Source organism: Mustela putorius, unplaced genomic scaffold (genome assembly GCF_011764305.1).
Source record: "Mustela putorius furo isolate JIRA1106 unplaced genomic scaffold, ASM1176430v1.1 tig00000873_pilon_pilon_pilon, whole genome shotgun sequence".
NCBI lineage: Eukaryota > Metazoa > Chordata > Mammalia > Carnivora > Mustelidae > Mustela > Mustela putorius.
The window spans coordinates 985663-1114331 of NW_025421504.1; the positions used below are offsets into that span (position 1 = coordinate 985663).

General features: G+C 63.9%; 15 protein-coding genes across 35 annotated transcripts; 11 read left to right on the forward strand and 4 right to left on the reverse strand.

The window, feature by feature from the left end:
- Positions 1-6457: 6457 nt before the first annotated feature.
- Positions 6458-13715, forward strand: NOTUM (notum, palmitoleoyl-protein carboxylesterase). The gene is made up of 12 exons (XM_045085662.1): positions 6458-6758; positions 7573-7931; positions 8908-8960; positions 9040-9135; positions 9544-9604; positions 9875-9933; positions 10302-10404; positions 10983-11174; positions 11301-11401; positions 11953-12100; positions 12973-13020; positions 13232-13715. The coding sequence occupies exons 2-12, from the start codon at positions 7600-7602 to the stop codon at positions 13536-13538; spliced, it is 1500 nt and encodes a 499-aa protein (XP_044941597.1). The 5' UTR covers positions 6458-6758; positions 7573-7599; the 3' UTR covers positions 13539-13715.
- A 4484-nt stretch (positions 13716-18199) lies between these two features.
- On the forward strand, positions 18200-20514 carry MYADML2 (myeloid associated differentiation marker like 2). The gene has a single exon (XM_004748680.3). The coding sequence runs from the start codon at positions 18464-18466 to the stop codon at positions 19385-19387; it is 924 nt and encodes a 307-aa protein (XP_004748737.2). The 5' UTR covers positions 18200-18463; the 3' UTR covers positions 19388-20514.
- Positions 20515-22642: 2128 nt separating this feature from the next.
- Positions 22643-27287, forward strand: PYCR1 (pyrroline-5-carboxylate reductase 1). Of its 4 annotated transcripts, none has more exons than XM_045085666.1 (8): positions 22643-22795; positions 23189-23311; positions 23566-23636; positions 24382-24561; positions 24774-24995; positions 25191-25283; positions 25453-25616; positions 26456-27287. In XM_045085666.1, the coding sequence occupies exons 2-8, from the start codon at positions 23245-23247 to the stop codon at positions 26619-26621; spliced, it is 963 nt and encodes a 320-aa protein (XP_044941601.1). In that variant the 5' UTR covers positions 22643-22795; positions 23189-23244; the 3' UTR covers positions 26622-27287. The 4 variants fall into 4 exon arrangements, with proteins under 4 accessions (XP_044941601.1, XP_044941599.1, XP_044941598.1 ...); XM_045085663.1 differs by having other exon boundaries at positions 22726-22791; XM_045085664.1 differs by lacking the exon at positions 25453-25616 and having other exon boundaries at positions 22721-22791.
- Positions 27288-30418: 3131 nt separating this feature from the next.
- On the reverse strand, positions 30419-31664 carry LOC123393512 (collagen alpha-1(I) chain-like). 2 transcript variants are annotated; one of them, XM_045085671.1, is made up of 2 exons: positions 30868-31664; positions 30419-30458 (listed from the first exon to the last, which is right to left on the reverse strand). In XM_045085671.1, the coding sequence occupies exons 1-2, from the start codon at positions 31520-31522 to the stop codon at positions 30433-30435; spliced, it is 681 nt and encodes a 226-aa protein (XP_044941606.1). In that variant the 5' UTR covers positions 31523-31664; the 3' UTR covers positions 30419-30432. The 2 variants fall into 2 exon arrangements, with proteins under 2 accessions (XP_044941606.1, XP_044941605.1); XM_045085670.1 differs by having other exon boundaries at positions 30422-30471; positions 30815-31664.
- Positions 31665-31697: 33 nt separating this feature from the next.
- On the forward strand, positions 31698-40598 carry MAFG (MAF bZIP transcription factor G). Of its 5 annotated transcripts, none has more exons than XM_045085673.1 (3): positions 31698-31753; positions 35708-35770; positions 35864-40598. In XM_045085673.1, the coding sequence occupies exons 2-3, from the start codon at positions 35735-35737 to the stop codon at positions 36314-36316; spliced, it is 489 nt and encodes a 162-aa protein (XP_044941608.1). In that variant the 5' UTR covers positions 31698-31753; positions 35708-35734; the 3' UTR covers positions 36317-40598. The 5 variants fall into 5 exon arrangements, with proteins under 5 accessions (XP_044941608.1, XP_044941609.1, XP_004748744.1 ...); XM_045085674.1 differs by lacking the exon at positions 31698-31753 and adding an exon at positions 31878-31992; XM_004748687.3 differs by lacking the exon at positions 31698-31753 and adding an exon at positions 32076-32937.
- A 58-nt stretch (positions 40599-40656) lies between these two features.
- SIRT7 (sirtuin 7) lies at positions 40657-46854 on the forward strand. Of its 3 annotated transcripts, XR_006608291.1 has the most exons (11): positions 40657-40815; positions 40886-41023; positions 41147-41251; positions 43335-43405; positions 43512-43584; positions 44212-44310; positions 44387-44623; positions 44767-44847; positions 45015-45121; positions 45554-45639; positions 46232-46375. XR_006608291.1 is itself a non-coding variant. In XM_045085668.1 (10 exons), exons 1-10 carry the CDS (start codon positions 40723-40725, stop codon positions 46428-46430), a joined length of 1203 nt encoding a protein of 400 aa, XP_044941603.1. In that variant the 5' UTR covers positions 40657-40722; the 3' UTR covers positions 46431-46854. The 3 variants fall into 3 exon arrangements, 2 of the variants coding, with proteins under 2 accessions (XP_044941603.1, XP_044941604.1); XM_045085668.1 differs by lacking the exon at positions 45554-45639 and having other exon boundaries at positions 46232-46854; XM_045085669.1 differs by lacking the exons at positions 45554-45639; positions 46232-46375 and adding an exon at positions 45266-45496.
- Positions 46855-47213: 359 nt separating this feature from the next.
- PCYT2 (phosphate cytidylyltransferase 2, ethanolamine) lies at positions 47214-53912 on the forward strand. The gene is made up of 13 exons (XM_045085667.1): positions 47214-47382; positions 49175-49263; positions 49810-49971; positions 50179-50245; positions 50777-50861; positions 51022-51066; positions 51654-51792; positions 51980-52062; positions 52280-52357; positions 52565-52630; positions 52713-52778; positions 53063-53151; positions 53237-53912. Exons 1-13 carry the CDS (start codon positions 47294-47296, stop codon positions 53346-53348), a joined length of 1170 nt encoding a protein of 389 aa, XP_044941602.1. The 5' UTR covers positions 47214-47293; the 3' UTR covers positions 53349-53912.
- Positions 53913-55052: 1140 nt separating this feature from the next.
- Positions 55053-56246, reverse strand: NPB (neuropeptide B). Its single transcript, XM_045085675.1, has 2 exons — positions 55765-56246; positions 55053-55634 (listed from the first exon to the last, which is right to left on the reverse strand). The coding sequence occupies exons 1-2, from the start codon at positions 56005-56007 to the stop codon at positions 55506-55508; spliced, it is 372 nt and encodes a 123-aa protein (XP_044941610.1). The 5' UTR covers positions 56008-56246; the 3' UTR covers positions 55053-55505.
- A 2155-nt stretch (positions 56247-58401) lies between these two features.
- Positions 58402-63976, reverse strand: ANAPC11 (anaphase promoting complex subunit 11). 2 transcript variants are annotated; one of them, XM_045085676.1, is made up of 3 exons: positions 63838-63976; positions 62993-63112; positions 58402-58705 (listed from the first exon to the last, which is right to left on the reverse strand). In XM_045085676.1, the coding sequence occupies exons 2-3, from the start codon at positions 63099-63101 to the stop codon at positions 58560-58562; spliced, it is 255 nt and encodes an 84-aa protein (XP_044941611.1). In that variant the 5' UTR covers positions 63102-63112; positions 63838-63976; the 3' UTR covers positions 58402-58559. The 2 variants fall into 2 exon arrangements, with proteins under 2 accessions (XP_044941611.1, XP_004748751.1); XM_004748694.3 differs by lacking the exon at positions 63838-63976 and adding an exon at positions 63512-63668.
- A 69-nt stretch (positions 63977-64045) lies between these two features.
- On the forward strand, positions 64046-67848 carry ALYREF (Aly/REF export factor). The gene is made up of 6 exons (XM_045085672.1): positions 64046-64351; positions 64740-64871; positions 66337-66484; positions 67093-67156; positions 67235-67415; positions 67492-67848. The coding sequence occupies exons 1-6, from the start codon at positions 64115-64117 to the stop codon at positions 67504-67506; spliced, it is 777 nt and encodes a 258-aa protein (XP_044941607.1). The 5' UTR covers positions 64046-64114; the 3' UTR covers positions 67507-67848.
- Positions 67849-77286: 9438 nt separating this feature from the next.
- Positions 77287-81245, forward strand: ARHGDIA (Rho GDP dissociation inhibitor alpha). The gene is made up of 6 exons (XM_045085677.1): positions 77287-77398; positions 78862-79078; positions 79205-79288; positions 79529-79605; positions 79691-79754; positions 79880-81245. Exons 2-6 carry the CDS (start codon positions 78889-78891, stop codon positions 80077-80079), a joined length of 615 nt encoding a protein of 204 aa, XP_044941612.1. The 5' UTR covers positions 77287-77398; positions 78862-78888; the 3' UTR covers positions 80080-81245.
- A 5227-nt stretch (positions 81246-86472) lies between these two features.
- P4HB (prolyl 4-hydroxylase subunit beta) lies at positions 86473-96062 on the forward strand. The gene is made up of 11 exons (XM_045085678.1): positions 86473-86692; positions 87508-87714; positions 89021-89154; positions 89286-89423; positions 93132-93236; positions 93417-93542; positions 93620-93820; positions 93996-94116; positions 94229-94410; positions 94487-94573; positions 95119-96062. The coding sequence occupies exons 1-11, from the start codon at positions 86542-86544 to the stop codon at positions 95197-95199; spliced, it is 1533 nt and encodes a 510-aa protein (XP_044941613.1). The 5' UTR covers positions 86473-86541; the 3' UTR covers positions 95200-96062.
- A 4078-nt stretch (positions 96063-100140) lies between these two features.
- PPP1R27 (protein phosphatase 1 regulatory subunit 27) lies at positions 100141-101322 on the forward strand. The gene is made up of 3 exons (XM_004748698.3): positions 100141-100473; positions 100564-100714; positions 101000-101322. The coding sequence occupies exons 1-3, from the start codon at positions 100284-100286 to the stop codon at positions 101121-101123; spliced, it is 465 nt and encodes a 154-aa protein (XP_004748755.1). The 5' UTR covers positions 100141-100283; the 3' UTR covers positions 101124-101322.
- Positions 101323-101719: 397 nt separating this feature from the next.
- Positions 101720-109594, forward strand: MCRIP1 (MAPK regulated corepressor interacting protein 1). 7 transcript variants are annotated; one of them, XM_045085682.1, is made up of 6 exons: positions 102239-102318; positions 102980-103074; positions 107754-107808; positions 107903-108021; positions 108527-108628; positions 108754-109594. In XM_045085682.1, the coding sequence occupies exons 3-6, from the start codon at positions 107801-107803 to the stop codon at positions 108816-108818; spliced, it is 294 nt and encodes a 97-aa protein (XP_044941617.1). In that variant the 5' UTR covers positions 102239-102318; positions 102980-103074; positions 107754-107800; the 3' UTR covers positions 108819-109594. The 7 variants fall into 7 exon arrangements, with proteins under 7 accessions (XP_044941616.1, XP_044941614.1, XP_044941615.1 ...); XM_045085681.1 differs by lacking the exons at positions 102239-102318; positions 102980-103074 and adding an exon at positions 101720-101798 and having other exon boundaries at positions 107734-107808; XM_045085679.1 differs by lacking the exons at positions 102239-102318; positions 102980-103074 and adding an exon at positions 101727-101798.
- A 4346-nt stretch (positions 109595-113940) lies between these two features.
- Positions 113941-121637, reverse strand: GCGR (glucagon receptor). Of its 4 annotated transcripts, none has more exons than XM_045085684.1 (15): positions 121525-121637; positions 120849-120947; positions 117956-118112; positions 117774-117876; positions 116919-117026; positions 116717-116838; positions 116517-116623; positions 116278-116434; positions 116038-116197; positions 115909-115969; positions 115561-115630; positions 115195-115283; positions 114927-115065; positions 114806-114847; positions 113941-114464 (listed from the first exon to the last, which is right to left on the reverse strand). In XM_045085684.1, exons 3-15 carry the CDS (start codon positions 118016-118018, stop codon positions 114234-114236), a joined length of 1452 nt encoding a protein of 483 aa, XP_044941619.1. In that variant the 5' UTR covers positions 118019-118112; positions 120849-120947; positions 121525-121637; the 3' UTR covers positions 113941-114233. The 4 variants fall into 4 exon arrangements, with proteins under 4 accessions (XP_044941619.1, XP_044941620.1, XP_044941618.1 ...); XM_045085685.1 differs by having other exon boundaries at positions 120849-120986; XM_045085683.1 differs by lacking the exon at positions 120849-120947.
- Between the last annotated feature and the right edge of the window lie 7032 nt (positions 121638-128669).

Sequence of the window (128669 nt, forward strand, 5' to 3'; positions counted from 1 at the left end):
GTGGGCAGCCTGGGCTGTGGCCGGGGCATGAAGTCCTGGCTGCCTCGCTCTTGGGTCTCCACCAGTCCAAGAAGCAGCAGCACTCAGGAGACAGCGGCTCGATGCTGCCGAGCCAGAGAGAACATCATAGGCAGTGAGGGCCCCATGGCCGGCCCCCACGACCCTGAGCCGGGCCAGGAGACCAGGGTGGGGTCCCTGTTCCAGGCTGCACAGAATCTCCTCCGGCCGGCCCTGCCCAACCCAAATGCCAAGGAAGGAGGAGGTCAGCAGAGGTTATCTTCCCGGGCATCGTAAATGGGGCTAAGGTTGTGTTTTCCAAAAACATGCTGTCCTGAACTATGGTTCTCTTAGGACCTCAGGTGGTATGTTATAAGTAAAAATCTCCTGGCTGGCCTGGGAATCAAAGGTCAAGGAGGAAGTGGCCAGGGGAAGCATGGCCCCCCATACCATACAAAATGTGTTTCAAATATACGTACATATATATGTGCATTCACACGCATATACAATAGGATTATAATAACATGGCACTTTTAACCTAACCAGCCAAATCAACTTCCCAACATAGAACTTTCTGGAAGTTACCTGTATTATCATTAGACAGTGACTGCTCATTGCCAAAGAATGAAACCCAGGCACCCTCCCTCGGTGCACACGCCACCCTGTGGGCTGGTGCTGGTGCACTGGCTTGTTTTCCCTCCTCCTGACATCATGCCCTGGGGGTCCCCTCCTGCCCTAGGGGACAGCCCAGGCACAGGATCCAGGGCCGGGAGCTGGGGTTGGCGGCCCCCAGGCAGAGAAGAGCCTTCGCTCACACACGCATACACGGGCTCGATCAGATCACAGCACTGAGCTCATGAAACAAGTGGTGTTTCTCCGCTGTGGCCCAGGAAGCTGCAAATAACCAGCAATACCCCCCCCCACCAACTGCACCCTTCTCTGAGATGGGGGGTGGCAGCCAAGGGGGCTGCTGAGGGGGTCTCCCAGCACCCTCCCATGCCAGCCTTCAGCCAGCCCTACGGAGCAAGCAAGCGCAGCGGGGTCTGGGGAGGACAGGGACCGCCGCCTCCCCTGCTCCTTCCGGCCTACGACCTCCCTCCCTGCAGCCGCTGGACAGCTGTTCCCAGGCTCTGCTTTGAATTAAACGGTGGTGTGGCCCTTTAAGAGCAGTGTCTGCCGCCCCCGCCCCGCTGCCCCCTTTGATGTCGCTGGCTGGCTGGCTCCGAGAGGTTCCCAGCAAGCAGATCTGAGGGTTTGTTTCTCGCTCCCCAGAGGCCACGTGCAGATCACAGGGTGGGAGGGAGGCTGGCCGGAGGTCACGTGGCTGGCCTCCCTGGCCCGCAGCTGCCGGTGCAGGCCTGGGTCCCCCCGGGATGGGGACCAGCTGGCCCCGAGCTCATTAGGGTGCGAGGGAGCCCGCAGCTGGGACAGCTAAGGAGGGGCTGTGTCCGGCTCCGGCTCCCTTGCACAGGGCGAGGCCTGGGGCAGCCGGACCTCCCTGAGGCCCTTGCTCACCTGTACCCCCCCAGCAGGCGCACAGCCTGGCACCCTGGGGATGCTCCTGCGATGCCCCAGAAAGCCCCGCCTCGTCAGAGTTTCTGGAAGCACCTCCTCTCCCCACCCCCAGCTTTGGAATGTGGCTGTTCCCAGGTGGCCACTGATGCCCAGCCTTCAGCCAGGACCACCTGTCACCAGCTGAGGCTTCATGGGGAGGGCAGGACCGGATGGCGCGCGGAGAGGCAGGCAGGTCCTGCCAGGTGACCGGAGGGACCCACGCGGTTGACCTCGGGGCCGAAAACCCTACTCAGATCTGCTGTTCCCTGGTTGGGGGTGGGGAGGGAAGATCCCAGCAGGACCCAGCCTCTTCCTGCAGCCCAAGGCTCTAAGTCCCGGGCACTCTCAGTCCTGGGTAAGGAGTATAAATGGTCCCTTCTGCCAGGAGACCCCAAGGCTGCTCAGGCTGGGCTGCAAATGGCCACCTGATGCCCAGGAGAAGACGTCCCAGCATCAGACCTAGAAGTGTCCATAAGGAGCCTAGATATCCCCCCACACACACCTGCACCAAGCAAGGGCTTTCGCTGATCAAGGTCCCAGGATATGAGGCCAAGAGGGATTTCTGGCTAATGAGTGGGGGTGGGGGCTGTGGGGAAACCAAAAGGGGGTTCAAATTCCGTGATTGCAGGCTCTGGCCTTGAGGTCCCTTCCTGGCTCCCAGCTGGAGGTGGGTTCTTCTTGGCTGGCTGCAGAGCAGAGCCACCTCTCAGAGCAAGAGGCTGGGGGGTACCGGATTGTCTGCCCCACTTCCCTGCCCTCTGGGGTCTTGGAGGTCAGCAGCTGGAAGCAGAGCCACCCAGGTGGCCAGGCAAGGCAAGGCAGCCAAGGCGGGCAGGTGGTGGCTGGACCCCAGATGGCCAGCCACAGCTGGAGCTCAGAGCAGCCCTCCTGCAACCGAACCCCGTCTCAGGGCCCTCTGGGGGCCCCAGGAAGAAGCCAGCTATGTGATGTAGGGCAGTCCCACATCTGGGCAAGGGCCCTGGCTCTGTAGCTGCTAGATGGCCTGAGGTCCCGCGGGCCCAGCCCTCTGGCCAGATTGTGGGTCTGAGGGGGCCTCACGCAGGGTTTCAGGGGGCCCCCTGCAAAGCTCGCAGCCCTCCGCCGTGCCATCCTTCCTCCCCCACAGCACCTTCAGCCAGCCTGGGCCCTGAACCTGCCGCATCTTGAGCCCTCGCTGAAACGTTTCGTCTCTGCCTTTCCCGCTCACCACCAGAACTATGCACATGTCCACTCGTGGATCGTGGATCGCAACTCCCATTCCTTAACTGTGTGCCCGTCCAAGGTCGCTGGCTCCCTCCCCCATGTCCTCCTCCCCAAGGACAAGCCCCCACACCCCAAACCACGGTCCATTTCCGTTTCCCCAGCTCCCTTGCTGCTGGGCGTAGGCCAGATGGAAGTTCAGCCGGGAGTACTCACTGCCCACCTGGCCGGGGGCAGGAAGCCAAGGGGCAGGAGTAATGTGCCAGTGGGAGGAGGGGGCGGGCAGAGCAGGGCCAGCCCCACGCCCAGGATCCATGGTGTCCCCAGCCTCCGGGCCACCGCATCGAGGGATGTGGATCATTGCTCCTGCTCCTCGTCCCCAAACTAAAGTGTCCACCCTCCAGACATTCCTTTGTGCCCAGGACCTCAGCCTACCTGGGTCGCTGAGGGATGGCCCACATTCAGGCCAAAATAATAAGAATCTTATTTCACAAGCTCACTGGGCTCTGCAGGTCCTGCGGATTTTCATGTTCCCACCCCCCTGGGAGGAAGGTACTATTCCTGTCCCCACTTTATAGATAAGAAACCTAAGATCAGAGACCCAGCCACAAGCTAGGAAATCAGGCACTCAGTCCTGCTGCTAGATCCCCCAACGTGTGGGTCCCCAGACATCTGTCTAATGGGCAAATGGGGGTACGCACATGCTGTGTCCCAGGAGAATCTCCAGAGTAGGAGCTGCCCCCGCCGTTCCAATCCAGGCCCACGTCTCCAAGCCCCTAGAGTCCAGCATGGTGACCCCTGTGGGTCAGACTCATGGATGCTCTAGGGCTATTTTCCAGGTAAAATTCTCATGACATAAAACCAACTGCTTTGGAGCGTAGAATTGTTTAGTACACTTGATGTTGCGCAATCACCACCACAATCAAGTTTAGAACATTTTCATCACCGAAAAAGAACCTCGTCCCCACTAGCGCTTATTCCCCATTCCTCCCCGTCCTCTGGCAACCAGCAGTCTGCTCTCTGGCTCTGGGGATTTACCTACTCCAGACATCTCCTGCAAGCGGAATCATGCAGTATGTGGCCTTTGGAATCCGGCTTCTTTCACTCAGTGGGATGCTTTCAAGGTTCGCCCATTGTGGAGCCTGTCCCTGCTTCATTCTGTCTTGCGTCTGAGGACTATAGCATCACACGCAGAGACCACGTTCTGTTTATCCATTCATTTTGTGAAGGATATTGGGGTTTCCCTCCTTTAGACGCTGGTCCCATGTTGCCGTGGACGGTCACAGACGAGCTTGTGTGAGGACACCTCTTTTCAATCCTTTTGAGACTCTCCCCAGAAGTGGCGTCACTAGATCATATGATAATTGTGTTTCAGCTCCCAGGGAACCCCCAGACGGTGTCCTCCCACGGCTGCCCCCTTCCACATTCCCACCAGCAGCGCAGGACCAGGCTCTCCACACCCTCACCAACCCGTGTCCTTTTCCGTTTCTGACCATGGCCGTCCGACCAGCTGGGAGGTGGTGTCTGACCCATGGCTGCTCCGCAGAGGGCTGTCCCTCCTCCCACCAGCCAGGGCCACAGTGGCCGCTGGGCTGGGTGAGGGCAGCCTAGAAGCAGAGGCCCAGGGGCGGGTGGCTTGAAAGACCGGCTGTCCTGGGAGGGCCCAGCAGCTTTCAGGAGTTGAAAACCCTGAGCAGGGCGCCTGGGTGGCTCAGTGGGTTAAGCCACTGCCTTCGGCTCGGGTCATGATCTCAGGGTCCTGGGATCGAGTCCCGCATCGGGCTCTCTGCTCAGCAGGGAGCCTGCTTCTCTCTCTCTCTCTCTCTCTCTCTCTCTGCCTGCCTCTCCATCTGCTTGTGATTTCTCTCTGTCAAATAAATAAATAAAATCTTAAAAAAAAAAAAAAGAAAAAGAAAACCCTGAGCAGGGGGCATCTGAGCTGCAAAAGGTAGAGCTGGCCCCTGAGGGGCAGGAGCGCAAGGACAGGGCCAGTTCCGAGTCGGCAGAAAGACGAGGGCGAGCCGCCAGTTGTCGCAACAGCGTCGGAGCCCAGCTCTAAAGGAGCAGGTGTGGGGAAGGTGGACACAGACAGATGGCGAAGTTCTGGGGAAAGCTGTTCGCTTTTGCTCATGATGTTGAACAAACCAGAACAGGAACTCGTTTTGAACCAACGTGCCGGCTAAGACGCATCAGGGCAAACACTGGCGGCTATAACACGCGTGCTTTTCCCTTGTCCCGGCATTTCATCGACAACCCTGCCGGCCGCCCCTGCTGTGCCATGCTGGGCACTTACACGCATGGGCGCCCAGAATCCCACAAAGAACCTCTGATGGAGGAACGGTCATTACCCCACTTTAAAGAAGAGGAAACGGAGGCACAGAGAGAGGTCACAGGCCTTGCCCTGAATCTCCCAGCCAGGAAATGGCTCAGAGCCAGGTCCCTGTGAAGCACAAGCCCCCTGGGTCCTACCATCCAGCAGGAAGTAGCACTGCCCCGCCTGGGACTGGGGGTCACAGGCTTCTAGAGGGCGAGGGCTCCCTAAGCAGGTTCTCCCCAAAGCGAAGGTCAGCTGGGGTCAGGTGGGAAGTGGGACCACCTCTGGGTGGAACCAAACTTTGAAGCTACTGACTCTGGCTGGCCGGTCCCAAGCGCGGCCTTCAAGCTGACCTGACAGGGGTTAGCCAGGGGGACAGGGGGACGACAGGAGGTGTGGACTGCTGAATGAACAGAGCTCATCCTCAGCTCTTCCATTAGCTTCTCTGAGTCTCAGTCCCCATCATCCGGAAAATGGGCACACAGCCACACTGAAGGGGCCTTTGGGGAGGACACACACCTGTGACACCACATGCCCTCTCCGTGGTTGAATGACCCCAGCCCAGGCCAACCTCCGGGATACCTCTGGCTCATCTTAGGTTTCCGGGGCTCTGCCCCAGCATCTCACAACTCTCCAGTGCCCAAACAATGGCTGTTAAGGACCCTGTTTGGTCTTACCAGGAGACAGGCAGCTCAGTGCCTAGCCTCGGGCCCTATGAGGACAGAGGGCACTCACGGCCAGCAGCAGTCGGGGCTTGGGGGGACTGCTACCAGGGCCCTGGAGGCCTTGAATCTCCTGCCCTACGAGGGGCTGCAGGTGCTTTCCAGAGGACACAGCCTCCCTGTTGCCCTGAACCAGGAGAGGGGCTCCGGAAGGCCTGCCCTAGTTTGGGCTCCGGTCCCAAAAGGCAAGGCCCGTCTTTAAAATGGGTGTAACACATCCCCTGGACTGTAGAGGGGAGGGGGTGAGAGAAGGTCTGCTGGAGCTGTCCATGGCACTTTGTGGGTGTGGAGGATGAACAATGCCTTTTTCCCCCACCCACCCGCTAGAATCCTCCTAAGCAAACACCTGCCCCCCCCTTGCCCTTTTGATTTCTGAGAAAGAATCTCCTTCTGTCCTCAGTGAGGCCCGCGGGGAAGGTGAGCCCATGATGAACTTGGTTGGGTGGAGGTCACTCAGGGGAGACCAAGCCCGCGGCTTATAGATCCTGGCCCCTGACTTCCCAGTGGTAGCTGGGGCAGGGAGAGATTCTTGGGGGCCCTTGGGGTGGAGCGCTCAGCCAGGGCTCTGGCAGACAGGATCCAGGACCCCACCCCGAGGCCCACCGACCTCGGTAAGTGGCAGCGCCCCACGGCTTCCCAGCGCCGCCCAGAATCTGTCCATCCAGGCGGCGGGATCTGGCGACTCCCCCGTGGCGCCGTGCCGGGGCGCCCGCTGCCTCCCGCAGGTCACCGAGGGCGCCGGGTCCCGCGCCACACCTGTCCGCTCCTCCTGGAGGCCCCGGCGCCGCTGCTGCCGGCCCCTCAGCGCGGGGCCCTGTGTCCGCCGTCGCTTTGATCCCGGGGGCCCCGCTGGATAAAAGTCCCGGGCGGCTCCGCGCCAGCGCCAGAGGGGAGCGCAGCCGAGCCGGCGTCCCAGCGGGCTGGCGCAGGGCGAGCGACGCCGAGGAGCCGGGGCCGCGGGGTCGGCCGCGGTGAGCGCGGGGCTCGGGCCCGTTCGGGGCGGGGGGTGCGGGCCGGGGTTCGGGTCGCCCGCGGGCTGCTCCGGGCCTGGGCGGCGGGGGGGGCGGGGGGCGGGGGGCCCCCGGGCGGCTCAGGTGAGCGCACCCGCCCTGCGCCCCCAGCCCCGTCGGGCCCGGTCCCTGCGCCGCAGGCGGAGTCCCGGCGCGGAAAAGCCCCGCTCCTGCCCGGCGCCCCCACCCCCGGCCCCGGCCCCGCCGCCCCTTCCAGCCTCCTGGGGGCGGGGGCGGCGGCGCCGGGCCGGCCGCGGGGAACGGAGCTGCCGGGACCGCGGGGCCGCGCTGCCCCCCACGGAGCCGGGCCGGGAGCGCCTCCGGCGGCCGCGGCGGGGTAGGCCAGGCCCCTCCGTCAGGCTTGCGGTTTGGGAAGAAAAGGCGATGCCTCCGCCAAGAAAAGAGCGAGCGCGGCCCCCTCCCCCTCCGCCGAGGCGGGCGGCGGCGGCACATCTAACGCGCGGGCACCCGGGCCGCCGCGGCCCCCGCAAACTACGCCCAGGCTCGGCCCCCGCCGCTTTATTGGCGCGGGCCGGAGCCAGCGCACCCAGACCCTGCGCTGCCCTCGCCGGCCGTGCGCGGAGCCCGAGCTGCCCAGGCCGACGGCGCCCGGCCCCCGGAGCCTCGACGCCGAGCCGCCCGCGCTTCCTCTGCCGGGCCCAGCGCGGGGAGCGGGGCGAGCGAGCAGGCGCGACCGGCGCCCTGCGGCCCGGCGCCCCCAGCCCGGTGCTCCCGCCGCCGCCGCCGCCGCCTCAAGGCCGCCCGCTCTCCGCAGGTGGCCGCGGGCCCGAGCGGCGCGGCCATGGGCCGAGGGGTGCGCGTGCTGCTGCTGCTGGGCCTGCTGCACTGGGCCGGGGGCGGCGAGGGCAGGAAGACCTGGCGGCGCCGCGGCCAGCAGCCGCCCCCGCCGCCGCCCCCGCCTCGTGCCGAGGCCGCCCCCGCGGCCGGGCAGCCGGTGGAGAGCTTCCCGCTGGACTTCACGGCCGTGGAGGGCAACATGGACAGCTTCATGGCGCAGGTCAAAAGCCTGGCTCAGTCCCTGTACCCCTGCTCGGCTCAGCAGCTCAACGAGGACCTGCGCCTGCACCTCTTGCTCAACACGTCGGTGACCTGCAACGACGGCAGCCCGGCCGGGTAAGGCCCGCACCCAACCGCCCGCCCGGCGCACCCCTGCAGGCGGCCCCACCGGGTTCCCGCCGCCTGGTCGCCCGCGGCGCTCGCGTCCTGCGTCTCCGTGCGCCCTCGGACGCGCGGACTCCCTGCGCTGGTCGCCCCCCGGGGAAGAGGAGCCGACCCTGGCGAGGATGAGGTGCGGTGGGGTGGGGTGGGGCGGCGCTCGGAGAGCTGGCGTCGCGCCAGGCCGGGCACTGACCCCTCGGTCACTGGTGCCCAACCCCTCTGTTCGCGTCCTTCGGTCTCTGGGCGGGGAGATGGCAGCCCTCGAGTGGGGAGGAGGCAACGCAGCGGGGCGGGGAGAGTCCTGCTGTACCAACATCCCCACGCCGGCTCCGCACCGACCCTCTCTGCTCCTTGCTGCTGCCGGGACTGCCTGGGGCCCCAGCCAGCCAGAGGGGCAGGGAAGGGGCGCAGGTGGGACGGAAGGAATGGGGGTGCGGCGTTGACCCCTGTCCAGCCCCAAAGCGTATGAAGGAAGGATGTAAGGCTGCGGGTCGGGAGTCGTCAGCGGGAGGACCCGGTGACACCCGCGCCCTTCCACGACCTCCCGGCGGGTCCCAGGGATCCCGCCCCACGCACACGCCTCTGGAGAGGGCGCTTTCCCGTCTCCAAGCAGCGCCGCGCGTCCCAGGAGATCCCGAGCCCAGCGAAGACCGCCCCTCCGCCCTCCCGGCCGCGGGCGCCAAGGTTACAGCGGGTCCCGCGCGGGGCGGGCCGTGGGGATTTTCCACGGACCACACAGCCCCGCGCGGCCCTTCCCGCCCTGCGAGCGCCACCTCCCGGGACGGCCACGGCCGGCGGGCCGCGCGCGCTCTGCGGGACCTGGCCGCTGGCGCCCTCGTGCGGCCGGAGCGTGCGCCGGGCGACAGGTGGAATGACCCTTTCGTCCCCAGAGCTGACCACCCGCCCCGCCCGTCTCCCCCCCCCCCCGCAGCTACTACCTGAAGGAATCCAAGGGCAGTCGGCGGTGGCTCCTTTTTCTGGAAGGTGCGTCCCAGGACCGAGGCGGCGCGGCGGGCGGAGGCCCCTGCGCGCGCGCGCCCTGACGTGGGGGCTGTGCCCGCAGGTGGCTGGTACTGCTTCAACAGGGAGAACTGCGACTCCCGCTATGACACCATGCGGCGCCTCATGAGCTCCAGAGACTGGCCGCGCACCCGCACAGGTGGGCGAGTCTCGAGTCTTAGACTGCCTGGGGCTTCCCCTTGGGGGTTCCAAGTTCTGGAACAACCCTTGCTGTCCTGGCTTTCTAGAGCCCTGGGGAGGCCCCACCCTTGCCCACCCCCCAGTTCTCTGGCCCTCCTAAGGCCAGGGCACCCACCTAACATCTTCATTCTCACTATGCAGGTAAGCTCCGGGGCGGCTTACCATGGCTGCCACCACTCATCCCTAGGCCAGGGGAGGGTAGGAGAGATCCAGGGTGGCATCCGAGTGACTGGCCTGGCCCACCTGCCTTGGTGCGGCCAAGGAGGGTCGCCCACCTCCCACGGCTTCCTGTGGTCTGGTTGCTGTGCACTCCTTCCCCCCAGAAGCTGCCCACGGGGCCCACTGCCTCTGTCCCCCCCCACTGCAGGCACCGGGATCCTGTCCTCCCAGCCTGAGGAAAACCCCCACTGGTGGAATGCCAACATGGTGTAAGAGGGAACAGAGGGTACTCCCTGGGGGGCCTACCTCCAGTGGGTTCTTTCCTGGGCGGGTCCCATGGGGGGTGGTCCTCATTGGAGAGGGCCCTTATGGGGGGGAGGAGTCCTTCCTGGGCAATCCTGTCCGTGGGGCCTTGTCCTCGGAGACTTCCTTCCCAGGAGGCCTTGTTCTCAGGATCCTTTCTGGGAAGGGGGTCGTTCCTGAGGGCCGTGGGTGGCAGAGGAGGATGGTGGCGAGCTCACACTGTGCTTGTGTCACAGCTTCATCCCTTACTGCTCCAGCGATGTCTGGAGCGGGGCTTCGTCCAAGTCGGAGAAGAGTGAGTCCCCGGCCTTCCTCTCTCTATTCCCCGCCCCCGAAAGACAAGGCAGGGAGGCCGGTCTCGGTCTCGGAACTCCCTCTAATCCCCTAACAGTGTGTCCCAGGATGCCTGCCCCAAACACCCACGGCTGGCTGTCCATGGCTGGCTGGGTGCCTGCGAGGGTCCACACTCCTGGGTGTTCCCTGGGGAGGGGCCCACGGCATAGCTTTGGGCCCCTGACCACTTCCCTCCAGTCCGCCCAGGCCACAGCCCCTGGAAGAGCCTCCAGACCCCCAGCTCGACCTCTTCCTCCTTCCAACCTGGAGGCAGGAAGCCTTGCTCTCTGTCTGGGCCCCCACCTGAAGCCACCCTCCCTCCCCCTGCAGATGAGTACGCCTTCATGGGTGCCCTCATCATCCAGGAGGTGGTCCGAGAGCTCCTGGGCAAAGGGCTGAGCGGGGCCAAGGTGCTGCTGCTGGCAGGAAGCAGGTGAGCCAGGCAGGGCAAGGCGGGAGTCTGCAGGGGTGCGGCGGGAGTGGGGATGGGAGGGCAAGCAGGCTGAGCCTGGGACTGTAGAGGGCTCCGGCTTCACCCTGCCTGGGCAGGGAGCACGAGGGTCCCCAGGGTTCAGCTACGGAGTGCTCCGCAGCTGGAGGCCGTCCAGAGACTGCTTCTGGGCCCTGTGCTCGCCAGAGGCCAGGGAGGCCTTGGGCAACGGTGACCTAGGTAATCGGGGAGGCATTCATTGTGGAACAGGACCCCTTCTCCAGGGCCAGCGTCCCTCCATGTGCGATCACACCTGATTACAGGCATGCAGAGGGCCCAGAGGGTATCCAGAGTCTAGAGAACTGAGCCTGAGCCCACAGAGCCCACCGTGGTTTGCAGATAAGGGAGCTGAGTCAGAGGGTGAGAGAAAGGGAAGGAGGAAGGCAGGAAGGGATCAGTGCCTCGGGGCCCCAGAAGTCTGGGAGCCCATTGTTCAGAAGGCTTCAGCACCCCAGGCGGGGCTTGGGGCTGGCCCCGGGGCAGGGCGGGTTCCGGGGCCTCACACGCTGCCTTCTCTGCAGCGCGGGGGGCACGGGGGTGCTGCTGAACGTGGACCGGGTGGCCGAGCAGCTGGAGGAGCTGGGTTACCCAGCCATCCAGGTGCGGGGCCTGGCGGACTCGGGCTGGTTCCTGGACAACAAGCAGTACCGCGGCACAGACTGCGTCGACACGGTCACCTGCGCGCCCACGGAGGCCATCCGCCGCGGCATCAGGTGCCAGAGGCTGGGAGGCCGGCCGGGCGCTGGGAGGTTGTCCGGCCCCTGTGTAGAGCACCTGTGGGTTGGGGGGGCCCGGTGGGGACGGGCACGGGGGCTGCCTGACCCCCAGCCTACACCCAGGTACTGGAACGGGGTGGTCCCGGAGCGCTGTCGGCACCAGTTCAAGGACGGCGAGGAGTGGAACTGCTTCTTCGGCTACAAAGTCTACCCGACACTGCGCTGTGAGGGGCCGCCGCGGGGCGCGGGGCGGGCGGGCGCTGAGCAAGGAGTGCTAGGCCAGGCTTCTTCAGGTCCGGAGTCTAGAGGCCGGCCCGGGGGGACACCACTGCCTGCCTACACGGGAGCGAGGTACCGGCGCTCTCCTGGTCTGCCTGGGACCTTCCCAGTCCCGGCCTTGACCATGCACTTGGCCCCAGGCAAGCCAGGGCGGCTGGTCACCCTGTGCACATTCAGTCAGGAATGTGCTCGGCATGAGTCCCCGTGCTGCCCTTGTTGGGGCCTGGGCCGTCCCTCCCTGCTCCACGCTCAAAGGGACATCACCAAGTTTTGGTCAAAGCAGAGAGCCTGGGAGCCAGGCAGGGGAAGGAGGTGGGGGATGGGTAACAGGGTCCTTCCTCAGACCAGGGTGCCCTGGGGGCTGGGATCCGGCACTCCCAGGGAGAGCCCAGCAGGTCTGCAAGCCTACCGTGGCCCTCACTGGGACCCCGGAGGCCCTTGGCCTGGGGTGGGGGCCGAGTGCCGAGGCGAGGCCCAGCTGAGCTGTGCCCCCCAGGCCCGGTGTTTGTGGTGCAGTGGCTGTTTGACGAGGCCCAGCTCACCGTCGACAACGTCCATCTCACGGGGCAGCCTGTGCAGGAGGGCCAGTGGCTCTACATCCAGAACCTGGGCCGCGAGCTGCGGAACACGCTCAAGGACGTGCCGTGAGTCCTGGAGACACCCCCCGACCCCGGCCCCCTCGGTGTGCGGCAAACTGCTGGGCTGCGCGGCCCCTGGCGGCCCGGGTGAGGGTGTCGGCCAGTGCTGGGAAGAAGGGAGCTTTCCAGCCGCGGGAAGACATGAGGCAGCTCACGTGCGCGTTCCCCTGAGAAGGAAGGCCGCGCAGCGCAGGATTCCAACCCCAGGACGTTCTGGAAACAGCAGAGCTGGGGGGCAGCAGGATCAGTGGGTACCAAGGACAGAGCTGGGGCGGGGGAAGGATGAACAGAGCACAGAGAATTGTCGGACAGCGAGACTGCTCCGTAGGAGACCGCGATGGTGGACACACGTCATTACACACGTGTGCAAACCCACAGAACGCACAGAGGCAAGAGCGAGCCGTGACGTACGCCACGGACTCCGCGTGACAATGACGTGTCCGCGCGGGCTCGTCAGCTGTGACAGACCCACCATCTGTGGGATGCTGATGGCGAGGGAGGCTGTGCTCGTGGACCAGGCGTGCACGGGGAAATCTCTCCCTCCCAGTGCGTTTTGATGTGAACCTAAAACTGCTTGAGAAATACAGTCTATGACTATACAGTCCGTGACTGTGGCATGTCCGGGTCGGCCTCCCCCCACGGCCCAGCTGGCCATGCCTGGCAGCGGTGCACTTGGAGCAGGGCTCAGAGGCAGAAGAGACCGGGGTTCGTCAGAGCGTGTGGGCTGGAGGGGACAGGGCCTGGTCCAGAGGAGCGGCTGGCCAGGCGCGGCTATGGGAGGAGGGTGGGAGCCAGGAAGGGGACGGGTTCCCAGGGGAGTGGGCACCGGGCTGGGTGGGGAAGGGCCCGGGGGTCACAGTGCGCCTCCTTCCGGACAGGGCCAGCTTTGCCCCCGCCTGCCTGTCCCACGAGATCATCATCCGAAGGTCAGTGTCCCCAAGTCCTGAGTGGATCCCAGCCCCAGCCCCAGCCCCAGCCCCCCGCGGGCCCCCTGCCTGGCCTGGCTCTGTGTCAGGGCTTTCTAGGGCCATCAGTACCACGTACACAACCAGCTGTGTGGCCAGCACTCAGACCCAGCCCGCCCCCTGCCCCCTCTGGCCACACTAGGTGACCCCCCACCCGGATTTCTGTCTGCAGCCACTGGACGGACGTGCAGGTGAAGGGGACCTCGCTGCCCCGGGCACTGCACTGTTGGGACAGAAGCTTGCACGACAGCCACAAGGCCAGCAAAGCCCCCCTGAAGGGCTGCCCGGTTCACCTGGTGGACAGCTGCCCTTGGCCCCACTGCAACCCCTCCTGCCCCACTATCCGGGACCAGTTCACGGGGCAGGAGATGAACGTGGCGCAGTTCCTCATGCACATGGGGTTTGACGTGCAGGCCGTGGCGCAACAGCAGGGTCTGGAGCCCAGTAAACTCCTCGGCATGCTGAGCTCGGGGACCTAGGCTCCGGCTGGCTATTCACCACTGCCTGCGGGAGGCCCCGCTGAGCCGGGGTCCTGGGTCCCGCCACCCCCAGCCCCCCACCCGGCCTCTCCTGGCCTTTTGTATTATTTTATAAAGTCACTTTTTTATTACTTTAATTTTTTTAAAAGGAAAATAAGAAATATATGATTAATGATATTGTTTTGTAACGTATTTTTTTTTTAAACAATGAAAGAAACAAAAAGACAACCGAAGAGCCTAACCTTGCGGGCGTGTTTGTTTGGGGGAGTCGCTGCCCACAGCACACCCCGACCCCCACCGCCCGGGCGGCAAGATCCTACAGGGCAGCCCCTGGACGCACAGGTCCTGTTCAGGCCCTCACCCTGCCTCGTGGCCCTTTCCAGACCCTTCTTCCAGCCATGCACGCAGCAAGCACGGGTCAGGACCACGACACAGGGGTCCCAGCAGACTGGGGACGTTCACACACTGAGCCGCTCCGAGTGCCACACACCCCGCGCCGTCATGCCCCGTCTCCCCAGAAACGTCACCCCAGAGAGACACTTGTCAGCCAGGGAACATTTTCTTTAAAAGTCTGCGTCATATCTGTTCTCAGAGGCCCCCTAGGCACATGCAAAGAGGCAGATTTGAGATGAAAACCCCCTCAGGCCCAGCCGGAACTGCCAATGGCCGCCCGGGGCCGGCATCCCAACCCAGCACAGGCATGCGGCCCGCACTGCTCCCTGCCTCCGTGGTGCTCCTCGAGCTCCCCACCAGTGCTGGGCTCACCATGTCGGCCTGCAGGACAAAGTCCCGGAGGTGGGGCTGCTCCCTGGGGGGGCTTCCTGAGCCCTCCCGCCTCGGGCACCCCAGTACATGGTCCCGAGCGGTGCTCAAGCAGGTTTTCTTAGAGCCCCAGATGGACGGATAAAGGAGCTGAGGCCTGGAGAGGCCACGGGGCAGAGGGAGGACCCTTGCCAGGCTCAGCCTGGGCTCTGCACCCGGCCTCCCATCACAGACAGGAGCTGGCAGACCCGTCCACAGAATGGGGGAGAAATCTCAGAGACCCCACACCCTCATTCCCAGCACGGCCCCCTGACCTTGCTGCGGGGTGTCCCCCCGTGCGGCGGAGTCTGACCAGCTCTGCCCACACATCAGGGCCACAGTGGGCCCGAGAGGGACCCGACCAGAGCCCAAGGGTTTCTGGGGCCTCCTCCCACCCCGCCCTCAGCCCACTTGTCACCCATGTTGGCTTCCCCAGGTGGCCCTTGGTGGCCCACTTGTAGTCTCCTCCATGGGCCACTGCCCCATGGTCCCCTGTGGAAACCCATGCGGTCCCGACGGTCAAGGCAATAGCGAGGTCAGGGATGGGGAGGCCAAATGCTGGGGACGAAAGAAGGTATATCCAGGAGTGACTGACCCCCCCTCTCTGGGGGGCCCAGAGAGCCACGGATAGTACGTTCCCTGTGGGAAAGGGGGTGGGGAGGGCCCCAAAGGGGAGAGTCACAGAAAGGGGCCTGCCACAGTTGAGCTGGGTGGGGGACTTGGGTGGCACGGCCCAAGACGGGCTCTGCAGAGAAGGGTGGCGGCAGCGACCCTCGTCAGGTCAGGCAGATGTCTTGCTCCGTCTGGGGCCAGCGCAGAGGTTAGCAGGCAGCCTCGTGCTCCCCGGGGGCACCAGAGCACCGAGCTTCATACCCTCGGTGGAGGCCTGATGGGACCCCTCCCCCCAAGGGAATACAGCCTTTCTGCACATCTTCCCGACCGAGAAAGAAAGGCGAGTGGTCAGTCCTGGCTGCCCTTCCCTGCAAAGCGCAGGACGTTGACGTTTGTCATCACGCCACGCCCCACCCCTCCCCAGCACTCCCCGTTTACCTGACTTCCAAGCATCTCCGTGCAGGCCGTCAGAGACCCCAGCCCTGTCTGGGCAGTGTCTGCTCCTCAGGAAGCGAGGCGCCCCCTCCCTCGCCACACCTGCTGCGGGTGCCTGGGAGGCTGTCTTCCACCTGCATATCTGGGCTGGCTGTCCCCAGGCACGCAGGGACACTCCCCACTGCTGGCAGCGCTGAGCCCAGTCTTCCCGGGATGCCCGAGGTTTCGGGCGCTACAAGCTGGATCTCTTGGGTGAGGGCATGGCAGGGGGGACCCCAGCAACCATTTGTGTGGTGCAGAAACGTGGCTTGGCTCACTGTTAGGATTCGCTGAGTTGTGAACTTTGTCTAAAGCGCATGGCACTCGTCTGCTCGAGAGAAATGAGACCACTGTCTGCTCTGACGGAGAGGGCTCCCCCGAGGCCAAAGGGCCATGTCCCCTCGCTCCCTTGGCCAGGGTCAGGAGCACACGCAGCAGATGCTGGAAGGGATGAAGCAGAGACTCCTGCCCGAGGGCACACGGAGCCCTGCCCAAGGACAGAGCCTTCCTCCTGAATGAGCGAGCCGGCCAGGCTCCCCAACGAGCGGGAGGAAGACCCTCCATCCATCCTGCCCCCTCCTCAGCGTTCAGACATGATCTCGGAGCATTAAAGACACGAGAACAAACAAGAATCCCTTATTTTACGGTTAGATTAGCTGTTCTGGAAAAATCACAAGCAGGCGCATCAGGTCAGACAACCCCTACCATTCCACAGCTAGAGGGGCTGTGTGTGCTCGCTGAGAACACTGTCCACGAGAGGCCCGTGGCTGCTGAGACCCTGGGAAGACAGCAGGAAGTGGAGACGAGAAATCGTGAACTGGGGACGATTCCAGTTCACTCCACGCCGATGGCTGCCTCCCGTGCTCTGGACACTCCCTGTCACGGTTCTCCCGACAGACTCCCTGGTTTTCCTGCCAAGAGCATCTCACAGAGTCTAACCAGAGGGAAACAGACAGACAGACAGTACAGGGGAGCAGGGGGAGGGGAGTAGAGACTATTCTGGAATGAAGGAAACTGAGAGACATGACAGACCGCGTCAAGATATGACCCCAATCAGAGTCTGCGACAAATGCTTTACAAGGTGCAACGTGCCGGGCGGGGCCGGGGCTCGGAGTGTTGAGCGCCCGGTGCCGGATCTCAGCTCAGGTCTTGATCTCATGGTCCTGAGTTCAGGGCCTGCAAGTCATAATAAAATTAATTAATTAATTAATTAAGAGGTATAAAATGTTTTCAGGAATAGATGGAGAAAATTGAGTAAGAACCATGTATCAGGTGATCATTCTTTTTATTTATTTATTTATGTATTGGACAGACAGAGATCACAAGCAGGCAGAGAGGCAGGCAGAGAGAGGGGAGGAAGTAGGCTCCCCGTGGAGCAGAGAGCCCGATGTGGGACTCGATCCCAGGACCCTGAGACCATGACCTGAGCCAAAGGCAGAGGCTTTAACCCACTGAGCCACCCATGCATCCTCATTCTTTTTTTTTTTTTAAGATTTTATTTATTTATTATTCGAGAGCGCTTGTGTGCACATGCATGTGTGAGAGAGAGAGAAAGTGAGCACAAGCAGGGGAAGTGGGAGAGGGAGAAGCAGGCTCTCCGCTGAGCAGGGAGCCTGATGTAGGACTCAATTCCTGGACCCCAGGATCATGACCTGAGCCGAAGACAGATTTTACCGAGTGAGCCACCCAGGTGCCCCATCAGATGATCATTCTTAGATTTCCCAAGTGTGGGGGTGCCTAGTGGCTCAGTCATCCGGCCTTCAGCTGAGGTCATGATCCCGGGGTCCTGGGATAGAGCCCCCACTTTGGATCTCTGCTCATCAGGGAGCCTGCTTCTCCCTCTCCCTCTGCTGCTCCCCCTGCTAGTGCCTGTGCTCTTGCTCTCTCTGTCAAATAGATAAATAAATAAATAAATAAATAAAATCTTTTTTAAAAAAATGTCACAACTGTGGGAGAATGGCTTTATTCTTAGGAGGTGTCCATAGAAGTATCTTGTGGCAAATCATCATATCTGCAGAATTAACTCATATATTATTTAAAGATTTTATAATTTATTCGTCAGAGCCCACAAGCAGGGGGAGCAGCAGGCAGAGGGAGAAGCAGCTCCCCACACTGAGCAGGGAGCCCAATGTGGGACTCGATCCCAAGACCCCGGAATCATGACCTGAGCTGAAGGCAGACGCTTAACCACTGAGCCTCCCAGGCATCCCCAGAATTAATTAGTATTATTAATAATTAATGGTGTGGGGGAGAGAGAACACAAATAGGGCAAAATATTAATAATTCTTGAATCCAGGGGCGCAGGGGTGGCTCAGTCGGTGAAGCATCTGCCTTTGGCTCAGGTCGTGATCGTACACTGTTAATATTTCAGCCTGAAGAAGGGAGCCCTGGGGTTTTTTCTAGGAGTTATTTAAACTCGAGGAAAGACAAGTGACCCCTAAATGACAACTAAAACGCTGTGTCCTGGGGTCAGTCCAAACACCTCCAGGAGATCAGGCTGAGCGAGAGCCCAGGGGACTCGGACGGCAGGGTCCTAAAACTGTCCCAGTCCCCACTGCTCCCCTGGCCTCCCTGAGAGCCTCCTCCCTCCTCACCAGTGCTGGTCCTGGAGGCCTCGGTGCTCCCCCCCCCTTCTCTCTTCTCCCTCCTCCTCCCCCGCAGGCCCCGCCTCCAACTGACCGACAGAGGCAGGTGCATCCGAGGCTGCCAGCAGCCAAGGGGTTAATGGTCCTGGCAGGGGCTTGGCAGCGGGATGCAGGGGTCAGATGACCCTCCGGGATGGGGACAGACACACCAGGCTGCTATTCCAGGGCTCCAATCATGACCACCTATTTATAGAGCCGGGGTGCTTGGCCCGCCCCGCGCAGGCAGCGGAGAGGCAGCCGTGCTGCAAAGTCAGGCGGAGTCGGCGTCATCGTCCGTCCCTGCTGCCGGCAGCCGCACCTGTCCCAGCCGCCACCGCAGAGAGAGGGGCCTCGGCCCCACAGAGACACCGGGGCCCCAGGGGAACCGCACCAGGCAAGGACGAGGCCGGCCAGATGGGCAGCGCCATGGAGCCCCCCGGGGGGCGGTATCTGCACCTAGGTGCTGTGACATCCCCTGTGGGCACGGCCCGAGTCCTGCAGCTGGCCTTTGGCTGCACAACCTTCAGCCTCGTGGCCCACCGGGGAGGCTTCGCGGGCGTCCAGGGCACCTTCTGCATGGCTGCCTGGGGCTTCTGCTTCGCCCTCTCCAGCCTCGTGGTGGCCTGCGAGTTCACCCGGCTGCACAGCTGCCTGCACCTGTCCTGGGGCAACTTTACGGCGGCCTTCGCCATGCTAGCCACGCTGCTGTCCGCCACGGCCGCCGTCCTCTACCCCCTGTACTTCGCCCGGCTGCAGTGCCCCCCCGAGCCCGCGGGCTGCACGACCAGGGACTTCCGCCTGGCAGCCAGCGTCTTTGCGGGGCTCCTCTTCCTGGCCTATGCCGTGGAGGTAGCCCTGACCCGGGCCCGGCCGGGCCAGGTGGCCAGCTACATGGCCACGGTCTCGGGGCTCCTCAAGATCGTCCAGGCCTTCGTGGCCTGCATCATCTTTGGGGCCCTGATCTATGACAGCCGCTACGGGCGCTACGTGGCCACCCAGTGGTGTGTGGCCGTCTACAGCCTGTGCTTCCTGGCCACGGTGGCTGTGGTGGCCCTGAGCGTGACGGGCCACACAGGGGGTCTGGGATGCCCCTTCGACCGTCTGGTGGTGGTGTACACCTTTCTAGCCGTGCTCCTCTACCTCAGCGCAGCTGTGATCTGGCCTGTCTTCTGTTTCGACCCCAAGTACGGGGAGCCCGGGCGGCCCCCCGACTGCCCCCGAGGCAGCTGCTTCTGGGACAGCCAGCTGGTGGTGGCCACCTTCACCTACGTCAACTTGCTCCTGTATATCGCCGACCTCGCCTACTCCCAGAGGATCCGCTTCGTGCCCAGCCTGTAGCTGCCTGCCCACCCGTGCTCTCCAGGGGCTCCAGGCACCATGAGGGGGACCCAGGTGAACCAAGACCCCCAGGAAGCAAGCCAGAGGGAGGCAACCGGCAGAACCGCTCCCGGATTTCTGGCCAGGCTTGGGGAGGGGGGAGGGGAGGCAGAGGGACAGAAGGCCCTGAGCAGGCCACAGGAAAGTGTCCTCCCCCCAGCCGCTCCTAGCCCTTGTCCCTGTCTGTCTCTCTCTGTGTATCTCTCTTATCTCTGTCTGTATCTCTCTCTCTCTGTCTCCCTCCATTTGCTGGCCCTCCCTGGTCCAGTGCCACCCACCGTTAACAAGAAAAGCCTTTGAACTGGGTGCTGTTGTGACCCACTTTATAGATGGGGACACGAAGGCTAGGGTTTTGGAGGCAGTCCCATATGCCCATCAGCGTCTGGAGACCCCGTCCAGGCCGTGACCTAAGTAGAGTTGAAAAGGGTATAGTTCCCAGGGGTGTGGGACGGACAGCTGTCTCAGCAGGGTGCTGCTGGGACGCTCTGCGCCACCTCAAAGAGAAGGAACCAAGCATGGGGATCCCACCACGCCCATCTCTGAGTGGCCATAAGAAGGAATCATGGCGTGGTCATACGGGACAGCCTCATCAGGCTAGAGACAGTGTCAGGGACCTGCAGGGGCCCACAGAGGGCTGGCAGCACCCTTGTACGCAGAATGTGGGGAAGAAGCTGGGTTTGCACCCCGGGAGGGAGTGCCCACCAGGCCCCTACCATCAGCCCCAGGGCAGCAGCTTCTGCAGTGCCCACTGTGGGCTCCCAGCAGGCACGTCTGGGGTAGCCCTGATCCAGGGGGAGGGCCCAGCCTAGGGCAGCCACTGGGTCATGGAGCCCGGGCACTGGACACCTCCGTAGTACTCACAGGCCCGTGACCTCCGCTCGAGCATCCGTTCACCCGGCCGCTGATCACCAGAGCCTACAGGGGCTGTCACCCTCCTCACTCCCGCCAGCTTCTCCTGCTCGAGAGCCCAGCTGGGGCCACCCCAGACCAAGCCGCTGGCTGCCCCTGAGTACAGCAGCCCCGTGGCCCATCCCCGGGAGCAGGAAATAAACACTAATGTTTGCATCCTGTCTCTGGTGAGCATCTCTCCGCCCAGGGGGCAATGGCCAACTGCACCTCCTGGGCCATTCCCTGCAGTGTGAGTAGGGGAGAAGGGACAAGATGGGACGTGACTGAGGGAGGAGGGGCTCTTGGGCTGAGGGTTGGCCTCCCGAGGGAGTAACAGACATTGTCCTCTCCCTTGGTGGGCAATGTGGCTGGGGGAGATGAGGCTGATGCCGAGCTGGTCTCCCTCCCTTGCCGTGGTGTTCAGTATCACCAACACCCCACACTCCCGCAGGGGGTTGCGGGGGGGGGGCGTGGGCCCAAGCAGCTCTTAGGCTTGGGTTCCAGGGGCTCCCTTGTGTGAGAGGGATGGCTCGCTTGCCTGATAGGGACCACGCACTCACAAGGGTTCTTATCTGGAGGAGACAGGCATCATCGGCTCAACAGCCAATCCCCAACGGGACCAGTGTGTCCTGAGGTGTCCTGACAGCCCTCACTGACTGAGGGAGAGCGGGGGCCAGGGGGCACATCTCCAGGCGACAAAGGAGCATATGGGTCACATCCTTCCTAGCTCACAGGGAGGCCTGCACCTCGACCAGTCTTCCTCCTTTTCTAGCCAAACTTCTGAAATGGTTATCTGTCACCGGCTCCCCAGTCTCCTCATTGTCCAGTGGCCTTGTGCTCCCAGTGCTCCACCTACCCTAAATTTAAAAGGTCTGTGGGGGAGACAAAGTGGGAGGCATCCCACTTTGGTCAACATGGCAGAATCCCTCCTGGAGGCTTGCCTTGGGATGTTCCTGCAGACAGCCACTCTCCGGGTCAGAGGACTTTTTCTTTTTGGAGGAGGGAGTTATTTGTTCTTATCAGTGAAAAACAGTACTTTTTGAAGGCAGGGGTTCTGTCCTTTGATTATGTCCAGGCAGGGAATACTCAGAGGGACTGCTGGGCTTTATCACTATGGCTTGGAGTCTGGGCCAGTCCCAAGACAGTCCACTTTGGACAAGTGGCGTGGGGTCAGGGGCAGATGCTGGTGGGCAAGAGTCTCGGGGGGGGGCACTTGGGTCATGAGGTTTGGTGGGCATGGATCCTGGGAGTGACAACTGGAGAAGCGCCTCCCTCAGAGGGAGAGCACTAAACGTTCTGCTGCCCTCATATGGGGAATGCCAGGAAATCTACCTTCCGTTCATGGTCACTACCCATGGGTTTGCTGGTGCTGGTGGCCACCACTGTGTCCACAAGAACTCATAGCCCTGCTTCTGGAGCACAGACGTCAGGGTAATGCCAGATCAGGTCCGAGAACAGCTTGTCACCGTTGAGGATACAGAACTGAAAAAATAGAGCAGGTCACCTGTTCCCCTGAGGTAGGGTGGGGGTTGCCAATGACTATTATTTTTGCCCTTAACACTTCTGCTGACTGGGACCCTGGACTATGTCAAAACCCGAAGGCAGACTCAACTTGTTCTCCAAATGCAAACCCCCGGATTCCCATGGACACTGCTGACAAGATGTCGGGAGACGTGGGAGTGCTCCACGGGAGCTGAGGGACACTATAGGATCTCATCTTCTCTTTACTCATTGGTCACTACTGGCCCCAAGCCCCTGTTTGCGGAGGTTTAGGCCATACAGGACTATGGCCTCCGTCATGCCGCAGCCTGGAGAAAAGACCCGCAGAGAAAACCCCAGTTGGGAGAAAGATGGTCTGGATCTCACGCGGGATCGACCTAGACCTCCCGGGTGCACCCCCTACCCCACCCCCGCCCACCGATTTTGAGATTCTGAAAAGGCTTAGGCTATCCTCTCCAGTTTTCAAGCTTCGTGGTACAATAAATAAATTTTAAAGCTACAAAACACAGTATCAAGATAGTGCTACATTTTAAATGTTTCCATTTCGCAAACTGCTTTCAAGCCTCCCGCACGCTCGCACGCACGCGCACAAAGGAGCGGAGAAGCGAGGACACAGAGGAACGGCGCACCCGGGCCCCTCGGCTGAGGACCCCAGCCCGGCGTGTGCGGGTCCGCCCGGCCCACTCCCAGGCCCCGCGCGGGGAGCCGCAGCCCCGGCGCGCTCAGGGCCCACGCAACGTCGCGGGGCGCGGACCCGGGGCGGGAGCCGGGGGCGCGGGGAGGCCGGGAGGCCGCGGGGCCGGAGGCGCCGGGCGAGCGGATGATGCAACCGCCCCCTGGCTCCTCCCGCGCCCCTCGATTGGCCAGCGCCTGGCGGCCGCGCCTCCGATTCGCTGGAGCGGCGGGGGCGGGGCCGACCGGCTCGGGTGCCGCGTGGCGGGCGCGGCTCCGCGCATCCCGGGCGACCCGCGCGGTCGGTGGGTGAGTGGGCGCCCAGCTGGGGTCGGGCGCGGGCGCGCGCGGGGCAGGAGGAGGCGCGCCTGCGTGCCCCAGCTAGGGCCTGGGGTGGGGGTGGGGCCCGGACGTGGGGGGCGTCCGGGCTCCGAGCCGTCGCCCCCCGCGGCTCTCCGGCTCCGGAGGCCGGCCCGCCGCTCGCCGTGGCCTCTGTTCGGGGCCGTCGGGACTGTCCGGGCGCGGAGACTGGAGCCGCCGCGGTCGCAGCCGGCGCGCGGCCTCGGGCAAACTTGGGCCGGCTGCGCTGGCGGTGGGAGCGGGGGGGGGGGGGGGGGGGGGCGGGGCCAGCGGCCGAGGGGCCGGGCCTGGCACCGCCCGCCCGACTTCTTGCTCTGGGTCCTGCCCCGTCTCGTCCCGTAGTTGCCCCTGCAGGGCCGGTGGCCGCCGGGAGGGCAGTGGGCGGCGCCTCCGGCAACATGAGCGTGGGCTTCATCGGAGCTGGCCAGCTGGCCTTTGCCTTGGCCAGGGGCTTCACAGCAGCAGGTAAGCCCTGCAGCCGGGAGGCCGCGGGCTGGGCAGGGGGTGGGCCATGACCCTTCCACCGGCTGGGGGGTGAAAGGACGGGTCTGGAAAACTTGCCCTGTTTGAGCCCTGGGGGAGAGGGCAGCCTTGGGGTGGTTGGGGGTGGGGCAGGAGTTGCTGTCTTACTCTGGGGGTGGGATTTCCACTTTCCTTCCCGTGGACGTGAATGGGGGAGGACAGGACAGACCTTGAGGAAGGATCTCTGTTACCCGCAGGCATCCTGGCTGCCCACAAGATCATGGCCAGCTCCCCAGACATGGACCTGGCCACGGTTTCTGCCCTCAGGGTAGGTGCAGGGTGGACAGGGACCGGGAGGTGGTCCCTGAAGGGGCTAAGTCACTGTGTCTGGGGTGAGTGTGTGATGATAGCCTTGACCCTGAGGGCCCCAGGTGTAAAGGTCCTAGTGAGAGACACTGTGGGACCACCACCCTTCCCAGGAGAGGAGAGCCCTGGGCCGTAGCACCCCACAGACCTGCCTGCTGGCCTGCTGGTAACAGCCCTTGCTCAGCTCCTGGGACCTGGGGACAGGCACACGTGCAGCTTGTGGGAAGGGTGTGCTGGACTGGAATGGGGTTCCCCAAACAGAGCCTCCACAGGGACTGTGGGAGCCCAGCAGATGGGACCACAGAGTTGGGGCCAGGTCAGACCCATCTGGGGACTGAATACAGGTTTGGTTTGCCACAGCTGAGTTAGGGCTCCAGACCTCAAGCTGGGAGAGCCTGCGCACCCATAATGCCGCTCACCCCTGGAGGCTTGCCGCCCACGATGGGGTGCATCAGGGCTGTGGCGTGGGTACTCATCCGTTTTCTGTTTCCAAAAGGGTCGTATATCAGTGCAGAGAGCTTGGGCTTCAGGGTGGGTAGGGTGACTGGGGGCTGTCAGAGCTCCGTGCCCTGAACCCCTCCCCAGCCTGTCCCCGTTCTCAGCAGCCTCAGTCCTCTTCTATGCCCGAGGCTCTCAGCTTGGGGAGGGTATGAGGGGGCGCGGCCAGCCATGTTGGCAGGCTGAGTCCCCACTGGCGCTCCCTGCAGAAGATGGGAGTGAACCTGACTCCCCACAACAAGGAGACTGTGCGGCACAGTGACGTGCTCTTCTTGGCCGTGAAGCCACATATCATCCCATTTATCCTGGACGAGATCGGTGCTGACATGGAGGGTCGGCACATCGTGGTGTCCTGCGCTGCTGGGGTCACCATCAGCTCCATCGAGAAGGTGAGCATTGTGGGTGCAGGCTGGTGGGGTCTGAGAAGGGGGTAGAAGCATGCTCTGCGCTGTGTTTGGGAGCTCTGGCTGAGAAATGGCCGATTGGCCTTGCCCGCAGTGAGAAGCCAGGAAGTGCTTGGTTGGGCGAGTGCGTTCCCTGAGGCCAAGCACACCCTGCTGGGCAAGGGGCCACACAGACACACAGCCACTCTCCCCTCCAGAAGCTGATGGCATTCCAGCCGGCCCCCAAAGTTATCCGCTGCATGACCAATACCCCGGTTGTGGTGCGGGAGGGGGCCACTGTGTACGCCACGGGCACCCACGCCCAGGTGGAGGATGGCCGGCTCCTGGAGAAGCTGATGGGGAGCGTGGGCTTCTGCACGGAGGTGGAGGAGGACCTGATCGATGCCGTCACCGGGCTCAGCGGCAGCGGCCCAGCCTACGTGAGGACTGGGGCTGGGCGGCCAGGGGTGGTGGCGTGGCGGACAGTTCCCAGGACGGGGCACATCCTCCTTCCTCCTCCCTGTCCTGGCTGCTGTGGGCGGGGCTGCCCGGCAGCACCACCACCTGGAGGAGGAGGAGGAGGAGGAGGAGGAGGAAGGGCCTGGGGCAGTGGCTTAGGTGCCTTTTCCCTGCAGGCATTCACAGCCCTGGAGGCCCTGGCAGATGGGGGTGTGAAGATGGGGCTGCCCAGGCGCCTGGCAGTCCGCCTCGGAGCCCAGGCTCTGCTGGTCAGTGCTTTTCCTGATGCTTTGCTGAGGGCTGCTCCTTGCCCGGCCTGACGCTGTTGCGGTGGGCGGATGGGGGAGAATCAGCAGGTGCACGGTGGCTGGGGCTGGGGACAGTGGCCTGCAGGCAGGAGAGGTGCCCTGCAGCGGTCAGCGGCTCTCTCTGGTGCAGGGAGCCTCCAAGATGCTGCTGGACTCAGAACAGCACCCGGGCCAGCTGAGGGACCACGTCTGCTCTCCTGGCGGGGCCACCATCCACGCCTTGCACGTCCTGGAGAGCGGGGGCTTCCGCTCCCTCCTCATCAATGCTGTGGAGGCCTCCTGCGTCCGCACACGGTGGGCCCCCCGAGGCTGCCTGCTCCTGGCTGCGCGACTCGGCCCGCCAGAGCCCTCACGTGTTCTGCTCAGCCTTTCCCCGAGCACACATTTACTGAGGCCTGGCAGCAGTGCCCGAGGGTCATGGCTGGTAGTACCCAGGCACCCATTGTCCTGTGGAGACGGGCTGCCCTCCGGGCCCGTGTGGCGCTTCCCACGGGGGGTCACCACTTGAGCCTGCAGACCACGGTGACCATCCAGGCTGGGGAGGCAGGCCAGTGGGAACCAGAGGGATCTCCTGGGGCCCGGGTCACACCCTCCTCCCGCCCGCCCCCTCCTGGGGAGACTTGGCAGGTCAGCCGTAAGGGCACTCCGCTGTGCATTTGCACCAGCGGGGTGACACCAGCAGGGTGACGGCAGAAAGGAAATTAAAGAGGAGGGACAGCAGGATGTGCGGACTTGGCTTGGAGCTCAGGTCTGCAGGATGGACAGGCGTGTCTCTCGCATCCCTGCCCGCCCCAGTGAAGCCCAGAATGTCTCTGAGTGCACGACCTGACGGCGAGGGACGACCTGGGAGGCAGTGCTACCCTCTGGCCCCAACCTTCAGGGGATACGGACAAGGCACATGGCCCCTGCTTGGGGCAGGGATGGGTTCAGGGGCTCAGGGGCTGCTAGTAGGTTTGGTGACCCTGAGCTGATCTGAGTCAGTAGGAGGCAGCGGGCAGGGGCCTGGCCTAGGGAGCTGAGGTGGGAGACAGCACAGAGCGCCCAGGCCGTCGGGGGCTTCCTCCTCCCTGGTGAACAGTTGGGCGCAGGTCGGGGGCACGGCCTGGAGCTAACCCCCATCGCTGCCTCCATAGGGAGCTGCAGTCCATGGCCGACCAGGAGAAGGTCTCGCCAGCCTCCATCAAAAAGACCGTCCTGGACAAGGTGAAGCTGGAGTCCTGTGTGGGGTGCTCCCAGAGCCCTTCTGGCCACTCCACGCCGTTCCCCCAAAGCCTGGCCCCAGCGGGCAAGGAGAGCTGAGGTGGCCAGCACGCTCACCAGGCTGCTCTCCACTGTCTCTTCCCTGCCGGGCTTGGCACCCCTGCGCTGGCTGTCCTTAGCCCCAGGCCACACAGGGTGTCCCCACAGCAGCCCACTGCCTGCCACTCGAGTCGGCTCAGGGCAGCAGGGGTTGTAACCAGGGAGGGGCTGCGTCGCTTCCCAGCGGGAAGTTGTGTGGTCACTAAGTGCTTCCTGGCCCGGAACAGATGGATTCTCCGACCTCAATGTCCCCCTTCCTCCTCCCCCAGACCGGGTCAGGACCTCTTCTGGAGTTCAGGAGGCCTGGGGGCCTTAAATGGTCAGCCGACTTGGGGCTAGGCCCCTTCCTGAGTACAAAGGTCAAGGTTCCCCCCTGCACCCCCACTCCCCCAGAGGCCCAGCCGAGGAGGGAACCCCGTCCCACCCCTGCCCCTTCTCCAGTCTCTACTTGAGGTGAGGCCTCCTCATTGTGAGAAGGACCAGAGGATCCCAAGTGTCCTGAGTCCAGCAGCCAGGACCACAGCTGCAAGTCCCCTGAATCGCCGTTCGGCGTTTGAGAAAAGGGCTCCTTAGTTAGTCCCGGATTCTGAGATCTGTGTGTCCTGTTTCCTGCCGAGTCTGTCCCTTCTCCACCTTTTGGGTGAAATACATTGGTTTCCAACCTGTTGCCTTGTTTCTAACTTCATCCCACGTGTGGAGGAAGGGCCCCAGCGGTCCTAGAGGGACCTTGTCGAGTGTCCTCTTAGTCACCACCTGCTACTCGCATCGCACGGGTCCTGGAGCCCTGTTTGGCAAGGCATTCTGGTTGCGGGGGACTGAGTCCCAGCAAGGGAAGGTAGAGGGAACTCCTGGGGAAGAGTGCGGTGCTTTGCGCCTCAGCCCTAGAGGCGAGATTGGATGCTGGCCCCGGTGGCCTGGCTCGGCGTGCCCCACTGTGGGGGGGGGCAGCCTCTGCACCCCCAGCACCTCCAAGCTTACCGGGGCACACATCTCTTCACACAGGCAGGGGCGGGTGAAGGAAGAGCCCCCAGGGAGGTATGTCAGGGCTCTCCAGAGACTCGGACCAGTAGATGTCACATGTCTGGGCCTGGGGCGTCTGTGTCCCCCTCCTGTGTGGGGGCAGAGGTGGGCATGAGGGAGCCAGAATCACCTCTGACAGCACCTCGGCACCCTCTCCCTGGGGAAAAATGTTTCCAGAAGAGGACAGGCCACAGGCCTGGCCAGGACCCAAGCTGGCCCCTGGCCACTCCCTTCAACTCAAGGCTAGTCTCATCACTTGCTGGCCATGCATGAGGGGGCACGCGGTTAGCACACATGCTCTGGCTCTAGGAGAGTGAGCAGGTGGGTCTGAAGTGTGGAAGAGGCACATGGTGGCATCGGAGGAAGCTCGGGTCCAGAAAAGCTGTGCGCGGAGGCTTTACTCTGGCCCACAAAGAATGTCCTGGGTCTCAGCAGAGGGGACGTGAGCTCTCAGGCTGTGGTTTTGGATCAAGCCAGAGTCCCGCTGGTGGGGAAACGGGGAAGCCCAATGAGCCAGGCAAGAAGGCTGCAGAGGTGAACCAGGCCTCAGGGTCTCACGGGGACAGATACCCAGACACTAACCATGAGCACAGCCCCATGGGGAGCAGGGACCTGTTTCACACGGGTCCGGGGCAGGCCAAGGACAGAGATGGGCTTCAAGGGCCAGGGGCCCCCAGATGCCAGCCAGGAGGCATTGCAATGCTACCATCTAGAGAAGCCGTCACAGGGGTCCGCTGGCAAGGGTCAGTTAGGTATGCCTTCCTGGCTCCCGTCACCGCCAGCTCTGACCCCTGCCATGCCCTGGATGTCCCCAAATGGGGCAGTGGCTAGAATGAACTTACTGCCTATTGCCCAGTGGGCCGGGTGAATCCAGTGGGAAAACCAGCTCCGTCTGCTTGACCCGTCTGCTTCTGCCTTAGTTTCCTAATTGGAAATTAGTTAATAGCCTAACTTTGCCCTAGGCTCCTGCCTGCCTGGATGGGGTCTTTGCCCGACTTCTCCTTGCCAGTCCTTTCCTGTAGCAGGCTGACCCTGTCCTGTGGACCCCAAGTGAGCTGGACTCGGGCTCCAGAACAAACAAGTCGGCAGCCCTTGGCCAGACAGAGAAGGAAGAAGTACATCCTGGGAGGGCCCTGGCGTGGGCCCATCTCCCTGCCTGGACCCCCGTGGAAGAAGGGTTAGTCAGTCCTTGTGTCCTGAGCCTCCTTGTAATGTCAGGTTTGGGGCCTGCTGAACTCCAGGAGAACCCAGTGGGGTCCCCAGATCTGCCTGCGGAGGGCGCGAGCAGAAGGGGGAGATCTGGGAGGGGTCAGCAGGAGGGCATGGGCAGGCTGCAGCGGGAAGCCCGGGGACGGCCAGGCTGGACCAGAGAGCTGGGTCTCCGCGTCTGCCCACCGAGGCAGCCCCAGACGCCAGTCATGGTGATGCTTGTGGACCGGCAGGGATGCTGGAGCCTGTGGACCTGTCACTTTCTGGTGTCACTCCCCAGTGTGGCTGCAGTGTTATTCCCAGAGACGGATGTCCTGGGCCCTGGGTGGGGGCCAGCCAGACTTGGGGCAGATGAGACCAACCACGGACTCTCCGGGGCTCTCTAGCTGGACCCAGAGACAGATCCTGAAGGCTAGGCTCTCTGGGTGTTTGGACAGGGCACAACCTCATCCCTGAGGACCTCCCACAGATGTGCAAACAGACCCGCTGCCCGTTACTCTGCAGCAGATCGAAACCTTGTTTGCAAACTCTCCGCACCTCTGCAGAAGAGTGGGGTGAGAGGGCAGCGAAGGAGCCTGGGCGGTCTGGAACATTCCTCTCCCCACAGGTCCCAGAGAGTAGAAGGTGGGCAGCCTAGCCCCCCCCATCGCATGTCCAGAGGGCTGACCTTAGGGCCCAGGGCCACCTGTAAGCGGGAAGCAGTCCTCACATCCGCACTCTCGCTGGCCTCCAGGTGAGCTGGGCCCCAGTGCACTTCTCATTGACCTCTCTGGTGGCCCGGGATAGGCACAACCTCCCGCCTGCCTGTCCCCTCTTCCCAGTGGCCGGGTGTGTTCCCAGTGGGGAGGAAGAGACACCTTGCCAAGAGTAGAAGCCTCCTTGGGGAGAAGGAGCAGGCAGCAGCACAATGGGTAAGTCAGCCTCTGTCATCTACCGCCTATAAACGCAGCCAGGCCCCATTGTGTGAGAACTGAGGAGTCGGGGGTATGGGGGCATGAGAAGACTAGCCAGCGAGCCTCCAACAAAGCGGTTGGTCCCCAGGCCCGGGTCAATCACCTGTGTTTCCTGATGGTGTCATGGTTCCAGCCTGAGCCGTGTGGCACCAAGCCAACCCCCATGACCTGCCTGGAGTGGCTCTCAAGGCCCAGCAGTAAGTCAGGCCCTACATCCCTACCAAGTGTGACCAGGAGAACGGAGCTGGTGGTGGCGGAGAGGAGGCTGGCGGAGGTGGAGCCCACAGGAGTGCACTTTCGTCCTCAGGGGCAAGCCTTGTTCTGTGTATTTAGTAGACTTTAAAAGTCATGCCCTTGAGGCACCTGGCTGGCTTAGTCGCTAGAGCAAGCAATCTTGGGGTTGTGAGTTCAAGCCCCACCTTGGGTGTTAAGATCACTTACAAATAAAATCTTTAACTTTTTAAAAAGATTTTATTTGAGAGAGACAGAGTGAGCGAGCAAGAGAGAGGGAGCACAAGCAGAAAGGAGCGGCAGGCAGAGGGAGAAGCAGACCCCACACTGAGCAGGGAGCCTGATGTGGGGGTTGATCGAGGACCCCAGGATCGTGACATGAGCCGAAGGCAGATACTTCACCGATGGAGCCACCCAGGCGTTCCTACAAATAAAATCTTAAAAAAACAAAAAAACAACCAACCAAGAGTCATGCCCCAGATATATTAAGGCCCTGGAGAACAGTGTGGTGCCCTGCCCTTAAAGACCACCTCGAAATAGACCACCACGCACAACCCTACAAAGCAGGCGGGGTACAAGGCATGGTGGGATTCACAGAGGAGATCCTGAAGGCAGGCAGGGGGTCCCTCGGGGACCCTTATGTCCCTGGCTTCCGGGTCCTCTGCCGATGGCCTTCGTCAGTTGGTGGCACTGAATTCCCACAGAGACCCGGTGTGTGTGTGTGTGTGTGTGTGTGTGTGCTGCCGCCGCCTGTCCCTCACCGCGCCTGGGCCAGCTCACCTGAGTCCCACCGACCTGCCTCGCAGGATGAGTCGCTTTTCCTGGCTCTATACCTGTTCGAGGACTTGGAAATGGGATCCCTCCGGTGTCCGTTCTAACCCCGGGAATTCTGAGCAGCAGCGAGAGGTCCTCACAGCAGGGGCAGGAGCGGATTCCGCCCGAGGGGACGGGGTCCCAGACAGGTGCGGTGGGTGCACCCCTCTCACCGATGTTTTCCGGGCAGTCCCGGGAGCTGCGCCAGGGCTCGTGGCTAACGTGAGGTCTGGGGCGGTGGGTGGGGACACCCCGCAGCCCTCGCAGGTGGCCGCGGCCAGACCTCACTGCGAACCCTGGACAAGGCTGTCGGGTCGTCTGTGAACCGGCCCCCGCTGCCCGGCAGGGCCGAGGCGGGTCCGGGAATGACGCGGGGGGGAACGCGCGCTGTGCCCGCCGTGCAGCCTCGGAAGCGCCTCGGGGACCGTGTCCGCGACGCACGGGGACCTCAGGGCCGCAGCGGTCCCGCGGGTCAGCAGAGCGGGACACGGGCCCCCCAGCCCTCCCCCCGGGGCCCCCAGCCTCGCGGCCCGGGCGGGTCCTGCCGGGGCCGGGGGCGGCGCGCAGGGTCCGGAGCCGGCTCCGGGCGCGCAGGCGCAGTGAGGACGCGCCCCGCAGCCGCCGCGGCCGCCGCCGCTTCCCCTTTAAGCCCCGGCGGCCGCGTCGCCGCTTCATGAATGGAGCCCACGTGACCAAACATCATGTGACGTCTGTGGAGCGGCGGCGGCGGCGGCGGCGGCGGCGGCGGATCCCGAGCCTGGTCCGGCCCGGCCTTCCCAGCGCGCTCGGCCCGGCCCGCGCAGGCGAAGCGCCCCCACCCCGGGCCCGGAGCCCCCCGCGCGGCCTCGCAGCGCCCGCCCGCCCGCCCGCCCCGGCCTCGGCCCGCCCGGGCCCGCAGTGTGGTGGGTGAGTGCGGCGGCGGGCCGGCCGGGCGGGCGGCGGGCGGCGGGCGGGCGGCCGGGGGGCTCCGGGCCGCGGGGTGGCGGCGCGGGGCGGGCGGGGCCGCGGCTCCCTCGGGCGGGCTGGGAGCGGGGCGGGCCGCGCGCTCCCGGCTGCGGGTCCGCCCCGCGCCCTCCGGGCGGCCCGTGCCTCGGTTTCCCCGCGAGTCAGCGGCAGCTCCTGGCCCTCGCGCCCGGGGTGCTGGGGTGGGTCGCGGGGGACGGAGGAGGGCGGGGCGGGGCGTCTGCGGGGCTCGCGCGGCGGAGCCCCGGGCGTCCTGGTGGGAGGGGCGGCCGCGGTGGCGGGAGGAAAGGGTGGGGTCGAGCGGGGCGCCTAGGGCTCGGCGGAAGAGCCTCGGGGGGCCCCCGGGTGTAGCTGCTGATTCATCAGGTGTCTGTGTCCGCCTCCCCGGGCGCAGGGGTCCTCGGCGGGCCTGGGGGGAGGGGGCGGCACGTGGCGGGGCCGGGAAGACCCTGCTCGCGCCGGCTTCGCTCCGCCGCACGCGTGCCAGAGCCCAGAGGGAGACTTGCTGAGTCATCAGCATGAGGTCACTCGATGCTCATTCTGATGTCTGGGGTGGGGGCGGGTTTGAGCTAGGGGCCTGGGGTCCGAAAGGCCCGACACATAGAGGAGGAGGGAAACTGGGGAAGGGCCAGGCCCCCGGGGCTGGGCCACCCGTTCAAGTTAGGGCTGGTGTGCGAGTTGAAGGCAGGGGCGTGAGAAGGGGGGGGGCGCCCAGGTGCAGGTGTTCTTTCCTGGCAGAATGCGCAGCCGCCGGCCTGTCCATCTCCTCCCAGGCCGGCTCTTCTCAGGCAGCCGGTCCCTGACCAGCGTCTGGGACAGTTCCCCAAACTGGGAAATAGTTCTCCGAGTGAGAGGAGGGCAGGGGAGGAGCTTAGGGGGCCGTGCTTGCCAGGCTGGGGAGCAGGCTTTGCCTGTGGCTGGTCTGCTTGGCTAGGCTGAGCAGCCCCTGGGCGGGCAAGAGAGGCATAGCCCCTGGCCAGAGAGGGAGTCAGTGGGAGAAAGAAGGGTGCCTGTGCTCAAGGCCTGGAGGACAGTGGACAGGGCAGGGGAAGCAGGTGCCGCCCTACCAGGAAACTGCCAATGAGAGGAAACAACAGGACTTTGACATCTGGAAAGCGAGGTGTCTGGTGAGCAGGCCTTGCCCCTTTTGCTGCCTGGCCCTGGGGTGTGGGGCAGAGCTGCAGGTGGTGGTTGTGGCCTTTGGGGCACAGCCGGTGGGCTGGTGTGGAAGCCATGGAGCGGAAGACGGCGGTTCCTGATCACCCTTAGAGTTGTCCTGCTTGAGGTTGGGGCTTGGTGCTGTGTGGGTGTCAGCAAAGATTGTGGCCCTCCCTGGTGGGTGTTGGGCCTCTTGGGGGGTGACAGCCTGAGGATGGTGCGGCCTGACCTTTCCTCAGTGTGTGGGTGGTTCCTGGCCTCCAGGGCTTGGGGCGTTTTGTCTCAACCAGAGCTGACCATTCTTGCCTAGGGGTTCGTGGCTGGGTCAGGCTGGCCTTGTGGTTGGTCTTCAGGGATGCCCCTTCGCCCCAGCACACACGCACTTAGCCTTGGGCTTATATGTGCCGGATGTTGAACTCAGCTGATCTCTGGGTCAAATTTTATACCCTAGGAAAGTGCGGATTCCCGAAGAGGGTACCTCTTTCCGTGTTCTCGTTTGTTCTTAGGTGCAGATTAAGTTTTCCACTCTTTCCAGAACGGCTTGCAGTGGCTCAGGGGTTTTGGAGGAGGTGGTTCTGTCAGGCAGGGTGGCAGGAAGGCCGGGGAAGGAGCGGGCTCTTGCCCTGCGTGTGCATCTAGAGCCCCCCCCCCCATTCAGGGCATGGAGCTGTCGAAACCAGTTTTCCCTTCCCAGCTGGCTGTCAGCCTGAGTGGGTCGCCCGGGGGGGACGGTCCGTGTCTTATCTACAAGTGTGGCTCACCCTCAGGGGAAGGTGACTGGGGAAGGATCCCTGGGGCCCAACCCTGGACCCTCTTTGGGGGGGAGAGTAGAGGGAGCCTGTTCTCAATCCAGCCTCCGGGACACCCTCCTTCTGGCTTCCCGAGGTGCCCTGAGCTGTGTCCCACAGCCCCTCCCCTAAGCCCGTCACCATCGCATCTGTGTGTGTTCCCTGGTGGGCAGAGGCCGCAGAAGCCCTGGCTTTGCTGAGCCCTGCCCCTCCCCCACGGCGGGCATGAGCCCCCTGCACCTTTGATTAGGAGGCGAGTGGCTGCACTTGTGCTGAGTTCAGGCCTTCTGCGGAGGGTGAGAACTGCCGAGGAGGCACTTTTCAGCTCCCAGCCGCCACGCTCCGCACTCTTCTGTGTGATCTCAGGAAGTCACTGTTGTGCTCAGCATTCGGGGGAGGATGGCTGGTGGGAAAAGCTGGTGCCAGGGCTTTTCCTTTGGGCTGACAGTGGAAGGACCCCGGGGAGTGTCCCTGCACCCCAACTCAGACTTAAGGCTGAGGGGGCCCCGGCAGCTCAGCCATGAGATCCTGTCCCCCAGAGTGGGTTTGGGGCCCTCAGGACCTTCTGACCTCTAGCTTCTGTCTGCTCCATCTGGTGCTCTGCGGCGCAGCCTGAGAGCCCTGGGCTGAGGAGGGGTGAGTGGCAGTCCTGCCCTGGAGCCACCTTGCGAGCCTCCACTTCCTTAAGCTGTGCTTTACCTCCCCAGCAAGGGTCACAAGCCCCACCCCCGCCGCTGCCCAGAATTGCTCACGGTGCTCACACCTCCTGCAGCAGGAGGCCGGGGTCCGCTTTCCCTCCAGCCTGACCTGGAAAGCAGGGGCCTGGGAGGGAGTGTGCTTGCCTGAAGCTTTGGTGGGGGCAGGCTGAGCCGAATTTGCAGGATTAGGTGCACATAAATGTCTTTGGCAAGGCTCGAGGAAGCAGACAGTGAGGGCCGGGCGTGGGAAGGGCAACTGAATGGGTGCGAGGGGCCCTTTGGTCCACCCCTCCCCCAAGCCCTTATGTTGTTTTTCCCTATGCTGTGGGCAGTGACCCCTGGCAGGGGGCTGGGGCTGGAGGGGGCTGAGGAGAACCCCTGGGTGGCCCGGCGGGCCCTCTTAGGAAACAGCGTGGCTGGGGTGGGGCAGGGGCACCAGATGCGGCAATCCAAAGCCACAGGAAGGTTGCTCCATCAGCAGCAGAGAGGGCTGAGCCCAGCCTCTCCTGGGGCGCCTGCCACCTGGGGGCGGGGGGGGGTGCTCCCACCAATGCCGGAAACAGTCCAGCTCTTCAAAGTGAAAAGTCTGTGGGAGAATCAGGACTGTCCTGCATCCTTCTCTTGGCCTGAGTCCCCACCGGCCCCTAAGCCTTTGTGGGGACAGGGCCAGCTAAGGGGAGGTGGCTGTAGGAGGTAGGGCCCCGAGTACACAGCTGCAGGGTCACTGGGCCCAGCCCCGCACCTGCTGTTGGCCAGGCTGGCCTTTCTGGCCCCAGCCGTGCTCTGCTTAGGCTGCGGGTCCCCTGGGGCTGTGTTGGCTGGCAGCCTTGGGGAGTGCCAGGCCGGGCTGGTGAGGGAGCGGGAGCGGGAGCGATGTGCTGAGTCAGCGTGACTCGCCAGGCGCAGCCATGCTCTGGGGCGCACACTGGGGTTATTTTTAAAGCTCCCGGCTTCCTTCTAGGCTGGCCTTTCCTGCATCCCTCTCAACTCTTCCCAAGGCCCCTTTCTGGTCGCTGCCTTTCTAACAGGCCTTCTGTCCCCCTTCCCCCATCAGACCCACTGGGTTTCCTAGGGACAAGGTGGCCAGGGACCAGCCTAGCCAGAGGCTGGCAGGTGGTCCTCCGGGCCAGGTACTGGGAATGGTGAGGTGAGGGCTGAGGCTGGGACTGGGCCCCTTCCCTCGGCTCTGTGCCCCGGGGAGGGAGAAAGGGGAGCGGTCCTCAGGGTCCTGACCTCCGCCCCCTGTCTCGCAGAGTGCCTGCTCGCCGTGCCCCCGGGTTATGACGACCCCCAATAAAGGAAACAAGGCCTTGAAGGTGAGCGGACCGTGGGCGGCGCCCGGAGCTGGGGCGGCGCTGGGGCGGGCGGTCCCCGCGGAGCCCGGGCCTCACGCGCAGTCCCGCCCGCAGGTGAAGCGGGAGCCGGGTGAGAATGGCACCAGCCTGACGGACGAGGAGCTGGTGACCATGTCGGTGCGGGAGCTGAACCAGCACCTGCGGGGCCTGTCCAAGGAGGAGATCATCCAGCTGAAGCAGCGGCGGCGCACGCTCAAGAACCGGGGCTACGCCGCCAGCTGCCGCGTCAAGCGCGTGACGCAGAAGGAGGAGCTGGAGAAGCAGAAGGCGGAGCTGCAGCAGGAGGTGGAGAAGCTGGCCTCGGAGAACGCCAGCATGAAGCTGGAGCTCGACGCGCTGCGCGCCAAGTACGAGGCCCTGCAGAACTTCGCCAGGACCGTGGCCCGCAGCCCCGTGGCGCCGGCCCGGGGCCCCCTCGCTGCCGGCTTGGGGCCCCTTGTCCCCGGCAAGGTGGCCGCCACTAGCGTCATTACGATAGTAAAGTCCAAGACGGACGCCCGGTCGTAGGGACTGGCGCTTGCCCGGGCGGGTCTGCGAGGGGCCATTCGGCGCATGGCGAGTTTGGCAGCCCTGTCCCCTTCTTTCTCCTCTCCTGCCTCCTCCCTTCCCTGCAAAGCACAACCCGCACCCCAGGGGCGCCGGGCTGAGCCCCTTTGATCTCGTCGTCGTCATCGTGTGTTTTGTGTGTTGGGATTGGTCAGTTCGGCGGTGACGTGGGGTTGCCCCCCAGTCCCCTTTGTACCAAGGCGGTGCAGGCTTGGCGTCCAGAGTTGGCCCTGTGGGAACAGAGAAAGATCGAATGAGCGTTCTGGAGCTCGGGTGTTAGAGCAGGGAGGGCCCCAGGGCAAGGGGAGGCTGCTGTCCACTCCTGGGTGGCCCGCGGGCTCCCACGGCTGCTGGCTGGCCGGGGGCTGTGATTCACTCTTAGTGCAGCCACAGGCACAGATGGACTCTGCTCCTGGGAGTAGGGTGTCCCCGAGGGCCCTGGGCGGGCAGGCCACTAGCCTGGGCTCTGTAGGCGCTGGGAGGGAGGGGGCGTTCCGCGGCTTTGTGCCAGGGGCCAGGGCGCTCGAGCCTGATGCGTTGCACTGAACAAGACCAAATCACTGGTTGTGAACATACGTGAAGGGTGTGTCCAGTGTCCTGCGATGGGTCCCGTGCCACTGTTTACATGACCTGTTTGTGTGGTTACATAGCCCTTTATTTAAGAGAGGAGTTCCTTTTACGAAGTTATTAAATTATATGTTTAAAAGCTAAAGAAAAAAGAGCTGCAGAGTATTTATAAAACTGTCTTTTTAAAAAAAAAACAAAAAACAAGCAAGAACATTTGACCGTATATATGGACAAGGAAGGAAAGTATAATAGAAACTTTGCTAGTTTAACAAAAGAAAAAAGCAAACAAAAAAAAAATCCCTTTCTTGTAAACTTATGGACAAGTCTTTGTGGCTGTTGGAGTTTAGTTTTTATATACACAGAGTTATCAGACGTTATTTATAAAACTTAGTTTTAAAAAAGATTAAAAAAAAAAAAAAAAAGCCAAGCCGTGAGCAACCACAAGGCGCGTCCTGGCTCTTTGCTATCTCTTTTGCAATTGTACCGAAAGTGACTTACTCCTTTGCCCTTCCTGCTTCCGTCTCTTGCCGGTGCCGTGGTGTTGTCTGTGCCTGGTGAGGTCTTGTGCCGCGTCACGTGCTGGTGCTTCTGGTGACCTTTGACCTGTGGGTGTCATTTCTTGTGTCTGTTAATCCTGTGTTTGTTTTTTGGATTTGGTTGTGTTCTTGCTTCTGCTGGCTTGCTGGGCCTGGACCTGGACAGGGGTGCTGGGCAGCTCGGGCTCCAGCAGGCCTTGGGGAGCCGCCCATCAGTCCAGCCCCCTCTGCCTCAGTGCCTGACCCGGGACCCCCGGGGACCAGACACAGGGCTCTGCTGCTCTCACCCCGCACAGCCTGGGCTTCGCATGTCTGTGTAAGGCTTGGGCTGACCCAGTGGCAGGGTAGCCACGAGGGGCAGTCCTAGAGTGCCCGCCCCCCCACTGCTTCCACGCCTACCGCCGCTGACCATGGCTGGCGGGTTTGCCGGGGACCACAGAGGCACGAGGTACCCCCATGTGTCTTCCTTTTGGCCTCCAGTCAGCATGCGTGGGCTCTGGCCGCTGATCCCAGCTTTGTCCCTGTAGGCTTCCCGTGGGCCTCGTCGGGAACCCCTGGGCCCACATGGGAGTTTCCAGTCCTGCTGCCCACCTAGCCCAGCAGTGCTTCCCCGCCGTGAAGGAATGCTTCCCAGGCTAAGCCAGGTGGTCTTGGGGCTCCTCCGGGGTGGCCTTTCTCCCTGCCCGCGGGCTGGGGTGGGGGTCTCCAGTGGCGCCAGACAAGGGCTGTGGTCTGCAGGCGCCACGCTCCTGCTCGTGGCCTTGGGCCTTTTTTTTTGCCTCCTTTGGGATCTGTGTCTTCCAGTGACGTGCTGCGTAACTCGTGGAGGTGCTGGTCTCCAGGGCTGGGCCCGGCCCACCTGCCCTCCCTGGGCTGAGCCCGGCTCCTCTGCAGAGGCAGCTAGTCTTCCAGACCGGGCTCCGGAAGCCCCTCCTCGCCATGGGATGCGAGCTGCCTGTGGTGCTGGCCCTGTCTCTGGCCACATGGGCCTCAGCTTCTCTGGGGGCTCTAGAGCCCTATAACGCACAGACGTGTGGGCTGGCGAAAAGAAACTCAGTGGGGGCTGGCGGGGTATTCATCCTCCAGTCTGACCCAGAGTGCCCATGGGGTGGTAGCGGGGATGTGCTGTCCGTTTCTGTCCTGTTGATGGGCTTCTCTTGGCCCTAGAGGCCCCATCCTTCCCGATTGTGCCCGGTCGGCCTGCAGTGGAGATTGTGACCGTCGACGCTCAATACTTAGTGGCTTCCTGCCCCTCCCTGACGCGCGGCTTTGTCTACCTAAGGTCTAGACGAAAGATGTTGGTTGTAGCAGCGGTGAGTCAGAATTGCATCGTAAGAATCCCTGAAGAGGGGGAGAAGCCCACGCCCTCCGCGTCCATTTACGGTCCCCACTCTGGCACTGGCTGGGAGATAGCCGGCCATCTGCCAGGTTGGAGACCTGGAAAGCAGAGGGAAGAGGCAGGTTTGGAAGCTGAAAGGTGAGTTGGAGGGTGGGCACAGGTAGAAGAGAAAGTGCAGGTCTGGTTTAGGTAATAGAAGAAGCTTCTGGAGTGAGTGAGGTCATGCTTCCTTTCACGGCTTTTGGATTTGGAGCACCTGTTCCTTGGGTCTAGGGGAATGTCCCGTTCCCATCACGCTGGCCCCCTGGGGCCACTCTGCACTCTGCCCCTTTTCCCCTTCACCTTGGTTTCTTGACAGTAGAGCCTGTGCCCACATGTGGCTGGTTTGGTGTCTTTCTGATTCTTGTTCATTCCGTTTTCCTGCTGTGAGAGTGTTGTGTTCTTTTCCTCCTCGACTTTTCTGACACAGCGAATCGAGGGCTTTGGCCAAAGCCAAATCTCGCAGACCGGTCCGCTAAGTGAACCGTGATGTGCACCTTCCTTCCCACCCTTGCCTCACTCTTCCCTTCCCCCAACACAGACACTCAGATTTCAGAGGACAACCCTGTTGGGAACAGGGCAGCTCCTGCCCTGAGTATGATCTGGGGGAGACCTCCCCTTGACGCTGGCTGCCACTCCGGGTGGCACTGCTGTCTGTACATGAGAAGACACAGCTGCTCAGCTGTGGTGTGTGCTCATTTCTGCCGGATGCCGGGTCTCCCCGGAGGCTCTTCTGCCCCTGGTCCAGGTCTGACCGTCAACAGCAGCCCCTGCGGTCCGTGCCTGAGCCCACGGCTCTGATCAGTTGCAGCCTGCTTTGGGACAGGTGGTCAGGCCCCTTCCTATCCCTGTTGCCTCCCTGTCTGAGGTGGCCGGCTGGCTAACGCTCCTGTCCACAGCTGGGAAGCCCAAGCCGCAGCCTGCAGCACGTTTCCGCTCGGGGATCTTGTAAGTTACTTTTTTAGGCTGTGGTTTGGTGAAAGGAACCAACACAGTAACGATTTTTTTCCCCCAGAAGCCACTGAATAATTCTTTTTGGCGCGGTATTGCCTTCCTGTTGGCTGTCTAGTTTTGGAGCAGGTGGGGAGAAGTGGGGGACACACAAAGGTAGGGGAATGGCCTGTCCTGCTTCAGGCCTGTGTGTTTTGAGCGTGTGCGGCACCTTTGAGCCAGTCACGAGCATTTGCACCCCTCGCTGGAGCAGCAGCCTTGGTGCGTGGGTGTCTGGCAGCCCCAGCTGGAGTGTAGGAGAGTCCCCCCAGCCCTGGAACTGCGAGGGGCCAGCCCCTGCAGCAACCTTGTGTCCCAGCCCCTCCCTTCTCCCCATCCCCTCAATTTGCTACTCCCTGAAGCCTTTAACCAAACGGGAGTGGGTGCAGAAAGCCTTCTCCTGGCATCTTAGGGCAACAGGACAAGGGCTGCCCCGTGTGTCCCGCTCTGGTGCTCTCCTGGCGCTGAGAGGCTGGGTCCAAGCAGAGGTGATCAGACCCTGCCTGTCCTGCCTGGGGCTGAAACCAGGGGAAGGTGGGGGTTCCCTGGGACCTGCCAGGGTGTTGGAGATGCAGGTGAGGAGGGGCCTCCCTGGGGCGGGCTCTGGCCCCAGGGCGCACCCTGCCCTGTGCAGTATTTATTGCTAAATTATTGTCCAGGGGGGGCGGCACTGGGCCGGACCCCGGGTATTTATTGCTGTACATAGTGTATGTTTGTGATATATAAGGTTTTCTTTATTTTGTATATGATCAATAAACACCTTTTAAAGAGACTGTCAGGTGCTTCCTTTGCGCGCTGCGGGGGCGGGGCCGGAAGGGCGGGGCGGGCCTCTCGCGCATGCGCCGGAGCGCGGCCTGCCCGGAGGCGGAAGCGGAAGCGCGGGTCTCCCGGGAGCGATGGCAGCCGGGGGTCCCAGCCGCTCGGAGCGCAAGGCGGCGGAGCGGGTCCGGAGGCTGAGGGAGGAGCAGCAGCGGGAGCGCCTCCGCCAGGTACGCCGCCGCCCGCCTCGCGCCGCGCCCCCGGCCCGCGCCGCCCTCACCGCCCGCCCCGCGCCCGCAGGTGTCGCGCATCCTGAGGAAGGCGGCGGCCGAGCGCAGCGCCGAGGAGGGCCGGCTCCTGGCCGAGAGCGAGGACCTGGTGACCGAGCTGCAGGGTCGGAGCAGGCGGCGCGAGGGCCTGAAGCGGCGGCAGCAGGAGGCGAGTCCCGCGGCGCGCCCGGGGCTCGGTCGGTGCGGGGCTCGGGCCGCGGACAGCCGGGGCCGGGCCCCGGCCGGGCGGGGGCGGGGCGGGCGTCACGACCGGCCTCGGCTGTCCCGGCAGGTGTGCGACGACCCGGAGGAGCTGCGGAGGAAAGTCCGGGAGCTGGCCGGCGCCGTGCGGAGCGCCAAGTACCTGGTGGTCTACACCGGCGCGGGCATCAGCACGGTAAGGCGGCCGGGCGGGCGCGGGCCGGGCCGGGGCGCCCCCTTCTGGGTGGCGCGCCGGGCGCCGAGCCGAGGCCTCCGAGTGGCCGGCGGGTCGCGGCGCACTGGCCTCCCGAGCCGCCCCGACGCGCTGTCTTCAAGCTGCTGCCCGTTTGTCGGAGTGGCCTCCCTAGCGGGTGTGGGGCTGGACCTCACGGCCCGGCAGAGCCCCCGGGCGCCCCCAGATGCGCTCTTTCTTCCCTGTCCGTCTGGGTTCTCTCCTTCGACTTCTGTGTTTGAAACCGTGCAGGCGGGAGCACGGGGGACGAGGGGGCCGGTCTCAACCCCTGCCGGCCGAGGCCTCAGCGGACCCCCGAGTCTGCGGCTTAACTGAGCGCGCCCCCCGGGTGCTCCCGGTGTTCGTTCGCAGAGAAGCGCCAAGTGCGTCGGCTTGGGGCTGCAGAGGGGAGATTAAACCCTTTTAAATGTTTGCCGCCTTTGCGATAGGAAGGGAGGGAAGGAAGCAAAAAGCAGGACAGTGTCCGGGCACTTGCTCGTTTCCAGCCAAGGTGGTGGGCGCCTGGGTGGCTCACTCGGTGAAGCCTGTCGCTCGGTTCCCGTCATGATCCCAAGGTCCTGGGGTCGGGCTCCCTGCCTGGGGGGAGCCTGCTTCTCCCTCTGCCAGCCGCCCTCCCCCCCCACCCACCCGGCTTGTGTTCTCTCTGTCAAATAAATAAATAAATTCTTTAATTAGAAAAAGAAAAAGCCAAAGTCAAGGTGGTTCACCACCAGCCCAAGGTTATGTGGGCAGAGCCAAGTCCAGAACCGTCTCCTGATCCCCCATTGTTCCTGTTTTCTAAACGTTGAAAGGAAGTAAGTAGAAAGCAAGGCAGAGATAGAGTACAGCAGCTGAAGGAGAGAAGCGTGGGGGGTTTGGGCACGTTCTGTCGAGAGGCCATCTTGGGCCGTGGGATATCGTGAGCGTTGAGGCACTTGTCTACTTAACGGGAATGTGTAGGCCCCACAGAGGCGAACACAGAGGATTTCTGTTCTCAGGAGGCCCGTGGGTGATGAGAACACGGCAGGTGAGCAGAGAGCGAAGGTAGCGCAGCGGGGCTGGGCTGCTGGGCAGAGATGCAGACACTCACGCCCCCAGCCCAGAGCTGGGAAATCCATCCCGTTGCCTTTGTGTGCGAGGCAGCATCGAGGCCAGGCCTTGAAAGCTGAGCAAGGTTTCACAGGCAAGGGGGAGAGGAAGACCCTCCGAACAGGGTTGAGCTCAGAGGCCCAGCAGTGAGGTCGTATAAGGGGCACTGACCACCCTGACTTGCAGACCGTGGAGCACTGGTCCTGGGGTCTCCTTCCTGCGGTCACCTGTGCTCCTGTGTCTGCGGGAGTACCGCTCTGTCGTTTCCTCTGCGTGTTGCTGTCCGACGTCTCTCTTCAGCGTGGTTCGAGGGGGCATTTTTCCAAGCTTAAGCTGCAGGGAGGAGACAGGGTTCCCCAGGAGGCAGGTCACTCACAGCCCAGGGAACCCAAGATTGCTTGATCCCAGCACGCCTTCTGTTTTCACTCATGGTGTTGAGAACTGGAGAAATCTAGTGATCTTTATCTCATCTGGAGAGGCGGCGATCTTTGTGACAGTGGGGCAGGAAGCACTATCAGGATGGGAGAATCAACATGGATGAGTGTTCCTACCTAGGGTTTCGGCATGTGCTAAGCCTTCCCTGAGCACTGGCTAGGCCCTGGGGACCCACAGATGAGCCTGACCAGCCCTCTCTCTCGGTTTGGAGGACAGGTGTGGTTGGAGAGCCCAGGTTGTAGTCCATGCTGGAGACATTCCCAGAGGCGGCAGGACTCCTTGGGACCTGGAGGGATGAGCTAGACCATGTGGGAGGAGGGGTCCGGGCAGAGGGAAGGAGCCACTCCATCTGGATTTAGGCAGGTAGCACTAAGAAGTGCTGAGCCGTTGGAAGGAATAGAGGCCAGTGCGTGGAGAAGCCTGGAACACATCTGGAGAAACGTTTGCTTTTCACGCTTGTGAATTTTGCCATTTCCTACAGTGACGCATTGTCACCGGGTTTATTTTCTTTCTGAACGTGCAGGCAGCCTCTATCCCAGATTACCGGGGCCCTAATGGAGTATGGACTCTGCTTCAGAAAGGGAGAAGTGTTAGGTAAGCAGTCCAGGGCAGCCTTGCCATCCGGTCGAGCAGAGGCAGCATGGCCTGACCTCGTGGCTCCCCACACCTGTGCTTTCCGTCGCTGTCCGTTTCCTCGCAGGGCCGCTGACCTGAGTGAGGCCGAGCCGACCCTCACCCACATGAGCATCGCCCGCTTACATGAGCAAAAGCTGGTAAGAACCTGCTGTGGCTGGCGGTCCGCTTGCTGGGTCCCTAGTGCAGAACCTGGACGGCCAGATTTGTGCCCAAGTGGCAACTGTACTGTGCCTCTGTCAGCCGCTGGACCTGGGGGGTGAGTGCCCACCCAGTGCTTGACTCCCAGCTTGAATCTCTCGAGAGTCATGGATGGGGTCTGCCTCAGGCCAGAGCTGCTGGGGGTTCTTTCCACGCTGCGTTTCTATCACGTTGTCCCCACAGACCTCAGAAGCCACCTAGATAAAGGGGAAGCTTGTGGGAAACCTCTGAAGACCCCCTGCTGAGCACGTTCAGCCACGTGGGCAGGGGTCCCTCCTCCTGGCCCTTCAGTGACTCGAAACATAACGAACCAAGAGAGCAGAAACCTGCGCTCTTGGCTCGCCAAGAGCTTCCGGGCTGTTGCGGGCAGCCAGGGGCCCTTCCCCGCCGAGGGCCCTCCGGGTTGTGCTGGGACTGACCTGCCCCCCTGGTTTTGCCTCCAAGGCTTCATATGGGGTTGGAGTCACCCCCAGTTTGGGGGCTCGGGGCAGGGTTAAGGATGGTGTCACTCATGAACACAGCCCCCCCAAGGCCCCCTTGCTGACTCACGCTGGCCTCTCCTCCAGGTGCAGCACGTGGTGTCTCAGAACTGTGACGGGCTCCACCTGCGGAGCGGGCTGCCCCGCACGGCCATCTCGGAGCTCCACGGGAACATGTACATCGAAGTGAGCGGTCCCGCTGGGGTCCAGAGGGGCCTGCGTGGGCCGGCAGCTCCTGCTCACGGCGGCCTCTCCTCCTCAGGTGTGCACGGCCTGCACCCCCAACAGAGAGTATGTGAGAGTGTTCGATGTGACCGAGCGCACCGCCCTGCACCGGCACCAGACGGGCCGGGCCTGCCACAAGTGCGGGGCCCAGCTCCGGGACACCATCGTGCACTTTGGGGAGAGGGGGACCCTGGGGCAGCCTCTGAACTGGGAGGCAGCCACTCAGGCAGCCAGCAAAGCAGATACAATCCTATGTTTAGGCTCCAGCTTAAAGGTACGTGAACAGCACCGTGGTTGGGGCAGCGGGGGGCGGGGAGCCTGCTGGCACCTTGCCCGTTCGCTGTTCGACCCTGGTGTCCTAGAGCTTCGTTCCCTATCGTGTGCATGGTCTTTCTGTCGGTCTGTCCGTTCCTGCAGGTCTTGAAGAAGTATCCTCGTCTCTGGTGTATGACCAAGCCCCCCAGCCGGCGGCCCAAGCTCTACATTGTGAACTTGCAGGTGAGCCGCGTACGGAGAGGCCCCTCCTAAGACCTGGACCTTAGGAGAGGAGAACCAGGGAGTTCTTGGGACGTTCGTGTCCTGAACTCAAGGCCCAAAGAGGTCTGGCTGAGAAAGGGCCATCGGGGGGGAGTGGGGTATCCTCACGCACCTTCCCCTGTCCCCAGTGGACCCCGAAGGATGACTGGGCTGCCCTGAAGCTTCACGGAAAGTGTGACGACGTCATGCAGCTCCTCATGGATGAGCTGGGCCTGGAGATCCCCCCTTATAGCAGGTGAGCGGGGCACGGGTGCATCCCCCCCTTTCCTGCCCCTGTGTGGATGGGCTGTGTCTGTCTGTTCTCGTGAACTGAGCACAGGGAATGCTCTGAGTTGCACGTGGTGTCTGAGGTGTGACTGCAGCCCGGCGGCCTCTGCAGGGAGCGGCTGAGGCATCAGCCGAGAGCGTGACTCCCTGCGGGGAGAGGGAATGTGCCAGCGTGTGCCTGGAGGGCCCCCTCTACTGCAGACAGCCTGGACGGGAAGGTGCCTTGAAGGGACGTGGTCTCGGCGACTCCAGTCAGACAGAGTCTTGGTGCACTCGGTTTGGGGAGCTGGCGTACTGTGGGGAAGCTTAAACTGTACCTTAATACAGAATTTGTGATAATTTAGACGTGGTGTATGTATTGAGTAAAAAGTTTACACTTTCTTTCTCTGTGAATTTTCAGGGTCTTATAGGGGAAATCAATAACTTCTTTTAATCAAAGGGTTCAAGAATTAAGGATCCCTTCACCTTCTGGGCCTGGCAATTCTTGTATGTTATGTTTGTGGTGTTCTGTAATGTGGGCCTATTGTGTACTGTACTCTTTTTTTTTTTTTTTTACATTAACTTAGCTCATTTTCTTTATCAGTGCTTATCTGTATCTTAAGTTTATAATATGTGGTTCTACATCTCAGTCAGACACATGATCTCTCCATGGTGTAGTCCGTAGGCCACACCGCCCTAGTCAGCTGGCCTTTTTCCCCCACATCCCGCAGTCTGGGAAGAGGAAGAGGGTCTGGTCCACCCGCCCCGGCCACACAAGTGAAAAGTGGGACCCAGAGCTGCTAGTGATTCATCCCTCTTGGGGCTGCTCCTGCCTCACCCCGGTGTGCTGGGCCTGCCGGGTGTTCCTAAGGACACTGAGTTCCGCAGAGGCTGGGCTACTGAGTGCTGACCTCTGAGTTACTGGGGAGCTTAAGCCGTTCTGTAGCTCCAGAACAGTGGAGCTGCCACCAAGCAAAGCCTGGCCACAGTTAGGACGGGAAGGGAAGCAGGGCGACCTCCTGAGTCAGCTTTCCCGCCCTGGGGCAGGTTGTGACTGAGGCTCCCAGGCTCACCTGACCTAGCTTTCCCTTTTCGGTAGGTGGCAGGACCCCATCTTCTCCCTGGCGACTCCCCTGCGTGCGGGTGAGGAAGGTAGCCACACTCGGAAGTCGCTGTGCAGAAGCCGAGAGGAGCCTCCGCCTGGAGACCGGGGTGCACCGCTCAGCTCAGCCCCGGTCCTAGGTGGCTGGTTTGGCAGGGGCTGCACTAAACGCACAAAAAGGAAGAAAGTGACGTAACCCGGTGCTGGACGAGAACAAATGGCACTTTGCAGATGTGGGAACTCGCAGTCAGGGGCGAGGCCGGGACTGCCCCGCGGGTCCCGCGCGCCCCCTCCCTTGCACTGCTGCGGCCTCCTCGGGCGTGGGCCACCGTCGGTCAGAGCTCGCTGTCGGGCCGCGTCCTAGAGGGGGGGCGGCCACGCCTCTCTGCGGGATCGGAACTCGGGTTGCTTCACAGCCGGCCGGTCAGGAGGAAGCTCGCGACTGCCTTACCTCGTGCACCGGGCTCGTCTCAGGGGCCTCAACCCTATTTCTACTGCTTCTTACTAAAACGTGGTAACTTTATAGCGACCTTTTTCTGAGCGGGGTTTGCGGCAGAGGGCTGGCTCTGAGCCTGGGCTCGGCGCGCCTTTTTATTGTTATTAAACATCTCTGCACTGTCGCCCGCGTGTCCTCGAATGGCTGCCCGGTGGGCGCGGGAGCGGGCGCGGGCGCGGGCGCCCCGCGGGTTCCCGGGGGCGGGGCGGGCGGGGCGGGCGAGGGGAGGCGGGGAGAGCGGGTGGAGCCCCACGTGGTCCCGCCCCGCCCCCTCGGCTAGGTGCGTGCGCGCTATTGGCCCCGCGCGCCGGAGGGCGGGGTCTCCGGGACACCCGGGCGGCCGCCGGGCGGGGGCGGGCCTCGGCTCCGGCGGTTCACGCCTGTGGCGGCGCACGCGGGGCGGGGATCCAGGGGCGGGGCGGGGCGGGACTCGCCATTGGCCGCGCGCGGCGGGTGAGGCCCGCGTGACGGCGCGTGCGCCCGGCGGGGCGGGGCGTGCTCGGGGCGGGCGGCGGCCGCTGGGAGTCGCGGAGCGGGCCGGGCCGCGCCGCCGCTGCGGGGCCATGATCCGGAACGGGCACGGGGCGGCGGGCGGTGCAGAGCCGCCGGGTCCGGAGGGCAGGCGCGCCGTGCGAGTGTGGTGCGACGGCTGGTGAGCGCGGCGGCGGCGGCGGCGGCGGGCGGGCCGCGGGCGGGGACAGCCGGGGCCGCGGGGGCCGCTGCGCCGCCGCCCGGAGACACGTCCGCGGACCGGCCTGCGCCCGGGGCCCGGGGGCCGGCCCTGCGGCTCTTGGCCCCGGCGCCCTCCTGGGGACGCGGGCGCCCGTGCGCCGGGCTCCGTCGCTGAGCCGCCCGCCGGGCCGGGCCGCCGGAGTGTGGCCGGTGGTGGCGCGAGTCGCGCGTGTCCCGTCCCGACGGGGGAGCCGTGCGCCCAGAGCGTCTCGCCCGCGGTGTCGGTGTCCGGCTCCCCAGCCCGCCTGCCGCAGGGCCGAGGGAGTCTACTGGGTGTCAGGGCGAGCGGCAGGGCGGGATTTGCCTGTGTCCGCGACCCCCCAGCGAAGCCCCCGGGCTCCTGGGTCCTGCCCAGTAGGGCCACAGTGCCCATCTGTCCTGTCCTCTAGCTGGGCGAGACCTGGAGTTGTTTGCAGATAAGTTGGGGGCCGTCGGCAGGTGAGAGGAAAACTGACCTCTACTGAGCGCTGGCCCCCGGGCGCTTCTGGATGCCTTCTCGGTGGCAATCAGAGAAAGCACAGCCCCCACCTGGCTAGCTCCCCCCTTGGGAAGAGAGGGGGTCTGTTGGGGCTGGGGGGGCTGCCACACCTTTGCAGCTGTGCCTGAGTCCCCTTCAGGGAGGGAGCATGTTTTCGTGTGGGTGGACTCTGACCTTGGCCCTGGTCTGGCCAGGCCCATGCCCCAGCAGGCCAGGGTGGCTAGGACACACCCTGGACCCAGCACCACCCTGCATTCCGATCTGTGAACCCCCAGCCCAGCCCGTCCAGTGAGCTCAAGGGCCAGCCAGGCTGCTGCATTTGCACTTAGCCGCTCCTCTCACCCCAGGGCCTGAGCCGTGTGACCCCACAGTCTTGTGTGCGGGGACCTGGGGTGCTGCAGTGAGAGTTAACAGGTGTCAGGGAGTGGAACAGCTTTGCACACCAGGTGGCGTGGGTCACGTGGAGAAGCAGGACAGTGTCACCTACCCAGGAGACGACGTGAGGCTTTGGAAGGAAATGGACTTGGTGTGGGGCCAACTTGGGCACCACACAGGGGAGCAAGTGGGCCTCTAGCTGAGAAGTCACTTCTTAATCAGGCCTAGATTTGAGGATAAGAGCTCTAGAACCAGGCGCCAGGGAGGTAGTTGTTGGGCCCAGAGAGGAGAGCCTCGCTGAGTTTCTGGAGGCCATGGAGGAGCGAGCAGGACTTCCAAAGCTGGCAGTCGCCATTGCTTGTCTGTCAGACTCTGTTCCTTATTGGTCCCAAAGACTGGCCGCCTGCTTCAGAGTGGTACAGAGTCCAGCCCACCCCTATATTAATGTCCGTTCACAGAGTAAAGAGGCTGCCCCCCAACACACTTGTTTGCATTTGGTGAGAGGAGGGGCTGAGGGCAGGGGCCAGAGGCCGGAGCTCTGCGGCATGCGTGGGGGGCCGAGCTGTTGTGCGTGCTCACTGGCCCCAGTGGGCAGCAGGCCTTGTTCCGGGGCACAGCCCAGGCCCTGTCATGCTTGTTAAATCTGGCCCCAGGACCAGTGGCATGGGGAGCTGAGTGCCCAAATCCCCTCTGAATGCCCAGGCTTGGCCAGACCCTGAGGAGCTGTTCCCAGTGGCAGCTTCTCAAAGGCCTTTTTAAAGAAGGCCCAGGGGAGCGAGGCTGCACCCCCACGCCCGCTCCCAGCTGCTCAGCGCCCCCCTCGGCACAGGGACTCACCGTCCGTCCTTTCCTTCCACAGCTATGACATGGTGCATTACGGCCACTCTAACCAGCTGCGCCAGGCAAGGGCCATGGGCGACCACCTCATCGTGGGTGTACACACCGATGGTGAGCTGGGCTGCTGCCTCCCACTGACCTCCCAGGGCCCTGCAGGGGGCAAGGCCAGGTCCATGGCCCTCCTTCTGAAGAGCACGGCCCAGCAGCTTCACGCCACCTGCAGGCCAGGCTGAGCCCCCCACGGCTTCCACTCCTGCGGCTCAAGTTGAACAGTGCAGCCAAGGGATGGCGTTTCTGGCCGTGCTGCCCGCTTCCCCCTCCCGCCCCAGCCTGGTGCCTGGGACCCTTGGGAATGGAGCGCCCGGCTGTCACAGGACTTTCCCTGGAACTCCGGTTGGGTGAGGGGAGCACATAGTTAGCCAGCGAACACATCCTGAGCCCCTGTACTGGCCCAGAGAGACAGGGCGGTGTCCACACGGGTGTGTTTCTGCCCTCCTGACAGGCAGAGGGCCCAGGGAGACAGACGGCTGCCCGCCACAAACTCAGCTGGGGTTCCAAGCCCTGCTTGGTGGTGGGAGGGGGCCCCAAGGCCAGCGAGCCTGTGGGTCAGCCCTGCAGAGCTCATCTGTCTTGTCCTTGCTCTGTGTCTGGCTCTAGAGGAGATCTCCAAGCACAAGGGGCCCCCAGTCTTCACTCAAGAGGAGAGGTACAAGATGGTGCGGGCCATCAAGTGGGTAGACGAGGTGGTGCCCGCAGCTCCCTACGTGACCACGCTGGAGACTCTGGACAAGCACAACTGTGACTTCTGTGTGCATGGCAGTGAGTGAGGGGCTGGGGCCCAGAGTGCTGGGACCTCTGGCCGGGCTGCTGGGGCCTGAGCCTTTCAGGGGTCTGAGAAGGCGTCGGGTCTGTTCCCAGAAAGAGTCCCTGCACGCCAGGGCCAGCCTAGGATGAGGGTTGGGGGCCCCGCAGGTCCCCGCAGCCTGAGCTGAGAGTCCTCATTCACCCGTGTGTGGTGCTCCCTAGATGACATCACTCTGACCGTAGATGGCCGCGACACCTACGAGGAAGTGAAGCAGGCCGGGAGGTACAGGTGAGCCCCAGAGAGGGCCCCCCTTGTCGAGGAGTGAGGCTCACAGCTCCCCCCTAACTCTTTCTGCCCACGAGGAAAATGGGCTGCAGCCTCTTCAGGCCAGGGTGGGAGCAGGGTGGGCTGCCCAGCGGGTCTTCAAGTGTCACAGACCTGTGCCAGCCCAGGTGGTGGGCATGGGCCTTGGGCAGCTGGCCGCTGGGAAGAGCACGGGGTGTGGCCGTTACTGGACTCAGCCATGGGGCACAGTCGTGAGGGCCAGAGACTGGAGCTGCCATGAGCCCCGGTCTGGCCTCCCCCGCCCTGCCCAGCAGCACTTCTCATCTGTTCTGTCATGCCCTTCCGTGTATAACAGCGCCGTGGCCTGCCCTGTGCTCCTGGTCCTGGTTTTCTGTTGCGGCCGAGAGTGGTGCAGAGCTGCCTGGTCTGCACGGCCCAGCGGGGGTTGGCGGGGCCACGCTCAGGTGGGGTGAGCCGCTGTGGGGCCTTTGGGGTATGTCCAGGATGCGAGTGTTGACCCCCCTGTGCCCGCAGAGAGTGCAGGCGCACCCAGGGCGTGTCCACCACGGACCTCGTCGGCCGCATGCTGCTGGTGACCAAGGCCCATCACAGCGGCCACGTGAGTCTGGGAGGGACCGGGGCAGGCTCCCAGGGCTCAGGACCCTGCTGGGAGGGAGGAAGCACCTGGTCTGTCTGTCTTTGTCCCTTTGTGAGCTCTGGGGGTTGGCCATGTCTGGGGGACGGCGAGGCTCCTCAACGTCCCGTGTCCTTCCTCTCAGGAGATCTCCTCGGAGTACCGGGAGTATGCAGACAACTTCGGCAAGGTGAGTGTCGCCCCGACTCACCAGGCCACTCCCTGATGCCCCTGTACCCGGCCCCCACCTTCCGGGCACCGCCTGGCTACTGCCCACCAGGCTCAGCCAGTTCCACGGCCACCAAGGAGCCAGGACCGCCTCAAGCAGGTGGCCTCTAACTAGGCGGCCTGGTCCTCTCTCCCTTGTAGCCCCGCCAGGCCGACATTTCCCTCGGAAGGGCCCTCCCAGGTGACCAGAAGGTGGCTTGGGGTGCTGGGTCCCCACCAGGACAGTGGCCACTGCTGGGCCTGCTGTCAGGCCCCAGTGCTGCAGTGGGCTGCAGTGCCCACGGTGGCCACAGGGTGGAGCCACCGGTCCCGGTGTTGCTTGGGGCAGGCGCTGCTGGCTCCCCACCTTGTCCCTGCCTGAGCGCCCACGTGACCAGGTGACCCAGCAAGTGCTGCAGCTGGGGCTTGGGGTCCTGCACCAGCGGCCCCACACCTGCTCCCAGCAGGCAGGCGCAGGCAGCCCAGAAAAGGAGCTGGGGTTTGGGGGCAGGTGAAGGACAGGCCGCTCCCCAGGCAGCACTCGCTGACCAGAGCCCTCTCGGCTTCTAGTGCCCTGGGGGGCGGAACCCCTGGACAGGGGTGTCCCAGTTCCTGCAGACGTCTCAGAAGATCATCCAGTTTGCTTCGGGGAAGGAACCCCAGCCAGGGGAGACTGTCATCTATGTGGCCGGTGCCTTCGACTTGTTCCGTATCCTCTGGGACCGAGGGGGAGGGTGGCCCCCACTTTGGCCCCGTGGGCCCCTCTGGGTCATGGGACCTGAGAGGCCTCCCTGACTCCTCACAGCTCCCAGAGTGGGGGGAGCTCAGGGGAACCCGCCGGAGCCCCGGTCCTGCAGGGCGCCTCTCCTTTTACTTGATTCTTAACCTGGGCACAGACATCGGCCATGTGGACTTCCTGGAGAAGGTGCACGGCCTGGCCGAGAGGCCGTATGTCATCGCCGGCTTGCACTTTGACCAGGTCTCGCTTTCCGGCCAGCTGATAGGGTGTGGGCGGGCCGGGGGGGGGGGGCGCTCCTGGGGCTGAGGTTGGGCACAGGTGGCTCACAGGGGTGAGACCTGGGGAGCTGATGGAGGTGGGGGAGGCAGGGGCCTCTTTCTGGGGACTGGGGCTTCCCCGCACTGCTGGGCCCGTCTGCCAGAGGCTGCCTGCTCACTGGAACTCACTGTGGCCCTAGGAGGTCAACCACTACAAGGGGAAGAACTACCCCATCATGAACCTTCACGAGCGGACCCTGAGCGTGCTGGCCTGCCGGGTATGGACCACGGCGGGGCGCCGGGTGGGGTCCCCTGCCCAGGCTGCGGGGGAGGAGGGGTACCCAGGAGCCTTGGGCTCCAGCCAGCCAGCCCCGCCGTGTTGCTCCCTCCCCCAGCCCTTGCTTCCGTAGCAGCGAGCACTTTCTCCCATCAGCCTGGGGCCTAGTGGGTTCTGAGCTGACCACCTGTGCTCCCTGTCCCCCTAGTACGTGTCGGAAGTGGTGATCGGGGCCCCCTATGCGGTCACAGCAGAGCTCCTGGACCACTTCAAGGTGAGGCTCCTGTGGACCAGGTCCCAGGGAGGGCCCTCTGAGTGCAAGGCACCAGGCTCCCTGACCCCTGCTCCCTCCCCAGGTGGACCTGGTATGTCACGGGAAGACAGAAATCGTGCCCGACAAGGATGGCTCAGATCCTTACCAGGTGGGTTGTGCTGGGCCCTTGATGGGCAGGAGGTGGCCGAGTGTGCTGTTCCCCGGGGAACCTGCCCCACCCTGCCGGCCTCCCCCGTCTCACAGTGCCTGTTTGGAAGCTACCCTGGGGCCGGGTTAACTGCGGTCCAGTGGCCTCCTAGGAGGAGGAGGACACTTGCTAAGCAGTGGGAGGAACCATGCTAGTGTTCTGGTCTTTCGGGGGTGAGGACCCTCCAGGCCCAGGCAGCTCCAGAGGAGGGCTGCCATCACCTCCCCCAACCCTCTGGCTTCCAGGAGCCCAAGAGAAGGGGCATCTTTTGCCAGATCGACAGCGGGAACGACCTGACCACGGACCTCATTGTTCAGCGCATCATCAAAAACAGGTGAGGAAGGGCTGCCTGGCTGGGCCGGCCGGGACCGCGGAAGCCCCAGGCCTGGGTGCACAGCTCACCGCAGCCCGGCCCCCAGGCTAGAGTACGAGGCCCGGAACCAGAAGAAAGAGGCCAAGGAGCTGGCTTTCCTGGAGGCCAGGAGGCGGCAGGAGGCGCAGCGTGAGAGAGAGAGCGACTGTGACTTCTGAGCAGTGGGCGGTCACCCCGCGTGCCCATGGGCCAGCCCCTCCTGCTCTCCTAACCACGCCTCGAGGGTCTGGTGTGTAACAAAGCTGCCGGCTCCCTCTCCACCTGGCCTGCTATTGGAAGGCTAGAGCCGAGGGCGCTGCCCCCACCCTACCTGCCCAGAGGCTTTCCCACTGAGTTGAACAGAGAGGGCATCCAGCACAGATGAGCAGCCCAGCGGGCACCTTTCGCCAGCGGGGAGCCACCCTGCGAGCCGATGAAGGCCTGGCTTCTGCTCCCCGCCAAGCCCCTGCAGACCCAGGACACCCCAACCACCTGGCACTTTCCACCGTCCAGGCCTCATTGGAAGCCAGCTTTGGGGGAGCAGTGACCTGAAGGGGCACCCTCTTTCCTCCTCAGGACACAGGCTGTGCCGCCTCCCGTGTGGGCTCCCTGGTGCCCTGGGGCTGGCTCTTGGGCACTGTGCCCCCCACTTCCCGGGCCAGCCTTCCTGCTCTCCCCACAGACTGCTCTCGGTTTTGTATCTGACCGGCTGGGGTATGACCAAATAAACCTGGTGGGAGCTATTCTGCGTCCGGCTCTTAGCCCTGCTCCCCACCACCACGCACATGGTGGGGAGGCTGGGGGTGGGGGAAGCAGGCGGCCTGGCAGCGAGGGACCCCCAGACGCCCCAGGCTGCCTTCCCTAGAGCCTGTAACAGAGGGAGAGCAGCCAGAGCCCAGTGGGTTCTTGGCCCCGAGCCTGTCACGAGGCCAGTGGGAGGCTGGCTCCCCGTGGCCTGGCACAGGGCCACGGATCTGGGAAGGAGTTGGCTCCGGCTCCCTGACCATGTCCCCCCCAAGCATCTTGGGGTCTCCTGCACCCAGATCAGGGCCACTGGGAACAGCCCAGCAGCTGTGGGCTGCCGACCCCGCTCCCCTCTTTGTTTCGGACGGGAAGGGGCGAGAGTTCGGCAGGTTTCGTTCAGAGGTGAGGGCTGCCATGGTGTCTTTTCAGCCCCTCCCCCCGGAAGGGCATCTGTCCTTCAGCTGCGGAGCCGGGTGAGGCCGGGCACCTTGGCCGGGCACCTTGGCCTGGCCCCGTGGAAGCGGAGATGGGAGGGCTAGCGTCCTTCCCTCCTTGGCGGGTGGGTCTGTCCTCTTCCTCCCGACGTAACCAGTCATGAGTCTAACTCCGAGCTGTACAGGCAGTGGGAGGGAAGGGACTGAGCGCTCAGCCACCCCGGCTCCCCGCTGGGCGGCCGCCACCAGTCTCCTCCCTCCCCAAGCTGCGCCAGTGCGGGAGAGGCGCGAGGCCCTCCCTAGACCCGCACCGCCCCTAGGCCCCCAGCTTCAGGGAGGGCGAGACTCAGACTCCTGGAGCCCAGGGCAGCAGGGCCCTGGGAGCGGGGGCACGAGGAGGGAGCCGCTAGTCCTGCACGGACTCGAAGGGGGAGAACACGGGAGCGGCCCCTCTAAGCTGGGGACTGCGGCAGCCAGGGAGCCCACGGGGACACGGGGACACGGGGACACAGTTGGAGGAGGCTCGGGGCCTGGGCTCTGGGAACTCAGTGCCTCTAGAGATGCAGTCATTCAGGCCAGTGGGTGTGTGGGTCCTCCCACAGCCTCTAAGTGGGGCTGTGCGGGCTGTGCCGGGCTTTGTCCTGGAGCAGCAGGTGTGGCTGCCTCCCCCAGCCCCACCCCTCCCTGGCCTAGTCCCTCCTTCAACAGCCCAAATCACTGCCCTGTGCCTAGTACTTTGTGTTTTGGGGGGACACCAAGAAAAGAGGGACTGCAGGAGTTGCGCCTCTTAAAAGGCAGAGCATTGTCCTCAGGAAACCCCAGAACCAAGGCGGGGGTGGGGGGGGCTGTCCTAGGCCAGGGGCCCCCTTGGGTGGGGTGGTGGGCAGCGGCAGTGCTCAGGGCAGACATGGAGCTGCCTCCTGGAGGACACGGGGGAGCGCGGGGGCTGTGTGGACCACGGCGGGAGGTGAGGGGGCTGCCCCCGCCCAGGGCAGACAGTGGCGGCGGAGTGGGGTCTGCGGAGTGGGGTCTGCAGACCGCGGGGCCCGCCCCACCCGCCCCCACTCGGAGTTCAGCTGCGCTTCTCGTTTATTCGGGGAGCGGATGGGCGCGGGGGTGTCTGCGCTGCCGCCGGCCAGGGTCGGGCTGGGTGGAGGCTCAGGCGCTGCGACAGGAGGCCGCGCGCAGCGACAGGAAGACGTCCGCCTGGCACTGGACGGTGGCGCCTCCGTCGGGGAACCGCGCGCAGCTCCGCAGTTTCGGGGACACGTCCTTGACACACGCGGCCTGGGGGCGGGAGGAGGCTGAGGGGCCGCCCCGGCCCGACCCAGCGGCCCCCACGCCGCGACCCCGCGCACCACAGCCCCCCCTTCTGACCTCCGACCGACCCCCCCCAAGCCCCGCCGGCCCCACTCACGAGGCTCCGCAGGCGGGGGCGCGGCTCGGCGACGGCGCTCGCCCGGCCCGGAGGTCCCGCGCTCCCGGGGGGCTCGGAGCGGCGCGCGTGGGGGGACCTGCGGAAGCCGGACAGCAGCCCCGCCGCGCGGCCCACCGAGTAGGAGCCGGGCCCGGCCGCCGGCCTGTACCACGCGAGGCCCGGCGGCGCCAGCAGCAGGCACAGCGCCAGGGCGGCGGCCACCAGCGGCGCGGACCGGGCCATGGGGACGCGGGCGGCGGGCGGACTGCGCGGCTCGGAGCCTCGGCGGCCGCCGCCTTATATTAGCAGCGCGGGGCGCGGGGGCGGGCCCCGCTCAGGCAGCAAGAAGCCGAGCCTCCCGTGCGGGATCCCACGCCCCCATCCTCCCCGCTGCCGCCTGCTCCTTCGCCCTGTCCCGTGGTCCTGCCTGGATGCGGCCTCGGTGCAAGCAGGGACAAGCGGGGCAGCACTGAGCAGCCCCCGGGACGCGAGGGCGCCCTAGCAGTTACCCCTCCCCCCAGAGGTCCTAGAGGCTGCAGAGAGACATCTGTGCCCCGGGGACACTTTCTCCAGCCCTCAAAGGGAACTTCAAAGTCTGGGTGGGCTTGGGGGCCACCTTCTGTGTCACACCCACAGGGGAAACTTCTAATAGGGCCACTACTGGTGGGGTCCTTTAGGAAGAGGTGGGCAACGCGGCCAGGCCTGACCTCTGGAAACCAGACCAAGGGACAGCTGACATGAACCCAGAGACTTCTTCCACCTAGTTCTGCTCTCGGGGTGGGCACCCTCAGAACACCTGTGCTCACCAGGCCATGACTCAGTCCCTAACTCAAGCCATAGCCAAATGGGGAAACAGAGCTGGCAGGAGGGCAAGCAGAGCGCCTCACTGGTTCACGGGGGAAGACCAGGGAGCCGAGCAGGGCCGGCGGTGCGGGCAGTAAGGGGAAGCCCGAGGAGTGTTCGCAACGGCAGGCTGTGAGCCTCTGCGACCTGGGGGGAGAGCTGGCTGACGTGCCGGAGTCGCTGCAGGGTCCCCGAGCTTCCGGGGAGGAGACAGCTGGCTTGAGCAGACCCTGCAAGGACCAGGCTGGAGGCAGGAAACACGGAAGAGTCCGAACGGCGTGTGGGGAACAGCCTACAGGAGGGTCTGCGACCTTAGGCAAATGGACAGTGCATCTGAGAATGAGAGCATCCACCCCAAAGGGCAAGGCCGGAAAGCCTTCGAGGCTGCACTCAGCGTCTGATGCCCCAGGCAGAGTCATGGGTCACAGCAGAAACCCCCCCACCCCGGGCAGGGGAGGTGGGCTGGGGGCACCCCAGGGTGAGGTCTGGAAACTCCGGGACAGTGGAGGCCGGCCATGCTGCCTGGACCCGCCCTCCGCAGCGGCAGCCCACTCCCACAGGGCTGTGAACTCCCAGGGATTCCTTGGATCCTGACACATTGTAGACACAAAGTCTCAAGGATACACAGTAGCTGCCCCAACACCTGTTTGTCTACAGGACTGCTGGGAGCTTCCAGGAGGGCTGAGCCCAGGCCCTGGGGTGGGGGGCGGGGCACCAAGTGCAGGGGCCAGGGGGCTTGCTCAAGCACCTCTTCTTCCCCTAAACAAACTGGACGCGATGTGTCTTCCTTTGGGTGTGTCCTCCCCGGGTCGGATCCTGAGCTCAGGGGCCCGGGCAGCTGGGTTTCTGGACAGAGGGCATGTGACCTCCGGCCTGGAGAAGGGGGATGGTCCCCTGGGCTTCCTTCCCTCTGGGTACAACATGCAGGCATGAAATAGGCTGCCCCAGAGGTGACCAAGCAAGAGGCCAGCCCCCGAGGACACTACCTGGTCTTGCCCCCAGGGCCTGAGGACAAGCAGCATGGGAGCACTCAGCAGCTGGCCACCCACAAGGCACAAGGCAGTGACCCCCAGGGGCGGTTCCCTGAGAGTGGGCCGGAAGGAGCCAGTGCCCAGTGACTCCTTGCAGCTCATGAGGACATGAGGCCTGCAGCAGTCTGTCCAGAAGCAGCCAAGACTTCCAGGGCTGGGACCATGGCCCCCAGGGGCCACCCCTAACCTGGAGCTGTGGACTGACAGAGGTGCCCAAAGGAGCCTCCCATGAGCTGTTCTCCAAGTAGAGGACCTCAGACACCTGGGACACAGATGTCCTTAACATGGCCTACGCCGGGTATGTCACTGCTCAGACGCTCCAGCTGGCCTCGCGCCAAAATAAGGGAGGAGGGACTGCGAGAGACCACCAGCCCCTGCTCAGGGACGGCCTGTCAGTGAAAGGCACAGCAGCTGCCAGCTGTGCCAAGTCAGGATCCCAGACTGGTCTGCGAGGCGGTCCCCAGCTCCGAGCAGGTGAGAGGCCAAATGACAGGCCCCGGGCCTCGGAGCCGCTGGTGTTCCATTTCCCGTTGGTACACACGCACGCCCCAGGGCCTCTGTGGCACCCCCGGGGCCTTTCAAGCCCCCAGAGCCAGCCACTCTCGCCCCTGGCTCTTCTGGCGGATCCTACGCTCCCGCTCCTCCTGGGGATGTGACTCAGAGCCTTGGCGGCATCGCATCGAGATGTTTACTCCTGAGATTTCCTATCAACGCACTGCGAGGTGGCGTCAGGACCAAGAAAACAGGCAACAGAGGCCTCCAGCAAGGTTCAGGTAATTTAATGAGTTTTACTTATTGGATAAAAGTGTCACCATTTGAAGGAAAACAAACGCAGCTCCAGTCGTCAGGCGTGTCGCGGCCCGGAGGGGGCTGATGCCAGAGGAGCGCACAGCCGGCCAGCCCTGGGCAGGGATGGGGGGCTCACTCCTTGAACTTCCACTCCTGACGGCACATGGGGCAGTGCTGCTGCACCTGCTGCGCGTTCAGCCACTTGAGGATACAGTGCATGTGGAAACAGTGCGAGCACTGGCCCCATACCAAGGGGCAGTCGTCGCCCGGCACCTTGCCTGCGGGAGGGGGCGAGAGCACCAGGCCAGTCACACAGGGCAGCCCACGCACCGGGCAGAGATGGGGCGCAGGACCCCTGGGTGTCCGGCACCTGCCCAGCCCCAGCAGCCCAAGGGCGCCCGTGTGCAGGGCCTCTCACGCCTCATGTTTCAGGAAAGACAGAAATCAGGAGCGTGAGCACAGTGTGTGGTGTGCACACACATACACATGCACGCACACGCACACACACACAGGCCCGCAAGCGCAGCCCTCACTCTGTCCTCCCCTGCGAGGGGGGTGGTCAGCTGCAGGGGGGGGGCGGGCCGAGCCCACAGTCCCCGCCTCCCAGGTTCCAGGCCCCTCTACAGGCACACTGGGACACCAAGGTCATAGCCTGAATCTATCTAGGGACACCCCCACCCCCCCGCCGCCACCAAAGAGCCACCCCTCTGAACAGGGAACTATTCCTTCCGACCAGGCGTAGGAGAGCTGGGGCCTTGGGAGATCCTCTCTAGACGGCAGGGACCCAGGAGGCTTCAAGGGAGGGCTGCGGGCGGCCCGAGCCATCAGCAGCCGGGAGTCAGCACGCGGCTACCTTCCGCCTCGCTGTCAGGCCACCTGCTGCTGGCACTCCCCGTGCGTGGAAATGCCACCTCCATGGACGGGTACAGGGGACAGCCACACTGCTGTGATCAGAAGAAAAAGGGGTCTCTGATCTCCTCTGATTTCTGAGAAGCAAGAAAATCCCATCAAACAGCCAGTGCCACCAGAGCACAACGGCCCCCTCAGGCTGTGTGTCAGGGTCCCCGTGGGCACTGACGCACTATGGCTTGCAGCCTCTACCCTTGCTGGGGTGCCATCCCCCCCCCATCGTTGCCCTGGGGGTCCTCTACACCTTTGGAACACTAGCTGGACCAGATGTCACTGATGCACAAACACAAGGGCCAAGACAGACAAGCCAGGGCTGGGACCGACAGCCTGTCCCTGCGGCAGCTCTGTCTACACACGTCCTAGACTAGACCATGCTGGGAGCTCCTCGCAGAACAGAGTCTGCCTCTGGACTTCTGTGACCACCATCCCTCCTCGACACCGAACACAGGACGCTCGGTCCCATGAAATAATACCACAGCCAACGCAGCGGCCCCACTTGGCCCATCCCTCGCCAACAGAGGGGCTGGGAACCTGGCGGTGCTCTCGGCCACCCTCGCCGCACTCGGCCACCCCGTCACCCCTCTTCTGGACAAGAGGCCTGAGCACATGGTGCATTGAGGTGCCTGCCACTTCCGGAGGGCAGGAGCGCAGCCCCGTGGTTCAGACGGGCACCAGGTCAGCAGCCAATGTGGGCTCTTCAGTGTCCTTCCCCGTCTACCGAGCGTGCGCGGCTCCCTGACCCCGAGCAGCCCCTGCCCCACATGCCTGCACCCCACCAAGTCAGGACGGCCGCCGCTGTACGTTCTTATCCACGTGTTTGGGGCGGTGTTTTTCAATCTTCTAAAAAAAAATCCTTTTTATGACAAAACATCGTTGCCTTCCTGAGACTTTGATGACCTAACGACTAGAAAATTATACGCTGGGGCAAATACAGAATTACTGTACTCGCTCCGTTCCCCCGCCCGTCGGGGGGCCGGGGGGAGGACCCTGTGCCAGGAGTGCCCACTCGGTGCGATGGCTGACATGACACCCCCCAGGCCCAGGGCCTTCCTGGGTCCAGGAGAACTCAGCTTGGAATCAGAGTCCCCTGCAAAGGCAGGATACTCTGGCAGGGGATGCCCTGGGGGCCCGCTGATGGGGGAGTACCCAGGCCACACGGCCATCGGCCATCAGAGGCAGGAGCCGCTTCCAGTAACGTCACCAGCAGACAGCCTGCCTGAGGCATGCGGAGCACAGAACAGTGACGGTGACTCACCCAAGTGCTTGCTCCGGTCTGGACGCAAATCCTTTGTCATAAAAACATGTCTCAAGAAGACTTTTACTCCCAAAGCCCTCTGGGGCTGGGGGCAGGTTATCACAGCGCCCGTCACCCCAGGTTTCTCACAAGCGCACAGCTGTAGCAAGAGAACCCCAGCGTCCCTTCATCCGCACAGGCAGGACCTAGGCTTGACACTTTGTACAGGACGACTGGCTCTCAAACTTGACCTCCGGTCAGAAGATCGTGCCCTAAATACCCCCCCCCACAAAACCAAAGCCCACCGTCAAACGCAGACGCCAGCCACAAGCCCTGCCGCCACGGCAATAGCTGGGCTCCGCACCCCTGCGTTTCTGCCGGCCGCTCTCTCCCCCACAACCAGTCGAGGGCGGTACCCTCCAGGACTTCTTTCCAGAAGACTGGAGTCTGCCGCTTAGGAAGCTGCAGGTCTGTGCCCCCCCCAAGACTCCCATGGCCTTTGCTGTGTCACTAGCGACGCATTTAAGAGTGATCTGAAGTAGGGGCGCCTGGGTGGCTCAGTGAGTTAACGCCTCTGCCTTCGGCTCTGGTCATGATCTCAGAGTCCTGGGATTGAGCCCCGCATCAGGCTCTGTGCTCAGCAGGGAGCCTGCTTCCTCCTCTCTCTCTGCCTGCCTCTCTGCCTGCTTGTGATCTCTGTCTGTCCAATAAATAAATAAAACCTTAAAAAAAAATCCAATGACCTGAATTTCACTGTAAGAAGTAAAGCACTATTGGGACACTTGGGTGGCTCAGTTGGTTAAGCAGCTGCCTTCGGCTCAGGTCATGATCCCAGCGTCCTGGGATCGAGTCCCACATCAGGCTCCTTGCTCCATGGGGAGTCTGCTTCTCCCTCTGACTCTGCCTGCCTCTCTGCCTGCCTGTGCTTGCTCTCGCTCTCCCTCTGAAAAATAAATAAATAAAATCTTTAAAAAAAAAAAAAAAAAAAAAAGAAGTAAAGCACTATTATTCTGGCCACTCACCTCACCCCACACAAAAGGCCTGGTCATTCATGGGACAGGGACCCTTTAGTACTTCAATGTCCTGTTTTCCTCTTGGGACTGCCCTTGGCCCCTAAGGGTCAACTTGCTTCTGTTTAAGTTCACTTGGGTTTGGCTAAAACCAAAATACACTGGTGCAAAAACTGGTTATTGACTTAAAAATATATTCAAAGCGTTTCTACTTCACAGAACATAACGTGAACAAAAATGAATCAAAAACCAGCACAAAGGGCGCCTGGGTGGCTCAGTGGGTTAAGCTGCTGCCTTCAGCTCAGGTCATGATCTCAGAGTCCTGGGATCGAGTCCCGCATCGGGCTCTCTGCTTAGTGGGGAGCCTGCTTCCTACTCTCTCTGTCTGCCTCTCTGCCTACTTGTGATCTCTCTGTCAAATAAATAAATAAAATCTTTAAAAACAAAACAAAACAAGGGGCGCCTGGGTGGCTCAGTGGGTTAAGCCGCTGCCTTCGGCTCAGGTCATGATCTCAGAGTCCTGGGATCGAGTCCCGCATCGGGCTCTCTGCTTGGCAGAGAGCCTGCTTCCCTCTCTCTCTCTCTCTCTCTGGCTGCCTCTCCGTCTACTTGTGATTTCTCTCTGTCAAATTAATAAATAAAATCTTTAAAAACAAAACAAAACAAAACAAAAAAAACAAACCAGCACAAAAATGAAATCCGATAAAACCTGGTGGGAGGCACTCCGTGAAACAAGACAACTTCGCTAAAAAGTCAGACGTCTTGAAAAAACTGAGTGGGGGTGGAAGGGCCTGTTCTATGCTAACACTGAACACCCAGGGCAGAGCGGAGCAAGCAACTGTGGATCCTGCTTACACCACACAGTGAAGGGACACCTACGGACACCTGGGCAGGTCCCAGCAAGGACTAGGAATAGGGGAGACCCTAAGGACTCATCATCACGTCCTGTCCGATGGGACGGGACAGCCTGTAACAAGCTGGAGTTCCGTTTAGAGACTCGGCGGACGTGGCACCAGGCGTCCGAGTTATCCTCGCCGAGCCGCGGAGCAGCGGTGGAAAGGTCCCTTACACACCGTGATCCTCTGCGCTGGGCGAGGGAGCGGAGCCCCTACAACCTTCCGGGTTTTGTTTGCTTGAGAATCTTGAGACACGGAGTTCTAACATGTCTTTCTCCCCCTCAGACTTCACAGCCGAGTCTCACCACGCTACAAGGCGACACCACTTTTTCTTACAAAACTTCTGACGGGCCCTTTCTACAAACAGGGGCCCAAACCACCTGGCTCTCTTCTGTCCACTTTTCTTGAGGAAAGGGGCACCAAAACCCAGCCACTCCGTGCAGGTATTTCTGGCGAGAGGTCATGGCCAGGCCAGCAGGCAAAGCTCAAGAGGGAGGGAATTCAGGGGACACTCACAGTCCGGGCAGCAGCCATTAAAGGCCATCCGGCAGATGCCACAGTTCTCGTCGTTGGCCACCCAGAGCCAAGTGGCCACGCCGTTCCAGCACTTAATCTTCACCTTCATGGCCGCGGAGCCTACAGGCAGAGGGAGAGAGATCACCGGCACCTCAGTCTGCACCGCTACAGCATGTAGGTACCGAAGCGGCGCTCCTCTGAGCCGAGGGTCACCCAACCCCACGGTCAGCACGGGGCTGGACCGGCGGCCAGAGCCCTGAGAAACCCAGACCGACCGGCGCACATTGGTCCGCAAGGCCGGCGGGGCCAGGGCCCGGGCGCCCCCGGGAGGGCGAGCCAGGCTCCCCCACCCGCAGGGATGTCTACACGCTCCGCACGGGCTGCCCGGCGTCCTCGAAGCGCAGCGCGGGCTCCCACCCGTGCCTGCAGAGAGGGGCCGCACCGGGCTTTTCGGAGGGCTGCGGCCGGCCCGGGCGGCCCAGGAGAGCCCGGCCCAGCTGGCCACGCGGGGGCACCCACCCAGCCCGCTCGGCCTGCGGCCCTGCTCAGCAAGGACTTCGGTCGGGAGCCGCCGCCGCCGCCGCCAGACCAGAGCGCGGAAGAGGGGCTGCAGGGCGGGACCGGGGCGCGGGGAGCGCGCGAAGCGCGAGGAGCGAGGGCGAGGGCGCGGGGCGCGGGGCGCGGGGAGACGCGGCGGGGCGGGGCGGGGCGGGGCGCGCGCTCCGTCCGGGGAGAGGGTGGGGCGCGGGGCAGACGCGCGGGGTCCAGGCACGCGCGGGCAGCGGGGGGAGGGGCGGCGCGCCAGTCCCGCCCCAACGGCCGCGCTCCGCCCCGCGCTCTCGCACCTCCGCCGGCCTGACCGCGCGCTGCCCCGCCCGCCTTCCGTTGGCAGCGCCCGCGCGGGAAGGTATAAAAACGACCGCGGCCACTGCCCGGCACCTTCCGGAGCGCCCGCCCAGCTCGCTCCCTAGCGCGCACGCGCCGCCCCGCCCCCGCCGTGCACTCACAGCCAATCCCCGGCCTCTCCGAGGCCTCGGCACCGGAAGACGCCGCGCGGCCCCGGAAGTGACGCGCCGGCGTGCTGACGCGCGGGCTCGAGCCAAGGCCGATTCCGCGCCCGCCATGGCCGACAAAATGGACATGTCTCTGGACGACATCATTAAGCTGAACCGGAGCCAGCGAGGTGGCCGCGGCGGAGGCCGGGGCCGCGGCCGGGCCGGCTCCCAGGGCGGCCGTGGCGGCGGGGCGCAGGCCGCCGCGCGAGTGAACCGAGGCGGCGGGCCCATCCGGAACCGGCCGGCCCTCGCCCGCGGCGCGGCGGGCGGCGGCGGCAGGAACCGGCCGGCGCCCTACAGCAGGGTGAGTGCGGCGGCGGCGGCGGCGGCCGGCGGCGGGGAGCGGGCCGGCCGGGCGGCGCGCGGCGGGGAGCGCGGCGGGGCGCGGGCCGGTGGGCGCGGGCGCCGGCGGGCGCGGAGGTCGCGCGGGCCCGGGCCCGGGAGGCGGAGACCCTCGGCCTTTGTCTCGGCCGGGCGCCGGGCCTCGTGGCGGCGGCGGCCGCGCGGACGGCGGGAAGTCGGCCGCAGGGAGCCGCGGCGCGCGGGAGCGTGGGGGCCCGGCGGGCCGGCCGCGGCGTGGGCGGGAAGGGCGAGCTGCGGGCCTCCGCGCGGACCGGGCGCCGCTGCCCGGGAGCGCGGGAGCCCCGGGCCGACGCTCACGGCCGGGGTCGGCTCTCGCGTCTCTCCTCCAGCCGAAGCAGCTTCCGGACAAGTGGCAGCACGACCTGTTCGACAGCGGCTTCGGGGGCGGCGCGGGCGTCGAGACGGGGGGGAAACTGCTGGTGTCCAACCTGGATTTCGGAGTGTCCGACGCTGACATTCAGGTGAGGGCGCGAGTGTCGCGCCGAGCAGTTGCCCTCGCCGACTTGGTCCCGGTTGGGATGTGCCCGGCTGAGGGCCGAGGGCCCCCCGGGCGGCAGGGCTAGCCCCCGGCCCCTCTACGGGGTGCAGGAGTGCGGAGCAGAGGCCGGGCCGCAGGTGCCAGGCCGGCCGGCAGCTCAGCGTGCGGGGAGGCCGGCCCCAGCTGACCGTGGGGAGCGGCTGCCCTGCCGATGCGCCTGCGCCCGAAGACGCTCTGCCCGAGCGGTCAGTTCCCCGCGGGGGAGACCGGCCTGGGGTGCGCCTTCCCTGGGTCGCGGCCGCACTTAGGGTGTCCGTTTGGTTTATTCGCTCCTGGTTCTAAGGTCGTTGGGAGGAGAAGGATCTTCTTCCGTGGCAGTCAGTGTGCAGAGCGCAGAAGGGGGCTCGGTGTGCCTCGAGCCCCAGCTCCGGGTCTCACGGGACTTGGGCCTTGGTCCTCCCCTGGTCTTTTGAGCACCATGATTCTCAAACCCAGCTTTGTTTGAAGCTTTTTTTTTCTTTGTTTTCTTTTTTGTTGTTTTGTTTTGTTTTCTGTTTTTGGGGGCATTTTTTATTTTTGTTCTTTGGGTTTTTTGTTTGAATTTCAAAGGCATGTAGATTTTAAAGGCATATTTACTTGTTTTCTGATTAAGTAAAGACATCTTGGGGATCAGTCCCAGAGATGGCTGGGTCAGGGTGCTGGGCCTTCCTGGGTTCAGTTCCCCGGAGCCCCGCTGCTTGTTTGACTGCCGTGGGAGGACAGAGCAAGGCCGGTGAGCACTCACGGTGTCTCAACACTTTTTTTAAGGTGGTTTCTGGCATCCACTGGAAACCGCTTTTGGTGAACTCCACTTCCCGCTGTGTGCCTGCGGCCGGAGTAGCCCCACACTCTGGGTTCCCTCTCCAACTCCCAGCCTGCCTGAGGTCAGGGCAGTTTCCATGGCAGCGCTTGACTTCAGCCTTTGCGGCAGGCTTGAGTAGGAGGAGAGGGAAAGGTGAGCCAGAATCCGCCCTGGGGGAGGGGCTGGGTCAGGGCTCCCGAATCAACGGGCCCTGTGAGCTGGTCCACATGTCCACATGTCGGATAGCATCCCTTGCTCTGTGATCTTGGCCTTTGCTGTTTCTTGGCACAGTCCTTGGGTGTGTTGTCAGTTTTCCTCTGTTGAAGAAGATAGCAACTTAATCTTGTTCCCTTCACTGGTGGGCTCTGTGGTCCTTTACCTGCATCCTGGGACAGATGTAAGGTCCCCAGCTGGCAGGAGCCCTCAGGCCCAGCTGCTCCGGGAAGTTGCTGTCCCGGCTGCCCCTCCCTTCCCCTACCACTGCCCTGCCCCCCCACGTGTCTGCCGCCCAGGGAAACGACCCCAGAGCAGCTCACATGCCCGGGGAGTGCCCTGGGCCACCCAAAGGGAAGCCACTTGGCTGACAGCTGCTTTTCCCGGCCTCCAGGAGCTCTTCGCTGAATTCGGGACCCTGAAGAAGGCGGCTGTGCACTATGACCGCTCCGGGCGCAGTTTAGGAACCGCCGACGTGCACTTTGAACGGAAGGCAGACGCCCTGAAAGCTATGAAGCAATACAACGGGGTCCCCCTGGATGGTGCGTCTGCGGTTGGACCCAGGATGATGGCGGGGCTGCGTCTCGTTTGTGCGGTCTGGGGCTGGCAGCTGTCCGTGCAGGAGTATGCCTTCCCCCTGTGGCCGAGGACACTTTGCATTCGCCCCTTTGTCTCTCTCTTCCATCCTGCCACCTCTCATGCTGCCCCACACATCGGGACCAACCTCTTGTGAACCCCCATCCAGCGAGCTACATCCCTCCCCTCCTCAGCTCCTTCCGGAAGACTCACTTCTGTGAAGCCTTCTCAGAACCGCCATAGTACAGCTCTGAGTGCGGGGCTGTAGTCGTAAAGACAAAGGTACCGGTTCTTCTTCCGTCAGGCCACCCACACCTTTCCACCCAGAGCGCCCTGGACGCCTGACCAGACCCTCACGTCACCTGGACTGAGAAGGAGCGAGGCGGCGGGTTTGGTGGGGTTGTCCCCAGCAGCACCTCGTTCTCCCGCCAGGCTCGCTCGGCCTCTCCCCTTGTCCGGAGCACCGGAGACACACAGAGCCCCTTGCCGGTGCTTGCGTGGAGACCAGGCTGTGGCGCCGTCGGTGCGTCTCAGGGCCCTCTAACCGGGACGCCTCTTGTATTCTCTGCCGCAGGCCGCCCCATGAACATCCAGCTCGTCACGTCACAGATCGACACGCAGCGGAGACCCACACAGAGGTGAGCGCCGGGGCCGGGGCGCCGCGTGGGCCCGCAGGCCTTTCCACGTCCGGAGAGTGACTCCCTCTTCCTCGCTAGCGTGAACAGAGGCGGGATGACCAGAAACCGCGGCTCCGGGGGTTTTGGTGGCGGCGGCGGCGGCACCCGGAGAGGCACCCGCGGAGGAAGCCGGGGCAGGGGCAGAGGCACTGGCCGGAGTTCAAAGCAGCAGCTTTCTGCAGAGGAGCTGGACGCCCAGCTGGACGCTTATAACGCGAGAGTAAGTCCCGGGCCGGGCTGGGGGGTGCGGGGGGCACGGGCCGGCCGCTGAGCGAGCACTTGCGTGTGTCTTGCAGATGGACACCAGCTAAAGCGCGGCAGATCCTGGCGTGGAGCAGGACCCAGACGTCTCCTCTGTGCCCCCGGCTGGGAGGGGCGCTGGACTGGGGCTGTGCGGCCAATGACGGATTTGTTTCTTTTATGTTTTAAGATAGGATTTAAAAACTCGTGTAAAGGTTTTTTTTTTTCTTTCCTTTTTTGTTTTGTTTTGGGTTTTTCTGGTTTTTTTGTTTTCTTTTTTCTTTTTTTTTTTAATCTGAAACAGCCGTGTTTTGTACTGAGTTATTTTTGGGATAAATGTTACCTGTTGGCATTGTGGGAAGGTGGTGTTTTCACCTTTGCCATAATAAAGCAGAGATGCGTGTGGAACTGGAGCGGTGCCTCGTCCGCGTCGCAGTCCTTCCCTGGGCCTGGCCGAACGTGCGTGGAGCGGTCCCGTCCGGCGCCGGCAGCCGTGCTCTCTGCTCGGCCCGCCCTAGCCCCGTCCTCTCCCATAGGGTGGGCGGGAGGACGTGGCAGGAGCCACCACCACCGCCTGCAGTGTGTGACGTGAGGGGGCCCGGGGACGCCGTGTTGTGGCCAGGCTGTCCCTCTCCTCCTGGAATTCTGCTTGTCAGAAGCATGGATCAGCAGTTCTGACTTCGCAACATAAGCCTTTCCTGTTAGTCTCTCCCATGGAAGCAGGAGCCAGCCAGAAAGTGTGCCCTTAATTGTGTCCTGGGTGAAACGCTCGGGGGAGCTGTGGCAGAGGCGCGTCTGAGCACACAGCTCTGGAAGGGAGGGCCGGCAGCTGCCCCACCTGGACCCCCTCTGGGACAGAAGAGGGCAGGCCGGCCATGTCACTTGGCCACTTGCCTCTGCTTCCGTGCTCAGACATGCTGCTCGGGAGAGGCTGAGATCCCCGCCCTGGGAGGGTGGGTCAGGAGACCACCCTGTGGTCCTCAGGGTTTCTCTCCCTCTCTGGAGCTGGTGCCCAGGGCGCAGTTGTGCCTGGAAGCCAGTGAGACCTAAGGGCCCCTGCTCTGCGGCCCCCCGAGCACAGTTGCGGGTGCAGCAGGCGGTTGGAGGGCAGTGGCCTCCACAGAGAAGAGAGCCCCGGGAAGGCCGGGGGCTGCGGAGAGCAGAGCTGCGTGGCAGGGAGGGCTGGTGTGGCCGGATAAGGACCCGCCAGGCTGTGCCCTGTGGCTCCGGGGTCAACTCGCACGTTGGCCGTGGTGCCTTTACCGGCGCCGTTGCTACGCAGCCGGCAGCTGCCACTTGAACGGCCCGCTGACACCAGGCACTGCACGGAAGCGTGACCGGCACGCTCCAGCTCAGCCCTGGAGGAGCCCAGTGTCCCAGGGAGGGATTGGCACTCGCCTGGCCTTGGTGGCTGCGGCCACAAGGGCAGGATAGGTCGAGGTCATGTGACCCCGGCACAGAGGGGGCCCTGGGAGGCGGTGTCCGCGGAGCAGCCTCGTGCTGGATAGGGAGATGGCTGCGGGAGAGGTGGTGGCTACTTGAAGAGCACCCCTGCTGGAGGGGGAAGGTAGGCCTGGGCCAGAGGCCACAGGTGCTGCTGCTGCTGGCCGCCGGGATGGGGAGGTGTGGGGGTGGCTCAGAGGCACTGGAGCCGTGGCTGAAGGTGCCACGTATGGTGAGAAAGGCCCAAGAGAAAAGTGGGGGAAGGGGCGGCGCTCAGGGTGGGATCTAGGAGTCAGGCAGAGACACCGGGACGCCAACCGACGTCCCACGAGTGTTGAGCACTGGACGTTGCCAGTTTAGCAGCCGGTGATAGGCAGACACTGGCAAAGCAGTGGTCAGTGGCATGACCCAGGAAAGTGACAGGAGAAACTGAAGGGGGTGACATTGCAGGAGCTGGGGAGACCATGGGGTAGAGAGGGGTGACTGAATAAGAAGACCCTGAAATTTAGCGAGTCCGAGGGGGCGGGTGCTGCGTGCGTCCTACAGGTGGGGAGCAGCCTCGATGGCTTTGAGCCTTGACTCCTTCATTTGTGGGGCAGAAAACCTCATCTTACTTCTTTTTAAGATTTTACTTATTTGACAGACCACAAGAGAAGGAACACAAGCAGGGGGAGTGGCCGAGGGAGAGACAGGCTGCCCGCTAAGCAGGGAGCCCGGTGCGGGTTCCATCCCAGGACCTGGGGAGTACGACATGAGCCGAAGGCAGACACCCAACCAGTGAGCCCCCCAGGCGCCCCAGGAAACCTCGTTCTACTTCCAAGTAGAACCGTGTGTACGCAGGGACGCTCCTGAGAAGGAAGGGGGTCTGCTGTGTGCAGAGACGGCGGCCGTGATCCAAGGCAAGCTGGGCACCTGGTCACCGAAAGAACAGTGCCAGGTGACCCTGCAACGGCCAGCACTCTTCATCCCCCAAGATTCCAGTTAAATGAGTGAAAGAGGAAATAAAACTTGGGGGTTTTACATGTTTTTCTCCCACACATTTTTTGCTCAGACACTGAACTGCCGTTGGCCAGTGCCCCTCAGAGCCACCCGGCTGGACTGGCTGCCCCTTAGCCCGAATGTGGATGCTAACCGGCCTTCTTCATGGCCGGCGGTCCACACAGAAGCTCAGTGCTGGGCCCAGAAATGGGTATGGGATCTGCCTGGCCTGTCTGAGTTGCTCTGCGCGTTGAGCAGGAAGCCGGCCCCGGGGAGGAAGAGCGGACTGGCTGCAGGACTCCGAGCCCCCGGGCCGGACCTGTCATCAGATGGCCCGTGCAGTGGGGAGCCGGCCAGCTGCCGGCGTGTCCTTGGCTCTTCGTTAGTTGAGCGAAGATGTGTGTTACCGAGCATTCTGGAACAAGCGGCAGGCCTCTCTGCTTGCGGACTGCAGGAATCGCGTCAGCCAGAGTCGGCGATGAGCAGCGGCGGCCCTTCCCCGACATCTGGGCCCTCTCACCTCTGTCTGTCCGCACGTGTCTGCGGAGTGAGGAGTTTGGTTCTTCAGGGAGCTGCGAGCCTGACACGGGAAACAAAAGTGAGAAATCGTGATACAGTCTCACACCTACGACAGAAGTTAACTGTGGGAACGCAGACTTGGCGCCACTCTCCAGTCGGGGCTGCAGAAATCGAGAAACCGCCGTGGAGGGCCTGGGCCTCCCTCGCCGTCAGGCTTTCCGTGCAGATCTCATTCATCCTCCCGGAAACCTGGTCAACTGATCTTTCTATTTTTGAGCTTAAAGAAAACTTATTTACTCAGACGGCAAATATGTGAGTGCCTGCCGCATGCCAAGCGCCATCCTCACGAGCTGGGGACACAGCAGTGAGTGCAAGACAGAAGTCCCTGCCCTCAGACATCTGCTCCGATGGGGGACAGACTGGCCGGGGGGTAAACACAGGATATCGGGGTGCCCGGCCGGAGCCATTGACAGAGTGTGTGACTTTGGCTCTTGGGGTCATGGATTTGAGCCCTATGTTGGAGGAAGAGGTCACTTTAAAAATAGGGGCGCCTGGGTGGCCCAGTCGGTGAAATGTCTGCCTTTGGCTCAGGTCATGATCCCAGGGTCCTGAGATGGAGTCCTGCATTGGGGGCCTTATTCCCCTCTGCCTCTCCCCTTGTTATGTATTCTTGCTGTCTGTCAAGTAAATAAAATCTTAAAAAAAAAAAAAAAGAAAAAGAGAAGCTTAACACATTCAGTCAGCACAGAGGGTGACGGTACAAACAGAACCACCTCCCAGTGCTCTCCAGACCTGGGTTCTGCAGGCGTTCTAGTTATGTATTTTTTATTTTTAAGATTATTTATTTATTTATTTGACAGACAGAGATCACAAGCAGGCAGAGAGGCCGGCAGAGAGGGAGAGAGAGGAAGCAGGCTCCCTGCTGAGTGGAGAGTCCGATGCAGGGCTGGATCCCAGGACCATGACCGAAGGTAGAGGCTTAACCTACTGAGCCACCCAGGTGCCCCTATTTATTGTACTTTTTATTTTATTATTTTTTTAGTCCCTTCTACCCTCCAATGGGGCTCAAACTCACAGCCCTGAGACTGAGAGTCACGTGCTCTACACTGAGCCACCAGGATGCTCCTACTGGGCTTATTTTAAACGACAGCTTTAGTGAGATAGAATTGACATACCATAAAGTTGACCCATTTGGAAGGTAGAATTTTAATTTCACAGTGACTTTCCCACATTCACAGGGTCACAGTCCAACAGCTCATTCAAGTTCCAGAATATTTTCATCGCCCCAAAAAGAAACTCCACTAGCAGTGACTCCCTACTCCTCCCCTTGTCCCGGCACACGCCGGTCTGGACGTGGCGCATAAAGGGAATCCTACCACGCGTGCCCCTCTGTCTCTGGCTTCTCTCACTTGGCGTCGTGCTTTCCAAGTAGACCCGCTCACTAGCACGGAATTCACACTTCAGTGTCTTGCCAGAACCCGGTGAGGACTGACGCTTTGTTCCCGCGCCGTGTGGTGGGCCAGCATGTGAGCTGTTCCAGGCACGGGCTGCTGGGTGTGTGCACACAGTCTTCTAGAACACGTGCCTCTAGGATGGGCGTTGGGGTCGGTGGGCAGCTGCGCCCTCCCGCACCCTCACTGGCCAGCACAAGGTTGCCGGTGTGCACCGTCCACCTACCTCAGCCATCATCTGGGGCAAAGAGGTATCTTCCTGTGGTTTCGCCTGCATTTTTTTATCTTCCTTATCCTTAAAAAAGAAAGAAAGGGGCGCCTGGGTGGCTCAGTGGATTAAGCCGCTGCCTTCAGCTCAGGTCATGATTCCAGAGTTCTGGGATCGAGCCCCGCATCGGGCTCTCTGCTCAGCAGGGAGCCTGCTTCCTCCTCTCTCTCTGCCTGCCTCTCTGCCTGCTTGTGATCTCTCTCTGTCCAATAAATAAATAAAATCTTTAAAAAAAAAAAAAGAAAGAAAGAAGAGTCTGGATTGAATAGCCGTTCTCACGGTTTCGCGGCGCCTCCCTGGGCGCCGCCTGGGAGCGCTGGCGGCCGGAGCGTCCCGTGCCCGGCGGGGCAGCGCGCCCAGCCGTGAGTTGGACCCGTCGGCTTTGTTGGATGGGATGAAGGTTGTGCTGCAGCGGCCGAGTCCGCTCTCCCTCCCCGGGGCCTGCGCTCCAGCTGCCGAAGCCGACTCCCTGCCACGCCGCCAGCCCGTGTCCCATGGTCCCAGCCTTGTCATTGCGCTCGCGGCCGCCCGCTTCTCTGTTTAACTGTGAAGGTCCTTAGCTGTTATTTTGTAGTTCTGATGTTCAAATTTACAGGAAGGAAGTGAGAATGGGACAAGAAGTTCCCGTGGCTCTCGCCGGACTCCCCGATGCTGGCGCTCCACGTTTTAATCGGAACCGATGGAGACGGAGTGCAGCAAGCGGCCGCTTTCCCCAAACCCTTCTGTGTGCGTTTCTTTAAAAACAAGGATATTCGGGGACGCCTGGGTGGCTCGGTCAGTTAGAGCGTCGGCCTTCGGCTTGGGTCATGATCCCGGGGTCCTGGGATCCCGTCCTGCCCTGAGCTCCCTGCTCCGCGTGTCCGCTTGTCCCTCTGCCTCTGCTCCTCCCCCTGCTTGTGTTCTCTACCGCTCGCTCTCAAATAGATAAAATCTTAAAAAAAAAAAAAAGGGTATTAAAAAAACAGGGGGGTCGCCTGGGTGGCTCAGTGGGTTAAAGCCTCTGCCTTCGGCTCAGGTCACGATCCCAGGGTCCTGGGATCAAGCCGTGCATCGGGCTCCCTGCACGCAGGAAGCCTGCTTCCCCCTCTCTCTCTGCCTGCTTGTGATCTCTGTCTGTCAAATAAATAAATAAATCTTTTTAATAGATAAATAAATAACTAAATAAATAAAGTAAAAAATAAAATAAAACCTTTCAGCCAACTACACCAGGGCTGATGAGATGACTCTTGGGGCCCCTGGACAGCTCCAGGGTGGAGGCTAGTCACCAGAAAGACCAAGCCATGTTCAGAGGAGTGGGATGTTCTGCCCCATCGCACCCCAACGTCTGCGGAGGGGAGCAAGGCTGGAAACGGAGTTCATCATCGATGGCTGATGATTTGACCAGTTGTGCCTTTTTTAAAAAATTTTATTTATTTCTTTGACAGAGACAGATCACAAGTAGGCAGAGAGGCAGACAGAGAGAGGAGGAAGCAGGCTCCCCGCTGAGCAGAGAGCCCGATCCGGGTCCGATCCCAGGACCCCGAGATCATGACCTGAGCTAAAGGCAGAGGCTTTAACCCACTGAGCCACCCAAGCGCCCCGCAGTTGTGCCTTTTTTAATGACACATCCATAAAAACCCCTAAATGATGGGGTTCGGCTTCTGGGTTGGTGAACCCTTGGAGGTGCTGGGAGGGTGGTGCACCTGGAGAAAGGCGAGGAAGTTACAACCCCGACCCCATGCCTCATGCCTCATCAGAGACCTCTCTGGTCATTGGCCATTCTTGTGTTGTGTCCTTTATCATAAACCAGTCGTTGTAAGTAAAGCATTTTCCCGAGTTCTGTGACTTGTTTTAGCAAGTTCTCAAACCTGAGGAGTGGTCAAGCCCCTCCACTTTGGGTGTTTCCTTACACAGTGGTAGATGCGTGAACAGGGCAGATAATGGGGCTGTGACTGTTGCTTCTCCCCAGAAAGGATCCCCTTGTGTTTATAACCGGCCAGCAAAACCATGGGCAGCCCGCGGACCTGACACACGTCTGGCATCTGAAGTAGGGGGAGCCTCGCCTCGTAGGACTGAGCCCTCAACTTGCAGGTCTGGGCTACCTCCAGAAAGCGCCAGAACTTAATTGAACTGTGGGACATCTGGCTGCTTTCAGACAGGTGCATGAGAAAAAACACTTCAGCCACACACTGCCCAAGTGCACGGTGTTGACCCTGCCTCGATCCTGATGTGGACAGGCCAGCTTGAACAAGAGTTGTTTTTAGTTTCTTTTTTTAAAGATTGTATTTATTTATCTGACAGAGTGCAAGAGAGAGCACGAAGCAGCAGGGCTGGCAGAGGGAGAAGCTGAGTGGGGAGCCCCACGCAGGGCTCGAGCCCAGGACCCTCGGATCATGACCCAAGCCGAAGGCAGATACCAAACAACTGAGCCACCCAGGCGTGCCTAAATAGAATCTTAAAAAAGAAAAAAAAAAGTTTTGAGATGGAAAAATTGAACATTTAACATTTGATGATACTAAGAAAGCATTGTTAACTTTGGTAGGTATACTATTTTTTTAAAGATTTTATTTATTTATTTGACAGAGAGAAATCACAAGCAGACAGAGAGGCAGGCAGAGAGAGAGAGAGAGAGAGAGAGAGAAGCAGGTTCCCTGCTGAGCAGAGAGCCCGATACGGGACTCGATCCCAGGACCCTGGGATCATGACCTGAGCCGAAGGCAGAGGCTTAACCCACTGAGCCACCCAGGCGCCCCATTTTCTATCACACTCACAGGTTGTGCAGGTCAGGGATGGTTTATCCGGTGCTGCGGGGCAGGGCTCCTGGGTCCTGAGCCCCAATTTCCAAATTAAGATAAGTCACACCCCAGCCTCACTCTCACCTGCGCCCTGAGCTGACGCCAAAATGAAGACTTTCGGGGGTCCTGGCAGGCAGCGTGTTAACCGGAGAGGAACGTGCGTCATTTGGTCCTATTAGAGGGACACTTTTCTTCCCATTGAGAGGGTGGGATCTGATTCCCGGCCCTTAGACCTGCACTGGCTCAAGTTGCTTGACCCGTGAAAAGCGGCAGGAGTCTGGTCTCTGGAAGCCCCCGTGGGTTCACACGGAGATTGGGAACAGGCCTCTCAGAACATCTGCTCTTGGATCCAGCGGCCCAAATCTCACAGGAGTCTCATGGAAGGGCCTGGGGCCGGCAGTCTCCTTCAGGCGCAACCCGATGGGGCCCCAGCGTGGACCTGATCTGACGGCAGCGGCAGGAGAGCCCCAGCGGAGCTCACCCAGCCCACAGAATAGCGGAGAGAGCTGTAAATCACAGCTCTGAGCCCTTCCACTTCGGATGGTTCCTTACACAGTGGTAGATACGTGAACAGGGCAGATACTGGGGCTGTGACTGTTGCTTCTCCCCAGAAAGGATTCCCTTCCTTTGAAATAAATACGTGTTGAAATATTCACGGTGGAAATAACCTCTGAGGTTTGCTTCCAACCAGTAGCTGGCACAGGGGAACAAGCCGGGCCCTAGGCTAACTGTGGAGGCTAGACGGCAGGTGCCCTGGGCTCGTCCTGCCCTTCTCTCTCCTCTGGTGCGTGCGGGGGGCCACCTCCAAGGCAGGCCCGACGGCCTTGCCTGCTGGTACTGCCAGCCCCGTGGGCCCCTCCCAGGCTATACTAGGGCAGGTCTGTGAGGCCGGAAGAGTGCAGAAGCGACCTTCCTCCTGAGACGGATGTTGTTAGAGACGCTGCTTGCTGCTCTGCTGGCTATTATTCCGCGTCCACCTGTCTCTCCGAGGCCTCCTGGGAGAAGCCAGTGGCCTTGCTGCAAGCAGCCCTCTGGAGGGGCCGGGAGTGGGGGGTGGCAGGGCAGTAAACCCTCTGGCCCACAAGGACGGAGCATCCTGCTCACCGCATTGGCAAGGGCTTGGAATTCCCCCAGATGTTAGGATCCGCTCTGGCCCACTGCTTGCGGCAGCCTCAGGAGACCAGAGCCGGACCACCAGCCACGCCGATCCCGGGCCCCCAGGAACAGCCGAGGAACTCTTGTTTTAAGCTGCTAAATGCCCCCCACGTGTTTTTACACAGTAACAGATTCCTAACAAAGTATATGTCTGAAATTTCCTACAATAGGAATTTTTTGCTTTTTGCTTTGTTTCTTAAAAGCTCTTGGTGGTGGCGGGGCTCCTGGGTGTCTTCAGGCCATCAAGGGGCTGCCGTCCACTCAGGTCATGACCCCCGCATCCTGGTCAGGCTCCCTGCTCAGCCTGGAGCCTTCTTCCTCTCCCTCTGCTGTCCCCCCGCCCCCCCTCGGCCGCCTGTGCTCTCTCTCTCTAATGAACAAACAAAATCTTAAAAAGTAAATAAAAATAAAAAATAAATAAAAGCACTTGGGTCATCTGAAAGCAGAGTTCTCCTCTACGTACAACTGGGCAATGCGGGGCAGTGGGCTGTGGGCTCTGGACTTCCGACGACGGAAGCCTGGCAAGCAACCCACCGAACCGCCGCTCCGCACACAAAGCTGACCGCGCGACCCCTCAGTTACACAGAATCCTCAATATTTAAACGTGTTCAAAAGATAGCCAGGTTCCTATTTGGCATTCAGATTGTGGTAGAAAATGCCTCCATCCACAGGAGGGGCCGGGCGGGGGCTGGGGATGGCGGAGGCCGAGGGCAGCGTCGCAGGTGGGCAGGCGCCCCAGGCCCTGCCAGGTCCTGGGAGCCGGGGGTGTGCGGGGACCCGCCGGGGGCGCGGGAGCCGGGGGCGCGCGGGGACTACACAGCGTCTCCGGGTCTGCGCGCGGCACCCGTCGGACCCCAGCCGACAGCCCGGCGCTCCTCTCGCGTGCGCGAGCAACAGCGGACGGAGGGGCCGGGCCACCCGCGCGGGGACAGGCTCCCCTGCAGCGGCGCCGGGGCGGCCCTGGGGTCCCAGTCGGACGACACAGGCCGCCGGTCCCGCGCTTCACCTCGGGGACGGGTCACGATGTACGGGAAGGGGGAGGCGCACGCGAGGCCGTGAAACTGCCCCGTGCCCCGGGCTGGCGGCCGAGCCCCGAGGACGCCCGGGACCAACAAAAACCACCGGCAGCAAAGCGCGCCAAACCCTAACCCGGCCCGGACCTCGCGGGACGCGCCCACGAGGCCGGCGCCACAAGATGGTGGCGGCGCGCTCCCGGCAGCCCGCGCGCGCGCGCGCATGCGCCCCACGGCGGCCGCCCGGCGCGAGCGGAAGTCGCGTGACCCCGGAAGTGGCCGGCCGGGAGCGCGCGGGCGGGGCCGCGACGTTCGTCATTCCGTGCGGGAGGGAGCGCGAGAGCGGCGCGGTCGAGCCTCCGGTGAGCGGCGGCGGCGGCGGCGGCGGCGGGCAGGGTGCGGCGGGGGCGAGGCGGGGCGGGGCCCGGGCGGGGGCGCCGCGGGGCTGGGGGCGCCGCGCCTTTGTTCGCGCCGCTCGCGGGGGGTCGGCGCGGGCCTCCTCGGGGGCCGCCGCCCGCGCCCCGCCGCGCCCCCGCCCGGGCCGCCGCGCGCCGGCCGGGTCCAGGCCTGGCGCCCCCTCCCCGGGGACGCGGGCGCGGCGGCCGGCCCGCGCGGCGAGGCCCCCCGAGCCCCGCAGCCCGCGCGCCCGCCCAGATTGCGGAGCCCTGCGGAAGGAAGTGGGGGCCGCGGCCGGCGCGCTCGCGGAGCCCGTCGCCTGCGGCCACACTTGGGTGGCGTCAGGGCGTGAGCCTTCGGGAGGAATTCCCGAGGAAGCGGCCCGGAGGCCGGGACCGGCGGGCGCGCCCCACCCCACCTGTGGCGGCCGGCCGGCTCGGGGCTCCGGCGGCCCTTTGTGAGGTCCGGCGCCGGGCGGCTCCAGGCTGCCGGCGCGGTCCCGGGGGACAGGCTCGGCGGTCCTTCCGGGGCCGGCCGAGGGCCAGCGTGGACTGCGCTCTGGCCCACTTCCCGTGCGGCGCGAGGGTCGGAGAGGGCCTCGCCGGTTCCTCAGCCGTTCTGGCGGGCGCGGGGGGATCCTTCGTCCTGGGGAGCCCGGGGCTGCCCCCTGCGCTGCCCCCTGCGCTGCCGTGCGCTCCACAGCGCTGCCCCAAGCTCTTCTGAGCCAGGATCCCGGAAGGGGCGCCGAGACCTTGCAGCCCTGCAGCCCTTCCCACGTTGCGGGTCACACGGCCTCGCAGTTGGGGAGAAGGCTGGCAGATGGTTGGGGTTCCTCGTGCCCGCCTGGGACCCGCCTGTGGCTCTCGGCCCGCCGGTCATCTGAGCTCCAGGAGAACCCTGCACTTGCAGGACAGGGCCCACTCCCCTGTTAGGACAAAACCCAAGGAGTGTGTGGTCAGGGAGACCCAGGAGGAGGTTTCCTTAGGAAGAGGGTCTGGGCAGCTTCGCAAGAAGGGCAGGATTTGGGCAGGATTGAAGAGGTGGCCCCGCCCTGCCAGTGCGGGGGGGGGGGGGGGCTGTCTCTGTGCCCAGCTGTGGGAGAGGTGTGCCTCGTCTTCCTAAGGAGCACACTGGGGGGCCTTCTTAGTTCTGGATGCGCTACCCAGGCTTGCAGGGGTCCGCAAGGTGGGCAGGGCACAGAGTGTGGCCTTCTCTGGGCTTCAGGAGTCTGTGTTCGGGACTTTTGCACAGCTCTGCCTGCAGTTGCTTTCCTCCAAAAGGCCTGCCTGCCTGGGGCCCAAGCACGGGGCCGGTTACTCGCAGAGGGCCCGTCCATCCGGCAGAGGCGTGCTGGCGGTCGGCCTGCTGAGAGGCCAGACAGGCAGACACTGCATGCCTTCAGGCTGCCACAACCCTGCCGGTCCCACAGGTGTCGCAGACCCAGCTAGAGGTGAGCATGGCCGAGCAGGAGCCCACCGCGGAGCAGCTGGCACAGATCGCCGCGGAGAACGAGGAGGACGAGCACTCGGTCAACTACAAGCCCCCCGCCCAGAAGAGCATCCAGGAGATCCAGGAGCTGGACAAGGATGACGAGAGTCTGCGCAAGTACAAGGAGGCCCTGTTGGGCCGCGTGACTGTGTCTGCTGGTAAGTGGGCTGAGGCAGCACCGAGAGGGACACCTGTCACTTGTGGGTTCCTGCTGCCAGCCGCTCCTCCCCCCGCCAACGGCAAGTTAGGGCTGGGGTAGAGCTCTAACCTGCTCTCATCCGCAGACCCCAACGTCCCCAATGTTGTTGTGACCCGCCTGACCCTGGTGTGCAGCACGGCCCCGGGGCCCCTGGAGCTGGACCTGACAGGTGAGTGGCCTGAGGTTAGGGTTAGCCTGCTGGTTCCGCTGCAAGTACTTTCTCAGCACGCCCGTGCCCTCTTGTGGGGGGCGTGGGAAGCGCGGCCCGGAAGTCTGCGGCCCTGGCTTTGGAGGGGCTGGGGGTCCTGGATGGGGCCGCCTGGGGCTGTGTGGCTCAGGGTGGGCACCGAGGGAGTGTTGTGCCCCTTCCTGCAGCTGAGCCTTCTAGACAATCTTTTCTTGGGCACAGGCGATCTGGAGGGCTTCAGGAGGCAGTCCTTTGTGCTGAAGGAGGGCGTGGAATACCGGATAAAAATCTCTTTCCGAGTAAGGCGCAGGGGCTGTGGGAGGTGCTGGGGGGCCGTGGGCCTGGAAAGCCTCGCCGAGCTTGGCCTGGCTTCTCTCCCTGCAGGTGAACCGGGAGATCGTGTCTGGCATGAAGTACATCCAACACACGTATAGGAAGGGCGTCAAGAGTGAGTGGGGGGGTGGCGCCCTGCCCCCACGATGGGGGTGCTGCATGGGGAGAGAGAAGGCGGTGTGTGCCTTCGGCCCTGCGTGGGGTCTGCAGCCTTGGTGACCGCCCATTTCCTGCACGCAGTCGACAAGACCGACTACATGGTGGGGAGCTACGGGCCCCGGGCGGAGGAGTACGAGTTTCTGACCCCCACGGAGGAGGCGCCCAAGGGTATGCTGGCCCGAGGGAGCTACAACATCAAGTCCCGGTTCACGGACGACGACAAGACGGACCACCTGTCCTGGGAGTGGAACCTTACCATCAAAAAGGACTGGAAGGACTGAGCCCTGACCCGGAAGGCGGGCAGGCCTCCGGACAGACGGACGGACCTGTCTGACGTGCCCCACCCCCATCAGCCCCCCTTCTCCATCCTGACCCCTTACCAAAGTGCTGACGGGTCTGCCCCCCGCCCCCAGCCGACCCTGCCCCTCCCTCCTGGCCCCAGCCTCCTCGGTGGTCTCGCCTTGCTGCTTCTGCCTGTGCTGGGGAGGGGGGAGGGAGCCTCCAGGCCAGGCCTCCACCTCCCCTTCCGTACCCCTTTGGGTTCCTCCACTCGTTCTGATCTGACCTGAGGCACTGGCTCTTCCGAGGGCATTTCCTGGACGCCCGGGTCCTTGCAGGCCTTTGCAGTTGCCCTGGATCCTGTTCTTTCTCTTCTAACGGGGTGGGGGTGGGGTGGGGTGCATGACTCGAGGCCTCTTGGGGGCCAGCCAGCCTCCTGCTTTCACCTGTCCCCGGTCAGTTCATCCATCGCTGTCAGTAACTGTCTAACCATGATGCCTTAACATGTGGAACGTGTGCTGTGGGGGCCGTCACTAACCTCTAACCCCCCCATGTCTGCATGAGCATGTGGTCTCCCCCGGTCCTTGCCCCACCCGCAGTCCCCGTGGCCCGGGGAGGGGTGTGGGGTGTGCTGCTGCTGCTCCCCTGGCCGCCAGGGCCTAGCCAGCCCCCTCCCCCGGCCGGGGCTGTGGGGACGGCTCCAGGGGCTGGGGGGAAGCCAGATTGCCAAAACTGAAGTTGCCTCCATTCTCATCTGGGAGGCCAGGTGTCCTCACGCCTCTGCCTTCTTTGTCCTGGCGGGCAGTGCTGGAGCCCACGGCCCCAGCAGACCGCCCTCGGTGGACAAAGCCAGCGGCCGAGCCTTACTCGTCCCACCGGGGCCTGCCGGCCTGGAGTCGTGTGCCTGGCCTGTCAGTATTTATTGCCTCCATATGTGCCGTCCTCTGGGCCCCCTGGCCTGCCACCTCTGCCCCCAGGCTCGGTGCCACCATCCCCGGCAGGCCCTCCCCGGACCCAGCCAGGACAGCTGTGGGACCAAGCGCGCACAGTCGGGGCCTCCCCTGTGCCTCCCCTCCCCTTGCCTCCCCTGTTGGGCCTGGGCCTAGAATGTTCAGGAGCCTGACCCTGCTTCTCCTTTTCTGACCGGGAAATAAACTCCCCCAAAGCAGCCAGGGTGTCTGCTGCTTGTCTCGGGGGGTGGGGGGCAGCCATGGTGCCTGTGGCTGTTGAATGATTTGAAGCTTTCCTTTTAGGATCCGGCCAGTGCTTCCCTGGGCGCAGGCCCCGAATCTCCCCAATTGCCCAAGTTACACGGTCCTTGGCTTGGGGGCAGGGGGTGCAGGAGGTCTTTCTGGGGCCTGGAGCACAGGCTTCGTGAGGACATGTCCCAACCCTGAAGAAGGGGAACCTTGCCAGAGACAGTCCCTGTACCCAGCAGCAGGGGCAGGAGGCCGGACTGGAAGTCAGTGTCCTGGAGGGCCCTACAGGACCCCGGCTCCAGGGGAGGAATGGGAGAAGTGGGGTAGACAGGAGGAAACTGGGGGGCCTTCACTGTTAGAGGTGCAGAAGAGCAGCAAGAGGGGGCGCCTGGGTGGCTCAGTGGGTTAAGCCGCTGCCTTCGGCTCAGGTCATGATCTCGGGGTCCTGGGACTGAGCCCCGCATCAGGCTCTCTGCTCAGCGGGGAGCCTGCTTCCCTCTCTCTGCCTGCCTCTCTGCCTACTTGTGATCTGTCAGTCAAACAAATAAATAAAATCTTTAAAAAACAAACAGCAAGGGGGCTCCTGGAGGCCTGCACAGCCTCTGCTGGACCTTGGGGTGGGGGGCGGAGCAGAAGGGGGACACTGCTTCCTTTCCTCACCGTGGGAGGGCGCAGAGCAACTCTGATGTTCCCTCCCCAGCCCGAGAATGGGAAAAACGCAGACTGGAAACCACCTCCTGTGGCCTGGCGCCTGTTGGGAAACCTGCCCTTTCCGTGCTCTGGACGGGCTAGAAAGGGGTTTTGTGCCACACTTCATGGTGACAGGAAGCTGCTCTGGGAGAGGCTCCGCTGGCCACACCTTTCGGGCTCTGCCCCTCCTGCCAGTGCTTTCCAGCAGGGGGTGCCCAGCCGGCAGCTTTTCCCTGGCTGGGGCTGCGGTGGACATCTCCCACGGGGCTGTCGGCCCAGCCCCGCTCACCAGGGCCCCCTGGTGGATGACAAGATGAAGTGGCCCTTCCCACCCAGACCCAGGTTAGAGAGGAGCCTGGCCCCGTCAGGTGGCACAAAAAGCCAGTAGGGTTACACCATCCTGGGCCCAGGGTCTGGGTATCTTTCCCACTGAACAAGGATGCAGCGACCTCTGAAACGCACCCTGGCCCCCAGAGGTATACCCGGGCAGGGTCTCGAGCTCAGCCAGCCCATCACAGTCTGGGGCTGGCCACCGCAGCACCTCTCCCAGCACGTTTCCTACAAGGTCCATGGAAAATCTAAAGCCAGGGTTTAAACCGTGCGTCGACAGTTCAGCGGGTCAGGGCCTTCTGAGGCTCCCTCAGGCCATGGATTTTCCCAGCTTTAGTCACACACGTGGACTCGGACCCTAAGTGCCGAGTTGTACCGGCACCTTGCCAAGGGCCAGGACTTTGCTCCGGCCCCTCCCCGGGTGAAGGGTCACATCGGGCAGCACCTGCAAGACTTGCAGGACGTGGCTCGTCAGTCCCAAGTCTAACCTGGTCCTCCTGGTTTCACCCTGAACCTATCTGTACAGTCTGGGGGCCTCTTCCATGTGTCCCCTGTCCATGTCCCCCAGGAGCCCTCAAGCTACCCCCTCGTCATCTATTCCCAGATGGGCCCTTCTTCCACTGACTCTTCCACTTAAGGGTCTCTAACGTGACTGATTCATCACCAATGACCGTGATTTATGATAATCTTCACGCCCTGCACCATCCCACTCTGGAATCAGGACCCCCTCCCACTACCCCACCCCCGGGGCCGCAGCTCCCCACGGTGCCCCAGCAGGCACGTGTGCAGGGTCGCATGGTCCTGCCTGGCAGTGGGACCCTACAGTCAGGAGCTGTCCTTCAGTAGCCTAGCGCGCACTTCCTGGGTGTTCATGAGCCTGCTGTCGACTCCCTCAACACCTTCTACCCTAGCACAGATTGGAAAGGAGTTTTATTCTGAGAACTCTATTAAAAAAAACAAAAACAAAACAAACAACTCGGGGAGCCTGGGTGGCTCAGCGGGTTAAAGCCTCTGCCTTTGGCTCATGTCATGATCCCAGGGTCCTGGGATCGAGCCCCACATTGGGCTCTGTGCTCAGCGGGGAACCTGCTTCCTCTTCTCTGCCTACTTGTGATCTGTCAAATAAATAAAATCTTAAAAACAAATAAACAAACAAGACTTTATCTTTTTGACAGACAGAGAATGAGCACAAGCAGAGGGAGAAACAGACTCTCCACTGAGCAGGGAGCCTGATGCCAGACTCCACCCCAGGACCCTGGGATCTTGACCTGAGCTGAAGGCACATGCTTCACCGACTGAGCCACCCAGGCAACCCAAGAACTTTTTTTTTTAAGATCTTATTTTTTAATTGACAGAGCTGCAGAAGAGGGAGAAGCAGACTCCCTGATGCGAGACTTGGTCCCAGGACCAAGAGCAGAAGGCAGATGCTTAATGGACTGAGCCATTCAGGAACCCCTGAGAACTCTATTTTTCAAAACATCGTATCACCCAGTAATTCGCATGAGGTGTAATGGGCACCTTCTCAGAGAATGAGAGATGCCTGGAGGGTGTCGTGCGGCAGTGGCGCTGGTCCTGAGAGAGGCTGGGCCGCAGCCACAGGGCAGGTGGGCCCTGACCTCCAAGGGCACATTGCAGCTCGGGACCCAGGGTACATGGTGAACACAGCCCCACAGCCTCTCTGGAGCTTTTGGATGGTACGTGATGCCAGCCCTCCCCTCAAAGCCGAGGTTTGCAAAGGTGTTCAGTGAAGCAGCCTGTGTTCTGGGACCAGCCCCACAGAAACTGGGGACCTCAGACCTTCCCCAAACCAGGCTTCCTTCCAGCTGACAACCCCACTTTGCTGCTCCTGCACAGGCTGGTACAGGAGACCAATGCAAGCTGGGCAGGCGCCTGGAGCAGGCACAGCCAAGATACCCAAACACCAAGGCCCGTTAGGCCAGAGCCTCGTTTACGCTCTGGTTTTCATAGCTGTGGCCACTGGCTGCACCGCCTTCACCTGCGTCAAGGCCCGTGGACTGCACGCAGCACAGAGAAGGACAGACTCGAGAGTGAGGCTCATTCGCAGCCACAATGGGATTGGGTCTGCTTTGTGTCCCCCACCCCGCCCCTGCTTTTCCTTTTAAAGACTTAATTTACTTACAGAGAGAGACAGTGAGAGGGAACACAAGCAGGGGGAGTGGGAAGAGAGGAAGCAGGCTTTCCACTGAAAAGGGAGCCCGATGCGGGGCTCAATCCCAGGACCCCAGGGATCATGACCTGAAGGCAGATGCTTAACCAACCGAGCCACCCAGGTGCCCCTAAACAGTTTAGATTATAATCACAAATTCAATATATTTGAGTCACTGAAAGTCTCTAGTAGATGAATTCTGTTAAGTGTGTCCTGCAGAGTGGTCCGTGCCCAGTGTGGCACATGGACACAACGGAAAGCTGTTTTGTTCTGGTCAACAGACCATTCTTCAAAAAAATTTATTTATTTGGCAGATCACAAGTAGGCAGAGACGGAGGAGGGAAAGCAGACTCCCCGCTGAGCCCGGAGCCCGCCGCGGGCTCGGTCACTCGGTCACTCGCTCAAAGGCGGATGCTCAAGGACTGAGCCACCCAGGCGCCCCTTGTTCTCCCCTTGACCCCGAGGTTCCCGTGTTTGTCAAGGCTGCGAGCTCTGGAGTGACGCTGCTCCAAACCACCACAAGCTACCAGCGTCAGGGGACCGTCCATGTGTTCGCGGTGTCCCGTCAGCAGAACAAGACCAGGTCCCCGTGGGTATCTACACGCGGGTCAAACCGGGATACGATGACCTCCTCCACCAGGCCCAAGCCCGGGCTGGAAGGTCCGCGTTGCGGCAAGGACAGACGCCGGGACACGGGCAGCAGCCGTGAGGCGAAGCGCCACGCACTCCCCGGAGAGCAGGAGGGCTTGGCCCGCAACTGCCGGTCACTCGTCGGCCGGACCTTCAGGCCAGGGCCCCACGGACGCCGGGGCGGGCACGCTCACGGCCTTTCGGTGCGGACAGACACCCCAGCGGAGACCAGCCCCTGCGTGGGCCGGGCCGCGGCGCGGACACGGAGACCCCGGGACCGCTCCTCTGGCGGGGCGAGCCCTGCGCGGAGGCGGGGAGGCGCCCTCCCACGCCCCCGCCCGGCCGCGCTCCGGGGCCGCGGTGTCACACGGCCGACGCCGCTGCCCGCCGCGCCGGAGGCTGGCGACGAGTCTGGGGCTGCGGCGGGGCCGCTGCGCCGGGGAAGCGAGCGCGGAGGGCCGTGCGGGGAGGGCCGTGCGGGGGGCGCGCGGGGGAGGGGCACGCGGGGCGGCGCGACCTCCGCCCGCGGCCCCGGGATTTCCGCTCTGCGAAGCCGCCGCCGCCGGGCACAAGCGGGACGCGCCCAGGGGACCCCGCGCTCGGCCCGCGCGTCCCGGCTCGGCCGGCAGGACCCCGCGCCGCCGCCCGAAGCCTTCCCCGGCCGGGCCGCCCCGACGCCACGGGCCGCGTCCCCGGTTCCGGACCCGCGGGCGGACGGCCCGGCCTCCCCCGCTTCCTCGCCCGCTCGGAGCCCCGGCCCGCCCCGGCCCGCCCCGGCCCGCCGAGCCCCACGTGCCGCCGTCCGCGTCCTTAGAGGGGTCCCTGACAGGCACCGCCCGAACCTCACGCACACCGGAAGTTGCGTTAGCCCAGCTTCCGGCGTGCGGAGCTGGGGCGGTAGCTGAGAGGTGTCAGGTACGGACTGGCCGTCCAATCAAAATGCAACACGAGGGGTTTCACAGACGCAGGCGCAGCCCCGCCCCTCAACCGAGAACTCCGCCCCACTGCCACGTTCGACGCGGCAACGCGCGGGGGTGCGCTCATCTCCCAGCCAATCAGGAGCCACAGAGCCCGGGTCCCCCCCGGCCGCAGCCATTCCAGACCCACGGAGGGTGTAGGAGAAAGCCACCAGTCACAAGTCGCGGAAGAGAAAGTTCTCCACCGGAAGCCAATGAGAAGCCCGGGAAGAGTGCGAGCTCCCCGACCAATCCCGGGAGAGACGGAGGGCGGCCCCCACGCCGATTCCGAATCCGGGGTCGGGGGCCAGTGCGGGTAGCCAGTCCGAGGGCTTCGAAGGCGGGCCCCGGCTCCCACCAGCCAATCGGGCGCGGGCGCGGGCGGGCGCGCGCTCGGCGGCGTCCGGGCTTATAGGGGCGGGGCGGCCGGCGCGCGCTCTCGTGGCCTCGCTGTCCCGCGGCGCCAACCGAAGCGCTGCGCCCGCTGCCGACATGCTGCGCCGCGCTCTGCTCTGCCTGGCCCTGGCCGCGCTGGCGCGCGCGGGCGCCGCCGCCCCGGAGGAGGAGGACCACGTCCTGGTGCTCAACAAGGGCAACTTCGAGGAGGCGCTGGCGGCGCACAAGTTCCTGCTGGTGGAGTTCTGTGAGTGCCGCCGCCCGGGCCGGGCCTGGCGCCGCGGGGCGGGGCGGGGCGGGGGCCGCGGCCGGGGCCGGGGCCGGGGCCGGGGCCGGCGGGCACGCGGCGCTCCGGGGCGCCCGCCCCCGCCCCCGGCCGCCCGCGGAGCTGCTGTCCGCCCTGGGGCCGCCCCTCCTGCCCGAGCCGGACCGCGCGGTGGCGGCAGGTCCACGGCCCGCTCGTGCCTTTGTGCCTGCTGTCCGCGCGGCCGGTCCCTCCGTGGGCCCCGGCGAGCGGGCACCCCTGTGAGCCGCCGCAGGTACAAAGGGGCGCTCGGAGGGCCGCCCCCGCCTGCCCCGGGCCGGCCCCAGAGCGCGCGCCCCGCGGGCACTGCCTCGCCGCGTGCTGTCCCCCCGCAGCCAGCCCCGTGCGCGCAAGTGCTGACGCGGCCGGCCTCAGCGGAGAGGCAGCTCCGCACCCCGGTGCCTGCGCCGCTGGGCACAGGTGCGGCTGGCTCTGGCGACCAGCTCTTAGCCCCCTGCTTCCCCGAGGGCAGTGCCGGGGACGTGGCTGCCCGTGCTGCCCGCGGTGCCGGGAGGGTCCCCGTGGCGAGAGTCCGACCGGTGCTGACCCGGCGGGAGCAGCGGGGGCTGGTGCGGTTCCTCCTTCTGGCCTCTGTCCCAGTACCGCTTCCGAGCCCCGAGCCCTCCGCCCAGCCCTGAGTGTTCCCGGGGTTGTCTGGGTGAGCAGATAAGATCGTCATGGAAGGAAGGACGGAGGAGAAGGGGGGAAGCGGGGGGACTTGGGCAGTGCCACTCTCTAGCACCCCGCTTCTTTGTCAGATGCCCCTTGGTGCGGCCACTGCAAGGCTCTGGCCCCCGAGTACGCCAAAGCCGCTGGGAAGCTGAAGGCAGAGGGTTCGGAGATCAGGCTGGCCAAGGTGGATGCCACGGAAGAGTCTGATCTGGCCCAGCAGTATGGCGTCCGCGGCTACCCTACGATCAAGTTCTTCAAGAACGGAGACACAGCTGCTCCCAGGGAGTACACAGGTGTGACTGCCGCGCTGCCCCGCACGAGGAGCGGGGCTGAGGGGCGGGGAGGGGGGCTGTTCTCCATCCCGTTCCGCCTCTCAGGCCCTTGTGAGGAGGGTCCGGCCACCGCTGCAGCGTCTTTCTGGTGGAGACGGGCGCCCTTCAGGGCTGGCGAGCTGCAGGCTGAGGCGCGTCCCGAGACCGACCCCGGAGGAGAGGAAGGCTGGGGCCCTTGGGACCACACCCGGGAGCGAGTGTAGTGACCGCAAACTCGGGTGTCCAGCCGCCGAGCCGAGTGCCGCCGGGGACAGGCCGGCATCGGGCACCTGTCACCGCCGAGCTCTGGAGCTCTGCGGCGCGAGCCCTTGTGGCTGCCTCGGGCTGGGCCCCTGTGGCCTGGTAGGTACCGATGAGAGGAGAGACTTTTGTCTCTAGAACCGGTTCTGTGGCTCTGCTGTCGGAGAGCTCTGCAGGAGCCTCGTTAATCCTGACGCCGGCGACTCTGGGCTCCTTCCTGTGCTGCTGTTTTATGGTTCTGGTGTTCGCTTTGGGAACAGGAAGCGCACAGTTGTACGATCCCATCGCTGACGCGTAGCTTTGGCGAATGAGACAGCCACTCCTAATCCACCTGTAACTGGTGACTCAGCCTTGAGCCGCCACTTGGCAGAGCCCTTTCTCGGTGCGAGCTCCCGCAGCCCTTCTCAGGTCGGACCAGGCAGCCCAGCTGCGGGGGGGAGCGATTGGCTCAGAAGGAGCAGGCTTCTAGCTGTCCATCTTGTTGGCCCTGGGTGGCATGCAGGTGCACCATCGCTCTGCCCTGCTGGTCCGGCAGGCACATGTGGTCGGCCACCCCGCGGACAGCGACACCGGAGTGGCCGGGATGCCCAAGGCCAGCCGGAGCTCTGCCTGTTGTCACGGGGAAAGCTGGTGTTCAGCAGACTTCCCAGGCAGCCCTCTTACTTTTTTCTTTTTTTAAAGTTGCACCATGTCTTTAATTAAGATGACGCGTACAGTGAGGCCAGGGCAGAAGCGTGCGCGTGCGCATGCTCAGTGATTTCCCGCGTCAGGGAGATTCTGAAAATACAGAGGGAAGGAAAAGCAATTGTAACTATCGCCAGAGGCAGCCACTCCCTTTCCCTGCGACCCCGTGGCAGCTTCTCCTGCGCACAGAGAGTCTTGTTGGCGCTAGGACTCGCACGGGTGTGAGGACGAGGCTGCTGTCCCTCTGTCCCGCGGCAGGGTTAGGCTGCTCTGGCTCTGGCAGAGCGCTCAGAGGGGCGGGGCGGGCCTGCCTCTCAGCGGAACCGCATGTGTTTGGGCGCAGCTGGCCGGGAGGCCGAGGACATCGTGAATTGGCTGAAGAAGCGCACAGGCCCGGCCGCCACCACTCTGCCTGATGCGGCGGCCGCAGAGGCCTTGCTGGAGTCCAGCGAGGTGACCGTCATCGGCTTCTTCAAGGTAGAGGCTTGGGAGCTTCCTCTCGGAGCCTTCATCCCCCTAGCATGGGCGAAGGGTTCCCCGGGGACGAGGCCCGGCAGGGACCCACGGTGCCGGGGACTGTGGTCACCTCTACAGCTTCTCCTGTGTAGGACGTGGAGTCGGACTTTGCCAAGCAGTTCCTGCTGGCAGCGGAGGCTGTCGACGACATACCTTTTGGGATCACATCCAACAGTGACGTGTTCTCTAGATATCAGCTGGCAGGGGACGGGGTCGTGCTCTTCAAGAAGGTGAGTGGCCCTCCCTCGGCCCCACCCCGGGCGCTGGGACACCGTGGCGGGGCGCTGCTGTCCTTATCGCCCTGCGGCTGGTGGACCTTGGCCGGGCGGTGCTGCCCTGCCCTGGCCCCCGACTTACCGAGGGCCAGTTGTGCAATGTTGTGCAACGTCCGGCCAGAGGAGCCGATTGGACGCGGCCTTCAGACTTTGCGCCGTGGGGTTGCTGTGGCTCGCGTGGCGGCTGCTGGGCCATGCTAACGGGAGCACGGCCGCTCTGCAGGGTTGGCTCTTCTAAAAGACTGGGAAGAACAGCAGAGGTCGCGCCGTGACTGGTTCCAAGCACAGGATCCTAATCCTGCAGACAGCGCCGTGCGACCGGCGCTCCTGCTTCCGTGACCGTCCTGCTCACTGGAAACAGAGACTCTGAGTGTTGGCTCTTGGGCAGGTGTGCCCACCGCCGGCCCAGTCCGGCCCCCGTGGTGTGGCGAGCATGGGTCCTGGGCCACGTGCCCTTCAGTTGCCTGCGCCGTTGCTAGGACAAGGCCTGGCTCCCATGTGCAGCGTGACCGTGGGGCCACAGGGTCTTTCGATTTTTGTTTTAGCCACCACACAGCCAGGTGGGCTGGCTGAACCCCCATGATGTCCGAGTACGCTCTCCTGCCTTGGCCCGTGGTATGTCCGTGCGGTTCCGATGGCGCAGGCCCTGGAGAGGGAGAACACGCCTGGAGAGTGGGGACGGGGCAGGAGGCATGTCCTCGGGCCTGGAGATCGGGTCTCTGAGTCCTGGTTTGTCCTTGTGGGAAGTGGGCAGGTTCAGAGCTCCAGTAAAGCAGTACAGTGTGTGGTCCAAAGGGGTGCCAGGCTCCAGGCTGGGGCCTCTGTGTGTGCGCCTCCTTGCGTGTGGGGCTGCTGGGCCAAGTGACTAAAGACAGGCCACGGTCAGTAATGCGTAGTAACTGCTGCATCTGGCACTACACCAGGCACTGGCAGGGGTCCTAGGTGTCTCCCAGGCAGAGGACCAGGGACACGCCGGCTTGGGGTGGCTTTCTTCTGCTGTTTCTGTGGTCCGTCTTGCCTCGGAGAGACCTCCAGACACTGTCTTCGCTCGCAAAGGGAGCGGCTTTACTACATTAGCCACTAGTCCTCGCACGGGTGCCCGGGAGATCCCAGTTACACGTGTGACGAGGGGAGCCCCTGGGGCATTGGAGGGGTGGGCCTCGGGCTGACGGGGAGTCCTGGGTCCCGAGGTTGAGGCTGACGGAGGAAGGAGTTTCTCTGATGCCGCGGAGGCCAGTACGCTCTCCTGCGTCCACACAGCGCTCCCCCACCAGCCTGAAGGTCCAGAGCCCCAGCTGTCTTTTTTTTTTTTTTTTTTAAGATTTTATTTATTGAGAGAGGAAAGGAAGGGAGGTGAGGCAAGGGGAGAGGGAGAAGCAGGTCCCGCGCCGAGCAGGGAGCCTGAGGCAGGACTCGATCCCGGGACCTGGGACCAGGACCTGAGCTGGAGGCAGACCCCCAACCATCTGAGCCCCCCAGGCGCCCCCAGAGCACCAGTTTTCATACAGGGCCTGTGGGTGCTCACGTGTCCGTGAGGGTCTGCGGAGGCTTCATGTGCAGGAGCTCAGTGGGCGAACCGACCACCGTGTGCTTCCTGTGGTCCTTGCTCACAGGGCACAGCCGGCCCCCTTGGGTCTGATGCCAGTTGGGGGCAGCCTTGAGCAGGAGCCCTGGGACTTGGTGCTGCGCGGGTCAGCAGGAGTCACAGCCGCCGTCCCGTGGGCCGTGCCACGGATGAGAGGAGGGAGGCTCAGGTCCAGCTCCTGAGCTGGTACCGGGCAGTCGCCCATCTCCTGCGGGCTGATCAGCCCGGTTCCTCAAAGTGCTGGGTCTTCCTGTCTGCCCAGGGCCGTTGGGGGGTTGGGGGCACGCTGAGCTGGGTGCCTTCCCAGCAGGACAGGGCAGGTGGGCTCCCAGGAGCGGCCAGCAGCCACTCCCTGGAAGGATGGGGGCTTGGGTCATGGGTCACTGCCTGTCGGACCTTTGGTTTGAGAGCTGCTTACGCTGTGTCTTTGTCACGGGGTTTGCTTTTTCTTTTGTATTCTTTGAAGCTGGAGGCCTAGGAGTAGCTGTGGGGCTAGGCTTCTCTTCCATTGCCTACAGTGTCGAGCCTTTTGGGGACGTTAGCTGCTGGGGCCCGATGCAGCTGGCCTCTGCTCTTGTCACTAGCTAGGTGAGAGCTCATTGTTTTTCACTAGCGTAGACCGTGAGCATTGTGGGATGCGGTACCGTTACTGAAAAGATCATGTCTCGAGACAGGTGCGTGGGGCAGCTCTGCTCTCCAGGCCTCGCGTGAAATCGGGCAGATCGCTCCCAGCTCGGGGCGGAGACGGTTCTGGGGAAGTGGCGGGCGCCGTGGCCCGTGTGCCGCTCGGAGGGGCTCAGGAACTTGCTGGGGGTGCAGGCCTGGTGGGGCTCAGCCTCCTGGCTCCTCGCCGCCTTTCCCTCTTCTCCATCCTAGGTTTTGAGGGAGAGCAAGCAGGCTTCAGTTTCGCCTGGGAGAGGGGCTCCCAGTGCCCAGCCCTTGGTCCGGTCGACCTGAGCAGCCCCGTCATGGTCAGGATGGAGCTCCCGCTCGAGCGGAATGTTGGCAGGAGGGGGGAGTAGCCACCTGCTCTTGCAGAAGTTCCTTTGGGGAAGGGAAGGATGGTAGTTTCGGTCCCTGCGTCTGCTGTGACAGTTCAGGGGAAGGACAGAAGGCTCACCTGGGCAGGTTCGGGCAGCCGGTCAGCCCGTCTGTGCACCCCATCCAGAGCCACAGCTGCGGCTGGGCTCCCGTTGGGCCTCTCTGGGGAACAGCTCGGCTTTCCACCTTCGGGCCCTGGGACTCTTCAAACTCTTCATGTTACTGGGGATCCCAGAGAGCTGGAGTGGCTGCATATTATATTTATTGGTTTTTATTGGGTCAGAAATTAGAACTGAGAAATTTTTTTTTTTCCCTAAAGATATTACTTATTTGAGAGAGAGGCAGAGGGAGAAGCAGGCTCCCCGCTGAGCAGGGAGCCCAGGCGGGACTGGATGCCAGGACCCTGAGACCATGACCCGAGCCGAAGGCAGAGGCTTCACCCACGGAGCCATCCAGGGGCACCCGGCTGGTGTAGTCAGAAGAGCGGGTGACACTTGACCTCAGGGTTGAGAGTTCCAGGCCCAGGTTGGGCGAGGAAGCAACTTAAAGCTCGTCCATCTAAAACAACAAGTTATTTGTAATAACTTGTGAAAGTTGGTTTTTCTGCGCTGACTGCAGCTGGGTGGTGAGAGTGTTGGGTTTCTGGCATTCACTGGCGTCTGCCTGGTGGAGTCAGCCTCGGCTGACCTCTGTCTGTCTGGACGTCCCTCATCTCTGCTTCCGTCCAAGGGCACAGCAGGGCACAGCAGGCCCAGGAGAGGGCGCGTTTGGAGGCCAAGCAGGAAAGTGCATCCGCTGTGAAAGGCCCCACGCCCTCCCTTTGGTGTAGCTGTTGCCTGGTGCTGGAGAGAGGCCGCCCTCTGCAGCTCGCCTCAGCTTTGTTTGGTGCAGAGGCATGTGGCTTCTGCTCTCTGTTGCTCTTGGAGCCGGACTAGAAGGGGGCTGCCAGACCGCCAAGCCCGGGCTGCCCGTGGGGGGCGCTGCGGGAGGCTCTGGGAGCACCGGGGGCCTCATAGGGTCCCTCTCTGCATCCACAGTTCGACGAAGGCCGCAACAACTTTGAGGGGGACGTCACCAAAGAGAAACTGCTGGACTTCATCAAGCACAACCAGCTGCCGCTGGTCATCGAGTTCACGGAGCAGGTGTGGCTCTCCTGTGGGTCCTGTGCCCTGAGGATGGGGTGGCGTGGGGGGGTCACGAGGTCCCGGCCCCAGGGACCCCTCGATAGGCAGTGTTGCCTCGGTGGCATCGCAGCCGCAGAGGGAATCTCGTTAGCGGCTCAGTTCATGGCCCAGACCCAGTGCCCTCTGCTTATGACATAGACGGCCCCAAAGATCTTCGGAGGCGAAATCAAGACCCACATCCTGCTGTTCCTGCCCAAGAGTGTGCCCGACTACGACAGCAAGCTAAGCAACTTCAAGACGGCCGCTGAGCGCTTCAAGGGGAAGGTGAGCCCTCGCACGCCTGCCGCGGGCGGAGGGCGGGAGCCGCTGTGGCCCCTCCTGACCGCGCTGCTTCCGCCCAGATCCTGTTCATCTTCATCGACAGCGACCACGCCGACAACCAGCGCATCCTCGAGTTCTTCGGCCTCAAGAAGGAGGAGTGCCCCGCCGTGCGCCTCATCACCCTGGAGGAGGAGATGACCAAGTACAAGCCGGAGTCCGACGAGCTGACGGCGGCGAAGATCGAGGAGTTCTGCCATCGCTTCCTGGAGGGCAAGATCAAGGTGGGGGAGCCGTGTCCTGGCACGGTGCTGGCCTGTGCCGGCCTCTGGGCCCTCGGGGCTCCCCTGCTTAGGGAGCGCGGAGCAGCCCCGACCTCCGGGCACGGTCCTCTCCTGCGGCTCCGAGGGCCGGCGTGGGGGCTGTGGGCGTCCGTGACCCTGTCCCCCTGCCCTCCAGCCCCACCTCATGAGCCAGGAGCTGCCCGAAGACTGGGACAAGCAGCCTGTCAAGGTGCTGGTTGGGAAGAACTTTGAAGAAGTGGCCTTCGACGAGAAAAAGAACGTCTTTGTGGAATTCTGTAAGTGAAGTCCCTCCAGCGCCCCCGGGCCTGTCCGCCCCGCGAGGACGTGCGCGCTGGGGGCAGGCAGGGGAGGCTCTGGGCCCAGCGCCTCAGCACGGCTCTCTTTCAGATGCCCCATGGTGTGGCCACTGCAAACAGCTGGCCCCCATTTGGGATAAGCTGGGGGAGACGTACAAGGACCACGAAAACATTGTCATCGCCAAGATGGACTCCACGGCCAACGAAGTGGAGGCCGTGAAAGTGCACAGCTTCCCCACGCTGAAGTTCTTCCCCGCCAGCGCCGACAGGACGGTGCGCAGCTGGCCCCGGGGGCGGGGGCGGGGGGCGGGGGGGCTGCCCAGCTCCCTGACCCTACCCCCCTCCACAGGTCATTGATTACAACGGGGAGCGGACACTAGACGGTTTTAAGAAGTTCTTGGAGAGTGGTGGCCAGGACGGGGCTGGGGATGATGACGTGAGTGGGGGTCAGTGGGCGCCACTGGAGGGGCATGCGTGTGTCCCCAGGCTGGGCAGAGCCGCTCTCCCTGCAGAGCGCTCCGGCCGGCGGCCGCCGTCAGGGGGTCTTGGAGTGCTGGTATTTGCTGGAGGCACCTTAGACTCGTCCCATAAGGCCCCCTGCCAGCCGGGACTCGGGCTCTTCCCCGGCCGGGTGGCTGAGGTGTCCTGCCGGACAGCAGCTTCAGCCTTGGGCGGCTGGGGCAAAGCAGAGGGTCTGCTAGGTGGAGGGGGGGCAGGAGGGGCAGCAGGCCTGCCAAGGGAGCACACCGTGAAGCTGGCATAGGGCTGTCCCTGGCCCCACAGACCCTGAAGGCTGGGGCCCTGGGCAACCCTCCCCGTCTGTCTTGTTGGCGGGAGGCCCCCTGGCGTCCGCGCGTAGAGACCAGAGTTGTTCGCTTCAGTCCGCGTGGCCAGCCGGGCTGCAGGGCCCGGGTGCTGGGGCCGGGCTTGCCCTGGTCCTGTCCCAGTGGGTTTCCTCGTGCCCTCCCTCCTCCACCCCAGGACCTGGAAGACCTGGAAGAAGCGGAAGAGCCTGACCTGGAGGAGGAGGACGACCAGAGAGCCGTGCGAGACGAGCTGTGAGGTGCGGCGCGCACACCTGGCGCCCCAGACACGACCCCCACCCCCGGGCAGCGCCGCCCAGAGGCGCGGCCTCCGGAAGCCCGAGGACCCTCACGGCAAGGAGGGGACACCGACCGGAAGTGCAGGGAATTTTTCTGAAGCAACACTTTATCCTGACACGCGTAAATTTAGACCCGTCTCTTACTTGTGCTTTTCAGTTTTTGGAAAGGGATTTCTCTCCGAGCCAGCTCACTGTGGTGGGCTGTTTTTTTTTTTGTTGTTTTTTTTGTTTTGTTTTTAATTGTGATGTACTTTTTCGTACATGGTTCTGTCCAAAGTGCTTGTTAAAATGTCTCTGAATCTCATGCAGGTGAAGTCTCCTTCCTGTTAGGGTTTATAGTATCACTTTAAGAAATTCCATTTGTGGGATTTTGAGACATTTTTGGACGTCAGGGTGTCCCACTGTGGCCGGGCCTCCCTGGAGACTCCTGTCCCCTGTGTGGGAGGCGCCGGGCCAGGCCGGCCGGGTCCCTCTCCTCTCCTGCTGGTAACGCGTGACGGAGCGTGGGTCTCGTGTTGTTGGCTTAGATGGCGAATCTAGGTCTCCGTCACAGGGGCCTGTACGACTGGAGGGGGTGGTGGATGCTGGCTGAGCCCAGGGCAGACCCGGGTGGCCCCCCTTCCTCCCCGAGCCAGGCTCCCCGGTGCTCTGTGACTTCCAGCACTGCCCAAGGCCTGCGGCAGGCACAGCCAGAACCCTCCATTTCCAGGCTGGGCGACGGCCAAGGGTGCTTGAGCCGAACCACGTGCGGGCCGTTCTGCAGCCGTTTCTACCACGATATTGGAATTGAATACATTGGCCAAATAAAGTTGAAATTTTACTACCTCTTGTCTCTGCTTCACAAGCTCTCCATGTGGCGGGGAGTGGCCGGGGTTAGGCCTCTCCCCATCAGGGCAGCTTTCTCAGAGCGCGGGGCGTCCATGGAAGCCACAGGCGTGTCCCAGGTGGTCAGTCGCCAAGCAAGCACGGCCACAGGTGCTACAGCTGGATGGGGGTGGGGGTCTGGTGCTGTCCTGGGGCATCTCACTGCCTTGGGACACAAGTGGCCACTTGTGGAGCCTGCGCCCAGCCAGTGCCAAGGCTTCCTGCCGCGGGGGGTCTGACGAGCCAGCAGTGTGTGCTTGGGCACGGGTGACCCAATGGCACTGCTGTGCTCACCACTGAGACACAATGGTCAGGGTCGTGTGTTCAAATAGCAGATCACCCAGGTTTTAAAAATTTGACCCAAAGAACCTCAGCTCGCTTGGAGCTCATGCTGAGAGAACTGGTTTTCCTGGATGGTGGGCCCAGCTGCGGTGTGGGGCCGACGGCGTGTGGGAGCCCGACAGCGACTCCTTGGGAGCCCGGGAAGTGTGGGGGCGCCTGTGGGTACCTCAAGAGCAGGAGAGGGGCTCCACAACAGCTGGCAGGACTCTGATGGTCGCCCCGCCGTCCCCACCCCGGGCTTCGCATCTGTTGGTCTCAGCATGTCTACAGCAGCAGGTGGGACCGAAGGGCGGCCGGCCGATGTTCTGGGAGGGAATGCACATGAACGCTCGGTCCAGCTTGGGTCAAGGACAGCCATGAAGTGCAGTCCCCGAGAAGCCCTGCAGCACACTGGCGTTGTTCCGTTCCTGGCCCCCCAGCTCTGATGCCCGCGTGCCAATGGGGGCTTCGCCGGTGCAGACGCACCCATAAAATGTGCTGCCATTGGGCTCCTCGGTGTTCTCTGCTCACTCCCGTGTGCCTGCCGTGTCGCCCCTGCAGCTGGCAGCCCGGCCTCCAGGCCCGCACAGGCCCCAGCCCAGGTGAGGAGGGCAGTACCCAGCCAGCCGGCTGGGAGGACCCAGCGTTAGCACCCTAGGCAGCACCAGTCAGGCCCTCAGCCACTCCTCCCCTCGGCAGCCCCGGTCATCGGGTGGCCTGCGCCGGCGCTGGCTTCTAGCTCTTCCACTCCAGGGTTTACATGTGTTGTGCCTTGGTCCTAGGAGGGGAGGGCGGTAGCCCTGCCCGCAAAATGTGAGCTGCTCCCCCAAGGGGACGCATGGCCTCCCGTGAAGGAAGCCAGCACAGAGCGAGGCCATCGGGAGTCAGAACTGCGCACTGGGGGAGGCTGTGCTCCCGGCCCCAGCGGCGGGTGTGGGTGACCCTACGACCCAGCTGTGCCAAGCTGTGTCCTGTGCACAGAGAGCCGGGCCGTCATGTGCTCCCGGGAGGGGAGTGAGTCACCCATACCTTTCCCCTTTCGCAGAGGCAGCTGATGGGCACATTCCAGGGCCCCAGGGTTGGCCGGGAGGCTGCACGGTAGAGTCCAAGACCTGGCAGGGCTGCCGGGTTAGCAGGGTGCTCAGCTCCGGCTTAGCAGCCTGGGACATCCCAAATCTCTCTCTCCCCTCCCCCCTTTTCTTCTGCTCTCTGCAGGTGCTTAGAGGCTGCTGTCCAGCCGCGCACCAGCCCCTTGAGGTCCTCCAGCCACAAAGCCGGCCGGCGGGAGAGGACCCGGCAATAGGCCTGCACCTGTTCTCCTAACAGGCCCTCCGGCTCCCGCTTTTCCTTGGACTTTTCAGAGTAAGCTTCTTAGATTAATTAAATGTCTTAGTTGGCTGTAAGGCTCTAGAAGGCAAAAGCCTAGCATTGTACAAACCAGGTCACTTTATAAGTGCCCATGGGCGTCAGAGGCCAAGCTGGATCAATCCGATTCGGCTCCACCATGGCTGTGGGAGAGGGAGGCTCTGCAAACAGCCGTGGGTCAGAGGCTCAGCCCTGGCTTCTGACCAAAGGTTTCCAAAAGGGGATGCCTCAGGTCACGCCTGTGGTTTAGAGGACAGTCCCGTGTCCTCGCTAGAATAAAAAACACATTAAATACCTTTCGGGGGGTCTGTTGTGACTGGCAGGAGGGGCTTTGGGCACCTGCCCCTTCTCTGATCCAAATGGAAATGCCAAAGCCACAAACAGCCAAGCTCTCAGCCCACCTCAGTCTGATGGGCCAGGGGCTGCATCACTGGAATCGCCAACAGGCTGGCGCGGACCAGCCTGTCTCTAGCCCAAAGCTGGGTCACTGTCGGGAAGGGCTGTGCCCCTGGCAGCTGTATCCGGGGTTCTGGGAGGGCAAACACAACTTTCCACGACACCAGAATAGGCAATCTTCACATCAAAGGAAAGTTCTTTCTCCTGGAAACCAGCCAGAAGCTATACTGACCCCTCCCAAGTGACCAGTAGTTAAGATCAGCTGGCACCAGTCTATGAGCCTGCAGTGCAGGGCCACTGGGCACCAGCCCTGTATTGGGTCCCGGCAGCCGCAGGCGGGGGCTCTGGAAAGGGCTGGGGAAACTTGTCAGGGCGGGCAGTCTGTCCGAGGCACTGCCTTGCTTCTACACAGCATTTGGCCCAAGGCTTTGCACCTAGAGGGTGTTAAACACATTTGTTGATTTGGTTTTGTTGGATCCAAACCAGCATGGTGACACAAGGCTGCTGGTAAGCAGGCTGCCTGCTCCACCCTTGTGCCCAGCGCTCGTCCATCTGGGCTCTGTCCTCATTCAGGATTTGGGTGACCACCCAGGGGCATCGCACACCCACATTACAGGCTGCACCGCATCCCTCCGATCTTCCGATGTGGTCGTGCTAACCCCAGAATCCCAGACTGTAATCTTATTTGGAAATACAGAGGTCACAGATGTGATCAGTCAAGATGAAGTCATGCTGGCATGGGAAGACCCTGATCCAATGACTGGGATTCTTACAAAAAGGGGAAATCTAGACACACACAGGAAGGGAGAAGACCATATGGGCAGAGATGCGGTGATACATCTACGAGCCGGAAGAATACCAAGGACCACTACCAAAAGCCAGGAGAGGGGTCTGGAACAGATTCTTCTTCTGAAGGAACCAACCCTGCAACACTTTGATTTTGGGCTTCTGGCCTTTAGAACCACAAGAAAATCAGGTTTAAGTCCCCAGTCTGGTACTTGGTGACAGCAGCCCTAATAAACGCAGCCAGCCAGCCTCTCGTGCTGCGGGGGCTGACCCTGAGCCCCCAGGCCTGCTCCTGGGAGTGTGCTCATGTCTACTGCTTTTCTCCAGTGAAGCCAGGCCACCTCCACATACTGGTGGCCACAGTAGGACTGCTTGTGCTGGCCCAGCCGGCTGGGCATCTCCTTAGCATTCCGTCGGTTCCACTCCCATAGGTGTCTAGGCCAAGCAGAGCTCACACCCCTCGGGGTGTAATGGCCCCTCCTGGGGGAGCAGATGGCACGCTCTCTCAAGTGGGAGCACGGACGTCCTTGGCACTGAGAGGCGGGAGCCTGGAAGCAGGAGAAGTGTGGGTGGTGGGGACATGCGTTTGGAGGGAAACAGGGCAGCATGGGCTGGGCAGCCGGAAACCAAGGTGTTTATTGGGATTCTGACCTGGGAAGTTTCTGAGGAGGAGAGAAGCATGGTGCAAGCCTAAGGGGAGGTGACAAGTGACAGAGAGGGATACACGTCCTGTATCCTGCTGGGATACAGGGCTGGACCTGGTCTGGCATAGTCAGGGCCCTGTGCCTCCTCCTTGGCTGGGGGGCAGCCCCCTTGTTCTCCATGAGGTGGACGCAGCCACCCTCACCGGATACCATGACCTTTTTTCTGCGCCTCCATGCCTTTGGCAGGTACCTGGGCCCTCTCCATGACCTTGGTAGCTGCTTGCGTTCCTCATGGGTCCTGTCCTTCTAGTGCCTTCTCTTGCCCTCTGTAAGGCACCTTCTGGGCCCAGCTGTGGGGCAGACAGCAGTGGCCAGGAAGGATCTGACCCCTTTGGCCAGGGCACAGCAACAGGTGGGCTGAAAGATGAACCACTGAACATGATCCCGCGCACAGGGCCGGCGCTGCTCCGTTTCAGCCCCTCCCGGCGGGAGCATGACTGCGCAGCTTTATATAGCGCCATGGTCCTATATAAGACGGAGGCGCCGGGCGGCCCAGGAGCGCGGCGGCGGCGGAGGAGGAGACTGCATGCGCGGTGTGATCCCAGCCGGACACGTCCCTTCCCCGAGCAGCAGGGTCCCCACACGGCGGGCCCGCCACAGCACCCAGGATGCCCAGCAGGACCAGCCGCTATGCCCGGTACAGCCCCCGGCAGCGGCGCAGGCGGCTGTTGGCCGACCGCAGCGTGCGCTTCCCTAACGACGTCCTGTTCTTGGACCACATCCGCCAAGGGGACCTGGAGCAGGTGGGGCGCTTCATCCGGGCTCGGAAGGTCGCCCTGGACACCATCCACCCCTCAGGTGAGTGCTTGTGTGGCCTAGCGCGCGGTCTGTGCGGTGTCCCGGGAAGGCTCCGCCCTGACCCCTGCTGCCTGGCCATGCCCTGCGCAGGCCTGGCCGCCCTGCACGAGGCTGTGCTCTCCGGGAACCTGGAGTGTGTGAAGCTGCTGGTCAAGTACGGGGCTGACATCCACCAGCGGGACGAGACCGGCTGGACGCCTCTGCACATCGCTTGCAGCGACGGGTACCCGGACATAGCCAGGTGAGGGGTACGGCCGCGGGCTCGGTTCCCACCACTCTGGCCTCAAGGAGCCTCCCGGATGTGGTCTGGGTGGCCCAGGTCCAGCTGAGAACCCCACGAGCTCCTGGAACCTCCTCTCTGCCGTCTTCCCTGCGGGCTGGACAGTCGTTTGCGCAGGGTCAGGTTCCCTCCTCCGCGCCCCTCCTGCAGAAACCCTACAAGGGTGAGGGTCAGCGGCAGCCCGCGGCCCGGGGTGGGGTCAGAGCGCCCTCGGCCACCTCCCCACTGCCGCCTTGGCCCCCCCAGGTACCTCATCTCGCTGGGGGCAGACAGAGACGCCGCCAACGACGACGGAGACCTGCCGTCGGACCTCATCGACCCGGACTTCAAGGACCTGGTGGAGCTCTTCAAGGGGACCACGATGGACTGAGCCCCCCCCCCGCCCCGCCCCCCGCCCCGCCCCCAGGGCTCGGGCCCTGCCTGGAGAAGTTGGGCGCCCACCCCCAAAGTGCTCGGAACTGCCCGCCGGTGGGACCCCGGTACCTGGGCACCCCCCCTTCTGGCCTGGCTTTTTCTGCAGGTGTATTTTTTATTGGGATTTTTACTTTTTCAATAAACGTCATTCGCTAGCCCCTGGTGGTAGCCTGGTTACTGGGGACGGGCCCCAGCTCCCGCGCTCCCGGCGGTGCGCGGGCCCTGCCGTCCACACCGGCTTGTGGGTCCGGGCGTCGGCGCCCCCGCAGGCGGCCAGAGTCTCGGGGCTCCGGGCTCCGAGCTGTCTGACCGCGCCAGCCCGGGCCCCCCCGGACGCCGCCGCCCCAGCCGCTCGGCTGCGCTCCCCGCGGCTCCGCAGCCCCAGACACCGCAGGCCCCGCGCCCCCTACCCCGCCGCACCGCGGCCCGGCAACACCCGGCGCGCCGGCACAGCAAAGCCCCGGCTTCGGGCCCCGCCCCCGCCTGCTGCGCGCGCCGGCCGTCACGTGGGCCTCACGCTCCCCGCGCCTGCGCCTGCGCGCGGCGGTGACGTCACTTCCGGCCGGGCCCCTGCTGGCGGCGGCGGCGGTGGTGGCGGCGGCGGCGGCGGCGGCGGAGCGGGTGAAGTAAGGTGAGGTGAGGCTGGCGGGGGCGGGCGCGGGGGCGAGGTGAGACGGGCGCGGGGGCGGGGCGGGGCGGGGCGGGCGCGGCCGGGGCCCGCCCTGGCGCGGCGGTTGGCGCGGGGAGGGCTCGGGCGGGGTCGCGCAGGGCCGGGAGCCGGCGCAGCGTTCGGTCCGCCGCGCCCGAGTCGCTGGGCCTGCTGGGGGGCGCGGCGGGGCGGCGGGGCGGCGGGGGCGCGGCGGGGCGGCGGGGCGGGGCCGTGCGGACGTGGCGGGGCTGGTCCGCGCGGCGCTCGGGACCGGGCGCCCCGCCACCCGGGGAGATGCGCTCGGGAGGGGCCGCGGGGGACCCGCCCTTTTCGGTCTGTGAAGCAGCCGCCGCCGCGGGGGACAAATGTCCCGCCTTCGCCCGTCCCCACAGGGGACAGTCCGGAGGATGCTTCTTGCCTGGGATGCAGCTGGCCAGGCCGCGCCGCAGCGTTTCCTTCCCGTTTTCCAGCCTTTCCCGCAGGCCCGGTGGTGCGGGGCTAGGTGCGGGGCGCAACGCGGGCGAGCTGGGCCCGGCCCCGGGGGAGCCAGCTCACCGGGCTGCAGGGCCTGACGCCGCCCCGGGGGCTGCCGTTGCCGGTGGCCGGGGGGCATGGCGGTGCCCGTGTCCTGCGCTCTGGCCAGCCCCAGGGAGGCTTCCGAGAAAAGGCGGTCGGTTAGCTGAGTCTCGGCCCGAGTGTTGGGGGCGGGGACGCCGCGCGCGGCCCCAGCTGCAGTGGGAGCGCGCGGGTTCCGGGCAGAGAGCTTGCGGGGCGGAGCGGGGCGGAGCGGGAGCGGGGGCCGCGTGGGGCAGGCGCCGGCGTGAGTCGGGGTGGGGGGGTGGGGGTGCACGCCCTCAGGGCTGTTGCTTGGGGCGGGAGCTGCTGCCCCAGCCAGGGCGGAGGGCGGAGGTCGGAGGGCGCGGGCTGAGGGCGGAGGGCGAGGTCGGAGGGCGAGGTCGGAGGGCGCGCGCCGTAGAGGTTTTGCCCGGTCCTCGCGGGAGCGCCTCTGCGGGTGCTCGCACAGCAGTGTTCTGGTGCCCGCGGGGATAGCAGGTCGTTTTCTGGGAGTCTTCATGGCTGGGACTGTGGGGTACAGCAGAGACGCAGTGTCGGGAACGTGGAGTCTAAGAAAACCTGAGCATCAGGCATTCGCAGGAGCGCAGGACTACCGTGTGCAGACCGGCTTCTAACTCCGGAGTCTTCACCGTCGCCTCCGAACAAGCGTGTCCTCTCGGCTCCTGTCTCTGCGCATGCGGCGGTGTGTGGGAAAGTCTGGGACGGGGGGGGCTGAGGGCGGGGCTTCGGGTCCCCCCATGCCCGGCCTCCCCCCAGGAGGCCTCCTTGGTGCCCGGGCAAGAGCAAGGGACAAAACGGATCCCTCCGGAGAGAGTCCTGAGCAGAACCACAGTGAGGGGAGGGTGTCCAGGGACCTGCCACAGGGGGCCACCAAGGGCATCAGCTGCTCTGAGGTGCTCAGGTGGGCTGAGCTGTCTGGGCCCGGCCCTGGGAGCCGCTGGGGGTTCAGACCGTGCTTGGCTGGGTGGCGGCAGCTTGCTGTGACTGGTGGCACTGCTGCCTTCTCACACGTGCTGGGAGTGCCCGGCCGCCGCCTCCCTGTGAGTGGGCTGGCTCTGCATTTGCTGCGCCCAGGACTGTCCTGGCCTGTGCTTTGTAGTCAGCAGTGGCCTGCCGCTCCCACAAGTGCCCCGTCAGTGCGTTCTCTCGTCAAGCAGGAGAGCCCAGCGCACATCCGTGGGGGCTGCTTTGGTTGAGACAGGGACTCCCAGGCCCGGGAAGGCAGGGATGGCCCTGGAGGCCGCAGAGCAAGCATGGGTGAGCTCCGGCCACAGAAGTTCTGGACGCTGCCGTGTGCCTAGCCCGCAGCCGCCGGCCTCCATGAGCTCGACAGCCGTGGACCAGAGTCCGGCCCTGCGGCGAGCACAGTGTGGGGGGGGCGGCGCATGGTTCTCTGGGGTGATGGCGGCTGGCAGAGGCGGTTCTGCTTCAGAGACTGTTTGGGCGTGAGCTGGAGCCCAGCGGTCAGACACACCTGAAGGAATAGATTGGGCCACGCTGAGGGCCTGATGGCGTTAGAGGGCCCAGGGCACGTAGGGTGGGGTATTACTTGGGGAGGGGTCAGGACCGGAGTTGGGGGGAGTCTCATTGGGTGGGGGGTGGCTGCGAATGGGAAGAGGCGGCGGGAGAGCACGTTGGCGGCTCCGGGAAGGCTGGCCCTGGGCTTGCTGCTGGTGGGCTTGTGGGCCCGGGGGAGACCGTCGGGTTGCGTCATCAGATCTAGACGCCAGTGACCGAGCTTCCGTCACATCACCGTCACCCAGACTGGAAGGGCGCGGCAAGCGTCGACGGGCTCGCGGCGGCCGGATGAGACCCTGTTTCTTTCCTTTTTGTTTTTTTTAAAGATTTTTGTTTATTTGACAGGGAGCGAGAGAGAGCGAGAGAGCGCACAAGCATGGGGAGCGGGAGAGGGAGAAGCAGGCTCCCCGCTGAGCAGGAAGCCTGACCCGGGAGCCCGAGATCATGACCTGAGCCGGAGGCAGACGCTCCGCTGACAGAGCCCCCCCAGGCGCCCCAGAGTCGAGGAAATAATTGTGCCTCTAGTCCTGTGAGCAGAAGAGGGAAGGCCAGTGAGGGGAGGAGGGAGGTGGTTTGGGAAGTGGTGCCAGCCAGGTACTCTGTGGGAGGGCCTGCCCTCCTCCCCAGCCCTCCCCGAGCGCCAGGTCCCCGTCCTGCTGGACTGGAGGCTCCGTGGTCCTCCATGGCTCGGCCTGTCTTGCTAGGTGTCCTTGGCACTCCCCCAGGGCTGTGCTGCTCTCCCCAGCACGTTGGTCACGCAACGCCTCCACCCTGCCACTCTCGTGGCCCCATTCAGCACTTTCTGCGGCGCAGCGGTGCTCTGGTGTCCTGGCTCATCGGAGATGCCCCGTGGTCAGCCAGCCCCCGGCCTCCCTTCCTAGCTGCCGCTCACGGACGGGCAGCCCTGGCTGACGGCCACCTCCTCCCCTCATTCCGCCCAGACCGTGCCTGCCGAGGTCGGGGAGGTGTCGCGCAGGTCCGGCGGTCGATTAGGCGCAGGCTGTCCTCCAGCTGTCCTCGTACAGGTCTCCCCACGGATGCCTTTCCCTTTCTCCCGTCGGAGCCTCTGTGGTTGGCCCTGTGCTGGGGGCTGCTCCCAGGGCGCCCGTGTCCCGGGCTTTGTGTCCTGGGCTTCGTCGTCTGTCTTTCCCTCCGTGCCGTGTCTCCCGCTCTCACACGGCTCAGGCCCCCAGCGGTGTCGTCCCTCCTCGGGGGCAGGAGCAGGCTCGACACACACCCCCATTCTTAGTGGTTCTTCCATTGGGTGCTTGTGGGGGGTGCTTCTCCGGCCACTCCTGGGCACCTCAGCGGCCACGTGGCCCGTGTCTTGGGCACATGCCCAGGACTAGGATGGCTGGGGGTGCGCATTGATCTTAGTGGGAAGTTTCTCTGGCATCAGGAATGGAGGCCCAGTCACCCAGTCACCGTAGGAGGTGGGGAGGGGGAGGGAGTGGCAGGTCACTGTCCCTTCTGTCTCCCGGAGGCTGCTTCTCCTGGTGCTGCTGAGTCTTGCCAGATGGCTGGGTCTGGTGGGGGTGGGGCCGGGACCTGTTGTTGGTGACAAAGGCCCAGGGGAGGGAGGCTGAGCTGGAGGGGAGGCCTGGGACCGTGCAGGGGTTTCTCCATCCGGGAGGACAGGCTGGTACGACTCAGGCTCTAGCGGTCGGCCTGGTGCCGTAGACTTCGTGCTGGGAGGGGAGGCAGAAGGTGGCTCCTTTTTGAAACGTCATTCTGTTTGTTCTTCAGGCCTCCAGGCCAGCAGAAGCTCCTGGATGTGTGATACAAAGGCGCGTGTTCGTGCAGTTTGCCCAGGGTACTAGAAACCTTAGCTGAAGTAGGACGTCCGTAGGGGACGGCCTTTGTGACAGATGCGCAGGTCTGGGACAGGGAACTGATGTGACTTTCTCATGCTGCTGGTTTAGTCAGGAAGCCCAGTGGGGCTGGCTCCCCAGCGTGGGGACCGAGTGCTCTGTGGGCCCGGGGCTCAGGTTACAGGCTCAGACCCTGCAGGGCGGCTGCTCTGGGGCCAGCCCAGGTTAGGCCCTGGGTCTGCAGAGATGGAGAGGAGCCGGTGAGGTGTCCAGAGAGCCCCACCGTGGCATCGTGGGCAGACATTGTGATGGGAGCCAAGAGGGGGTGAGCACCCGAGTTGGCCCAGGGCCGATGAGTAGGGGGCCCTAAGAGGAGGTCACATGCCCGCACAGGCTGGGTGGTCCCTGGAGGCTGCCTGGTGGGGAGAGCCCTGCAGCGGGCCAGCTGAGGCGGGAAGGGCAGGGCCGTGCAGCAGGGGCCTCCCTGATCGCGGAGCACCACCTGCGGGAGGGCTGACGAAGCCTGGACAGGAAGAGGCCAGGGACTGGCTGCGGGCAGGCAGGGGCTGGCTGGTCCTCCTGGCCCCTCCATCCTGCGGGTAATGGGAGCCCCCCACCTTGTCCGACGGCTGACAGCCCCTTGAGTGGCCCAGGGCGACCTTAGGCCAGAAAGGGCTTTCTCTCTGCTCCAGTGTTCGGGGGGCTGATGCCTGGGAAGGGTCAGGAAGCCCCCTGAGTCCACGGGAGGAGAAGTCCCTGTGAGAGGGACTGGGCTGCTGCGGGATGGGCTGGGCTGGGTCGCCCAGGAAGCTGGTTTGGTGCTCTTCCGAGGTCCTTGTCTTGCTTTCTGGGCTGCTGGTTACCTGTGCAGGTGTTCAAAGGCTGGATCGTCGGTGACGGGACCGAGTAAGCCAGAGAACAAGGACCCACAGCTTTCTGGTCCTCTGGGAAGGGCCGCATCTCTCTGCTGTGGGCTCTAGGAGGGAGGGGGGCAGGAGCTTTTGTGCTCAGGGTCCCCCTCTGTCTGCCCCCAGTACCTAGGGTCGTCTGTTCTGGGGCCAGGCCAGGCCTGGGACTGGCTCTGTGGAGGCAACTTCCTTACTCTGTGCTCTGCTATCAGCCAGAGAGGGGGGTACCGTTCTGCGGCTGGTTTGAGACTGAGCCTAAAAATACCAGCCCCCGGGTCGCCTCGCCTGTGGGGCTCAGTGGGTCACACATCTGCCTTTGGCTAGGGTCATGGTCCCAGGGTCCTGGGACCAAGTCCTGCTCAGCAGGAGGACCGCTTCTCCCTCTGCTGCTCCCTTCGGAGTGTGCTCTCACTCTCTCTGATGAGTAAATAAAATCTTAAAAATTACCAAGGCTTCCCCCTGGGCCATAAAACCGGAGTCGACAGAGAGGCTGGAAATAGGCAGCAGCCCAGGGTCTTTGTGCCCGAGTCGGGCCCGGCAGCTTCTTCCAGGCTCACACCTTTCCTCCTGCCCCGTCCCGGGCGCCGACTCACTCGTGCCCTGGCCTCAGCGCCCCGCAAGCTGGTCCTCCCCGCGAAGCCCGTCCCTGTTTCACAGGTGGGAACCAGGCGCAGTGAAGACAGCACTCCAGGCCCTGTGGGCAGGGAGGGCAGAGTTGGGGTTCACTGGGGTCGCTGCGGCTCTCCCCTGCAGACCTAGACTTCACGAGAGGTGTTCTGTGACTCTGGAAAGGGGGCATCTGGGCACTGCCGCTGGAGCCATCCCAAGCCACCGACCGTGGGGGAAGGGGCTCTCTGGATAGGGGTGGTCCAGCAGCTGGGGGCTGCCCCGAAGGAGGGCACTGTGAGTTCAGGGCCAGGTTGCCAGCTCTCAGCCTCCAGCTGGTTGACTCTGCCCAGACTGTGGCTGGTCCTCCCCCTGCGGGGCTTCTGGGTGGACAGGGAGCCCACAGCAGTTCGGCGTCAGCTTGATGGAGAAGGTGGGCCCCACACCCCTCCCTCCCTTGAAGTTCCCATGGAGAGGGTGACTCTGTCCCACTCCCAGGGTCTGGGCTTCCTTTTCAGAGGCCGAGGGGACCCGGCTGTGGAGTGCAGGACCAGACACCCCCGCAATGACCAGGTGCGTGTTAGGCAGCAGGGTGGCCTCCCCTGGGGGGTAGGGGATGGGCCCCACTTGGCCCCCAGCCCTTCCTTATGTGCTCGGGCCCCCCCAGTTCCCCCGTCTCCAGAGTTGTCTACAACGGCAAGAGGAACAGCAGCCCCCGCTCTCCCCCCAGCAGCAGTGAGATCTTCACCCCAGCCCACGAGGAGAATGTGCGTTTCATTTACGAAGGTACGCGGGGCTCCCCCAGCCAGGGCTGGGGCGCCGAGAAGTCCTCAGAGCCCCCAGCGCCATCCCAGAGTTTGGGCTCTTGCCTGGCCTGGTCTTCAGGGGCCATGTCTGGTCGGGAGGGTGGGGTGGGGCGGGGTGCGGCTCCCCGGGGAGGAGGCAGTGGTGTGGGCCAGGTGGTTTCCAGGAGAGGGAGCCCCTGTGGGAGACGGGAAGACGGGGTGCTCTGGGAGGACCCAGCCGTGTGGAGGCGTGTGGCTGGGTGCGTGTGCCCACGTGTGCCAGGAGGGGGGCTAGGCGGGGCGCCCGAGCCCAGGATGGAGAGCGCCGGGTCACGTGTGTCTGCGAGCCCACCAGCAGCCAGGCCCGGGCGGGAGCAGTCCTGGGGGCTGGAAGCCGAGAGGTGGGGGGCTGGGAGTGGGGGAGGAGGAGGGGCCCTGACCACTTGGACTCTGCCTGACTCCCCAGCCACACTGGGGTGCTGATGCCGCCCCCTTGCCTTTCACAGCCTGGCAGGGCGTGGAGCGAGACCTGCGGAGCCAGATGTCCGGCAGCGAGCGGGGCCTGGTGGAGGAGTACGTGGAGAAGGTCCCTAACCCCAGTCTGAAGAGTGAGCGGAGGAGCTGGCCCGGGGCGGTGCTGGGGAGGGCCGTGGCTGCCAGGGGCAGGTGCGGGACGGGTCCTGGGCCTTGCCTCTGTGTCCACGCTGCCACTGAACACTCTGTCCCCCGACAGCCTTCAAGCCCATCGACCTGAGCGACCTGAAGCGCCGGAACACGCCGGACGCCAAGAAGTCCTGAAGCGCGCCGTGTCCCTCCCCTGGCCTCCGGGAGACCGGGCGCCGCCTGATGCTGGGAGGGGGAGGGGCTGTAAACCCAGGATCGGGAGGGGCACGATCGCTGGCCATGGTCTGCCCTTCCTCCCCGAGTCCCCTCCTTTCTTCTCGGGGTCTCCAGCTGCCCCCGTCACGGGGGAGGCCCTGTCAGCCCCTGCTCTCCCCGGAGCCGCGTCTTTGGAGCTGCCTGCCCTGCCCGCCCCCAGTCCAGGGCCTTGACTCTGACTTCTCTTCACTTCCCATCACCTCCTGTTGCCCCTACCCCCTGAGTCCCTACCCCTGGCCACTTCCAAGGTCATGAGGGGGGCAAGGGGGCCTCTGCTCTTTCCCAGGCTGGTGGGACTGGGCTTGTCCCTGAGGGGTCAGGAGGCAGGACTGCGATGCTCTCTCCCATAGTACCTGTGCGCCCCCCACCAAGCCCTGCTGCTTTTCTGGGCTGGACACCTTGGGGAGCATCTGATCCTTCAGCCCGTTGTCCAGCCTGGCCCCTTTCCTGCATCAGCTTCAGGATGGCACTGAGCACCCCCTCAGAAAGGGTCCTGGACGACCGGGCCTAGCCCCTTGCTGTCTGCGGCCCTGAGGCCACAGGTGTCCTTGCGGGAAGGGGTGTGAAGATGATCCTGGCCCTGTACCATGTGCTGGGATGGTCACCAGGGCCCCCTTTTCTTCCTGTGCCCTTCAAAAGCCGAGTGTCTGTGCCCGGAGCCCAAGGACCAGTGAATAAAGGCCGGTGGTGCTGGAGCGGCCCCTTGGTCTGTCAGGCCCACGGAGGGCTGGAGACCCACGGTCAGGCCCCACCCTGAACCCCAGACGTCCCATCAGCTCCCTGGGTTCCTCTAGGGGGCTCAGGCCTCTGACGGGGCAGTGGGCGCTGGGGGAGGAGAGAGGCTGAGGTGGCTCTCCTGTGCTCCTTGGGGACCATTGCTTTAGGGGTGGGGACCCTGGAGGCAGGAGGCTCCCTCTGCAGCCCTGGACCCTGGGGGGAGTGGTTCCTCCGCCGTACCGATGAAGGAGTGGCCGCTGGGCCCTGAGAGAGACTCAAGTCACTTGACCTTCAAACCTGGAAAGCCCTGGTCCCATACACGGAACTGGAGTTTATTTTGGGAACATGCTTTCCTGGAAGAGTGCTCTGGGGCCTACAGGGGACTCCAGGAGGCGTCTTCTTGCGAGGGTGCTCCTCTGGGACAGGGCACAGGAAGGACAGGTCGTGTAATAAACAGCCGCCTTGGCTTACTGCCAGTGGGAGCTGGCCGGTGCCGGCCCTGCGCCTGGTCTCTAACCGCATGGCCTTGCTTGCTCCCTAGGGACCTGTGGGAGTCTTGCCGAGGGGTCCAAGGGCCCCCAGCCACCCTCCCTGGCCTCTTGTGCTAGTGGTGATACCCGTGGGCCTGTCTACCTGACCACTGGGGGTGTGGGGACCACAGGAGACCCCTCAAGGGCATTTCAGTCAGTATCCCTGCCCACTTCGGTTTTGCGTGGGGTGGAGGCGCTCAGCCTGGGGTCTTTGTGCCAAGACCCACCTCAGAGGTAGAGTGTGGCCCAGAGGCCACGTGCCAGGAGGGTGAGCGGAGCTCAGCTGGGCACTGGAGGTGGAGGCCCTGGAGGCAGGAAAGTGGGTGGGTGTGGAACCATCCGTTCCCTAACTTGGGTCCATGTGTCCCCTTTGGAGATTTTGCCTAACGGGTGAGGACTTTGAGCAGTCGTCAGGGGGTGTTGGGGACCAGGGGGGAGGGGTAGGTGGGGCGGAGGGAGGCGGGTTAGCGGGGAGGTCCTTCTGGGCCCTCTGGTCCAAGCCCAGCCTCAGCGGTGCTGCCTCCTCCCCGTCCAGGCTGCTGGGACTTCACTGTGGCCGTGTGGTGCCCGCGAGTGGTTGGAGACCCCTGCCCTCCGGTGCCGTGAGGGCAGTGAGCATCTTGGCGGAGCGGGGACGTTCCCTCTGCTCTGCCACCCTGTGCCCCGCACGGGCGCACATCAGTCCTCGTTCATCGTGGGGCGACGGTATGACCCTGCCTTCACCTCCTTTCAGAGCACGGCCGGACTCAAATTTTTAGGCTTTTGCTTCTACCACAATTTTGATCTAGTAAATACTGAGCGTGTTTATGTGTATGGCCTGAACAATAATTCCCAGGTACTGGATACACGTCCGTGTTCCTCCTAACGGCGGAGTATATTCCAGGTGGGTTGCGGACTCCGGGTGGGAAGGCAGAGCGTGTCGGCCGCCTCCGTCCGCCGGGCCTGTCCCTGAAGGCTCGCCGCCCCTCCCCCTTGGGTGCTTCAAGGTGCAGTTGCTTGCAGTCTGCCTTTGGCTGGTCACCTCCTGCTGTGGACAGGCACCTCCGTCCCCCACGTCTCCGTAAGCTGGAGTGAGGTGCGGGGCTGCATGGGGCGAGGGACGGTGGCTCTGGCTGCTGGGCCGGGAGCGCGCTCACATTCGGGGTAGACGCGGAGACCGGCGGGGCTGCCCCGGTGAGCCGGAGGAAGCGGAGCTGCGGGCGGGGCACGCCCAGGAGCTCCGTGTGGATGTGCGGAGTTTGACGGGGTGCAGGGGAGGGGGAGTCCCAAGCGTGGGTTTGGGAGGACCACGGGGGTGGCGATAAGCCCCGGGAGTCCTCTAGACTCCAGGGCGGCCTGATCCCCGTCAAGCAGGGAGGAGGTGGCAGGAAAAAAGGGCTGACGGTGGAAAGTGGGGTCAGAGGCGGGGGCGGGGCGGGGGGCGGCGCTGGGGCTGCCGGAGCGTCCCGGGGTGGTCCCCGCACAGCGGACCGGCGCACCGACGTGCGTCCAGCTCTGCGCTTGTATTTCTGCTTCTAAGCGCGCACACGCGGGTCCTCCTTGGTTTTCCGGTTTCATCCTACGCGCGGCCCGGCCAGCGTGCGGCCCGGCAGACCGGGTTTTCTCTCCTCGCTCGGGTCACGGTCACGCCAGTGCTGAGTGTTCGCGTTACCGTGTCCGTTTGCAGAGCGTGTGGTAAATTGTGACGGTTTTTTTCAGCCCAACATTTTGTTTTCCTTGAAGTTACTCACGGCCCTTTTTCGCTTGGTTGGTTTTCTGTGCACGGACACTAAGTCTTCAACTGTCCACCGGGTCATCTAAGCTTCCCCAGGGGGCGCGGCCACTGGTCCCCCGGAGGGTGTGTCTCCTGCTCACTGCCCCGCTTGAGGTCCCCCTTCCCCCGCGGCCGCCCTGGGCTGACCTCTCCGCTCTCCTAGGGTTGACCCTGTGTGTCCTCGTCCGGGTTGTCCTCGTCCTCGTCCTTCACTCTTCAGTAGCACGCGCGTCCACACACGTACACACGCGCAGGTGCGCGCACGTGCGCGGCGGGACCCGTGTATTTGCGGGAGGGGCCGGAGGTCAAGGACTGCCCTGGAGATGGGAAAGAGGCGGAGGCCCCGGAGTGTTCATGTTCGCGGACCGAGAGGTGTGGGTGCTGGGCTGTGGGAAGGCGCCCCCCCCCACGCCTGCAGGGTGGCCTGGTCAGAAGTCAGTGTTCATTGGCGGGGCCGGTGCAGCCCCTGCCAGGCCTCCGCGCTCAGCCCTGCCGGTCGGCTCCAGTTCTCCTGGGGACAGGGCCAAGGTGAAGGAGACCGCAGAGGGCGTCCGGCTGGGGCGGGCCGGCAGGAGGCCGCTGGGCGAGCAGCTCGCCCCCACCCCCGGGCGGTCCCACCCCTGAGCGCAGCGGGCGTGAAGGAGAACTGCGCTCCGGTGCGCGCCTGTGCCCCACACGGGCTTCCGCGGCGCACGGGCTGGTGGGCGCGCCCCGTGGGCCGAGGCTCCGGAGGGCCCGAGAGAGGTGGTCTGAAGCCTCAGGGTCAGGGGCCTCGGCCTGGCCGCCGTGTGGCTGGCGCTCCCCCACTGCTCTGCCGACCCTGCCCGTCTGCGCACCACCGCCCGCCTGCCTGGGCCCCGACAGAGCTCCGTGGGCCCCGACCAGCGGCCCGCTTCTCCGGGCCCGCCCCCGCCGCGTCCCGGCCCGCGGGGCCGTGGGCCCCATGGGGTGACGCGCCCCTCAGGAGGGCCCCAGTGCCTGGCGGGGGAGTAATTTTATTTACTTTTCCTGAGAGGCCTTCTGTCCGCTCATTTTCTCCAATTAGCCTGGCTCTGCCTGAGCAACTCCAGCCCACGTGGCCCGGGGAGGCTGTGGACACCCCACACCCCTGAGCTCCGCGGTCACCTTCCGCCGGCGCCTTGAAGCGGGGGCACCCGGCCCACCGAGCCGTGTGTGCTCTCGGGTCTGACTCCTTCCTCCTCCCGGGGCGCTCCGACCCATGAGCACAGCCCCCCACGCCATCTCCACTCCCGCACTAGTTCCTCAAGACGGGGACCTGGACCTCAGCGTGCGCCCCCAAACAGTTGGGCTCCGCACCCCAGGGCACTGCCTGGCTCTTCTGGTGTAGGACGCTCGCTCCCCTCAGGGTCCCGGCCTGCCCGGCAGGGTGCCCACCCAAATACTGTGGACAGGGTCCTTGCTGCACACAGCCGCCCAGCCACGCGCCGGTGTGGAGGGGGTCGGGCCCCTCTGCCGAGCGAGTGTGTCAGGACCACAGAGGTCTCAGGAGAAGGGCTGCTGCCATCACTCCGTCGTTCCAGTTCCCGGCGGTTGGTTTCCCCCCATTTTATCTGGATCGCCTGCCAATGCCCTTGCAGGGCCTGAGTCCGGCCCTGGCCGGACTCCAGGATACAACCAGAGGTGTCCACACGGGGCTGGTGGGAGTGCGGCGCGGGGGGTTTCCCTAGGCGTCCCCCACCGTTCACATGCCTGTTTGGGCAGATGGTGACTCTCTTGGGGTCTGGGAGCCAAAACAAACGGCGGACGGGCCATCCACTCTGGCGCAGGGTGTGCTGAGCCCCTCTTCAACCAGCAAGGGAGGGCGGCCGGAAACCGCTCCAGCAGGGGGGGGGGGGGCGGGGGGGGGGGCACACTGTCAGCCATGAGTCATGTTTGGGACCCTCTCGGGGGTTCCAGCTCCAGTTCATCTGTAAAGTGGGGACTCCCGGAGGGAGCACACTAGCTCTCGGCCCCAAGTGAGGCTGCTCCCTTCCGATGGGGAGGCCCTGGCCCAGTGCGTACCTCTCCCTCAGCCCAGTTGTCCCGCGTGTGCCAGGCAGCCCCGGCTTGGACACTTTATTGTTGGAGAATACACGTTTCCTTGAGCTCGGCCTGCCGGCGGGGCTCCTCCCAGCGCGTCCCCCACTGCACGGAGCAGGTGTGCAGGGAGCCCCCAGCCCTCAGACCACCCCACTGTGGACGGTGAGCAGCGAAGCCACCATGGCTCCCAGCCCTCCTGCTGCCGCCGGGCATCTGGCTCTGCGTGGTCCAGCAGTGCTCTCTCTCAGCCCCTGAGTCCAGCCCTAGCTGGGCCTCCTGGGGCCTCCTGGAGCTTTAGAAGGGGCTCTCGGCCAGCCCGGGGAGACTGCTGACCAGGCAGGGGTCTGCAGAAGGGTCCCGGCCAGTCTCATTGCTGCTGCCTCCGGATCTGGAAAGCAGCGGCTTCTCGCTGGGGGGGTCGCCAGTGGGCAGGGCTAGGGGTCCGAGCCTGCTGGTGTGGCGTTCTTCCCGCAGTGAGCGACCGGCACGCCAGCGGTTCCAGCGCCGCAGCAGCTCCGACTGCACCTGGGGTGGGGGCACGGCAGGTCGGGCCTGTCCCATAGTCCCAGCCTCCCAGCCTCGAAGGACTGCGGGGCCCCAGGTGCAGAGCAAGGCAGGTTCCAGCCAGAACACTGGGCTCTTCCTTGTCTGGGCGCCCCCTTCACCGTGTGCTCCCCAAGGACCAGCCCAAGGCCGTCTCGGGGTCCAGCGCCCAGAATCATGGCGACTGTGACCAATAAGCACAGAGAGGCATGAAGGGCTACCCCCCCCCCCGCCAGCTGCAGGGGGGAGGCCAGGGAGCCTTGGTGCTGCTCTGTGCCTGGCTGCTCCCCGGCTGCACGCTGGGACCAGACCTCCCCACCTACCTCCTTATTGAGGAAACAGTACAGAACAGCCACCAGCAGGCCCTGGAGAGAGGGGCCAGTCAGGGCGGCACCCAGGGGGGGGGGGGGGGGGGGGGTGTAGTTACAGGGGGCGGGGCGGCACCTGGAAGGAGCTGAGGAAGAGGTCGAAGAAGAGCTTGGCAGAGCGCAGGGTCCCCTGGGCGTGCTCGTCGGTCACGAAGGCAAACACCACCTCATGGACCCCCAGCAAGGGGATGAGGGTCAGTGTGGACTTCGCCAGCCTGTGGGTGGGAGTCTGAGCCGCTGGGCCTAGCCCCGCCCACAGGGGCCCCTGGCCCGCCCCCCGCCCCGCCCCCCCCTGGCCCCTGCGGTGGGGGGGGTCTCGGGCTCTGCTGGCTGCCCGCACCCACCGGAACTTGGAGTCTGTGTGGCGCATCTGGCGGGCTCGCAGTTTGGCCGTGAGGATGAGAAGGATGCGGATGAAGATGAAGAAGTTGATCTGCGTGTGGAGGGCGCAGCTCAGGACAAGCCCGGACCCCGCCCTGAAGCCTTCCTGGCCCCCTGGCCCTGGGGCTGCTGGGCCCCCAGCTGGGGACGAGCTGCTGAACCCGAGGCCCGGGTCCCGCCTGAGTGCCAGGGCCTCGCTCCCTGTCTGCCCAGGCAGGATGTCAGGCGAGCCAGCAAGGGGCGACCGGGGCGGGGTTGGGGCGGGCAGACCCCAGGCCTCTCTGCCCCGCTCCGAGGGGCCAGCAGGGGCCGCACGTGCGCGTCCTCACCAGGATGGCCAGGAACACCGGGAAGCGCAGGATCCACCAGAAGGCCATGTTGTCGTTGCGGGTCCAGCACCTGTGGGCGGGGCCGGCTCACACCCCGCCAGCCCCCCACCCCCTGACGTCATGGGGCTCCACTCAGCGCTTGGGGTAGGAGGGGAGATGGTCCTAAAGGACCCCCATCCTGGGGCAGTCTTGCTTTCCCGCCCACCACCACCTCCGACTACAGGGGCCCCCCCCACCGCGCCCCAGTGCTGCCCGGGTACTCCCCACAGACGCAGCCCAGGGTGCCGCGCCCAGAAGGGGTGAGCCTGGAGCCACCTCGGGTCCAAGTTCCGGTGGGCTCATACTCACTGGACGTTCTCAAACAGGCACTTGACCACGGCCCAGGGAATGACAAAGAGCATGGGGGCGCCTGCGGAGGGGGCAGCTGTGACCCGGAGGCCCCCGCCAGCCTGCCCCCCACCGTGCCGGCCTACTCACCCCAGCCGAGGCCCAGGTAGAGGGCGAAGAAGCTCCTGTCCGGGAGGGCGGCGAGGCCCAGCAGGCTGTGCAGGTACACGCCCTCCACCAGCAGCCAGCTGTAGTTGGCCACCACGCTGTACTGCATGAACACCGCGGCCACCCGGCAGCCGGCCACCGCCTGGCCGCAGGGGCCCATGAGCTCAGGTCACACACCCCCCGCGGCCCTGGGGCCGGGCGCCCGGAGGCGTGGGTGCTCACCCCGTCACTCAGCCAGACGCTCACGCGGAGGTCATCCCCGATCTTCTGGCTGTACCGTGTCTTGAGCAGCGCATCGATGACCAGCACGGAGCTGGCCTTGAGCACGAAGGACGCAAACAGGTTTGCGTGGATGTAGTTCCGGGTGCAGCGGAGCCGGCTGCGGGGACAGGGGTTCAGGGCCCGCCTGCTGCCCTGCCCGCAGGGGGGGGGGGCCGAGCGGTGGGTGGGGGTGGGCGTACCTGAGGCCCAGCAGGAGAGCCAGGGCCAGCAGCAGCGCCCCCAGGGACAGAGAGTACCCGACCGTGTACATCACCTGCAGGCCGCTGTACACCTCGGCCGCCTCCTTCTACCAAGAGTAGTGGCTGGTCAGGGCCGAAGAGCCACTATGCCCGCCCCCTCCCCTCTGGCCTGGCTCCTGCCGCCCCTGCCATGGGCTCACCTGGCCCTTGAGCTCATGCTCATCCATCTGGCACTGAGACGCGTTGCGCCAGGACTGCCCCCGTGGCCCGCGCACCCACTGCCCATCGGGCCCGCACTTCTTGAAGACATGGCGGTGCTGCACTGGGGGCCCAGGCTCCGATCAGCACCTGAGCTCTAGCCTCGGCCCCCTCCGCCACCCCCCACTGCCCCTCTGTGGTCACCTTTGGGGTGCCAGGGCAAGTACCAGGGGCAGGACGTGTTGGCCGTAGTGTTGGCAGGGGTGTCCGGCCAGCAGGCGTACTTGTCAAAAGTTCTATTACAGACCAGCTCTGCAGGGCGAGGCAGGACGGGGGGTGCCCCTCAGCAGGACGGGGCTCCTCCCGGAAGCCCCCATACCACACCCTCTGCCCCCAGCATGCAGTCTCCCCCCAGATCTCCCTGGGTCCCGGCAGCCGCCTCCGGAGCCCTCCCGCACCACCCCAAACCCACCTGAATTTGCTCCTCCTTCTCTGGGGCGGAACCCCTGTCTATAGGCTTCCTTCCAGGGTCCAGGGTAAGCTCCATAGCTCAAACCCCATCCTTCCCTCTGCCTAGACGGGGCCCCCTTCCATGGTCAGACGGTGGCACTTGGCCTGCTGGCAAGCTGCTCCTACCCTAACCTCCCGCCGTGACCCTAAGGGCCCTCAGGGCTTATACGGAAGGGGGTGCCCGTCCCTGCTTGAGCCCTCCCCGGGAGGGCCCGTCTCCCTCTCCTGCCTAGGCCTTGTGTGGTCTGGCCACTTTCGTGGGCTGCCTCCCCCCAACACTGGCTGCCCCCTGGGCCTGGATCTCCACGGGAGCAAAGCTGGTGGCCCTGGGACCAGCAGGAGGGCGGGGTGAGGGCAGCGGACACCAAGTTCTGAGGCAGTTCTACCATTTCTTTTATATGCTGGTGTGTGGTCTCGGGGATGTCCCTGACTGGCCCCTCCATGGTTCCCTATCAGTGGGGGACAAGGGAACAGGGCCTTGTCCGGCAGGGAGCTCCATAGCCACTGCCTGGCCAAGCCCTGGACTTGGGGGAGCAGCCAGGGGCTCACCCGTGGGGGGGGGCAGCAGGCTCAGGTTGGAGAGACACTGGTCACCGTAGAGCTTCCACTTCTCAAACAGGAAGTCCATCACCTGCGCAGATGGGGCCTGTGGCTGGGGGACAGAGGGAGGGACAGGTGGGACAGAGTCGCGTCAGCAGGGGGGTGCCCCCCTCCCCCCCCGCCGCGCTCACCTGGCAAAACAGCAGCAGCAGCAGCAGCAGAAGGTGGGGGCAGGGCGGCGGGGCGGGGCACATGCCTGTGAGCGGCCACCCACCCACCACATCGGGCTGGGGCCACACTGCCAGGCAGGGGGGTCCTTGTGGGGGCTTCCGGTCGGAGCAGCAGGGCCTGTGGACGGACACCCATGTGAGAAGGCCCGGCTGGGTCTGCTGTGGCCAGCGGGCTGGGGGCTTTCCTCGAACCACCCCGCTTAGCCTCGGGTCCTATAGAGGAGGCAGGAGCCGGGAGGAAGAAGACACCCCAAGGAGTAGCTCTTTGCCGGCGACGGGGCAGGGGTCTGGCTGTGCGCTGGGAGGTGCTGCCCAGGGTCCTGGAGGTCCTCTGTCTTCTCTGGGTGGAGCTGGGTTTCCCGTGGCTCTGCCCGTGGCTGCCTCTCCTGCAGCTCACATGGCCTGGGAGACCCACCCCTGCGCGCTGGTGGTGCTTCCGTCCTGTGGGGAGCAGCGACCCAGGACCCACCGCCTCCCTTCGGCCCCTGCCATCCTCCCCACCTATTCTTAGCCCCTGGGAAAGGCAGTGGGCCAGGCTGGGGCGGGGCGCCAGCGCCATCCGTCACTGTGGTTGGTTATCAAGGTGGCCCCGGGCCAGCTCCCAGCCCTGCCCAGGGGACCGGGAGTGCAGGCACAAGCTCAGGACAGTCCCGTCCCACACAGCACCCTTCCCAGGCCCTGGGGTATCCCTATGTGCCCTCTGGGCCCCACACAAGGCTCACGCCCCGCCCCTGGGGCACGTGGCGCAGGTGGCTGGCAGCACAGTCCTTCGGGATGGTCACTGCGGCGGCCAGGGGCCCAGACGTGGGACCCCCGCCCTCCTGGTGCTCGGGGGCCTGGCCCAAGTCTGAGCAGAGCTCCGGGCCAGAGCCCCATCTGTTCTCCCCTCCTGCTTCCTCTGACTCCGATTGAATTCCGTGGGGGCAGCAGGGAGGAGCCCTTTAGGGCCTGGGCTGCGGGCCCCGTAGGAATGACTTGTGTGAGCCCTCCAGGTCTGCGGATGGGCCCTGGCAAGCAGTGAGCAAGAGATGGATGGATGGATGGACGGTCGGACGGATGGACGGACAGCCAGTAGGCTGGAAGACGGCGAGTGGCCGGGGTAAGGGGGGGCCGCACGGGGTGCCAGCTCAACCCAGGACTCCCCTGAGACTCCCCCCTCGCCCTGAGGGGACCCTGAGACACTACCGCAGAGGGCGAGAGAGCTCAGGGATCCAGGGTGGGCACCTAGACCCCAGCGTGTTGTGGGGCTCCCGACCTGGCCCTCAGTCATGGGTGCAGGCCAGGCCTGGTGGAGGCCTCACCCAGCGGTCACGAGTCCCCAGTCCCTGGGCCAGGTGAGGCATCACCGGGTTGCGGGCTCAGGAGAGCAGGGGCCAGGGTGCGCATGACCCTTCCAGCAGGAAAGGTGCCGCAGGTGGAGACTGAGGGCAGGTTCGGCCCCCTCCAGCTCCGGGGTCACCCGTGGGGGTTCATCTCCTGATTCTGATCGGGCAGCCCTGTCTGCTGCCCGGCCCTTGCCCAGCCAGGCTAGGAGGGTAAGGAACAGCCCAGAACCAGCCTCTCGCAGGCTGTGCCCAATGGCTGGAGGGAGAGCTGGGCAGGCAGGCTCGGGGGTGCAGGGCGGCCCCAGACTGGGTGAGAGCAGGGACAGGGGCAAACGCTGGCTGAGAGCCTGGGCAGGAAGGCAGATGTTCCCTGCCCGGATGCCCTGCAGCTGGCGCTAGGGGCCGACAGCAAAGCAGCTCCAGGACCGCAGGGCTGTCCCTCAGCGAAGCGGGAGCCAGGCCTGCCGACTTCCGGCTATGCCAGGCTGAGGCCCTCAGGCCCCTGCCGGGTGCCCGGATGGGAGGCCGGCCCATTTCTGCTTCTGGGTCGAAGGTGCACAATTTCCCTTTTCCGAGCCTCAGTTTCCCCCGCTGGTCTAGTGGGGGTCCCTGCTTCCTTGTCATGAGGCGTCAAGAGCTCTGCCACCGGAAGAGAAGGGGGGTCTGTCGTCTCCAGGCCCTTCCTTCCCGTGAGCCCCTGACGTGGGCAGGGGTACCCTGTGCTGCATGGATGAGCTTGAAACCCAGGTGCTGAGGTGGTCAGAGGCACAGGCCCAGCGGTGCCAGTGACCCTGCTCCCAGGGTCTCCCCCCTCTGCCCCAGTGTTAGCCTTATTACCCTTGGTGGAGCTGGGGGGTGGGGGGGGGCGCCAGGGCCCTGCGGGACGAGCGTCCGCCCTTCATGGACCGAGCGGCCCTGCTCCCTCCCAGGTCCTGGACGGTCCCAGCACAAATACGAGCTCCGGGCTGGATGTGCAGCAGGGCTTCACGGGGAGTCCGGGGTTGCCAAGGGGATCTCCCTTCCCAGCCCCTCCGCCGTGCCCTCAGGGCTTCACACAGCCCACCTCCCACAGGGGTGGAGGGGGGCTACTGGCCCCAAACCCCACAGAACACAGCACTCCTTGGTGTTCAGGGCCCCGCCGGCATCCTAGCAGTTCCCACTGGGGTAGCTGAGGGACTCCCGGACCGGAGCTGGAGGAGGCCCCCAGAATGGGTGGGTGGCCTGTCAGACAGGCAAGGGTGCAACGGTTACCCGCACCCACCGCTTGCCCCAGGATCCCAATGGGTGGGGAGGAGGATTGCAAGCCTCAGAAAGGTCTGAGCTGGGGCGGAGGTGGGGGGGGGGAGGCTGTTTTTGTGAAACCAGAGCAACTAGCAGGAAGGTCATGGCCCCTGGGGTAGGCTCAGGGGCCAAAGGCTGTTGACAGAGAGGGATTCCTGCTTCCTCCCCACCCCCCTGGGGCGGGGCTGACCCGGATGCCGCCAGGGTGCAAGTCCCCACCAGCGGCAGTCCCCCCCCAACCCCCGCACCCCGGCTGGGAAGGACCCAGACACAGCCAGGCCCGTCCTCGAAGATGTGAGTGTCCAGACGTCAGGGGGCCAGTCGGTTCACGGTGGGGGCCTCGGAGGCTGGAGGTGAGAACAGGGCAGGGCAGTGACCCACCCTCCCTGCGGGTCAAAGTGACAAGTGTGGGCCCCACAGAAGAGCAGACCAGGTGGGGTGCCAGGGCCACACGCCCCCTCCCAGGGACACCCAGGCGGAGGGGATGACGCTGGGGAGTCCTGGGGAGCTGGGGCCCTCCACAGGGGACAAGCAGGGCCACCCACAGCGCCAGGCCCCTGGGGTGTCCCCGCGGTGCTGCACGTGGGCCCCTTGGGGAGAGCGAAGAGGAGTGGCCGGCAGCGGGACAGAGTGCCCAGGGTGGGGAGGGCAGGGGAAGCGCTGAGCCCCCCCACCCAGCACCTGAGGGTGCGGGACCCAGTCGACTGTCTGAGCGGGAAGGGCCCATCTGGGGGTGGGGACCAGAGGGGTCCGACAGGGGTGAGGACTGCGACACCCCAGGCCCCAAGACCTCCTGGCGCACGACTAGGGGTCCCCGCCCGCTGTTTCCGTGCTGCCGATGCGTGGGCCCTGGCCGCGCCCGCCCGTCTGTCCCCCGACCGGCGGCCCTGCGGGGCCGTCCCCTTGGGCTGGCCAGGTGCTCACCGTCTGCGGCTCCGGCTCCGGCCCACGGCTCCCTGCTCCCTCCGCGCCCGCCGAGCGCAAACTTTCCAGCGGCGACGCTGGGTGGCGGTGGTGGCGGTGGTGGCGGCGCAGGCGGGCGGGGGCGGGGGCGGGGGCGGGAGTGGCCTGCGTAGTGGGGGAGGGGGGAGGGAAAGGGGGAAGCCGCAGACGGGGGTCCCTGTCTGCCTCCCCGCAGCGCTCCCGCCGCCCGCCTCCGTCCCCCAGGCGCGCCCGCGAGATCCCGGCCGGCCCCGGACCCTGCCTGCGGCTTCGCACCCGCGCAGACCCCGCCCCGCAGACCCCGCCCCGCAGACCCCCGCCCCGCCGACCCCGCCCCGCCGACCCCCGCGCCGCGAGCTCGCCGTGCGCACGCCCGCGCTTCGGAGCCGGCTGCAGACCGGGTCACCCCGGGCCCACAGCTCCCCGCGGGGCTGGCGGACCGACAGGGGGTGACCACCTCCACTGAGGTGGAGCCTGGGACTGCGCCCCCTCCTCTCGGTGCCCTCCCAACCAGCCCGTGTGGCCATCCTCCGGCTTCTTTCCCAGTGCGGAGCGGATTTGCTCCGAGGACTGGGCCCCCACTAACCACCAGGGCAGCTTCCAAGTGACATTTCTTTCCCGCCGCAGAGCAGGCTGGACGGGGTGAGGAAGGACAGAGCAGGTGGGGAAGGGGGTCCCCCTGGGGCCCCATTTAACCCTGGGTCTCTGGTCCCCCTCTCCAGCACCACTCACTCAACAGCCCCTTGGGTGGGACATGCCTTTCCCCACCGGGCTGCCCCTGCTTCTCCAGGGCTGCCCTGTGGCCAAGGTGGACACTCGGCTCTTTTTCTCCTATCCCTCCTCCCGGGGCTCCTGCCCCCAGTCACCCTCCTAGGATGTCCTCTCCTGTCCCATTTCCCTCCCCAGGTCCAAGACCTGAATCCCAGCCCATACTCAGCGCCAGTGACTTCCGGGCCACCAAGCCCGGTGGACACTTTGGGGCCACATCCTTCCTGGCCATTCAGCATCCTGGGACCCTGATGGTCGTGTCCTCCTAGAAAGCCCTCCTGTGCCTGTGGCTCCCCTGGCACCCTCCTCATCTGCACGCCCCTCTGCTCTCTTTCTCTCTCCCACAGCTCCCACAGCCCCACCTGGGGAGCCCTCGCCCCTGGGCCACTCCCCTCTCCTCAAGGCACCTCCAACACCCTCTGGCCTCTGGACACCTGGCCCGTCAGCAGGAGGGAAAACCCAGGAAGGTCTCCTGTCCATCAGCAAGTCTTCATTCTCCTTCCGGTGTTTCTCTGCCCTCAGTCTGGGGCTCCTCTCCGCTGTCAGCGCCTTTCCAGCCACCCGCCGTCACCCAAGATGTCCTCCCTGGCCCAACAGGTCAGCGACTTGGTTAGATGCTGTCCTTTATCTCTGGGGCCCTTAACCCTACTCTATTTCTGTTTTACGGGGTGTTGGTACCCATGGGCCTCTGTTTCTCCCAGAGCAGAGCTGACACTGGTCCGCACTGCCCTGGGACGGATGGACAGACAGCCGGCCTTTAGCGGGTCTCTGCCTGGCCTCTGTCTGGAGTCTCACAGGAGGGGCTCCCAGGGCTGCACGCATGTGTCGGCAGGTGCCCTCCAGACCTGTTCCTGCCGCCCACCTGAGACCCTGCCCCCAGAGCGAGCCTTTCTCTTTTGGTTCTGGGACTGGGCCAAAGGCAAAGATCAGAGGCAAAGGTCAGAAATTCTGGCTCTGGGGCGCCTGGGTGGCTCAGTGGGTTAAGCGGCTGCCTTCGGCTCAGGTCATGATCTCAGCGTCCTGGGATCGAGTCCTACATCGGGCTCCTTGCTCGGCAGGGAGCCTGCTTCTCCCTCTGCCTGCCTCTCTGTCCGCCTGTGCTCGCTCGCTCTCTCTCCCTCTATCCCTGACAAATAAATAAAAATAAAATCTAAAAAAAAAAAAAAAGAAATTCTGGCTCTGCCTGGGCAGCTGCCCGCCGCCTGGGCAGGGGCCGCTGGTGTGGGAGGAGGGGCCACGCGAGGTTTGTGCCCAAGGACCCCTTGCCCGCACCTCCACTCTCTCCCACACCCTTCCTCCAGCTCCCCACCCCTTTTTGGGGGGTGGAGCACGGTGTGGGTGGGCACAGATCTCGGGGTTACCCCCTTCCATCCCCGGGGACACCCGGCCCTGCAGCCTTGGTGGAGTCTCGGCCAGGAGAGGAGTTAGAATGAGTGCAGAGCGCCTGGAGCTGCATGGGGGGTCACACCTGACCCAGGTGACGGGTGACGCAGTGGGGGGCGCATGGCCTTGGTGGGTGCCGATGGGACAGATGGGGGTGGGGGCCTTCCTGGGGCTGGGTCACCTCTATTTACAGAGCTGATTCATAAGACATAAACAGAGAAGGAGCTGGGAATGGAGGGGGCTGGGCCTTCCCACATAGCCTCTGAGGGCCGGAGAGCTGAGGAAGGCGGCTGCTAGGGACCCCATGGGAGTGCGTGTCCCCGGAGGTATGCAGGCTCCTGAGGGCTGGGGAAGACTGGGGCGGAGACTGCCCTCCCCCGCCCCCACGCCTCCTCCCTGGCCCCTGGAATGCAGGCTCTGTGCGTCTGTACCGTGGGTTCTGCAGAGAACACCAGCGGGGCTGAGTTCAGGCGCTTGACCCCATGGGAGGGAGGCTGTGGCCCCAGGAGGCCCTGCTTGCCTGTCTGCAGAACCAGACGGACCTTGCGACCACGTTCCTGGGGGCTCATGATGGCAGCAAAGAGGGCAGGGGTCCGGACTGGCCAGTGCTGGACACAGACCCAGCGCAGAGGGACGCAGCAGGGCTGACGGAGGCGGTGGTGGGCGTTGGCCGGCCGGACAGAGCCGCTGCCCGTGGTCCCCGCGGTGTCTCCCACACACCTTCACGGGCCACGGACGCTCGACTTTGGATATAGTTTTATCCCCGGCGTGTATCCCACAGCCTGTCCCAGAGGTGTCCCCAGTGTCAGCCCGAGGCCCCAGAGAGCTGTTCTCGGCCGCAGGAATCAAGGAGCAGGACCACCCAAAGCGCACGCAAATGGGACCTGTCCTGCGCCTCGCTCTTAGGCGGGGGCGGAGGCCAAGGGCCAGCAGCCGTCCTGGCCCGAGACAGAGAGCCCCGGAAAAGGAGGCCGCGGGAGGAAGCGCGACGGGCCTGCGGGTTCCCCGGCGGCGCAGGCGACTGGCCAGGTGGGAAAACAGGGCCAGAAGGACCTGGGGAAATCAAAAATATAATGTCGGAAACTCTTCAGCTCTCACAGAAGGATTGAAAGGCTGAGTTGGGCAAGTCTCAGAGAAGACAGAGCCAAACCGCACGGGACAGACCGTGAGCCCCGCGCCCGGGGGAGGCCCGGACCTGAGCGACCAGCGCGGCTCTGGCCAGCAGCTTCCGCCGGGGGCGGGGCCTGGGGCACTGCGGACTCAGTGCCCAGTGTTCAGGTTTCCTTTACAAATGTGTGCAGGCGCCGGGGTGGCTCAGTGGGGTGAAGCCTCTGCCCAGGGCCCTGGGATCGAGCCCTGCATCGGGCTCTCTGCTCAGCGGGGAGCCTGCTTCCCCCTCTCTCTCTGCCGGCCTCTCTGCCTACTTGTGATCTCTGTCTGTCAAATAAATAAATAAAATCTTTAAAAAAGAAAAAAATTAAAATAAATAAATAAAACTTTCAGAGCTGATAGCAGCTGAATTCGCACCTGAAATTCTAAAAAAATAGATAAATAAAAGATAAAAACAAAAGAGGGAACGAAAACCGTCAGTCTCCTCTGACGTGCCCACGGTCCCCTCCTCTGCCCCCCCGCCGTGTGTCCGCACCCCGGCCTCTGATCACACGCGCGCGCGTGTCCAGAGGAGGCGTCAGGGAGCGTGGCCTGGGGGGCGCAGCGTGGCCCAGTCTGCGGCTCCTCCATCCCACGCGACGTTTCCGAGGCCACACGTGTCCCCCCCGCCCGCCCCGCCCCAGTTGCGCGGCTCGGCCCCGCACCGGCGCTGCCTTCACATCAGCTGCGCCGGCGCTCGTCCCGCTAGTCCCGCAGCTCGAGCTAAAGTCCCCTTTGTCGGGGCCTGATGCCCGCGCACAGAAGCTGACCCACCTGAAGTGGACCGTTCAGGGAAGTTTCTCAAACATTGTCGTGCCGCCACCGGAACCAAGATACGGAACATTTTATCACCCCAAAGCCCCTCCTGAGCCTTGTCGCCGGGGCTCTCCAGGGGCCCCAGGCCGCCCTGCCCGGACTTCGGTCCTACGGCGCCGCCTTTCCATGAGTTCCCTCGAAGCGCACCGCGCGGCCCTCGGTGCCTGGCTTCTGGTTCTCATCACGGAGCCGTGGAGACACCTCTCTGTCACAGCCCGCTGGGCCACGGAGGCGGCCACGACACGCGAGCGCCGCTCCTCCGCTCACCAGCCTTCCGAGGACCGATTCCCTGGTCGCCTCCGCCCGCTGCCCGGCGGGGCCGGTGCTGGTCCCTGTGGGGACCTGCTGTCCCTGCTCCCGGAGGAAGCACCTGGGAGCGGGGTGTGGGCTCACCGGGCGGCGTGGGCTTCACTTCGAGAGAAACTGCTGGGGAGTCCCGGGGGCCCGGCCCGTGGAGTGTCCGCCTCTCGGTGTGGCTCGGGTCACGGTCTCGGGCTCCAGAGACTGAGCCCCACGTCAGGCTCTATGCAGGGCACGGGGTCTGGTTAAGACTCCCTCTCCCTCCGCCGCTCGCCCTGTGCGCCGGTGCTTGCTCGCTCTCCCTCAAAAATAATTAAGTCAGGGGCGCCTGGGTGGCTCAGTGGGTTGGGGCTCTGCCTTCGGCCCGGGTCATGATCCCAGGGTCCTGGGATCGAGCCCCACTTTGGGCTCTCTGCCCAGCGGGAAGCCTGCATCCCCCACCCCCGCCGCCTGCCTCTCTGCCTACTTGTGTCTCTGTCTGTCAAATAAATAAATAAAATCTTTAATAAATAAATAAGTTACATTAAATTTGTGTTTCTGGTGGTTCACTGCTAGTGCATACAAACTATCTTTGTTTTACAAATATTGACTTTGTATCCTACGACCTCGCTAAACTCACTCGTCAGTTCTGTGTGTGGTGTCGATTCTTTGGGTTTTCTGTGGAGGAGAACGTGTGGTCTGAAGACGGGAGATGCGGCTTATCCATCCAAGAAAGATCACCGATGCCCGCTCCCGCTTTATTGGGAGGCGCCTGCTTGCTTCGTCCTGTCATGAATTGATGTTGGATTTTATCAGATGACTTTGATTTTTTATGAAATGATCTGATTTTTCTCAGTCTATTGCTGTGGTAAATGACACTGATTTTCAGATGTTGGACCAGCCTTGCATTCTGTGGTCAGGAAGTATCCTTTCTGTATATTTCTGTATTTCATATGCTAATATTTTGATAAATTTTTATTTTATTTTATTTATTTATTTGACAGACAGAGATCACAAGCAGGCAGAGAGGCAGGCAGAGAGAGAGGAGGAAGCAGGCTCCCTGCTGAGCAGAGAGCCCGATGCGGGCCTTGATCCCAGGAACCTGAGATCATGACCTGAGCTGAAGCAGAGGCTTAACCCACTGAGCCACCCAGGCGCCCCTCACTTGTAGAATTTAAGAGCTTCGTGGCTATACGTGTTCACCAGCCCAAGGCTCTGTTTTGGTTTTAAGTGTGTGCACGTACATCTTTTTCAAGTAAGGCGCTGAGATGCCAGGTCACTGCTGGGGGCAGGTGCATCTGAGGAAAGTCCCCCGCCAAGGCTCCCTCCTGCAGGGGCCTCTGCCAGAGCTGGAGATTTAAAACACTTTCAGGGGACCCCCTCTCCCAGCAGGGGTCTTCAGTTGTGCGAGTGTGAGCCGCGGCCCTAGGATCCTGTGCCCAGGCCGGAGCCTGCTCCGTGCGGCGGGCACTGCCCCTCCTGCTCCTGCTCTCCAGGGTTCCTGGTCCTTCCCTCAGACCCAAGACATGGAGGGTCCTTGGTGCCTGCAGACTTGCTTGTTTGGGTAGGGAATGTGATTGTGCGTGCGTGTGTGTGTGTGTCCCTGTGCGGGTGTGTGTCCCTGTCCCTGTGTATGTCTGTGTGTGTCCATGTGTGGGTGCATGTCCGTGTCCGTATGGGTGTCTGCGTGCGGTTGTGTGTGTCCGTGTGCATATGTGTGCCTGTGTGCGGGTGCGTGTCCATGTCCATGTATGTGTCCATGTGTAGGTGTGTTTGTATGTCGGTGTCCATGTGCGTGTCCGTGTGCAGGTGTGTGCACAGGCCCAGCTGGAAGGCCCTGGGGTGCTCACTGCCGTCTCTGAGTCTCCGGGGGGGAGGTCAGGGGGCAGTGCGGTGGCAGAAGAGCCATGTCCAGGCCCCACCATGCCCCTGGGGGAAGGTCCCGGCTGACCTTTGGCTGTGGGTCAGGCCTGGGGGCCACTTATCTGTCCCTGTCCATTGGCACAGGCCCAGCACTGCGTAGGGAGAGCACAGACCTCCTGTCCGTCTGCAGACAGAAGCTGGTGCCACCAGAGGGGCGGGCGGGAGCAGGAGTGTGGGCTTTGTGCCTGTGGCTGGGGGGAAGCAGCCGCTGAGGCAGGCCCTGGGACAGGGTTTGGGCCTCAAACCTCTGTCCTGCCACCCCCGGGATCCTTCTGGTCTCCGTCCTCCCGACCGACCTTCTCCATGGCCCTCCCTGACGGCGGCCCCGTGGCTGGTGGCCCTCCTGCCCGGCGTCACCACTCCTCCAGGCTGGATGCTGGCCCGCGCACCGTTCCAGACACGGTCTGCTAAGGCACAGGGAAACTGAGTCACGCAAGCGTGCCCAAGGACCCCCAGGAGGGGGTGGCCAGGGCCCAGAACCCGTGCATTTGACCTGCAGGGACTCGGGGCCCTGAGCCCAGCCTCAGTGGAGGGCTGTGGTTTCCACCCCCGCGTCACAGACAGGGAGCCTGAGCCTTCAAAGGTGAAGCAGCGGGCACAGACTCGCCCGCTGCCCCCCGGCCTGTGCTGGGGGAAGGGCCCAGGCCCCAATTTGCAGGAAGGGGGCTGGACCGAGGACAGTGGCATCCTCCCTCCGAGGCCATCGTCCTCCCCCTGAGTGACCTCCATCCTCTGGGACACCGGGTCCTGGCCTCTGTCTCGCCGGCTGCCTCTCGCCCCGAGCCACCATCCAGGTCATTATCCCCCGC

Coding starts and splice junctions, on each gene's coding strand:
- NOTUM (XM_045085662.1), top strand. CDS start 7,600: ATGGGCCGAGGGGTGCGCGTGCTGCTGCTGCTGGGCCTGCTGCACTGG. Junction 10,405..10,982: donor CTGCTGCTGGCAGGAAGCAG/GTGAGCCAGGCA, acceptor CCTTCTCTGCAG/CGCGGGGGGCACGGGGGTGC. Junction 13,021..13,231: donor CACGAGATCATCATCCGAAG/GTCAGTGTCCCC, acceptor TTCTGTCTGCAG/CCACTGGACGGACGTGCAGG.
- MYADML2 (XM_004748680.3), top strand. CDS start 18,464: ATGGGCAGCGCCATGGAGCCCCCCGGGGGGCGGTATCTGCACCTAGGT.
- PYCR1 (XM_045085666.1), top strand. CDS start 23,245: ATGAGCGTGGGCTTCATCGGAGCTGGCCAGCTGGCCTTTGCCTTGGCC. Junction 23,312..23,565: donor CAGGGGCTTCACAGCAGCAG/GTAAGCCCTGCA, acceptor TGTTACCCGCAG/GCATCCTGGCTGCCCACAAG. Junction 25,284..25,452: donor TCGGAGCCCAGGCTCTGCTG/GTCAGTGCTTTT, acceptor TCTCTGGTGCAG/GGAGCCTCCAAGATGCTGCT.
- LOC123393512 (XM_045085670.1), bottom strand. CDS start 31,522: ATGAAGCGGCGACGCGGCCGCCGGGGCTTAAAGGGGAAGCGGCGGCGG. Junction 30,472..30,814: donor GGCAGGTCGGTGGGACTCAG/GTGAGCTGGCCC, acceptor TGTTTTTTTAAG/ATTTTATTTGTAGGAACGCC.
- MAFG (XM_045085673.1), top strand. CDS start 35,735: ATGACGACCCCCAATAAAGGAAACAAGGCCTTGAAG. Junction 35,771..35,863: donor AAGGAAACAAGGCCTTGAAG/GTGAGCGGACCG, acceptor TCCCGCCCGCAG/GTGAAGCGGGAGCCGGGTGA.
- SIRT7 (XM_045085668.1), top strand. CDS start 40,723: ATGGCAGCCGGGGGTCCCAGCCGCTCGGAGCGCAAGGCGGCGGAGCGG. Junction 43,406..43,511: donor CAGAAAGGGAGAAGTGTTAG/GTAAGCAGTCCA, acceptor GTTTCCTCGCAG/GGCCGCTGACCTGAGTGAGG. Junction 44,848..45,014: donor TCTACATTGTGAACTTGCAG/GTGAGCCGCGTA, acceptor CCCTGTCCCCAG/TGGACCCCGAAGGATGACTG.
- PCYT2 (XM_045085667.1), top strand. CDS start 47,294: ATGATCCGGAACGGGCACGGGGCGGCGGGCGGTGCAGAGCCGCCGGGT. Junction 49,264..49,809: donor CGTGGGTGTACACACCGATG/GTGAGCTGGGCT, acceptor GTCTGGCTCTAG/AGGAGATCTCCAAGCACAAG. Junction 52,358..52,564: donor TGAGCGTGCTGGCCTGCCGG/GTATGGACCACG, acceptor CTGTCCCCCTAG/TACGTGTCGGAAGTGGTGAT.
- NPB (XM_045085675.1), bottom strand. CDS start 56,007: ATGGCCCGGTCCGCGCCGCTGGTGGCCGCCGCCCTGGCGCTGTGCCTG. Junction 55,635..55,764: donor GCCCCCGCCTGCGGAGCCTC/GTGAGTGGGGCC, acceptor TCCCGCCCCCAG/GCCGCGTGTGTCAAGGACGT.
- ANAPC11 (XM_045085676.1), bottom strand. CDS start 63,101: ATGAAGGTGAAGATTAAGTGCTGGAACGGCGTGGCCACTTGGCTCTGG. Junction 58,706..62,992: donor TAATGGCTGCTGCCCGGACT/GTGAGTGTCCCC, acceptor CCCCTCCCGCAG/GCAAGGTGCCGGGCGACGAC.
- ALYREF (XM_045085672.1), top strand. CDS start 64,115: ATGGCCGACAAAATGGACATGTCTCTGGACGACATCATTAAGCTGAAC. Junction 64,352..64,739: donor GGCCGGCGCCCTACAGCAGG/GTGAGTGCGGCG, acceptor TCTCTCCTCCAG/CCGAAGCAGCTTCCGGACAA. Junction 66,485..67,092: donor CAACGGGGTCCCCCTGGATG/GTGCGTCTGCGG, acceptor TCTCTGCCGCAG/GCCGCCCCATGAACATCCAG.
- ARHGDIA (XM_045085677.1), top strand. CDS start 78,889: ATGGCCGAGCAGGAGCCCACCGCGGAGCAGCTGGCACAGATCGCCGCG. Junction 79,079..79,204: donor CCGCGTGACTGTGTCTGCTG/GTAAGTGGGCTG, acceptor TCTCATCCGCAG/ACCCCAACGTCCCCAATGTT. Junction 79,289..79,528: donor CCTGGAGCTGGACCTGACAG/GTGAGTGGCCTG, acceptor TCTTGGGCACAG/GCGATCTGGAGGGCTTCAGG.
- P4HB (XM_045085678.1), top strand. CDS start 86,542: ATGCTGCGCCGCGCTCTGCTCTGCCTGGCCCTGGCCGCGCTGGCGCGC. Junction 89,155..89,285: donor CCGTCATCGGCTTCTTCAAG/GTAGAGGCTTGG, acceptor TCTCCTGTGTAG/GACGTGGAGTCGGACTTTGC. Junction 93,543..93,619: donor CTGAGCGCTTCAAGGGGAAG/GTGAGCCCTCGC, acceptor GCTTCCGCCCAG/ATCCTGTTCATCTTCATCGA.
- PPP1R27 (XM_004748698.3), top strand. CDS start 100,284: ATGCCCAGCAGGACCAGCCGCTATGCCCGGTACAGCCCCCGGCAGCGG. Junction 100,474..100,563: donor GGACACCATCCACCCCTCAG/GTGAGTGCTTGT, acceptor TGCCCTGCGCAG/GCCTGGCCGCCCTGCACGAG. Junction 100,715..100,999: donor GGGTACCCGGACATAGCCAG/GTGAGGGGTACG, acceptor TGGCCCCCCCAG/GTACCTCATCTCGCTGGGGG.
- MCRIP1 (XM_004748701.3), top strand. CDS start 102,111: ATGCGCTCGGGAGGGGCCGCGGGGGACCCGCCCTTTTCGGTCTGTGAA. Junction 102,319..107,753: donor GCCCGGTGGTGCGGGGCTAG/GTGCGGGGCGCA, acceptor CTTCCTTTTCAG/AGGCCGAGGGGACCCGGCTG. Junction 108,629..108,753: donor CCCTAACCCCAGTCTGAAGA/GTGAGCGGAGGA, acceptor GTCCCCCGACAG/CCTTCAAGCCCATCGACCTG.
- GCGR (XM_045085683.1), bottom strand. CDS start 118,018: ATGTGCCCCGCCCCGCCGCCCTGCCCCCACCTTCTGCTGCTGCTGCTG. Junction 117,877..117,955: donor TGCTGCTGCTGTTTTGCCAG/GTGAGCGCGGCG, acceptor TCTGTCCCCCAG/CCACAGGCCCCATCTGCGCA. Junction 115,284..115,560: donor CGGTGTTCCTGGCCATCCTG/GTGAGGACGCGC, acceptor CTCCACACGCAG/ATCAACTTCTTCATCTTCAT.